This window comes from Rana temporaria, chromosome 4 (assembly GCF_905171775.1).
Source record: "Rana temporaria chromosome 4, aRanTem1.1, whole genome shotgun sequence".
In the NCBI taxonomy this organism is placed as follows: domain Eukaryota; kingdom Metazoa; phylum Chordata; class Amphibia; order Anura; family Ranidae; genus Rana; species Rana temporaria.
Genome location: NC_053492.1, coordinates 333,696,827 through 333,841,005, shown reverse-complemented (window position 1 = coordinate 333,841,005; position 144,179 = coordinate 333,696,827). Strand labels below are relative to the sequence as shown.

The 144,179-nt window shown below is 47.2% G+C and overlaps 1 protein-coding gene across 4 annotated transcripts; it reads right to left on the bottom strand.

Annotated features, from left to right (window-relative positions):
• Positions 1–41,675: 41,675 nt before the first annotated feature.
• On the bottom strand, positions 41,676–119,666 carry FBXO30 (F-box protein 30). Of its 4 annotated transcripts, XM_040350738.1 has the most exons (4): positions 117,653–118,085; positions 99,544–101,507; positions 50,680–50,776; positions 42,220–42,318 (listed from the first exon to the last, which is right to left on the bottom strand). In XM_040350738.1, the coding sequence occupies exons 2-4, from the start codon at positions 101,491–101,493 to the stop codon at positions 42,305–42,307; spliced, it is 2,061 nt and encodes a 686-aa protein (XP_040206672.1). In that variant the 5' UTR covers positions 101,494–101,507; positions 117,653–118,085; the 3' UTR covers positions 42,220–42,304. The 4 variants fall into 4 exon arrangements, with proteins under 4 accessions (XP_040206671.1, XP_040206669.1, XP_040206670.1 ...); XM_040350737.1 differs by lacking the exons at positions 50,680–50,776; positions 117,653–118,085 and adding an exon at positions 119,579–119,666 and having other exon boundaries at positions 41,676–42,318; XM_040350735.1 differs by lacking the exon at positions 50,680–50,776 and having other exon boundaries at positions 41,676–42,318; positions 117,653–118,051.
• Between the last annotated feature and the right edge of the window lie 24,513 nt (positions 119,667–144,179).

Genomic DNA, 144,179 nt, shown 5'->3' with positions numbered 1-144,179 from the left:
CTCCTACCGCTATCGCCCCAGCAGGTTCAGCCTCTCCTGTGGAAGTCCCCCCTGTACAGTCTCTAATAGAGCTATATGGGGGGATCCCCGCTCTGGTGGTCTCAGGGGCTAAATCCCGGCAAATTCCTGGCATTTACAAGCTCTAAATGAGCTTAGAACTCTGGCAGTGGGTCTCCCTCTTTTTCAGGTATTTTTGCCTAGCTGCATCCTGTATGCCTTTATATGTATGCCTTATATGTATGCCTTAAAGCTGATGATATTCCTGCTCGTTTTTACCTTTTTTCCTCTGGCAGGCTTGCTGGGCTGTGTTGTCCCATGCTTCCCCCCCCGCTCGCTGCGTTCCCCGTCTGCTCTGTGCATGCGTGCAGCGTTCTCATGATGCGGCAGTCTCCCTTGCCCTCATCCAAAATGGCGACGGGACGCGCGCGGCGCTAAGTGCATGCGCGATGACGTCATCAGCGCCGCGATGGCGGCGCCGAATTTAAAAAGTGCTCTTTTTTGTATTTTCCCCTTTCCCAAGCTGTTGCTCTGCCGTTTTTTCCTGAAATTTCTCCTCCAAGGTACCTAGCTCTTCTCCTCTTCCAGGCTTACCTCATCCTATTTTATTCCACCTTTTTTTAACCATTCTTTGCTTTCTCCAGCTCCCATATCTGCTGCTGTCTGCTCACTCCATGGACCCACTGCCCTAGCAGACCAGCCAACGAGGTATGGAGGCCATCATTGACGGGTAAGTACTGAAGGGAAAAAGAGAGCTGGCCACTGAACACTGCCTTTTTTTTTGCAGTCCACCAGGCCTAGAGACGCAAGCCCACGGCGCAGGGAGAGATCCAGGCATGTATCAAGCAGGAAGTCCTCACAAGAGTCGGTCAAGATCATCCTCCCATTACCACCGATCAAGGCATAGCCGATCACGCCACAGCCGTTTCCCGTCGCAGCCGGTCCCACCGCAGACGGTCGCCCTTATCGCACCGTGAACATTATCATGCCCGTCTTGCAGCAAACGCCTGCTGGGTATGCGTGCTACTGCAATGCCAGGGAAGCTAGCCCTGTCACTCCTTGCTTTAATGAAGCAACGAAGGAAAGGGAGATGGATGTTAGAGTCTCTTCTGACCGTCCAAGAGAGCCGGCACAGGAAGCAGCCTGGGCGTGGCCCCTCTAGCCTGCGATGGACCCCACTCCGGGACCCTCTTCGGCCTTTAGTCCGTATAGGCCCAGCTACCAGGAACCTTTCCCGTTCTTGAGGACCAGGAAGATGATATCAGGGTTTGATTTTTAGCTTGTCGAACCCTTTGCACACTCTGTTAAGGAGGCCAATTGGCTGGGAAGAACCTGTGGCGGGTTCCCCGAAGGTTGGGAAATACATTCCAGAATTAAGGAGGGACCCCGAACTGTTCCCTTCATTGAGGAATTGGAGGACCTCAACAAAGACGAGTGGGAAAAACCAGACAAGCAGCCTGGTCTGTCCAATAAACTAGCTAAGTTATACCCTCTAAAGGAGTCTAAAGTTTCCTCCCTCATCAACGCTCCCATCGTTGATTCATCCCTAATGCGGCTCGCCAGGCATGTCACGCTGCCTATAGAAGACGCGGTCTCGTTCCGAGATGTCCTCGACCGCAAGATTGATTTGGAGCTAAAGAAGGCATACTCTACGGCAAGGGGGAGCATGCAGACCAGCCATTACCACGGCGGCTGTCGCCAGAGCCATTTCCACATGGGCAGCCAATGCTGAAAAGGCCCTCCTGGAAGGTACCGATCAGGGGGAGGTGATATCCATTTACAGGAAATCAGACTGGCTGGCGGACTTTGTGGCAGGGGCTTCAGTAATGCCATTCGCTCTCGGCTAGATCCATGTTAGCCTCAGTGAGAGCCTTATGGCTGAAGCCCTGGGTCGCTGACACAACATCGAAGTCAAATTGGTGCAAGATACCATACGATGGCACATTCCTGTTCGGCGCTAAATTGGATTCAGCGATCTCCAAGGTCACTGGAGAAAAGTCGGGGCATATTCCCTCGGACAGGAGGCCCAAGCCCTCAGAGGAATTCTACCTTCCAGGCGTAATCTGCCTGAGAGATACAGGGAGGCCAGAACCTATCGCCCCGGCAGGGAGTTTAGGAGAGATTGGAGAACTACTCGCCCTCCCTTTGCAAGGCTCAGAAGACCAAGGCCATTACCGCGGGGGACCAACCAAAGTCTTTTTGAAGCTTTGCCCTGCCCACCCAGCTCAGGTGGGCGCCAGGCTCAGGGGGCTATTTGCACAAGTTTGGTCAGAGCACATAAAGGACCCATGGACTCTTTCTACGATTGATCAGGGTCACAAGTGGAACTTTATGGGGGGCATTGCCTCACACCGTCTTCCAACCCACCAAGATTCCATCTTCTCCGGACAAAAGGAAGCTTCTCGTTCAATATGTTTCAGAGCTGATTCTGAAGGGAGCAGTCATAGAAGTTCCTTCGCACCAAAGGGGTAGGGGATTTTATTCCCCTCTATTTTTGGTCCGAAAGAAGTCAGGGGACCTTCGGCCCGTTCTGGACCTCAAGCGACAGGAGAATTCAGATAGAAGCTTTCAAAATGGAAAGTCTCCAGTCTATTCTTCTGGCAGTGAATCTAGGGGATTGGATGCTGTCAGTGGATCTTTCCGACGCCTACCTCCATGTGCCAATTCATCCTGCGTTCCAGAAGTTTCTACGCTTTTCCATCAGCCAACAGCACTTCCAATTCCGATGCCTACCGTTCGGCATCTCTTCGGCACCCAGGACGTTCACAAAGGTCCTCCTACCTCTCATAGCACTCCTCAGGGAAAAGGGACTTCGCGTGCATCACTATCTGGACGACATCCTGCTTTTAGCAGCGAGCCAGGAGACTCTGCTCCTCCGCGGGAGATTCTGATCTCTACCCTTCAGAGTTTCGGCTGGCTGATCAATTGGCGGAAGAGCAGCCTTCACCTTCACAAGTGATGATATTCCTGGGGCAGAGTTGGACACAAAACGGAACAGGGTACAGCTGCCCCTAGAGAAGGTAGAACCTCTAGTTCGGAAGGTACGGAACCTACTGTCCTCCAAACTCACGTCAGCCAGAACCTGCCTCAGCATACTGGGCTCGATGTCTCAACCATTCCCATGATACAGTGGGTCCCAATGGAACCATGAGAGCCTTCCAGAACATCTTTTGAAAACAGTGGGACGGCAGCTTCAATGCACCAACACATCAGGATTCCCAGCCGAGTGAAACACGCTCTTTTGTGGGTGGACTTATCACTCCCAACTCAGGAGATCCAGACCTATGCTCCTCCGAGCCCGGAGATCGTGACATCAGATGCCCAACGAGAAGGACTCGGGGGCCCACTACCAGGACCAGACAGCCCAGGGACCGTGGCACTTCCCTGCTCGGGGCACAGTTTCAAACATACTGGAGCTCCGAGCTGCCGTTCCAGGCCCTCTTAGCCTTCGTGCCTCTGCTACAGGGGAAGTCCGTTTTTAATCGGATGGACAACAGAGTAGCCGTAGCTTATGTCCAGAGACAGGGCGTTACCCAAAGCCACACTCTACTAGAGGAGGTTCACCCCCCATAATGGAATGGGCACAGGCTCACCTATTAGACCTGAGAGCAGTTTATGTTCCAGCGGCACAGAACACGTTAGCCGACTTCTTGAGCAGGGAAATACGCTCTCAAACAACGAGTGGTCTCTGAACCTCCGGGAGTTCTCCATTTCTGACGGAGGCATGGGGACTCCAGAGATCGTCCTAGCGGCAACACCAGCAAATGCCAAATGCTCAAGGTTTCTTTCCAGAGTACCCTTTCCGACAGCGGAAGGGACAGATTGCCTTCATCATCCATGGACTTCAATCTGGGGTACATCTTTCCCCCAACTCCCTTGATAGCAAGGTTTCTATCCCGGCTCCAAAGGTCATCAGCCACAGTGATCGCAATAATACCATTCTGGCCAAGGAGACCGTGGTTCACGACTCTCCTGCAGCTCAATACCCGACCTCCAATCCACCTACCGGTCTCAGCAGACCTCCTTCACCAAGATCAGCTCCTCCATTCCGGCTCCAGACAGGCTCCACTTGACAGCCTGGAGGTTGAGAGGGCTAGACTTAGGGAACAGGGATGTTCCCAGGCAGTTATAGCAACCTTAATGCAGGCCAGGAAGGTCACCACAAACACTGTCTACACCAAAGTCTGGGAAAAATTTGCCCACTTGGCACAACTCAAAGTTTGGAATCACGTCTCTCCGGATCCTTACCAAATCCTAGAATTCCTGCAAACGGGAATTGACAAAGGTCTGAGCTCAAGCACCCTAAAAGTACAGATCTCCGCTCTGTCTGCCAAAACGGGCACTAGATGGGCCCTGCACCCGTTGATAATTCAGTTCATGAAGGCTTGTATTAAAATTAGGCCGCCCAGGAGCCCATCCTATCGCTTGGATCTTTCAGTGGTTCTGGAGGCGCTGTCCAATCCTCCTTCTTCCCACTCAACTCAATCTCCCTTATGGGACCTGACCCCTAAAATTGTCCTCCTCATTAGGAATAAAATATAACTGCGCTAAACCAAAAATTAGTGTTCGTTTGAAGGAAAACTAGGTCGGGCATAAGCCCAATATATGTGTTGTTACCTAATGGTAAATTTCACGTGATGCGTGCATACATTATATGAAATAAGTAAATACACATTAATCTGGGATGATAATTAAGCTCCAACAGCCTGGAGACCTAATGGTGAATTTTCACAATGATACGTGCATGCATGAATAAATAAATAAATACACATTAATCTAAGATGATAATTGAGCTCCAACGGCCTGGAGACCAGGCCCGGACTGGGACAAAAAATAGGCCCGGGCATTTTAGACTGAGCAGCCCGGGGGGGGGGGGGGGCAGTATTTTGCGGGGGCGGTTGATGATGGGATGTGGGGTTCCAGGGTTTGGATTTGATTACTTTAACTCCGGTTTTGATAGCGGAGTCCTGAAAATAGTATAAAGCAGCAATAGAGGGGGTTACTCTAATTCAGGGGCAACCTTTAGGGCATAGTGTGCCGAAAATGTTTCAAAGAAATTGAGTGCCAGATACATAAAAAAACAGACAGGGTATATTTATAAAGTAAATGCTGTAAACCACTTAAATAATAGTAAGAAATCAAACAAGCTTTATAACTGGCTCTGTAAGTAATGCTTAGTAACCGGCTTTGTGAATACTGAAAAACCTGTTATAAAGCATTAAGCCTTGTACACACCACTATACTGACAGCTCAGGTCGGAGCCCCTGTACTAACAATCCAATGTTAGTACAGCGATCTCCCTGCTGATTTATTGTGGGGGGACAGGGGGACACCCCCCCGTCAGAACACTCTGGTCAGTGCTCTCAGCCAGATGGACATGAGATATGGGTGCAGCCAGGTGGGGGAAGGATAGAGCCAGGTGGACAGGAGAGGGGGATGCACCTGGGTGGAGGGATGCAGCCAGGTGGACATGAGATAGGGGTGCAGCCAGGTGGACAGGAGAGGGGAGGTGCAGCCAGGTGGACAGGATATAGCAAAGTGGATATGAGAGGGGGGTGCACCTAGGTGGAGGGATGGAGCCAGGTGGACAGAAGATAGGGGTGCAGCCAGGTGGACAGGAGAGAGGAGGTGCCGCCAGGTGGACAGGAGAGGGGAGGTGCCACCAGGTGGACAGGAGAGGGGAGGTGCAGCCAGGTGGACAGGAGAGGGGAGGTGCCGCCAGGTGGACAGGAGAGGGGAGGTGCCGCAGGTGGACAGGAGAGGGGAGGTGCCGCCAGGTGGACAAGGAGAGGGGGAGGTGCCACCAGGTGGACAGGAGAGGGGAGGTGTGGACAGGAGAGAGGAGGTGCAGCCAGGTGGACAGGAGAGGGGAGGTGCAGCCAGGTGGACAGCAGAGGGGAGGTGTGGACAGGAGAGAGGAGGTGCAGCCAGGTGGACAGGAGAGGGGAGGTGCAGCCAGGTGGACAGGAGAGGGGAGGTGCAGCCAGGTGGACAGGAGAGGGGAGGTGCAGCCAGGTGGATGGTTAAGAGGGGAGGTGAAGCCAAGTGGACAGGAGAGGGGAGGTGCCGCCAGGTGGACAGGAGAGGTGAGGTGCAGCCAGGTGGACAGGAGAGGGGAGGTGCAGCCAGGTGGACGGTTAGAGGGGAGGTGAAGCCAGGTGGACAGGAGAGGGGATGTGCCGCCAGGTGGACAGGAGAGGGGAGGTGCAGCCAGGTGGACAGGAGAGGGGAGGTGCAGCCAGGTGGACAGGAGAGGGGAGGTGCCGCCAGGTGGACAGGAGAGGGGAGGTGTGGACAGGAGAGGGGAGGTGCAGCCAGGTGGACGGTAGAGGGGAGGTGCAGCCAGGTGGACGGTAGAGGGAGGTGCAGCCAGGTGGACGGTAGAGGGGAGGTGCAGCCAGGGTGACGGTAGACGGGAGGTGCAGCCAGGTGGACGGTAGAGGGGAGGTGCAGCCAGGTGGACGGTAGAGGGGGAGGTGCAGCCAGGTGGACGATAGAGGGGGAGGTGCAGCCAGGTGGACGGTAGAGGGGAGGTGCAGCCAGGTGGACGGTAGAGGGGAGGTGCAGCCAGGTGGACGGTTAGAGGGGAGGTGCAGCCAGGTGGACGGTTAGGGGGAGGTGCAGCCAGGTAGACGGAAGAGGGAGGTGCAGCCAGGTGGACGGTAGAGGGGAGGTGCAGCCAGGTGGACGGTAGAGGGGAGGTGCAGCCAGGTGGACGGTAGACGGGAGATGCAGCCAGGTGGACGGTAGACGGGAGGTGCAGCCAGGTGGACGGTAGACGGGAGGTGCAGCTAGGTGGACGGTAGACGGGAGGTGCAGCCAGGTGGACGGAAGAGGGGAGGTGCAGCCAGGTGGACGGTAGAGGAGGAGGTGCAGCCAGGTGGCGGTAGAGGGGGAGGTGCAGCCAGGTGGACGGTAGAGGGGAGGTGCAGCCAGGTGGACGGTAGAGGGGAGGTGCAGCCAGGCTGGACGGTAGAGGGGAGGTGCAGCCAGGTGGACGGTAGAGGGGAGGTGCAGCAGGTGGATGGTAGAGGGGAGGTGCAGCCAGGTGGACGGTAGAGGGGAGGTGCAGCAGGTGGATGGTAAGAGGGGAGGTGAAGCCAGGTGGACGGGATATAGCGAGGTGGAAAGGAGGGGGGGGGTGCAGCTAAGTGGAGGGGGTCACACACCAGTGATAAGGTCTGACTGGAAAGCCCTCATCCTAGCGCTTCCCCCCCAACACCTGGCAAGTTCTTACCTTGGGGCACTTCTTTCAGCTCCATCCACATGCCAGGCAGCGGTAAGCAGTTAGTGTCACCAGTCACGTACAGAAGACCTCCTCCAGCTCCTCCCACGTTCAGCTGATCATTCGGTTCCACCATAGGCAGGCCGCAGAATCTTGCTGGCTTTCATGTGCGGGAGGCGGGTCTCGGTAGGTGGTGGTGCACAAGGCCCTCTTCCTCTGCTTCCCCGTCCCTCCTCCGTTCCTGGCGTCCTGGTTGCCATGTGGACCGTCGGCCGCGCGAACACCGACATCCTGTTTAGCGGCGGCCTGGGTTACCATGGATCGGCTCCTCCCACCACCACCCAGCATATGCGGAAGTCAGCGGCCGGCGTTATAACGCCAGCGCTGCATGTTAGAACTCGCGGGCCGGCTCTTCATCCCCCAGACATGCAGCCCAGCAGCCCGGCGGGACCCCGGCCCACCGGGCAAACGCCGGTCTGCCCTATGGCCAGTCCGGGCCTGCTGGAGACCCAATGTAAACTTGTGTATATAACACAGTGACACTTGTGTATATAAATTAATAGCACCTATGACCATTGCTGGAAAGGTTCCAATATATAAATTATATCGTTAACAAAATTGAAAGTAAAAGAGAAGCAGTAATAAAAAAGTTAATTTTTCTAAATTGGTGTCACAAAAGGAGGAAAGAAAGTCCGTAGTTGTGTCAGTTTTGAACACCCGTGCACAATCCAAACAAGTAGTCTATTCGTGGTCTATAGAAGCCTTATGTGAATCCACCACCAGCAGTCTGAATCTGCTTACCAGATATGAAGGTCCCTTGGGACCAAGCCCAACATGTAACTCCAACAACAGATGACCTGTATGTTAATGGTTTCGGGTACAGCAAACTCCAAATTAGTGTTCAATGAGACCGATCAGGAAAAAGAAAAAGAGATGCTTCCATAGCATAAAACAGGGATACTCCTCTGCTGCCTCTTCCCAGTAACGTCTTCTCTCTACTTCTTCCCAACTCACCTCCTTCCTCATTGCCATTGCTTCGGCTAGGAGAGTGTCAGAGTTGCAAGCTCTCATGTCAAAGGAACCATACTTAGTTTTCTGCCCGACAGGGTGTTACTGAGGCCTTCGGATCGCTTCCTTCCCAAGGTTACTTCGGCCTTCCATTACGGCCAGGACATCGTCTTGCATGCCTTTCTAACGAAGATGGTGAACCGCATGCTTGGACATTAAGTCTTAGCAATTTCCTAACTACCTGTCGGCCACTATCCACCTTCGGTCAACAGACGCCCTCCTGATTATACCTCACGGAGCCAGACGAGGTCAGGCAGCCTCCTCTCGGACCACCTCGCCTCTTGGCTAGTTAAGGCTATCGAAAAAGCATATTCCACTCAACAGCTGGAGATCCCAGAAGGCATCAACGCGCATTCACCAGGGCAGAGGCTACCTCTTGGGCAGCATATTGTGGAGTCCTCTTCGGAGACCATCTGCAGAGCAGCAACCTGGCTCTTCAGGCATACCTTTATCACCCCACTACAGAGTGGACGCCGCTCTGTTGGCGACTTCTGAATTTGGCAGATCTATCTTCAGGGCCAATTCTTCGGCTCTATAAGAACTAAAATACTTTTGCATTGAACCCGCCCGACTAGCGAGTTATTTCCCAGTGTGTGCTGCCATGAATGCCGTCAGGAAAACGGAAAATATGTAATACTCACCTTTCCGTATTTTCCTTTCCCAGACGCATCTTTCATGGCAGCACACAACTGCCCAACCTGTTGTCAATGATGATGATATTTACGGAGAATGATGCCAGGTGTCTCCCTCTTCGAAATTTATAGCTAACCAATCCTGTCAGGTTGTGGGGGCGGAGTCACAACCCAGTGTGTGCTATGCCATGAAGATGCGTCAGGAAAGGAAAATTACGGAAAGGTGAGTATACAATTTTCGTTTTACATTACAGGCGTGGCTCCCAGGTGCCACAGCAATGAGTCTATTTAACATGATTCTGTACAAGCGCCCTTAAGGATTGTACAAGGATTATTACCCCCAAGGCATGTGTTCAGGAAATATAAATAAATAAATATATATATATATTTTGAAGCGTGATATGTTGAATATCATTTACTCATCGTAACATTATCTTATTATTTTTTTATTCAAAAAAGTATTTTTTTCCCCAAGACCCACCATGCAAATACGGTGTGACAAAAAGTATTGCAATGACCGCCATTTTATTCTCTAAATGTATAATGTTAGGGGGTTCGAAGTCATTTTCTAGCAAAAAATAGTTTTTACTTTCTAACACATCTAAAAAAAAGAGGCTCAGTCCTTAAGTGGTTAAGAATATTTAGTGTTAGGCAGAAATTTCACTTTAACCCCCTCCGACCGCCCACATACTGCGGCATCTATCCCATAGTTGTAGACTCTAGATCTTGCATAACCAATCAATATACGTTTATTGCGTTTTTTTTTTTTTTTTTTTACCAAAAATATGTAGAAGAATCCATATTGGCCTAACTGGTAAATTTGTTTTTTTAAATATTTTTTGATATGTTTTATAGCAGAAAGCAAAAAAATATATATTTTTAAACAACTGTTAGGTTTTTTGTTTATAGCACAGAAAATAAAAACTGCAGAGCTGATTAAATACCACCAAAAAAAAAGCTCTATTGTGGGAAAAAAGGACATAAATTTTGTTTGGATACAACATCGCATGACCGCGCAATTGTCAGTTAACACGACACCAGTGCTGTATTACAAAAAATGGCCTAGTCAATAAGGGGGTAAATCCTTCCGGGCTGACATGGTTAAAGTATCCCATGCAAAAAAAAATTGTTTTTGGGTTAGAAAGAGTGGGGAAGGGTTAGCTCCCTTTTTAAGTTATGCTGTTTGTGCCTCAGATGGGGAGAATAACCCCTTATTTTTACTGGTGATTATGGTGACAGACAGAAAGTGAGGAAAAATCCATAATATTAAAGTTATAAACTAGTAATGTGGGGACGTTTCCAATAGGTACACCTATTCTAGTGCAACTAGAAGGAAAATTACACTCACTTTGGGAGATTTTCTCTAACTTTCTGTTGTGGCTCTGAAACTGGAAGTAACCAGAATTCCCCCCCCCCCCCCAACCAAAAAAACCCCCCAAAAACTTAAAGTGGATGTAAACCCTCCATACACACCCAGTGAAGTGAACAGCCTCAGATGGTACACAGAGATGAACCGAATCTCCCTACATAGGTTTTACATGTATATGTGCTGTCCTCGCATTTCAATACTGTTTAAAAAGTTCAGCTCGTGTTAGGAAATTTTCTCTTCCTGTTTAACACAGAGTGTGATGTCTGGGCATACAGCCAATATGGCTAAAATTGCTGATTGGAGGAAAGGCACACACAAAGGCAGAGACTCTCAGGTGTTTTGTAATAGGGCCAGCTGCCTGCTAATTTATAGCAACCTCCCCAGACAGAAATTTCAGGCTGCTTTTTATCTTATGTGTCCGAGAATTTGTCAGGAGTTATCAGGCTGATAACAGAGGAAATGGTCAGAAGAGAGCTATGGGACTTGGCTCTTTGAAGAGAGATAACAAAATACTGCAGATATTTGTGGCAAGCTCAAATTTCATGAATTGGGTCTACATTCATTTTAAATAGAGGTCCTTTAGGACATCCCCACCCTATCAAAAAACCAATTAATTTCGAATTTTCGTTTTCACAAAATTTTTATTTCTGAATTTTCTGACTAAATCCGAATTTCCAAATTTTTGGATTTTCAAAAAATTCGAATTTCCGAAAAATTCGAATTTCGAATTTTCGTATTCCGAATTTTTCAATTTTCGGACTTCCGAAATTTCGAATTTCTGAATTTTTTAATTTCCGAATTTTTGAATTTTTAATTCCGAATTTTCGTATTTCAGAATTTTAAAATTCAGAATTTTCGTATTTGCGGAATTTCGGAAATACGAAAATTTTTCATTTTTTTTTTCATTTTAAAAATCCCGAATTTTAGAAATTTCTAATTCTTCATTTTTTATTTTCGAATTTTTCAATTTTAGATATTTCGAATTTTTCATTTTTTTTTTATTTGTCGAATTTTTCATTTTCGATTTCCAAAATTTCGAATTTTTCATTTTCAAATTTAGAATTTTTCAATTTTCGAAATTTCGAATTTTCGATTTTTTTTCGAATTTTTCAATTTCGAATTTTTCAATTTCGAATTTTTCAATTTCGAATTTTTCAATTTCGAACTTTCGAATTTCTTCAATTTCGAATTCTTCAATTTCGTATTCCGAATTTTTAAATGTCCGAATTTTCAATTTCGAATTTTTCAATTTTGTATTTCCGAATTTTCACAATTGTGGAATTTTCGAAATTGTGGAATTTTCGATTTTTATAATTTTTCGAATTTTAGAAATTCGAATTTTAGAATTAAACATTTATCGTACTTTCCGAATTTTTTCATTTCTGAATTTTCCAAAATTTTCCGAATTTTTTGAATTTTGCTTTTTCGGAAATCCGCCAAATTTCCCGAATTTACGAATTTCCAAAAAAAGCACACAACACACGAATAAAAGCGAATTTCCGAAAAAATACAAAAAAACGAATGAAACAAAAACGATTTTTTTTCGATTTTCCCGAATTTCCGAAAAAATAAGAAAAAAGAAAATAACAAACGAAAAAAAATTATTTTTTGGCAGTGCACATGTCTATTGAGTATGCAGTGCAGGAGCTGTACCGCCTGAAAAACCTCCTCAGTGTGAAAGGGGTCTTAGTGATTTTAGAGTACAAGAGAATATGTACCTAGGCAAAAGAAGACTGTGCATTCATTGTCTCCAGAGGTCTCTAGTATAAAGTATTGACTTCTCCCCACAGCCTACATAAGACTAAGGACATAAATGTATATGCAAATCTGAACAGGTAGTAAAAGATTTAAAACCCAACTATGGGGAAAGTTAAAGTCCCCCTCCCCCTGCAAGAGTTTAATTGGTTTAGGTCTTGGGGACCGCAAAATAGCTTTTTAACTCACTTAATCCTTAGCTTCCTTGGAGTCCTCACATCCAGTGCAGGGCTATGGGCACTATTGGACTCGATGTCAGAGACCTGCAATGCTGCATAGGGTAGAAAAGACTGCGGGGATCAGTCTCCTAGCCTGGAAGGAACCTGCAAGAGTGGGGTATTGGATAAAATATTTTTGCGGGTGGCGTGGCCTGGACATGACTGAGTGAGGCTGCTTTTCCTTTGAGCTCCCGGCCGAGACTCCCCAAAACCGGCAAAAAATACACCTATATACCGGCATGCACTCAGCGAGAAGGTACAGCACTAGGACAACAACGAGCAAGACACCCTCTGGAGCAAAATCGGGTGAAATTCTGAAAATATTTCCACAAACTTACAGGACAAGTTCCCCGGAGCTAGGGCGACCCGCACCACGAGGCCCGACATGTGGATCCCCGCACAAGGCCCACACCCCGGCTCTCGACACCAGCTTACCTGACACAGCCGCTCCGTTGGCAGAATCCCCTGAACTGCTCCAGGACCCCCATCTGCGCCGAGGACATCGAGGCCCAGCAACTTGATGCCGCAATTGCAGGACCAGGAAGATAGGTCCCTGCTGCTGGCCCTTCCGACACGTGCAGACATCGGGCACTCCAAACACGGTCAGATATTGAGGACCCTTATCTCCGGCTGGAGGAGACGCATAATCGGGACATCCAGGAGGTTCAGGGAGAAGTCTCCCACGCTAGCGGAACGAGTGACATCAGGGGAAGAGACCTACACCGCGATGCGGCAATTGAACTGCAGCTCCACCTCAAGGACATTGAAGACCGTAGCCGCCGCAATAACTTGCGGCTGCGGGAATACCGGAGGGGCGGACAGTGAAAAACCCTCGGGGAAGCAGTGGTGGGGCTGTTCCGTACTGTCTGGGAGAGCCGGAGGAGCGGATTATTCTGGACCGCCTACATAGGACTTTGGGCCCAAAGCCCGACGACCCAGATAGGCCACATGACGTCATTTGCAGACTGCACCGCTATGCCCAGAAGGAAACTTCCTCAGACAAGCCTGGGATCATGGAGACGAGGACCTCGTGGGCGCACAGATCAAGATCCTTCCAGATCTCTCCAGGGCGACATTGCACCGTAGAGCCCACTACGCCCCTCCTAGACCTGGCCAAGCAGAAGGAATGGATTGCAAAGCTGACGACAGGATTGCGGCACACGCCGGGGGGTCTTCCCCCGGCCCCCCTCCCCTGCCACTGGGAACCCCCATCCTGAATGCCCTCCTGAGGAGGCCCCGGCCTTGTGAATGATATCGGCTGCTGACCCTGTACACACCCACACCCGCCGGATCGCCGCGCGGAGTGGTCGGTCATTGCTTCCCCCCCGAGGGTTGCTGAGGAGGGGTGAAATTGTTGTGGGGTCCCATGCTGATCTGACATTGCGGGAGGCAGTGGGGATCGACTGCGAGAGGTTGGGGGGTGTGTGCTGTTGTTGGGGTGGGGGGGGCCATGTTTGGATGATCCATGTCGTTTTGAGGAGCAGACCGGGCCGTCTCTCAGTGCTGGACCGCCTAAGGTACTGTCTCAGGAGGGCGAGAACTGGGGGACGGCACTGTGGAGGGCCTTATCTGGCATTTGAAGCATCCCTCTTTGAGTTCCATACTTTGGCTGGCGAGGACAGAGCCTACCATTCGGGTGGGACCGTGGGAGGGTGGGAGTAGTTTATCTGTTTAAAACCAGAGAGGGGAGGAGACTGCCATGCGTTCTGTCACTCTCTATTGTTAAAAATGAGCTGATGATGATGTTTTTGCACTCTCTCTCTGCACTATTATTCAGCTCCGTTTCGATTGTTCGATTGTTGTTTTGACCTGTTTTATATTATGCTCTTCAATATAACTGTACTTCTTTGCACTACCGATAAAAAAAAATGTAAAAAAAAGTAAAATAAAATAAAAAAAGTAAAATAAAAATAAAATAAATTTTACGCCCCTGTCCCGTTATCTCGCGCGCAGAAGCGAACATGCATGCAAGTCCCGCCCACAGATGTAAACGCTGTTCAAACCCCACATGTGAGGTATCGTCGCGTGCGTTAGAGCATGTGCAACAATTCTAGCACAATACTTCCTCTGTAACTCGAAAATAGTAACCTGTAAAAAAATGTTAAAGTGTCACCTGTGGAGATTTTTAAGTACCGAAGTTTGGCGCCATCCCATGAGTGTGCGCAATTTTAGAGCGTGACATGTTAGGTATCTATTTACTCGGCGTAACATCATCTTTCACATTATACAAAAAAATTGGGCTAACTTTACTGTTTTGTTATTTTTTATATCATGAAACAGTTTTCCCAAAAAAAGGCGATTATTGCGCAAATACCGTGCGAGAAAAAAAGTTGCAATGACCGCCATTTTAGTCCCTAGGGTGTCTTCTAAAAAAAATATATAATGTTTGTGGGTTCTGATTAATTTTCTAGTAAAAAATTTTGATTTTTACATGAAGGAGAGAAGTGCCAAAATAGGCCCGGTGGACAAGTGGTTAAGAACAGATATTACCCCCTAGCCTATCACTCGGTGTACACGGAGGCCAAATCCCGAGGAGTCTCCATTCTTATATCGGCACGGATACCCTGGAAACTAGAGGACGTTCAGGCGGACAATGAGGGCCAGTTCCTGTTTTTGAAAGGCTTATTGGCGACAGAAGGGTGACGCTGGCGAACCTGTACGCCCCAATATACATCAGGACACTTTTCTCAAGAGACATGAGGCCAACTTGTACTAGGGGGAGACTTGAACATACCCCATTCGTCACCAGAGGATACTTCCACGGGGAACATCCTCCACCTCGCGAGACGTGCGTAAATGTATAGGCGCAACGCTACACTCCGCACAGCTGATAGATACATGCGGCTCTTCCACCCCAGGGAGCGAGACTATTCCTTCTATTCCAAGCCCCACCGGTCGTATTCGCACATTGACTATTTCCCCATCCCACACGGTTAGTTACAACGCGATTAAGGACACATCGATTGGCTCAATTACATGGTCGGACCACGCTCTGATAGGGATAAAATATGCACTGTCTGACACTTGCGCGGAACGAAGCCCGACCTGGAGACTTAATGAGAGTCTCCTGCAGGACCCTGAGGTCTTGGCAGACGTGGTGGCTGAGGTGGACCGATACTTTGAAACTAACACTATGGCAGACAGTGAATCCGGGGTGGTCTGGGAGGCCCATAGGGCGGTGATCAGAGGAATCCTTATAAAACATGGTGCTAGACTAAAACGGGCTCGGACGGTGCAGCTGAACCTGCGCCTAGCCAAATTGCAGACACTGGAGGCCGCGCATAAGACGGCTCCTGTCCGACTGTCTAGGGGCTGACCTAGATGTGGTTCGCTCGCAGATTACTGACATCCTGCAGTATAAGGCCAAGACGGCGATGCAAGTGTGCCGGAGGAAGGTCTACGAGTCTGGCAACAAATGTGGCAGGCTCCTGGCCCAGACTCTGCAGACACAACATCAAGCTCTCGGTAGACGACTATACTATCCCGACCTTTTACTGTATTCCAAAACTGCATAAGTCCCTCCAGAAGCCCCGGGGAAGGCCAATCGTTTCGGCAATCAGGGGACCCCTGGATAGAATTGGGGGATATTTGGACTCCCTACTAAAGGACATGGTGGTTAGCCTTGACTCCTATGTCCAGGTCACCTGTGATGTTCTGTCCAAAATTACTGACATCAGAGTGGATGAGGGGCTTGGCTGATTGAAATCGATGTAGAGTCCCTCTACACTTCGATCCCCCATAACGTCGGAATTAAGGCAGTAAGATTTTTCTTAGAAAAACATTTTCCACTTCTGGGATCCCAGAACGAATTTCTTCTTGATCTTCTGGAGTTTGCCCTCTCTCATAATTTCTTTCAATTTGCGTCATCATTTTACCAACAGATTAAAAGCACCTCCATGGGGGCGGCATGGGCTCCGGCGTATGCGTGCCTGCATTTGGGCCTGTGGGAGGAGGAGGATGTATTTGTGTCCCCTATGTATCGCGGCCACGTACACATGTGGCTGCGATACATAGATGACGTGTTCGTTGTTTGGAGGGGGGACATAGAGAACCTTCATCTGTTCATAGAACAGCTCAACTCCAACGAACGTAACATCAGACTCACGTACACGTTTGATAGATCTCAAATTTCCTTTTTGGACCTTAAAATCGGTATAGAAGACGGCAGGATTTCTACCAGCACCTTCAGGAAAGATACCGCCGCGAATACCCTCCTGCAGGCAGACAGCCATCACCCTCAGTGGCAAAAAAACGGTATTCCAATGGGAGAATTTGTCAGGATCAAGCGTAACTGTTCCGACCCTTCCATGTACCATAGAGAGGGAAGGGACCTCTATGCTAGATTCCGGGAAAGAGGCTATTCACATACTCAAATTAGAACTGCAAAAAAGAAAGTAGCCAGACGTAGCAGGGAAAGCCTGCTCCTCAAACAAACACATAGAGGCAATGAGAGAAAAAATGGCGAACCCAGTTCTGTAAGGTTAATAACCACCTACGGGTCCCAATGGGACCAAGTCAGGAAAATCTTGAAAATCATTGGGATATACTTACCAGTAACAGAAACCTGGCTGCTATCGTAGGCGATGGGCCCAAAATGGTGGCCCGTAGAGCTAAAAATTTGGGGGACCTATTGGTCCAGTCAGAATACATCAGACAGCCCAACAAATCATGGCTGTCTGAGTATCCCCTCAGTCAGGGCATGTTTCCTTGTACTAGGTGTCAAATATGCCCGTTTGTGGACAGAACACGCACCTTTATGGATGCCACCGGTACTAAGGAGTATGAGATCAGAGATCTCATTAACTGTTCGTCCGAACGGGTCATTTACATGATCACCTGCCCTTGTCAGAAGATGTATATAGGCAAAACTAAAAGACAACATAAAGTCAGAATAGGAGAGCATCTGCGAGAAATAAGGAAGGAGAGGGACAGAGACAAAGAGGTGAAACAGGAAGCCAGTGGCACTACATTTCTTGCAGTACCATCAGGGTAAACCTGATGGTATGAAAGTTAAGGGCATCTATGCACTTTACCTGCCCACTAGAAGAGGTGACTTTGACAAAATACTCCTTCAGAAAGAGAAATGGTGGATATATACTCTCAAATCTCTTGTGCCGCTTGGTATGAATACGGAACTCACTATGCAACCCTTTTTGGAGAAGTAGCTGGCACACCTCCTTAAATTCTTAAATAGTCTATAACTGTAGAATTAATTCCAACATGGACCCAGTATGCATGACCGTCTGTCATCATATTATATTCTAACATGACTGGTCCTGCTATCACCGTGGCCTGCCAGCTACACTGCCAAGCGGCACCTTTCTTCCTCCCCTTTCCCCCCTTTTCTCCCCCTGTCTTTTCTTCTCTTCCCTCCGTCCTGTCCTCTCTCCTCCTCTCTCTCTCCTTTCCTGTTGTCTGCATCTGCACACTGTTCTGAACATAGGACAATATCTACCCAGGATCCTTCTTTACACATACTGATTTCTGGAAAGATATATATATATTTTTATAACATCCCTAGCAGCTTCATTGTGCACTCCCTCAAGTTTCATTTGATCCTCTCCACCTAACTCTGCAGATGAAATTTGGATGCATTCATCAATAATGTTCTTGTCCCCTTTTAATTAGTGAGACCCGTGTCCCTAGGCACCATGTATTGATTAACATGGGCGCCTATGGATATGCATTAGTACACATGCGTGGTAATAATGACTCCCAGTGTATTTCTATACTTGTTGGGCCAGATTCACGTAGATCAGCGGATCTTTAGATCCGCTCGATCTACCTGATTTAAGATCCGCTCCCCGCAAGTTTGAGAGGCAAGTGGGTTATTCACAACACACTTACCTCCAAACTTGCGACGGCGGATCCTAACTCCCCAGCGGAATCAAATTCCGCGGCTAGGGGAGTGTCATATTTAAATCAGGCGCGCTCCCCGCGCCGATTTAAATACGCATGCGTCGTCCGGGGAATTTCCCGGCGTGCATTGCTCCCACTGACGTCAATAGGACGTCAGTGGTTGCGACGTGAGCGGGACTTGCGACGCGCGTGTTCGTGAATCGGCGTACGCAAACGACGTAGGAAATTTCAAATTCGACGCGGGAACGACGGCCATACTTAACAATACTTACCCCTGCTTTTAGAAAGGGTAAGTATACGACGGAAAACCGCTACGGAAACGACGTAAGAACACAGCGTCGGGTCCGCGTACGTTCGTGAATTTCGCGTATCTCGCTGATTTACATATTATTCAGTGTAAATCAGCGGGAACGCCCCCGGCGCCATTTTTAAATCAAAAAAAAGATCCGACAGTGTAACACAGTGTGACACTGTCGGATCTCAGCCCTATCTATGCGTATCTGATTCTATGAATCAGGTGCATAGATAGGACCAGAAAAAATCCGAGATACGATGGTGTATCTGAGATACTCCATCGTATCTCTTCTGTGAATCTGGCCCGTTGTGTTGTTTATCTCGCATCAGTTTACATACATGTTTGTCTGCTGTTTGTAATGTTATGTCCGGTGGTTTTTGGTTGAAAGATATAAGTTTAGGTAACACATTTGTAAGCACCACGAGTCTATTCCCCAAATTCTCCGATTTGTTTTCTTTTTTATTATTGATTGGAGACGGACGTGCGCTGATAGCATAAAAGGAGCGGCGCACGCCTTCTCCTTCCTGTCCAGACGAAGCTACGCACTCACGTTGCGAAACGCTTTGACGTCACTGGGCAACGGACGCCTCCATTACAACGCCCCTAGTGCAGCGGGAACTGAAGAGCTCTTCAAACCGGAGGACAAGAAGCAGGAACGAGCGGACTGCAGTACTAGTCAGCGACCGCTGACTTTACCCTTGCATACACAAGGTACTGTACTTACGCCCCCCGTTAGTAACCGGACCCGCTATTCCACGCGGGAGAAGCAAAAGCGGAACTCACGATCTTATATACGGCTGATCTTCCTCACATACATGCTGCCAAGCACAGACGCATCTGGAGGTTCGCAGACGCTGTCAGCAGCATATCTGCTATGCAGATGATGGGTAGACATTTCAACACAGTGCCGTCCTGAATCTACTAATTCAGCAGCGGGTAAGATCGTTCCAGTTCCCACACTGTATATTTTCATCAGGAATCCAAGGGGCTGCATATGTCCTGCTCCTAAATATTAACTTTGATGTTATCAAGCATATAATTATATGAACATTTCAAAGTGCCTTTACTTAAGGTCCCTCCTTCTTCCTTCCTCCCGTTTTTGAAACTACAGGAAATAACAAAGGAACTGTATTGGCTCTTTTTTCCTTTTTTTTTTGCCTTCCAGGTTGTCACATTGACAGGGAACTGTCACTTCCAGCGGACCTTTTGACCAATTTTTGGTCGCTTTTTGCATGACAGGACCTTATGTAATATAAGATTATTATTTGCCAGCCCCTTTTCATATGGTGCAGCAATTACCTGGTTTATTTAGTTCTTCCCTGCAGGGCCATTTCTGCTGACCATTTCTTATATCTCTATACCTTGGCAACACTCATGGTCGAATTTGGCCAGAATCTTCAGCAGAAATGTTACACTAGGCGTCCGGATCGCCTTTATTGTTGTTTTTATGTTTGTCCATTGTTTGTGTTTACATGTGGTATCTGTGTCACACCTTTATGAACTTTGTTTATTGGTGTAGTATTGGCCGGCTTTATTGGTAGGTTTGTATACAGAGCTTATTAGCTCAGATGGTATTTATGTCCTTTGATATCTCAGCTTATTTATATTTTGTAAAGAATTTTTTCTACTTTATTTATTAAAACCTTTATATTCATAATATTGTCCGTCTCTGCCATAGTAGCCCCCTTGTTGTCCCCAGGGGTACCATTCTTGATCCTCCTGAGGGATGACACCCCCTTGTTCTGTACACAACGTCAAGCATCCTACATCCCACACGTGGTTACCTCTGATGGGTAGTGGGCATCTTTGCCCCACGAGATCACACAGGAATTTAGATCATACTACAATTCCCTATACAATATACACGCCCAGACCTCCACGCAGGACCTCGCGTTAGACTACCTTGACAGATCTCATATGACCACGCTACCGACAGAGACTCGGGAGAGCTTAGAGGAATCCATCACCGTACCAGAACTCCAACTCACCCTCAGTAATACTAAATCTGGCAAATTCCCTGTCCCAGGCGGCCTCACCACACACACTACAAAGTCTTGCTGCCGTCTCTAAGTCAACGAATGGTGAAATTATTTAATGACCTCGGTGCCGGGAGGCAGTTCCATAGCTCCACACTTCAGGCACAGATCTCGGTGAGGGCTGCCTACTCGTGGTCTACGGCCAGAGTCAGGGCGAATGGAGTGTTATAAGAGCCTAACCCGATATCCAATGGCACCAGACAGGGCTGCCCTCTCTCGCCCCTGCTCTTCGCCCTGTCCCTGGAACCCTTCTTGTGCCAGGTCAGACAGAACCTGGACATTTCGGGAGTAACGGTAGGCAGAACACAGCATAAGGTCTCTGCCTATGCAGACGATTTGATGTTTACACTAACGAACCCTTCAACCTCACTGTCATGCCTCATTCGGGAATTTGAAATATACGGCCGGCTATCCAACTTGAAGATCAACTTCACTAAGTCGGAGGCCATGGGTGTGTGGATCCCGCAGCACTGACTTCGGGGGCTCAGGGATGGATTTGACTTGAAATGTATGGACAATGCCCTGAAGTACCTTGGTACCTATACACCGACATCGTTCTCCCATCTTTTCAACTCAACTTCCCACCACTCCTTGGGATGGTAAAAAAGCTGCTTGACCAATGGAACGGTGGCCTGCACTCTTGGCTGGGCCGCTGTAACATTCTTAAGATGTCAATATTGCCGAAGTTCCTCTACCTCTTGCAGGCTCTCCCGGTGTTGATACCGGGTGACTTCTTCAAACAAGCACACACCGCCTTCACCAGATTTCTCTTGGCGGGGAAAAGCCCTCGCCTGAACAGAAAAACACTATCGCTCCCGAAACCACATGGAGGTCTGGCTATACCTGAACTCCGCACTTACTATCAGGCGACCCATCTTGGCAGGCTCGTGGACTGGTGCCGTCACACTGACACCAAGCTGTGGATGCAAGTGGAGCAGGAACAGAGTTGAGTCCCACTCCCCAGAGCCCCGTTGTGCTCCGTGGCTCTACCACCAGTCACCCGTTGATAGGACCCACGGTTTAAATCTGCTCACAACTGCTGAAAAAAACATCACTTGCGACACATAACTCCCTGTTGAGACCGGTGCTGGGTCACCCTCAATTCGTACCGGGCCTCCACGACGATAAGTTCCTTGAACTACATGAGGCGGGGTTCAGCCAAGCGTCGCATTTTAGTGACAGGGGAAAATGGACCGCCGTGAAACTAACAGACCCTGCGGGCCCTTACAAATTAGACTACATGAAAGCTCTTTAGCTTGAACACTTCTTGAATAGCATGAAACCCCCCCGACGCCATACAGCAGCCACCCACGACTCTGGAGCAGATCTGTACCGGGACCGGGGTGATCCCTCACACCCTGTCTCTGATGTATGGCATACCGAACACTCCGCCCGATGATAGCCTGATCCCATGTCTCCTCAAATGGGAAAGAGACCTGAACTGTCTCTTCCCTGCTGGTAAGAGACAGCGCATTCTCAAGCTCACTCATAAGTCCTCCATATGCTCCAGAACCCAGGAAACGAATTACAAGATCCTTACTCGGTGGTACAGGACCCCGGCGTTACTACACACCCTCTTCCCGGAATCATCAGACCTTTGCTGCCGCTGTCAGGAGGAAAAGGGTACCCTCCTGCACATATTTTGGTCCTGTGACCGGTTACGGGGGTTCTGGGGGGAGGTCCACCGGGTAACCCAGAATTTCACTGACCGTGCGATACCGGATGACCCAGCGTTCTTTTTGCTGCACGCGACAGACATTCCGTCAAGTGTCTACAAAAAGTCAGTGGTGCGCCACTTGCTGGATCCCACTCACCTGGAAATCTCAACACCCACTGACCCTGGCCCTTTGGCTTAAAAAAGTGGATAACACGGCTGGAGGATCTTATCCTTACTAGCCAAAATAGACAGGAAGCATACAAAAAAACCTGGCAACTGTGGAACGTGTTTAAGTACTCCACTGAAGGACAGAGTCTCAGGGAGGAACGAACAGAGGACGCCGCTTAGGGCGCACTCCTTAATCCCTGGCCGCACCCCCCGGGAATCCCCTTCCCACCCCCCCTTCCCCCTCTCTACTTCTCTTCCCTTTCTTTTCTTTCTCCTAGAATCTCTGTGACTACTTTTTCTATACTCTTATCACTCTAAAAACTAGAAAATGGAAGAGGGACCGGTCCTGTGTGGATTGAACAACCCGGGAAAGCCCCAAGTTTGGAGGCCCACAGAGCCTCAAGGTTGAAGACGGGGCAGGACCCTACGGGGAGCACCAAATGCACGTATACATGCAATAAACCGGGATCCCCCCCCAACATACCCACCTTCACGCAGGACAGAAAGACACCTGGGGGGGACACTAGAAATGGGTCACACTCTGATGTACCTTGTTGATGGCATTGCTATGGTGCATAGACTCATGTAGTTTGATCTGTTATGCTGCACATGTTGTATTATGTTGATTTGGCCTGTGCGGGCCGGTCTTTCTGTTATAAATAAAAATAAATATATATTTTTTGCTGTTCCCCTAGACCCAACATTGAAGTCCCACTGCAAGGGATGATTTTTGTTTGCCTTTAAATCAAGCTGCCCAAGTGATTGTAAAGGCTTGTTTTAAAAATAACAAACCTGTTATACTTTACTTCCTCTGTGCAGTTGGTTTTGCAGAGCCGCCTGGATCCTCCTCTTCTCAGGTCCCTCTTCGCTGCTCCCAGCCCCTCCCTCCTTTGAGTGCCCCTCAGCCAGCAGCTTGCTACAGGGGGCACCCAAGCCCAGTCAGAGATCCGTGTATCCATTCAGACAGAGTCCCGACCTGGCCCCGCCCCCTCTCCCGATTGGCTGACTGATTGACAGCCGTGGGAGCCAACAGTGCTGTTGCTCTGTCTCAGCCAATTAGGAGGATGGCTGAGGGGATCATGGACATAGTTGGAGAGAGATGGGGCTCAGGTAGGTAATTAAGGGGGTGGTAGGGGGACTGCTACACACAGAAGGTTTTGTATCTTTTTTCCCCTTTACTTCAGACTCCACCTCGTAGAGTTTTACTTGGAGTGCTCAAGTTCTTTTGCCGGCCCTTTAGCGTCTCTAATTTGGTTTTGCATCATTAGTAAAGGTGGGGTTTTATCTCTTTTAATACTTTCTTGTTTATAATTTTTTTTTTTTCCCCATAAATTATTTGTTATAGATTTTTTTTTACATTTAATAGTAAATAAACGTTCCTGTTTCTTCCCCTTTTGCATTTTATTCCCAATCGGCGATCCCTCCACCCTCCCCACCCTCACTTCGGTCTTCTCTCTCACCATATATAGCCACTTTTATCTAGATTTTCCTCCTAAGTCTTAAATGTCTTCTCTTAGGTTTTCAGCGTAGCTCCAGGACCTCTTAAATACTCTCCAATTTTACCATTTCCTATTTTGGCTCATATTGTTACCCTCTATGCTTTCCCTTAGTTCTTCCATCCTGTATGTCTCTTCGACAGCATCGATCCAGTGCCAAATCATGGGGGGTTCGGTCTCTTGCCATTTTCTAGGTATTAGCCTCTTGGCCGCATTTAATAAATGCAGCACCAGGGATTCTTTGTATCTTTTGATCCCATCTTCCCCTCCATGGAAAAGGACGGTCCAAGGGTCCTTCTTTATTTCTTTTTTTGTAATCACTTCTACAAATTCCAGGATCTTCTCCCAGTATTTCTTTATTATGGGACACTCCCACCATAAATGCACCATAGTTCCTGGAGACTCACAACCCCTCCAACAGTATCCTGATTGTCCATTTTTAAATTTGCTTAGTTTATTTGGTGTTATGTACCATCTAGAGCAGGGGTCTCCAAACTTTTTACTTTGAGGGCCACATTGTATATTTTACAGATATTCGCGGGCCGAAAAAAAAAAGAAGCTATTTTAAAAATGACTCCTCAGCTATGGAATAGAGTAGAATTAAAAAAAGGATCCCCCTCACACATGTGTCCCTCATCAGAACCCCCTCACACATGTGTCCCTCATCAGAGCCCCTCACACATGTGTCCCTCATCAGAACCCCCTCACACATGTGTCCCTCATCAGAACCCCCTCACACATGTGTCCCTCATCAGAACCCCCTCACACATGTGTCCCTCATCAGAACCCCTCACACATGTGTCCCTCATCAGAACCCCCTCACACATGTGTCCCTCATCAGAACCCCCTCACACATGTGTCCCTCATCAGAGCCCCTCACACATGTGTCCCTCATCAGAGCCCCTCACACATGTGTCCCTCATCAGAGCCCCTCACACATGTGTCCCTCATCAGAGCCCCTCACACATGTGTCCCTCATCAGAGCCCCTCACACATGTGTCCCTCATCAGAGTCCCTCACACATGTGTCCCTCATCAGAGTCCCTCACACATGTGTCCCTCATCAGAGCCCCTCACACATGTGTCCCTCATCAGAGCCCCTCACACATGTGTCCCTCATCAGAGCCCCTCACACATGTGTCCCTCATCAGAGCCCCTCACACATGTGTCCCTCATCAGAGCCCCTCACACATGTGTCCCTCATCAGAGCCCCTCACACATGTGTCCCTCATCAGAGCCCCTCACACATGTGTCCCTCATCAGAACCCCCTCACACATGTGTCCCTCATCAGAGCCCCTCACACATGTGTCCCTCATCAGAGCCCCCTCACACATGTGTCCCTCATCAGAACCCCCTCACACTTGCGTCCCCCATCAGAGTCCCTGCACACATGTGTCCCCCCCCATCAGAGTCCCAGCACACATGTGTCCCCCCCCATCAGAGTCAATGCACACATGTGTCCCCCCCATCAGAGTCAATGCACACATGTGTCCCCCCCATCAGAGTCCCTGCACACATGTGTCCCCCCCATCAGAGTCCCTGCACACGTGTCCCCCCATCAGAGCCCCTGCACACATGTGTCCCCCCATCAGAGCCCCTGCACACATGTGTCCCCCCCATCAATGTCCCTGCACACATGTGTCCCCCCATCAGAGTCCCTGCACACATGTGTCCCCCCCATCAATGTCCCTGCACACGTGTCCCCCCATCAGAGTCCCTGCACACATGTGTCCCCCCCATCAGAGTCCCTGCACACATGTGTCCCCCCCCATCAGAGTCCCTGCACACATGTGTCCCCCCATCAGAGTCCCTGCACACATGTGTCCCCCCATCAGAGTCCCTGCACACATGTGTCCCCCCCATCAGAGCCCCTCCACACCCCCCTGAACATCTACATCCCCATCAGAGCCCCCCTCTTAACTTGTGTGAAGCCCAGCCTCCTCCAGCACATTTTTCTCCCCATCACCTTCTGCTATTCCCCGTAAATCAGTGTGTTCTGTGCTGCTTCTCTGAAGAGCTGGTTTAGAGCAGACAAACACTGCACTTGCCGGGTCCCGCCCCTCTTACACGGACTAGCTGTTACAGCAAAAACGAAACCTAATCTAACTCTGGGGGAGGAGCTGGGAGGAGCTGCAGGTCTGCACTGAAACACAGGCTTTGTTGGGACACTCCCTCAATGCCTGTCAGAAGGCAAAGCAAGCCCCGCAATTCGAGCAGACTCCGTTCCTGCAGTGAGTCTGGTGACTGAAGCTGCGGGCCGGACAAAACCTCCTAGCGGGCCGGATGTGGCCCGCGGGCCGTACTTTGGAGACCCCTGATCTAGAGATACATTTGTAAATAATTTCCGCAGTTCGGCTATCTACCGTGGAGGAGTGTGTCAGTTTCAACATTTTCTTAATTGTAGTCCTATCTTGCTGTGCCCTAAGTTCCCTTTCCCATAAATGGGGGTATCGCCAGCTCATCTCCCTCCAATAAGATCCTATATACTTTTGATATAGTACCCTTGGAGCTTTCCGCCAAGCATAATTTTTCTATATCTGTTAGCTGTTCACCTGATCTCAGTGGAGATGGTAATTTTTGAACAAACTGACTTAGCTGTTGATACCTCCAGTTACTAATATCCATCAAACTTTTTTTTTGTTTTAATTCCTGCAGTGTTACTAAGTGTCCATCCTCAATTATATCCCTTAACCACTTAACGCCCGCCGCACGACTATTTACATCCGCAAAATGGCACGGACAGGCAGATGGGACCCCCTCCGCTGCGTGCGGTGGGCGGCTTACCTCGGGGAGCGATCCGGGACGACGGCGCGGCTATTCGTTTATAGCCGCTCCGTCGCGATCGCTCCGCGGAGCTGAAGAACGGGGAGAGCCGTATTGAAACACGGCTTCCCCGTGCTTCACTGTGGCGGCGCATCGATTGTGTCATCCCCTTTATAGGGGAGACACAATCGATGACATCAGACCTACAGCCACACCCCCCTACTGTTGTAAACACACACTAGGTGAAGCCTAACACGTTCAGCGCCCCCTATGGTTAACTCCCAAACTGCAACTGTCATTTTCACAATAAAGAATGCAATTTAAATGCATTTTTTGCTGTGAAAATGACAATGGTCCCAAAAATGTGTCAAAATTGTCCGAAGTGTCCGCCATAATGTCGCAGTCACGAAAAAAATCGCTGATCGCCGCCATTAGTAGTAAAAAAAAATAATAATAATAAAAATGCAATAAAAATATCCCCTATTTTGTAAACGCTATAAATTTTGCGCAAACCAATCGATAAACGCTTATTGCGATTTTTTTTACCAAAAATAGGTAGAAGAATACGTATCGGCCTAAACTGAGGAAAACATTTTTTTATATGTTTTTGGGGGATATTTATTACAGCAAAAAGTAAAAAATATTGCATTTTTTTCAAAATTGTCGCTCTATTTTTGTTTATAGCGCAAAAAATAAAAACCGCAGAGGTGATCAAATACCACCAAAAGAAAGCTCTATTTGTGGGGAAAAAAGGACGCCAATTTTGTTTGGGAGCCACGTCGCACGACCGCGCAATTGTCTGTTAAAGCGATGCAGTGCTGAATCGCAAAATCTAGCCTGGGCATTTAGCTGCCTAAAGGTCTGGGGCTTAAGTGGTTAATTGTGCCATGTCGTTTTTTATCCAATTACCCCCCACTTGTGTTTTGCCTGGTGCAAAATAATCATTATTCTTCAATGCTATAAGGGGTGAGTTGTATACCTTCTCCATTTTTTTCTAAACTGTATCCCAAATTTTAAGTGCATTTTTTGTTATCTCATGTGTGTTGGTGCTTAATACTCTATATTTAGGGGGGTTCCAGATTATGGTTTCTAACCTCACCTTTGATAGTGCATTCTCTAAACTAACCCACCTTTTTTCTTTGTTGACCCTGGCCCACTCTACCACCCTCGATATTACGACAGCATAATAATATTTTTTAATGTCTGGTACTGCGAGTCCCCCCTTATTTTTTGGTTGTTTCAGAATCTGTAGAGAGATTCTATGTTTCTTATTCCTCCAGATATAATTCATGACCAATTTTTTGAGCATGTTGAACAATGACTTTGGCATCTGAAATTTGTATAAAATCTTAGGCATAAGGACCATTTTGCAGAAATTAATTCGTCCTATCCATGAGATAGGTCTATTTTTTACCCTTTTTATTTCAGCTTTTATTTCGTCCAGTAGAGGTATATAGTTTATCTTATAGATTTTTTTGATTGTATTTGCTAGGCGGATCCCTAAATATTTAAGTTCCCTCACCCAGGGGAATTGGTAGGCCGTTCTTAATAATCGTTCATCTGTCCTGTTAATTTTTACATTCAGTATTTCTGTTTTGGTGACGTTTAATTTAAAATTTGAGATTTCTCCATAATGCTTACATAGATTCAACAGCCTTGGGATTGATGTTTTAGGGTTTACCAAGTAGAAGAGAACATCATCTGCGAATGCTGATAATTTATGCTCCTCTTCATCTATTTTCACTCCTTTGATATCCGGACTTTTACGGATCCTGGCCAGCAGGGGTTCGATAGATAGTACAAACAAGAGAGGGGACAATGGGCATCCCTGCCTTGTTCCATTCTTCATCGTAAATGCTTTTGAAAGGCAGCCGTTTATTTTTATCCTGGCCGTTGGGGATTTGTAGAGGGCCCTGATCCAATCCAGCATCCTCTGTCCGAATCCCATTTTTCCAAAGTTTGTAACATGAGTCCCCAGTCTACCCTTTCGAATGCTTTTTCTGCATCAATCGACAGGAGTAGACCTGGGGACCTATTCTCTTTTATTTTTTGGAGTATCAGAAGGGCTCTGACTCCATTGTCTCTTCCCTCTCGTCCTTGGATAAATCCCGTCTGGTCTGGATGGATCAGTTTTGCCATCTCTTGTTTTACTCTTTCTGCCAATACCTTTGCGAATAACTTTATATCTGCATTCAACAGAGATATTGGCCTGTAACCAGAACAACTTTTAATATCTTTGCCTTCCTTGGGGATGACTGTGATGGTTGCCTCTGATGCTTCTCTACTTAAACCATAGTCTTTTCCTAGACTGTTAAAGTATTTGCAGAGTCTTGGGAGGAGGATCTCCTTACATTTTTTATAATACAGGGCTGTGAAGCCGTCTGGACCCGGGCTTTTTCCCGACGCGGTACCTGTCAGTGCTATTTTGATTTCTTCTTCTGTAATTGGCCTGTCCATCATCAACATATCATTTTGATTGATTTTTGTCAGTCCTGCTTCCTTTAGAAATTCTAGGGTCTTATTTTTTTCTCCTCCTCTGATTGTTTTATCTGAACAACCGTGTAAAGCTTTTCATAATAAGCTCTGAAGGTTTCAGCAATATCTTCTGTTGTGTATGCCTCCTCCCCTTTCTCGTTTTTTAACTTGTCAATATAATTCCTTGATTTCTTTTTTTTGCACCATCCAGGCTAAGTGTTTATTTGTTTTATTCCCCCACATATATCTTTCCTTTGCAATGAGGGTAAACTCCCTCCTCGTCTCCTGGTCCATAAGATCTTTAAATTTGTTTCGTTTATTTACAAAATCCTGATATAGTTCTCGTTGCTTTCCCATTTTTTATGCTTTTGCTCCAGTTCGAATATCTCCGTTATTAATTTTTCCCTTTTACAGCTTTTTTCTTTTTTTATCCTTGCACCTTCTGATATTAGAGTCCCTCTAATCACAGCTTTGTGTGCATCCCATAATATTGCTGTCGATGTTCCCTCTATATCATTTATCCTAAAATACTCTTCTAGGTCTTTTTTCACCCTTGTTAGGCTAGTCTTGTCTGTTAACAGCTCCTCATTGAGTCTCCAGATCTGACTTGGCTTCTGGTTTCCTGCAATTCTTAGGGTTATGCTTATTGGAGCATGATCGGATATTGTGATTGCTTCGATTCTCGTCTCTACCACCGTTTCCAGTAAACTATGGTCCACGAAAAAATAGTCGATCCACGAATAACTTCCGTGTACTGATGAGGTAAATGTATAGGCTCTATATCCCGGATTTAGAATTCTCCAAACGTCGACCAATTGACTTCTACATAGACTTGTTTTTATCTTTTTTAGCTGTATGTTCTTGCTTCCATGTCTCTGTGATGTCTTATCGATTTTAGGGTCTATACAGAAGTTTAAATCCCCTCCTAGGATCACCCTTCCTGACCCAAAGTCTTTTAACTTTCTTAGAATATCTACAAGATATTTTGTCGGGTGATCATTCGGAGCGTATATGTTTGCTAGTGTACATTCCATTTCATCTATTTTCCCTCTTAGAAAGAGGAATCTCCCTTCCGGGTCTGTCAGTCTATCTATTAATTTAAAGCGTGTCCCCTTAGCTATTCCTATCGCCACTCCTCTGGCTCTTTTAGAGATGGTGTCCCCATAATAGCAATTTGGATAGTCTGGGGAGTTTAACCTGATGTTGGATTCCATTGTAAGGTGGGTTTCCTGTAGGAAGGCTATATCTGTTCTGTATCTTTTCAATTCCTTTAAGACCTTATGCCTCTTGGCCGGACTATTGAGGCCTTTTACATTATATGAAAAGCATTTAACTTCTGACATCTTCGTTCTTCCTTGCTTTTATCCCTAAGTCTGACATCTTGTTATCCTTAGGTTTTTCCCTATTGGCTAATTTGGTGAGAAAGAACCCTCCCCTCCCCCTCCCACCCCTCTGAACCCCCCTCTACACCCTCCCTCCCCCCTTTTTGGCCACCTAATGACCACTGAACCAACTCCCGTGTCCTGGTTCAGATCGCTCTAGGTGGGTCTGGGATTGCCTCCTCCCCCTCATTTTCTCCCTGAGGGGGGTGAAGGGTAAAATCTTACCCTTCTGGGGAGGACAAAGACCACCTTTTTCTTTTTTCCCCCTTCGATTTAACTTGTACCCCTTCCACATCTCTAAGCCCACCCAGGCAGGTCGGGCATCTGAATTTCTAGTCTGCTACAGAAGTCTTTGAGGTCTTCAGGGAATCTCAGTGTTGCAGACCTCCCTTCTTTTGTTGCTATTAAGCATGCAGGGAAACCCCAGTTATACTTAATTTTCTGGGTAACCAGCTGGGTTAAGAGTGGTTTTAAAAGCCGTCGCCTTGCCGAGTGTCAGGGGCAAGATCGGCAAAGATCTGGAGTTCTAGTCCTTTAAACACTAACGGGTGTACCCCCCTCAGTTTCTTCCAAATCCTCTCATTATCTTCATATAGCTAGAACCTTACTATTACGTCTCTAATTCGGTCTGTCTCTGTTCTTTTGGGGTTTACCACTCTGTGTACTCTTTCTATCCCAATTGGTTCTTCTGGTGCTCTTTCCAGTAGAGGATTAAATATTTTCTGTATTATTGTCTTGAGCTCTTCCCCTTTCTCTTCTGGTATAGATCTTATTCTCAGATTTTGTCTCCGGTTTCTATTTTCCTGATCCTCCAGTCTGTACAGAATATGTCTCTGTTGAAGTTGTATCTGATCAATTTGATCCTTTAAAGTATTTGATTCTAGTTCTTGCTTATCTGTCCTCTCTTCTACTGACTCTATTCTGGAGAGCAAATATCCAAGATCTGTTCGTAGGGTCTGTATTTCTCCCTTGATCGCGTTCTCCAATCTCAGCAGCATCTCTTCCATTTCTCCCTTGGATGGTGTCTGTTTATCTGGCCGTTGTTCATCCATTCTGCTGTTTTCGGGGTCACTCTCGATAGTCCCTTCTCTTGATTCCATTGATGTTTCTCTTGAGTCCCCACTCGGGGGTTTCTTAATCTCTGTTTTTTTATCCTTATCTTTATTTATTTGTTGTTGCTTGGTTGCTCCTTGTGTTCGTGGGCTATCGTCTTTGATCATAAATGATCTAATAGAACTTGTTGCTGTTTTATCACTTGGCGTTTTCGGGGGGCCCCCTTTTGTGGATCTACTCGTCATCCTATACAGTTTCCTTCCCTCTTCTGATTCTCTTCCCCAGCTTAACCTCCTGTTTCCACCGCCTTTTTTCTATCTCCAATTTAACCCCCTGCACTCTTATACACCCGCACTGGGACTAAATAAGTATCACACTCTCCACGCCATAAAACACGTATCAAGTGGGGCGGAGAAATGGTATGCAGGGGGTTCAAAGATGGGTCTCTGTGTTAGCCCAATGTGCTTAATGTCGGGATCACTTAACCCTTCGCCCTCCACTCACCCCGATCCTGCCAATACGTCAGACCTGGGGACTGGAGGGAAGAAAATCAGACCGTCACGAGAAACAGAAGACGGGGGGCAAAGTTTTCTGGGCTATCCACCTCTTATTAGTTGTCACCTCCGAATCTGTCCTTATCCTTATTTACTAGTTTGTTTTGGGCCACTCCTAAGCCGATATCATTTCCCCGTTCAATCTTGGTTATCTTCTCAGACTCTCCCCTAAATATGCATTTCTATACACCAACAGATGGAATACCAGAGCAGTCACCAAGAAATTAAGAAGATTATTGAGAATATTACATCAGTTTTCAATAATCTGAGGGCCACCTTTAATACAGTGTATATGGTATCTTATGCGGAGGGGGGTTACGCTTTTAATGCTTATGGTTGTTTAATTAAGGGGTTAATTTAACCCCTTCTTACCCCCAAGCCGAAAACCAAATCTATTCTCACTTATTCCTCATACAGTGTATTACAGTGCTTAATGTTATATGCTTTTTATCTTGTACAGTCACATTCAGTTAAACCAGTTTATAGTTTATCAGATTGTTCTTATAATCAGTTTTCATCGCACCATATAAGCATTTACTTTTCATGTGGCAGATGGTTATGTAATGGATAGTTAATATCAAACCTTCTACAATCTCCCTTAGCAACTTGGCGATATTATTTTTTCCAGACCCTCCTTTGCCTCTCCAAAAGGGGATTTCCCCTACCTTACCTCCACACTTCCATCATCCTCCCTGTCCTTTGAATGAAAGGTAGCTGAAAGCTGAGATCTGACCTTATTGTGGTGGTTTAGGGTGTCCGTCTGTATGGGCTCGGCAGCCTCAGTCCTTACGCTGCGTGTCTTCAGACCGTCCGTCAATCCCAGCTCCTTACCCGGCTGTTTTGAAAACCCCTGGTGTAGCGACGCGGCACTGCACGTCTTAGCGTGTAACGTGTACTCTGACACCCGCAGTGTAATGGTGTCTGTGGAGCGGGCTTCCGATATCCGGCGTGTGGCGTGCGGGGGATGAAGGCTGCCGTCCCCTCCCTTCATTCACCTAACGCGGTCCGTCCTCGCACTCGGGCAATCCCATAGCTCTTCACTCCCCCCACCTGCGAGCGCATCACGTCCTCACGTGCACGCCATCCCCTTCCTTCAGTTTTCAAACACAGACTGGAGCTGGTGAATGGCAGTCTGGGCTCAGGAGGTTTTTTATCTTAATGCATAGAATGCATTAAGATAAAAAACCTTCCCCCCACAACTGCTTTAACATCTCAAAGACAACAAAGTTGGATTCCAGTTGGTTTATAATAGTTTGGGAACACCTGTTGTGCGTTTACATTAAAGGGCCTCTGATGCAATAAAAAGTAATGGAAAAAGAGTAAAGATTTTAGTGCCTCTGTTGTAATATCTGAAGAGGAATTTCTCCACAATGGCTATTGCTATACAGGCAAATGACAGCTTATTTTAAAGTATTTTGCTGCCAAAAAGGAATATGTAAAATACTTATGTGTAGAGTGTGGGCAGTGTTTTATTTATTGTTACCAAGCAAACATATGTAAGGCCCAACTTCAAGGACTTAGAAAAAAAAAAACTATACTGACAGTGCACTGCTAGTCAAAGGTGCCTATCAAGGACAATGGGAGCATGCTGTAACAGCAAGCTAAACACTTGGCTTGCGATTGTAATGTGATATTTTAATACAAAATCTCCTTTTGGATTAGAGAAGAAAAAACATTAAGGAGACATCAGGATCGCCTCCTAAATACCTGGCAACTGCTGCTCTATTGCCCATTTGACTCTACTGCAGGGGTGGAATTTTTCTAACTCCTGGAGCTGGGCTTTAAGACCTTTGGATAATAATCTCCATTCATTGTAATGGAAAGGGCATTCACCACTTGTTCTGGAGGTGAACAGCTTTCTTACATAAATGTTTGGAGATTGCAAGAGTACATGCACAGAAATAGCAGAGCCTTGCTGAGAGCATTTGTTAAGAAGAGGCTGTGTGGTTTGCATGCACAACATTATCATATTGGGAAAGGACAGTTTAAGTAGAAATCCAACAAAAGTATGAGACTTTGGAAAAAAAACTGTTGGTCAGATTTTTATTGCTGTCAAGACTGATCCTGGTGATGGGAAGGAAGTGAGGGGGGTTGAAAATTTTCTGGATGTTCCCAAATCAGGAGCAGAAGTGATGTGTTCCAAAAGATAAGTCACTGAACTTTAGGGAGCGTACTGGGGACAGCAACAATCCTACTGATAGGGACATGGAGAAAAATAAAACCTGACAAAGAGTCTAACACTCTCAAAATTCAAAACTTTGGCTACAGTTAAACAAAAAAATGGGGGAGGAAAGCGGACCCTCAAAAGGATAACTAATAAAAGTACATTTATCCTTAAAAAAAAAAAAACAGCAGCAGTCTTATATTCAAATAAAAAACAAACAGATATCAGTGCTTTTTGCTTATAAGGCACCGCTATAGAGCTCAACAATGGAAGACCTGTTTAGCAAAATAAAAAAAAAGGGTCCATCCTCGATGTATACTTGTTCTCTGTTTTAAGTCTCATCTAATTAAAATGAAAAAATATTACCCTCAACCACAGAAAAACAAAAATCCAAAGTGCTTCAAATTACTGAAATTGATCCCCCTAATGGGGAGTGAAAATTTAAATTTAAATTATTGTAGAATTCTAGCTTAACACCAACTAGTCTTAAAATAAGTAAGAATGCAGATCTTTTTTACACAGTTCAGGCAGCATAGGTCGCATGTGAGTAAAGAGAACATTTAAGTCCAGGCTCACCTGCCTCAGTCAGTGAGCGGAGGTATTGATGACAACAGCTGGGCCTGGGAGCCTATGAGTGACATGGCTCCCAGTATTCCCAGCTGTTAACTGCTCCCTCTTCTCCCACACAGCTGTCACGCCTCACTGTCAAGACCGGAGCAAACTAGAAGTGGGTAAGTGTACGTTAGCAGGGAACATTTTTAAAGCTGATCTCCAGCTTTTATTTAAAGCGGTAGTAAACCCAACATTTTCACTTTGCATTTAATAGTGTAGTTTCTTATTAAAAATGAATTGCTATGAGTAATTTTTACTGTACCTGCTTCCTGTCCGAGTTATCAGTATTTTGTCGAGTCATGACGTTAAATGCGCATGCACCGTATTCCTCCTTCATTCCGGCAAGCCGAGACCCGGCCAGAAAGATTCAGTGTCTATGTTGGTGTGGTGTCATTTCCTGTTTTAGGAAACGCCATCTGTTTCTCCTTCTCCGTGTGATGTACAAGTCACATGGTAAGCATCGCGGGATCTAGTCAGACCCGTCATCCCGCGATGCTTACCATGTGACTTGTACGTCACACGGAGAAGGAGAGACAGACGGTGCAAATTACAAGCTTGAATATCTTTTAACTAGTGCGCATTCGCGGGATTATTGATACAAGGACGTTCTGTGGGCCGAAATACAGAGCGATGCAGACGCGGAAGACCACAGTGGAGATGGTGCCGGCGAATATGCTGAAAAAACTTTTGGAAGAATATATGCAGTAAGATAACAAATTTACATACATACAAAGTGGTCATTCGATTCATATTTAATTTGCCTTTCAGAATATTATGAATATCGTATTGATGTTGGTGGGTTTACTACTACTTTAACTATAAATAGTTCCTTTGGACCAAGTTGGTCCAAACTATTTTCATCACTGACAGTTTCTGTGGCTGTGTGCTGCTCAGCTATTCACAGGAAGCTTTGTATTCTATGAATGAATACAAAGCTACCTCTGACTGGCTGAGGTGGCGTTTGACATCAGTCCACCTCAGTCAATCAGAAAATGCTGCATTTATTCATAGGATACAAAGCTACCTAAAAAGGGAAGAGCAGGGCTTAGACCGGACTCCCCTCTAATCCTGCTGCCTAGGGCCGAAACTATTTGATTAATCGACAACTAATCGATTATGAAATTAATCGATTACAATTTACATAAATCGATTAATCGGCCAGGAACATAATGGGGTTAAAAAACAAAATTAGCCCTTTATAGTACAAAAAAGCAAAACCACTACTGTAAATATTACTTTCACTGTCCCACAATAAAAAAATTAACCCCTTACAGTAGCGATTATTTGCTCTTTTTGTAACCCTATTATGTTATTAAACATCTCAGGCCTGGGTTCACACCTCTGTTTTTTGGTGCTTTTTGCAGAAACACACTACAGTTTATTTACATGTTTTCCTATGGGACACGTTCACATCCATGATTTTTTTTCAGCTGCTGTGTATTTGGAAAGGGCAAGGACTTTTTAACGCAAAACGGTGCTGTAACAGGAGTGACTTTTGGGCACAGATTGAGCCAGGAGATGGGGTGACAAGTGAATCATAATTCATGTATTACATGAGATGGGACATTAATAATAAATCATGTTTGCAGGATGTCTTGAGATATCACAAGTTGTTGGCTATTCAATGTGGGGACACATTCTTTTGAAAGGTGTTAATTGCATCTACCCTAGACATTTCATTAACCATTGTGTAAGGCTGTAAAGGTGTTAATCCAAGTCTGCTCCCAGACCTCTAATTATGTATGCTAAATACTGTTTTGTGTGTGGAATGGAACTTGTCAACCTGTCAGTCGGAAACAGAACGTCTGCCTAACGACGTGGATTGAAGAGATCATTGTGTGATGGTGTTTTGTTTGAGTTCTGTTAAGGAAGGAATGTGCAGTGATTAGATCATGATAATTATAGGCCGGCGCCGACATGTCTAGAATGTTTAGTAATTAGCTCAAAGAATGTGATTGAAGCCCCCCAAGGTGTGATGTGTGGGTGGGGAGTTCATTGTTCCTGTGATTAATTAATTTTAACATGCTGTACTGTATATAACACAGCTAAGTGTACCATTAAAGAGTCTCTTGACCCTTCAAAACGTAGCCCCGTCTCGTTCTTGAAAGGGCATTCGATGGGATTATTATTCTGCTCATTTTACAGCTGAACCTGACTCTCTCTCTGGATCTCGTGGATGGGGATATACCGGCGGTACTTGCATATCGTAACTTGCCAGGGAAAAGGACGTCTCCAACGGCTGATACCCTCTCACTACTTGGGTAGCCGTTACATTGGTTGGCAGCAGCGGGATGGTCTTTTTATCCAAAGAGCAAGTTCTGAATGGAGTCTCACTACGCCAGGCTGAAAAGACCCACACTAAAAGATCTATTGGTGAGTCGTAGTAGGAGTGCCAGTAACAGACCACGGAGGGAGCTGATAGCTGACCTGCTGGAGCTGGACGAAATGGATGGATCCATGGAAGGAACTGAGCCCCTTGCACCTGGCAGATGTAATTACTGGTATTGTACAGCAGAGATTATCCTTGTATCCAGAAACGTCCGTGGAACTAATAAACCAGCTGTTCCGGGAAGCAAGGGAGAAGATACAAACTAAGAGGGGACAAGAACAGGAACTGGTAAGAGCTAGACAGCCCATTACACATGCAGTTCCTACTCCCCCACCCGCGGCTACAGGAAAGAAAATACCATTCACTGCATTTAAAGCTTTTGTAGAAAGTGAGGAGGAAATAGATGGATATTTGGCTGATTTTGAGAGGCAGTGCTCACTACACCAGGTACCACCAGACCAATGGGTCACTATTTTGTCGGGGAAATTGTCGGGCAAAGCCAATGAAGCCTTTCGGGCTCTCGCTCCAGAGGATATTTTACAATATCAGCAAGTTAAAAAGGCGCTGCTAACCCGATATGCCGTAACTCCAGAAGCCTACCGCCGTCGCTTCCGGGAGTCCAAGAAGAAGGCTGTGGACTCCCACATGGAATGGGCCAACCAGTTACAAAGGGTGGCATCCCATTGGGTCCAAGGCCAACACCGGGGAGGAAGTGTTGCAGCTGTTCCTAATGGAACATTTCTTCCAAGACCTGGCTGCAGACATACAAGACTGGGTACGAGATCGCCGTCCCGCTAACTTAAACAAGGCGGCTCGGCTAGCAGATGAGTACGCGGAAACAAGGAAAGTAAGCCAAAGTACTACACGGCTGGCTCATAAGGTAGAACCGCGTACTCCAACCGTCACCCCATGTCCAGAGTTTCGTGCTCCAGTCCCACCAGGACCACCACGTCCTCAGGGGCCTAACAACTACCCCCGGGAATCGTCTAGGGTGAGGTGCCATCACTGCAGCAACACGGGACATATTGCTCGTTATTGCCCTCTGAGAGCTACAAATACCAACTGGAGACGCACAACACCCAACACCCAACACAGAGGTCTCTCCATCACGTTCCTCTGCGGCCCACTGCCTGGAGAACGAGGGAGGCCCGGAGGAATGTCTGGGAATTTTGTATGAGGCAGACCCGATACAAGCTGCCTCGCCAGATAACCGTCAGCATCACCGTCAGGAGGTACGGGTGAATGGACAAGTAGCACAAGGCCCAAGAGATACCGGGGCTACTATCACTTTGGTTCAAAAACATCTGGTAAAGCCAGAGAACGTGTCTACTCGCAGTTGCCGTCCGGGTCGCAGGGGGTGCTGTATTCCGCTTACCCACCGCCCGGGTGCACTTAGACTGGGGAGTCGGGTCAGGAAAGACCACAGTTGGTATCATGGACAACCTACCTGCCAAGGTTGTGCTGGGCCACGACATTGGCATATTTACCTACACCTGCTGCGGCTTGTCCCGTGACCACCCGCTCACAGACCCGTATCACAGATGATCCTACAACAGGCCAGGAGACCCAGATAAGCCAAGAACCGACATTGAACCCCACTACGGTAGAGAGACCCATAGCTTGGGACACCCCAGAGGAATTTGGGAGGGAAACTAGGGAGGACCCCACCCTTCAAAAGTATCGAGAATTAGCAGACAGTAGAGGGGATGAGCGGGAACATTTTATATGGGATGGTGACAGGTTATACAGATTGACTGAAGGCCGAAAGAGAGGTGGTGTCCCTTCACAAAAGCGCCAACTAGTGGTACCCAGAAAGTAACGGTTGGTACTTCTCCGAATCGGCCACGACATTCCGTTGGGAGGGCACCTAGGGGGTAACCGCACCACCTACAGGATCACCCAGACTTTCTTTTGGCCGGGGATCTCGAAGGATGTGCGACGTTACTGCAGCACCTGTGACGTATGCCAACGGGTTGGAAAAAGAGGGGACCACCCTAAGGCTCGACTGTCACCTATGCCCGTGATCGAGGAACCGTTTAGCAGGGTAGCAGTCGACCTTGTGGGACCTCTACCTAACCCCAGTCCCTCGGGTAAGAAATATATTCTTACCGTAGTGGACTATGCTACTCGCTACCCGGAGGCCGTCGCTCTGACGAATATCCAGGCGGACACTGTTGCCAGTGCGCTCGTCGGGATATTCACCAGAGTGGGGTTTCCTCAGGAAATCCTATCCGACCGAGGGACCCAGTTTACCGCAGACCTAACCCAACAGTTATGGAAGGTCTGCGGTATTAAGACCCTGCTTAGTTCACCGTACCACCCTCAGACCAACGGTCTCTGTGAACGCTTTAATGGTACCCTCAAGCAATTGCTGCGGACCTTTACGACGGAATACAGAGACTCGGAGCGATTTTTGCCTATCGAGAGGTGCCACAGAAATCCACAGGGTTCTCTTCCTTCGAGCTGCTCTATGGACGGAGAGTGCGAGGCCCCCTCGACCTCATCCAGGAGCACTGGGAGGGCGAGACAGAAAATGAAGGTGTCCCCATCGTGCCATATGTGCTGGAAATGCGGGACCGCATGGAACATTTAGCTTGGATGGCACGGGACCATCTCCAAGCGGCCCAGGGACGACAGAAACACTGGTACGACCGGGGTGCCCGTCAGAGAACGATTTGGGCACAGATTGAGCCAGAAGATGGGGTGACAAGTGAATCATAATTCATGTATTACATGAGATGGGACATTAATAATAAATCATGTTTGCAGGATGTCTTGAGATATCACAAGTTGTTGGCTATTCAATGTGGGGACACATTCTTTTGAAAGGTGATAATTGCATCTACCCCTAGACATTTCATTAACCATTGTGTAAGGCTGTAAAGGTGTTAATCCAGGTCTGCTCCCAGACCTCTAATTATGTATGCTAAATACTGTTTTGTGTGTGGAATGGAACTTGTCAACCTGTCTGTCGGAGACAGAACGTCTGCCTAACGATGTGGATTGAAGAGATCATTGTGTGATGGTGTTTTGTTTGAGTTCTGTTAAGGAAGGAATGTGCAGGGATTAGATCATGATAATTATATGCCGGCGCCGACATGTTTAGTAATTAGCTCAAAGAATGTGATTGAAGCCCCCCAAGGTGTGATGTGTGGGTGGGGAGTTCATTGTTCCTGTGATTTTAACATGCTGTACTGTATATAAGAAAGCTAAGTGTACCATTAAAGAGTCTCTTGACCCTTCAAAACGTAGCCCCGTCTCGTTCTTGAAAGGGCAGTCGATGGGATTATTATTCTGCTCATTTTACAGCTGAACCTGACTCTCTCTCTGGATCTCGTGGATGGGGATATACCGGCAGTACTTGCATATCGCAACTTGCCAGGGAAAAGGACGTCTCCAACGGCTGATACCCTCTCACTACTTGGGTAGCCGTTACAGGTGCTATTTAGTATTTTTTGGTTCAATATACTTTAATGGAGAAGCTGCAGAAAAGCATGTAATGTGTTTTTGCGGCAATTTGTGTTTTGTAATATGCCCAACAACAAATTGGCCCAAAAAAAAAATGCAATTTTTTTTTTAAGGCTATTATCCGATTAATCCAAACAATAATCGGCCAACTAATCGATTATAAAAATAATCGTTAGTTGCAGCCCTACTGCTGCCAGAACACAGTGATGTATACAGTGTGTGTAGCTGAGGCTACATACAGCTTATAAAGTGCACATAGCCACTGCGACTGTTCGTAAAGCAAGTAGTGTGTTTGTACCAACTTGTTCCAAAAGAACCATTTAAAGTTAAATGAAATATGGGGATCAGCTTTAAGACTAGTTATTGTTAGTCTGGAATTCTACTTTAAAGCGGAGGTTCACCCAAAAATCAACTTTCTGCCATTAGATCCAGCATACTGCTGACATCTGCAGTATGCTGTTTTTTTTTTTTTTGTACTTATCGTTTTATCAGCCGTTGTTATCCGGCTCCGAGCGGGGATTCCTTCCGGGTATAGGCATTCCTAAGCCAAGCGGAGCTGATTGACGGGCTGCTAAAGCGCGTCACGCCTTCTGAAAATACCCAAAGTGACACTCGAGTGTTTACGGCGCCTGCGAAGTCAGCTCTACACGGCAGGCGCAGTAAACACCCGAGTATCACTTAGAGTATTTTCGGAAGGCGTGACGCGCTTTAGCAGCCCGTCAATCAAATCCGCTTGGCTTAGGAACGCCTATTCCCCGCAGAAATCCCCACTCGGAGCCGGATAACAACGGCTGATAAAACGATAAGTACAAAAAAAAAAAAAAAACAGCATACTGCAGATGTCAGCAGTATGCTGGATCTAATGGCAGAAAGTTGATATTTGGGTGAACCTCCGCTTTAAGTGAAATGTGGGAGTTTGGTATTTCCCCTTATATGCAAAATATAAGTGCATGTCCTCAGATGTAGAAATATAGCCAGGAACAATTTGCACCAATCGTGCTCAGGTCAACTGCTACTAAAATTACCTCAATTTAAAAAAAGGTACACAATAGAAAGCAAAGCTCCAACACACATTTACAAAGTGACAATACTTGCGTTGCTGAAAAATGATTATTTGAAACAATGTTTAATCACACGCAAATAGCAATAAACAAACAGTTACTCTTTAAATGCTTCTGAAAGCACCAATTAGCAAGCTCTGATTTAAGATGGAGGGTCAGCATCGATGTCTGCGTTCATTACCTCTTCCAATTACCAGCAACTTTCAACATTTCTCACAGAGTTTAAGGCATTTTTACCCACAATGTATTTAATTTGATAAAACAAAATCACTTCTAAAAGCCATTGAGATCTACAAAATGTATTGTGTGTACACACACACACACACACACACAAATGTATACATACACACACACACACACACACACACACACTTGTTTTTCACATATACACACACAGGCTTTTTATTTAAATATGAGTGTCAAAATAAAACCAAGCAAAAGTTAAAATGGTTTAGTGTTGGTGTGGTGTTGTGTCTGAAGACCAGACAGGCTTCAATACTGATTGAAGTGAGCGTCCTCCTTTAGTGAGTTCCCGAGTTACACACATACATGGAAGAGGAACAGCCTCTTCTCTTTTCTCAACAGTGTTGTAGTTGCATTTTTTCAAATGGTCAGCCATGCTGACAACATCTGCAAATTTCCACTCCTTCACTGCACTGAATGCTGTACTAAAACGCCATACCTGGAAGGAAAAAGATGATTAAAAACAAAAAAGTGTATGTTAAAATACATTAGGATGCTGCTTTATTTTGAGAAGTGTGAGACAATACTGTATTCCCTATAAGAAATACTCACAATCATAGTAAAAAGTGCATTTCAATCCAATAAAAAGGATCAAGGATCACATGACTTTGCCAAGCTCGACAAGTCAGCCATTACACTGGATGGAAACATTGATAGTTTATTGGATTGGATTGAAATACATTTTTACTATGAGGTTTGTGAGTAGAATCTGGCTTTTGCTGTACTGGTCAGAAATACTGCGCAATGAAGTTTTTTTATGCCTATTTACATGATGACCTGATGTGATGAGAGTCTGCCTAAGGAGGATTCTATTGTTCATGCAGTCTATCTCACCATTTATATGGTGAATAAGTGGATGATTTTCAAGCAATTTTGACTGCTTTTGTTTAGGCAGTGATTTATTGTATTCCCTATGGCATCTTTTTTTTGGGTTGTGACCCCTGTGAGAGTTACCCTTCGTAGCACATTCTGAAGCATACCATCTACATGTACAGACATGTAAAATACATTTGGCTACGGGGGTAATTAAACAAGTGCTGTGGAAATAATGCTCAGTCTCATTCTAAAACTCTGTGGAGGCACGTTAGAAAACTTTCAATTTTAAGGTCAACAGGCACAGATCTTCATTAACCACTTGACCACTGGGCACTTAAACCCCCTTCCTAACCAGACCAATTTTCAGCTTTCGGTGCTCTCACAATTTGAATGACAATTACTCAGTCATACAACATTGTACCCATTTGAAATGTTTGTCCTTTTTTTTCCACACAAATAGAGCTTTCTTTTGGTGGTATTAGATCACCTCTGGGTTTTTTATTTTTTGCGCTATAAAAGAAAAACGACAGAAAATTTTGTAAAAATAAATAAATAAATAAAAACTTGTTTGTCATATTCGCAGGTTATTTTTCACACACAGCATATGCATACCACGAATGACACCCCAAAACACATTCTGCTATTCCTCCCGAGTATGGCGATACCCCAAGTGTGCGACTTTTACACGGCGTGGCCACATACAGAGGCCCAACATGCAGGGAGCACCATCAGACGTTCTGAAGCACCCAGGCCAATTCTGACATTTCTCTCCTACATGGAAAAAATCACCATTTATTTGCTAGAAAATTACATAGAACTCCAAAACATTATATATGCAGAGTATTGGGGCATTGCGGAGTATTGGGGGCATTGCAGAGTATTGGGGGCATTGCAGAGTATTGGGGGCATTGCAGAGTATTGGGGGCATTGCAGAGTATTGGGGGCATTGCAGAGTATTGGGGGCATTGCAGAGTATTTGGGTATTGCAGAGTATCGCGCAGGGTATTGGGGTATTGCAGAGTATTGGGGTATTGCAGAGTATTGCGCAGGGTATTGCAGAGTATTGCGCAGGGTATTGCAGAGTATCGGTGTATTGCAGAGTATCGGGGGAATTGCAGAGTATCGAGGTATTGCAGAGTATGGGGTATGGCAGAGTATGGGGTATGGCAGAGTATGGGGTATGGCAGAGTATGGGGTATGGCAGAGTATGGGGTATGGCAGAGTATGGGGTATGGCAGGCAGAGTATGGGGTATGGCAGGCAGAGTATGGGGTATGGCAGGCAGAGTATGGGGTATTGCAGGCAGAGTATTGGGGTATTGCAGAGTATCGGGGTATTGCAGAGTATCGAGGTATGGCAGAGTATGGGGTATGGCAGAGTATGGGGTATGGCAGAGTATGGGGTATGGCAGAGTATGGGGTATGGCAGGCAGAGTATGGGGTATGGCAGGCAGAGTATGGGGTATGGCAGGCAGAGTATGGGGTATTGCAGGCAGAGTATGGGGTATTGCAGGCAGAGTATGGGGTATTGCAGGCAGAGTATGGGTTATTGCAGAGTATTGCGCAGGGAAGGATGGCTGGATCTGTGACTGCAGTTGTCACAGATCCAGCCACAGCAGCTGCTGACACCCGCTCCCCCCCCCTCTCTGTACCGAACGGTACAGAGAGGAGAGGGAGGAACCGGCGTCATCAAATGACGCCGGTTTGTTTACAAGTGATTGCTCCGTCATTTGACGGAGCGATCACGTGGTAAACGGCCGCGATCAGCGGCAATTTACCGTCATCCGTGATGCGCCGGGTCTAGAAGGGGACGCGCAAACGCGGAAGTGCACGAGGACGTCCCAGGGACGTCCTGTCAGAGTAACTCGACCGCGCTGTAGCAGTATTTTTGCTATAGCGCGGTCGGCAAGTGGTTAAGGAAGCCAATTCAGGGGGCGTGGCCAAGACCGGCATGTGAGAAGACGCACTTCTCACAGCTCCTGCCTGATCCGAATATCGATCCTTCCCCGGCGTCTCTGATCCGGCTCTCTTCGACCCATCAGCTGGCTACCGAGTCCCTGCACCGCCCGGATCCACCCCCGGCCCTCTGTACTAGGGGAAAGACCCGCTGTGGAACGGCGGAAATGACGGGACCGGACATCCAAGATGGCGCCGCCGCGGCCCTCTCACAGCGCACACCACGAGCTGATAAGGCTAAAGAAGGCACCGCCAGGAAAGCACCAAAGGCACAGGGTAAGGAGCAGCCGAGGGACATGCTCTTCTTTGCCCAAAAGCTCAAGGGCCCTGCTTGCACTGGGGCGGGGGGGTCGGCAGATGGCGGAGGTGGTGGAGGCCGTGCAGCACAGCTAGAGTGGGGACATGAGATGGAGGAAACACCCCATAGCTCCAGGGCAGAGGCAGACGCTGATGCTCCCCCCCCCTCAGATGATACACAAGATAATGTGGGGCAACCGACGTTGGCAGATATACTAAAGGCGGTGCAGGTGGGCAATGCTGACATGAAGGAGCAGTTTGGGGGCCTGAGAGAGGAGGTGTCCCTTCTGCGGCAGGACCTCCAAAAAGTCAGGGAGAGAGCAACCGCTGTTGAGAGCAGAGTGAGTGACCTGGAGGATAAGCTCCCACATATAGCGACAGAAGTCAGGGCAGCACATCGTATGGCCCAAGACACGCTTAGCAGAGCTGAGGACACGGAAAACCGTTTACGCAGAAATAATGTTCGCATTGTTGGTCTCCCTGAGAAGACAGAGGGCAGAGACCCCACCAGGTTTGTGGAGAACTGGCTTATAGAAGTGAAGTGTTCGGGAGGGAAGTTTTCTCGCCATTTTTCACCGTGGAGAGAGCCCATAGAGTGCCGGGTCGACCCCTCCCACAAGGGGCCCCCCCCCCTGGTCGATGCTGGCCAAGCTTTTGCACTACCGCGACAGAGAGGCGGTTCTCCGCTGCGCGCGGGAGCGAGGAAATGTTACCTTTAATGGGGTCAGAGTGTCGTTTTACCCGGACTTCTCGGCCGAGGTGCAGAGGAGCAGAGCAAGATTTGTTGAAGTAAAAAAACGCCTGAGGGCTCTACAGTTACCATATGCCATGCTCTACCCTGCCAAGTTGCGGGTAACCGCAGAGGGTCATGCGCAATTTTTTGAGTCCCCCAGGGAGGCTATGGCCTGGCTGGATCATAATGAACAGGCCCTGCGCCATCGCAGGGCTGACGCGGGAGGAGACTGACCATGTCATGAACCGTGACACACTGACTGTGCTTCTGCAATGGGAATGATACTTTCCTCACATTGTTGAGCAGTTGCTCTGACTTTTGAATTACCCTTTCTGCAGGTCCGGTTCTCTTTTTTGTACCAGATGCCGGGGAAATATCTTCACTTTTCCAAAGCGCTAGGAAACAAACTGTGACTGTAGTATACAAATGAATAGGACTTCAGCTGAAATGTTGAGGAGAGTAGTGGGCTCCCGTTTGAGCCGGGTTGGAGTGCCTGATCTTGCCCTGTTGGCAATATGCCTGACCATATTCGGGCTCCATCTGGACCCTCACGGGAACTGGGACGGCATGCCTGGATGGGACCTGCCTAAGCACCATTGCACTACTGTTTGGGGGCACCGTTGTGCCTGGTTATATTTTGAAGTACTCATTGTCCTACAGTCCAAGGGAGTATTGATTTTCCAAACGTTCTTTTCTCTTTTATTTTTTCTATTTTGGCCACCCGACACTTTGCTACCGCGAAAGACTACCCGCATCGCCCCTCATGCCCGATTACTATTATTGCTTCTGCAATGGAGGACACCCCCCTGATCTCCTGGAATGTTAGGGGGCATGAACTCCCCCCTGAAACGTACAATGATATTTACATGTATGAAGAAGTTTTACCCTGCTATCTTATGTTTTCAGGAAACGCATTTGACACATGATACCACAAGTTGTTTGAAATACTCATGGGTGGGCAGGGCATACCATTCCACTCACACCTCCTTTTCCCGGGGTGTGAGTGTACTGGTACACAGGTCCCTGGATTACCAGGAATATGCCTCTAAAGTTGACCCAGAAGGGAGGTTTGTGTTTTTACATTGTCGGATGGGAATTTTGAACTGTATTTTGGCGTGTGTTTACATTCCTCCCCCGTTTGACGCTCGGGTGTTGAGGCTCCTCTTGGAATTCCTGGAGGGTAGGCCTGACCTCCCGATGCTGCTTGTGGGGGACTTCAATAGCTGGTTGGACCCGGGGCTGGACAAACATCCGGCACCCGGGGCGAACCCTCATAGGGCCACCCCGTTGGCAAGGTTGTTACGGGAGGTGGGTTGGCTGGATGTGTGGAGACACCGAAACCCCACAGCTAGACAATTCTCATGTTTCACGAAGGCTCACGGGTCGTTATCTAGGATAGACTTGGCGGTGGGTAACTCTGCGATGCTCCCCTCGATTTCGGAAGTTGCGTACAGACCTAGATGCATTTCTGATCACTCATACATGGTGATAACTATTGTGGTGTCTCATCCATCTACTCTTCCCAGAGCACCCTGGAAGTTCAATGCCTTTTGGCTTCAGCTATTTAGTGCCCCGGAAGAACTAGAGGGGAGCATCCGGAGGTTTTTTACAGACCAGCCCGACCCAGAATCTATCCTTACTGAATGGGAATCTTTTAAACTGTACCTTAGACATCTGCTCAGTGGGGAGGTCAATAAGGTTAAGAGGCGCTCGGAGGCTCTCAGGGAGGCTCTGGAGATGCAGGTCCACACACTAGAGACCAAGTATGTCCAGGACCCCACTGAGACGGCTAGAGGGGCGTGGCAGTCGGCTCAATCTGCGTATGAGCACCTGCTCGCCTCCACGGCCGAAAAAAAACGTTTCTTCACCAAAACTGCATTCTTTGAGGAGGGAGAGACGACGGGTCGTCTCCTGGCTAGGATAGCGAATTCTGAACAGAAGTCCCCAGCTATTGGGACACTGCGGACCGCAGCTGGGCGACTGGTTCAATCTCCCGACCTTATCATACAGACACTGGCGGATTTTTACGAACAGCTGTATCGCCCGGCTTCGACCTATAGCGCTGAGGAACTGTCCGTCTATCTGGACGGAATAGCATTTCAGCGTCTATCCCTTTCCCAGAGCTCGGAGCTGGACTCTCCCTTGATTCTAAAAGAATTACAGGAGGCAGTGGCGGCCTTCCCCAACTGTAAAGCCCCAGGGGGTGATGGAATCCCCATGGAGATTTATAAACAATATTCTGAGATCTTACTGCCCAGGCTACTGAGGGTATTTAATGCTGCAAGGGAGATTAGTGCCCTCCCATCCTCCATGGCTAAGGCACACATTGTACTAATCCTTAAACCGTGCAAGGACCCAGTGGATCCGGCCTCATACAGGCCGATCTCACTACTCCAGTCTGATATCAAACTCCTTGCGAAGGTGCTGGCCCTCAGGTTAAATAAGGTAATCACCTCAGTCATACACCCGGATCAAGCGGGATTTATGCCCAACAAATCTACAGCCATAAACCTCAGAAGGCTATTTCTTAACATGCAGTCCAGGGCAGATAATGTGGGGAAGAGAGCTCTGCTGTCGCTCGACGCTATGAAGGCCTTCGATAGCGTGGAGTGGCCGTATCTCTGGGGGGTGCTGCGGCGATTCGGATTCGGTGAGGTGTTTATCTCCTGGGTGCGGTTGCTGTACCATCTCCCCCAGGCGGCTATCAGAGAGGCTGGGAGAGTGTCTGTCTTTTGCTCTGGGCCGGGGTACGCGGCAGGGGTGTCCATTGTCCCCCCTGCTGTTTGCCCTAGCAATAGAGCCACTGGCGAGTCAGATTAGGGACCATAGGGGTATCACCGGCTTCTGCTATGGAGACAGACAGGAGAAGGTGATGCTGTACGCAGATGACACGATGATCCTGCTAGGTGATACTGAGCAATCCCTGAGCATGACAATGGAAACGGTAGTTAAATTTGGGGAGTTTTCGGGCCTAAAAATAAACTGGTCTAAGTCTGCTTTGATGCCCCTAGATGACACCCAGCTGCAACATGGAGACAATGTGGGTGGTATCCCTGTAGCCACTACCTTTAAGTACCTAGGAATACAAGTGACGCCGCGTATTGGGGAATATGGCTCGTTGAACATCTCCCCGCTGCTGGCTAGATTTCGTTCCCGGGCCAAGACGTGGAATGCTTTGTGTATGTCGGTTGCGGGCAAAGTGAATCTGATTAAGATGATTCTCATGCCCCAACTGCTCTACATGCTGCACAACTCCCCGGTGGTTATTCCCCTAAAGACCTTTAGGATAGTTAATACCATCTTTCGAGAATTGATCTGGAAGAACCGCCCACCCAGGATAAAATTAGAGCACCTGCAGCGCCCCAAGGAGGAGGGGGGGCTGGCCCTGCCGAATCCTTGGCTGTACTATCTGGCGTCGCAACTGCAGCATTTGATAGGTACCATGGTTCCAGAGGGGGGGCAGTTAGACAGGGTCCCCAGCGCCTCTGAGCACATTATGCTCAGGACGGTGGGAGGAGCGTCGATCCCGACAGCACTAGAGTCCTTGGCCTTTGAGAGATCCCATAAAAGCTTCCCCACATATAGCCTAATACAAAAGATATGGAACAAAACCAAGTATTTACAAGGGGCCTCGGGGGTCACCGAGTTTAGCCCTATTTGGGCAAATGAATCTTATCCTGAACTAGCCAAACTGCAACAAGGGGAAAGGTGGAAGAGGTATGGGATCCGCTATTTATCACAGATTTTGGGTAATGGTGGTTTATTGCCTTTTGAAATGCTGAGGGAGACATACCAGCTACCAGCGAGCATGTTCTTCTACTACATGCAGCTTAGGCTTGCATTTGTCGCCCAATCCAGGGCCTCGGAGTGGCATGTGGAATCCCTTCCAATCCTCTCCCAGCTCAAGAGCGCAGAGACGTCTAAGGGGTTTATATCCCAGAGCTATAATATACTGCTTTGCAGGTACCTTAAGAAACACCCTCTGACAGTTAGGAGGAAGTGGATGTAGGCCCCCTGGAAGAGGAGCAGTGGGAGGAGGCCCTGCAGTCAGTTACCAGCTGCTCCCTGAATGTGACACAGCGCCTTACACAACTGTATACACTCCTAAGAGTATACTATACGCCCCACAGATTACATCTTATGGGTGTGCGGCCCACACCGACATGTGCAAGATGTAAAAGAGATCATGGGGACTTGATACACATGCTCTGGCGCTGCCACAAGTTGCACACCTACTGGGCGGGAGTGACAGACACACTAAACACAGTGTTCCAGGTCTCGATCCCATTAGACCCTAAGCAGTGCCTCCTGAATCTTCTGGACGAGCTGGAGTGGGAACCCCACACTAGAGAGGTCATCACCAGGGCCCTGTTCATGGCCAGGAAACTAATCATGCTGCACTGGATATCCGAGGAGCCCCCCACGGTTAGGGAATGGATAACTGCACTTGGTAGTGCGTTAAGGATGGAAAAGATTATATACCAGCATAGGGGTTGCTCCGGAAAATTTGAACGACTATGGGATTCGTGGCTGGGAACGCCGGGGCTAGCCCCGAACGACCTGGTCATGGACAGAATCTTGGGATAGTGGGACAGGAGGGGGTGTGAGGGCGGGATGCGGTCTATGGGTCCTGTCAGTATGTTGTTTTCTATTTACATTTGCTAAAGGTTTTGTACATGGCCATGTATGGGTCTGTTCTATTGGTTATGATTACGGTACTTTGGACTGTAAGTGTCAAATTTATGATCAATAAACTTGTTTTTGGATTAAAAAAAAAGGAAGCCAATTCAGTTAAACAGGCAATTACCAAAAGCCCCCATAATTAACTGGGTTCTGTGTCAGGCAAGCCAAATGTACTAAATATTAAGAAAACGTATGGAAAGTTCAAACAGAGGTAGAAGACAGGGGGGGCAAGCTATGGAATGTAAACTTCCATAACATGCTCAAATTGTGCGACGACCTAAATCACTGCCTGGAATAAAATAATTTTTAGTACTTACCATGAAATCTTTTTCTCTCCATTAATTGAAGGACACAGCTCTGCTTTAGATATTCAGTGACTGGATATACAGTATATTGACCTGCAGAAACAGGACACTATGTGCACAAAAAAAAAAAAACCCAGGTGTTGTAATAGCAGTACAAATAACAAGAACAAAAGTATTTACATATACGGGCAGCAGCAGGGGCATTACAATAAAATGCAGAGAAAAGGTTATTGTATTCGCTTTCATTCATTAGAGGACACAGCTCTGCTTTAGATAATCATCAACTAGGAACATCCCAAGTGTTGCCATAACAATATGGGCGGAAAAATAGAACAGAAAATGAGACTAACCGTCCTAAAGAAAAAAAGGCCAGTCAACCTGCCACTTGAAAAACCTACGAAAAACACTGGCTCGTGCTGCCATATACACTGTCAAGTCTCTGGTGTGAGGCCGGATTGCTGAGAGAGCGCCCCTTACGGCTAAGTGCACCGCACCCAGGGCCGATCTGCCCTATAGGCTCACTATGCAAGCCGCTTAGGGCCCCGCAAAGCTGCGGAGGGCCTCTCAAATTACTAGAGGCCCTGTCTGGTGAGAAGTAATTTTTCGGCCCCTCACCCCGCTCCTCAACTCGCTGGCTGCATGGGAGAAGAGGTAAGAAGTCAGCACACCCCGCTTCTCACTTTAATGTAAGATGTCATTTCCGACAGCAGAACACCCCCCTGCTTCTCAACCTTAATGTGACATGTAATTTTCGACAGCCCCCCCCCGCTTCTCAACTTTAATGTGACATGTCACTTTGCCTGCCTAGGGCCCCAGGGAGGTCAGGATCGGCACTGACCGCACCCCTGGGAATGAGACAGGGAGTGCAGGGCCCAAAAGGTGCACAGTTTGCCAGTACTGCTGCTGACTAGGTAGATGCAGGCAAGGTAGCTGGGGTGTGCTGGAAGAGCAGACTCAGTAGCCGTGCAGAGAAGGGTTCAGGTGCGGTACCGTAGGTAAACCAAGAATGAAGTCTGGAGCTAGGCCAAGGGTCATACACAGGAATCAGTCCAAAAGGAATTTACAAGAACAAGCCGGGTCATACACAGGAGCAGAAGATATACAGTAGAGTAGTCAGCCAAGCCTGGGTCAGATGCGAGGAGATAAGCAGAGTCACAGGTTCAGATGGAAGCCAAGGGTCAAGCCAGAGATTCAGGATATACAGGAGACACCAGAAACTGATGACAATCCAGCAATTTGGGTCAGACAGTGGCAGCCTTTTATAGGCCAGCAGGGGGATCCACCTGTCACACGATGTGCCTCTGGCGGCCATTTCTTCTACTGGCAAGATTGCCAGTACTTCCACGGCCACATGGGGGTAGGGTATCCGCTTTTCTCTTATCAAAGATGTTCAAGAACTCTTGATAGGCTGGTGGTATATTCTGGTTATTGGCAGATGTGGGCTGAACGGTCAGGCAGCTGGTGATACTTCCGAATTCAGGGACCAAGCAGTGCTGTTGGCAATAGGGCGAGGTAAACAAAACTTCCTTGGTACTCCAATTGATCTGCAGGTTGTGTGCTTGGAGTCAGGGGATCCCCAAGATGACTGGAAACATAGGTGAAAACAAAGCGTCAAAGCAAAGAAATTCCCGAAGGCCATCAGGAGTAGTGACAAGAAGAGGCGCAGTCTCTAGGGTATTAGGACCGGAACTAGGCATTGTGCCATCTGCCAGGCGAACCTCCAGCCCCCGTTTCTTGTGGAGAAGGGGCAAGTAAAGGTTCTTAGCTAGGTTTAAATCCACAAAGCAGCTACATGCCCCAGAGTCGATTGTGGCACGGAGCTGCACTTCCTCTTTCCCCAACTGCAGCGTAATAGGAAGAACAATATGGGAAGGAGGAGTTCCAGAAACCTGAAAGTACACTGGGGTGTAAGACAATGGCTTCTTGGGTCTTATGGGGCAGTTGCATAGGAAGTGACCGTTTCCTCCACAATAGAGGCAAAGGTTGGCTTGGCGGCGGCGACAACGTCTCTCGTCAGTGCCGATCGTACCAGGCCTACTTGTGGAGGTGCAGAAGGATAAGAACTTCAGGCCTGGGGGTTTGAGACCGTTCTGACTGTCGCTCCCGCAGGTGTCGGTCAAGCTGAATGGCCAATTGAATGAGGCCCTCAAGAGTAGTGGGGATACCGACTCTGGCTAATTCATCCTTGAGGGACTCAGAAAGACCCAGACAGAACTGGTGTTTTAGAGCCGCTTGATTCCAGTCAGTGTCTGCAGACCATCGACGGAAGTCCACGGTATAGTCCTCCAATGGCCAAATCCCCTGTTGTAGCGAGTGCAGATTGGCCTCGGCAGTGGCCACTCGCTGGGGATCTTCATAGAGCTGTGACATGGCTGAGAAGAAGGAGTCCACCGTGCTAATAACCAGGCTTTTCTGTTCCCATAGGTTGTGGGCCCAGGTCTGGGAGTCACCGGACAACAGAGAAATGAAGAACCTGACCTTTACAGTCTCTAGAGCAAAAGTCCGGGGTTGCAAAGCCAGGTGTAGTAAACAGGAATTTTTGAAGGACCTGAACTTCCTCCGATCTCCAAAAAATCATTTGCGGATTGGGACTTGGGGTTCAGGAGGAGGAGCCAACATCGTCAGGGTCGCTGGGGTTGGTCCTTGGACAGATTCTGGGGAGAAGGTAGAGGATGGTGCTGGTTCCATAGGAGCAGGTGGCTCTGTCATGTGTTGGAAACGACCTTCAAGCTGAAAATGTGCTTCCTGCAGTCTCTGGACTTCATGGGCCAAAGCTGCGGCTTGTTGGCACAGAGCCTCTAATGGGAACGCATCTCTGCCGACCTCAGACATGGCTGGATTGTACTTTCAAGTCTCTGGTGTGAGGCCGGATTGCTGAAAGGGCGCCCCTAAGTGCACCGCACCCCTGGGAATGAGACAGGGAGTGCGGGGCCCAAAGGTGCATTGATTGCCAGTACTGCTGCTGACTACCTAGATGCAGGCAAGGTAGCTGGGGTGTGCTGGAGGAGCAGACTCAGTAGTCGTGCAGGGAAGGATTCAGGTGTGGTACCGTAGGTAAACCAAGAATGAAGTCTAGAGCCAGGCAAAGGGTCATACACAGGAATCAGTCCGAAGGAATTTACAAGAACAAGCCGGGTAATACACAGGAGCAGAAGATATAGAGTAGTCAGCCAAGCCTGGGTCAGATGTGAGGAGATAAGCAGAGTCACAGGTTCAGACGGAAGCCAAGGGTCAAGCCAGAGAAGATTCAGGATATACAGGATACAGGAGACACAGGAAACTGATGACAATTCAGCAATTTGGGTCAGACAGTGGCAGCCTTTTATAGGCCAGCAGGGGGATCCACTTGTCACATGATGTGCCTCTGGTGGCCATTTCTTCTACTGGCAAAATTGCCAGTACTTCCACGGCCATTTCCCTGACATACACCTTGTAAAACCTAATGAACGTATGCGCTGACAGTCAATTGCTAGCCACCATACATATCTGCAAAGCTTAGGATGCACTTACCACACTGGTCAAATGTTTTCTAACTAGAAACAGTGGTTTTAGATGCTTGATGGCTTAGGCTTCGACAATATTTGCCACATCCAGGGTGTAATTGTGACGGCTAACGCTGCAAGGTCCGTAAGTGGGCCTTCTACAACTACAAACAGGGAGTCTTGTCTTTATAAACCAGATCATGGCATTCAAGTACACCTTAACTGCCTGGACTACATCCAAGGAATGGAAGGCCACTTCCTTATGACTGACTTGAGACACAGCAGTGGAAGCAGAATGGCCCGGATTCAGAAAGCCTGGCGTTAATTTGTGCGGGCGTAGCGTATCTCAAATACGCTACGCCGCTGTAACCTAGTGAGGCAGGTTCTGTATTCAGAAAGAACCTGCGCCCTAAGTTACGGCGGCGTAGCGTATGTGGTCCGGCGTGAGCCTGCGTAATACAAAATTATCCAGGCAGTGGGCGTGTTGTATGGTAATCAAGGCTGACCCCACGTAAATGACGTTTTTGACTTATGGCGCATGCGCCGTCAGTGAATGTATCCCAGTGCACATGCTCCAAATTACGCCGCAAATAGTCAATGCTTTCGACGTGAATGTAACTTACGTACAGCCCTATTTGCGGACGACTTACGCAAACAACGTAAATCGACGGAAAATTTTGCGCTGGCCCGTCGTCCATACTTAACATTGCGTACGCCTCTCATAGCAGGGGTAACTTTACGCCGGAAAAAGCCTTACGTAAACGCGTAAATCTACGGAAGCGCCACCTAGCGGCCAGTGTAAATATGCAACAAAGATAAGACTTACGCCGGCCGTATCTTAGTAAAATTCTGGCGTATCTTGCTTTCTGAATACAGAAAGAAGATACGCCAGCGCTTCCTAGAACTTATGCGGCGTATCAATAGATACGCCAACGTAAATTCTATCTGAATCCGGGCCCATGTCTTCATAAAAGTGGAAAGCTGATCACACTTTCAACAAGGAGTCTTGGATGTAGGATGACCATCTTTTGAAGGTACTGTGACAGGAAGTCAGGTAAATCTGGGGGTGTTGTCACAGACGGGAGATACATTTCTGCCTTGTTTAGAAAATTCACCAATTACTATCAGGTGTCGGCTGCAGAGGTAGCCAGAAAGGTTTAAGGACATTGGATACATTCAGCTGTTCAGAATGAGGAAATTAAGGCCTCTATAAGTTGTCCAGAGGATTACTGCTCAATGCTGCATCCTGAGGCTTGTTGAGTTAAGGAGAGCAGTGAGCTGAGGAAGACTTCTTAAGGTGAAGTGGTTATTGATATTTTTGCTGTGTGATAAAAAATAAATAAAAAAGACTATTGTTTTCTGCTGGAAGACCAGCAGTGTCTGCCCAGCAGTAGGCTGAGCCAGACTACATAGGTAGGTTCCTGTGTTGTGAAGGTAGACGGCCCAAATGGCCAGGGTTTATTTTATGTTTTGTTTATGCTGTTTGGATGCTTGCACTTGTTTGCAGCAATATGGAAGAATAAACCATAACCCTTGTTATTTTAACCACCCACGGCTGCCTCTCTGTATAATTCAGTGTGTAGTGAACCCACTCAGGTCACACACCCCTGCTACCGAGCTAACCCATTATACATGGTGGAGAATGCGGGCAGTTAAAGGAAACCCAAAATGGAGGAGATACTGAAGCAGCTGGCTATAGCAAATGCAAATCAACAGCAAGCAAATGCAAATCAACAGCAGACAAATGCAGGTTTGTAGCAGAGCCTTGCAGCTCAACAACAAGCTCACCAAGAGAGCATTGCAGGCTTGGAACAGAGACACCAGCAGCAAATGTAGGCCATCATGAAACAGCTTCAGAGACAGCAGGCCGAGGTTGGGAGTCAGGCCAGTAACATACCGAATTTTCGGGTAAGCCACTTATTGCCAAAGATGACTGCAGATGATGAGCCTGAGATGTTTTTGACCACGTTTGAGAGAACAGCGGAAAAAGAGAGTTGGCCTAAAGAACAGTGGGCTGGACTAGTAGCCCCCCCTATTATCTGGAGAAGCCCAAAAGGCATATTTTGATTTGGAGCTTGCAGATGCAAAAAACTATGATCGGTTAAAAAAGAGGAAATATTGGCACGTTTAGGTGTAACCCTGGCTGTCCGTGCTCAGCGGGTCCACAATTGGAGTTATCAGCTGAAGAAGCCACCTCGATCGCAGATGTATGACCTCATCTATTTGGCCAGGAAATGGCTGCAGCCAGAAACTATGTCCGGACCAAAAATTTCGGAGCGAGCAGTCATGGACAAATTTCTTAGGTCTCTTTCTAATACCCTACAGAAATGGGTGAGCCATGGCGGTCCGGAAACCGCAGACAAACTAGTAGACCTGGTCGAAAGGTACCCAACAACAGAAAATGTGTCCCCTTTCCCCAGAGACGCACAGACTTTCCACCCCAAGACCAGACCCTCCCCACCTATAGGTAAGACTGCATCAAGGGATGGGGGTGGAGAGAGGGACCAAAGAACAACTAGAGGTATTAATCGGGACCACTGCTAGTGGTTGGCTAGAGCGGCCTGGAAGACCCATCCCACAAGAGAGGACCAGAAGGTTGATCTGTTACCGTTGCCGGGAAGAGGGACATGTAGCAGCGGTTTGCCCAGCAGTTGGTGAGCCCATGCAGTATGACTTTCTGACAGAAAGACAGTCCCTTTTTGCAACCACATGCACTGCAGTAAAGGGGAATGAGAAACCTTTATGTAGAATGTGCTTAGATGGTAAAGATGTTGTGGTATTGTTGGATTCAGATAGCCTGGTCACCTTAGTGAAAAGTGATCTAGTGGTGGGAAAAACCTTACATCCTAGGAAAATGGCTGCAGTTTGTGTACATGGGGACACTCGAGAATATCCGGTGACTACTGTTTCCTTTGAAACCTCCCTCGGTAACTTGTGTCACCAAGTGGGTCTAGTTCCCCGACTGCCACATGACGCTATTGTGGGAAGGGATTTCCCAAAGTTCTGGGATTGCCCAGATTCCCCAGTAAGTGGTTCTTCTGAGCCTGAACCATCTACTCCAGAATCCTCTAACTGTGAGGATTCTCCTGAGTTTCCGTTCTCAGTCTTAGCAGGGGAAACACCAGTCCCTAGGGAGGAGCCGGCTACCTCAGAAGAGGAACAGCAGCCGATAGGGTTTGATGACCTCGAGATGCACAGAGAAAATGTTATCACTGAGCAATTGAGGGACCCCACATTGCTAAGAGCCCAAGAGAATGTAGTGAAGATAGATGGGGAGTTAGTTAACCCTGACGAGAGGGTTGCCCTCCCTTACTTTATTATTGAAAGGGACCTGTTATATTGAGTGTCACAGAGGATAGAGGACACCATTGAGCAACTGGTAGTGCCTAAACCGTACCGCAAGATGGTGTTGGAACTGGCCCATGGTCACATTCTTGGGGGACATTTGGGAGCAGAAAAAACCCGAGAGAGAATCACCCAGAGGTTTTATTGGCCTGGGATCACTAAGGAAGTGGAAGTGTACTGCTCTTCCTGTCCAGTGTGTCAGATTACTGCACCCATGCCACATTTCCGCAGTCCGTTGGTACCCCTGCCCATTATTGAAGTCCCTTTTGAGAGGATCGCCATGGGGGTTGGCCCCTTACTGAAGTCCACTAGAGGGCACCAGCACATCTTGGTAATAATGGACTATGCCACCTGTTACCCAGAAGCGATTCCTCTCAGAAACACCTCTGCTAAAACCATTGCAAAAGAGTTATTTCAGGTTTTCAGCTGTGTGGGTCTACCTAAGGAAGTCCTAACTGACCAGGGCACCCCGTTTATGTCTAGGATGACTAGAGAACTTTGTAAACTCCTGAAAGTGACCCAATTACGTACATCAGTATATCACCCTCAAACAGACGGGTTAGAGGAAAGGTTTAATAAAACTTTAAAACAAATGTTGAGGAAGGTGGTGGATAAAGACGGAAAGAATTAGGATTATCTGCTCCCTTATCTGATGTTTGCCATAAGAGAGGTTCCCCAATCGTCCACAGGGTTCTCTCCATTTGAGTTACTGTATGGGAGGCACCCCCGGGGCCTACTGGACATTGCCAGGGAAACATGGGAGAGTGAGAGTTCCCCTCATCGAAGTGTGATTGAACATGTGGCACAAATGCAAGATAGAATTGCCCAAGTGATGCCGATTGTGAAGGTACATTTAGCCCAAGCCCAGTTGGCTCAACAAAGGATTTACAATCGTGGGGCCCAGGTCCGTTCCTTTGCACCTGGTGATAGGGTGTTGGTCCCCACGGTCGAAAGTAAATTCCTAGACAAATGGCAGGGTCCCTATGAAGTGTTGGAGAAAATGGGGGTGGTGAATTATAAAATTAGCCAACCGAGAAGACGAAAACCTGAGCAGCTCTATCACAGTAACTTGTTGAAACCATGGAAGGATAGAGAGTCCTTGGTCGCTAAGACTACCCAATCTTCTGCTCCGTTCTGTCCCTGAAGTTGGGATAGCGGAGACTCTGTCCAAAACTCAGCAACAGGAGGCTAAAGAGTTTGTGCTTCGAAATAGGGAGAAGTTTTCAGACTTGCCAGGTTGGGTCTCCGGAGTTGAACATGACATTATAACCACACCAGGGGATAAGGTCAAGTTGAAGCCTTATCGAACTCCAGAAGCCCGGCGAGAGGCAATTTGCCAGGAAGTAAAAAAAAATGCTTGAGCTAGGGGTGATAGAGTCAAATAGTGATTGGTCCAGTCCCATTGTCTTAGTACCCAAACCAGATGGAAGTTGGCGGTTTTGTAATGATTTTCGCCGCCTGAATAAAATCACTAAGTTTGACACCTATCCTATGCCCCGCATAGATGAACTGATTGATCGCCTAGGCACTGCCCGGTACATGACGACGTTAGACCTGACCAAGGGTTAATGGCAAATTCCTCTCTCGGAGTCGGACAGGGAAAAAACAGCATTTGTAACTCCAGAAGGATCTTTCCAATATCGGAGGATGCCTTTTGGGTTACAGAATGCTCCCGCCACGTTTCAACGCACCATGGATAAGACCCTTCAGCCTCCCCGAGCCTATGCTGCTGCATACCTCGATAATGTGGTCATCCACAGTGAGGATTGGGACTCACACTTACCAAAAGTTCAGGCTGTGTTGGATTCCATCTGGGAAGCCGGGTTTACAGCCAATCCAAAAAAATGTACCCTTGGGTTAGAAGAGGCGAAGTATCTAGGGTATACCATTGGAAGAGGTCTAATCAAGCCCCAGATAAACAAAGTTGAGGCTATTCAGGATTGGCCACGTCCCGCCAATAAGAAACAGGTTCGTGCATTTTTGGGGATCGCGGGTTATTATCGCCGTTTTATCCCCCATTTTGCCTCACAGGCTGCTCCCCTGACCAATTTGACCAAAGGGAAGGAGTCTGTCATGACCAAATGGACTCCCGAAGCAGAAACAGCTTTTCAGGCTTTAAAACAGGGCTTATGTAGTCATGCAGTTTTAAATTCGCCTGATTTTTCACGGGACTTTGTGGTTCAGACAGATGCGTCAAATGTGGGGTTAGGAGCTGTACTGTCCCAGATTATCAAGGGGGAGGAACACCCTGTTCTTTACCTCAGCCGAAAGTTGAAGGCCCATGAGAATTATGCTACCATTGAGAAAGAGTGTTTGGCGGTGAAATGGGCTTTGGATTCTTGGCTTTTGGTACTACCTCGTGGGTAGACAGTTTGAACTGGTGACGGATCATGCCCCATTGAAGTGGATGGCACAAAACAAGGAGACCAATAGGAGAATAAATAGGTGGTTCCTGGCCCTTCAGGAATTTAGTTTTGTGGTAACGCATCACCCCGGTGTTAAAATGGGGAATGCAGATGGTTTGTCCCGAGTACATGCGTGCCTGGCAACCTGTGTCCCAACCCTAGGGTTGAAACAAGAGGGGGGGGGGTATGTGACAGGAAGTCAGGTAAATCTGGGGGTGTTGTCACAGACGGGAGATACATTTCTGCCTTGTTTAGAAAATGTACCAATTACTATCAGGTGTCGGCTGCAGAGGTAGCCATAAAGGTTTAAGGACATTGGATAGCTTCAGCTGTCCAGAATGAGGAAATTAAGGCCTCTATAAGTTGTCCAGAGGATTACTGCTCAATGCTGCATCCTGACGCTTGTTGAGTTAAGGAGAGCAGTGAGCTGAGGAAGACTTCTTAAGGTGAAGTGGTTATTGATATTTTTGCTGTGTGATAAAAAAATCAAAAAGACTATTGTTTACTGCTGGAACACCAGCAGTGTCTGCCCAGCAGTAGGTTGTGCCAGACTACATAGGTAGGTTCCTGTGTTGTGAAGGTAGACGGCCCAAGTGGCCAGGGTTTATTTTATGTTTTGTTTATGCCGTTTGAAAGCTTGCACTTGCTTCCAGCAATATGGAAGAATAAATCATAACCCTTGTTATTTCAACCACCCACGGCTGCCTCTCTGTATAATTCAGTGTGTAGTGAACCCACTCAGGAGGTCACACACCCCCGCTACTGAGCTAACCCCTTACAGCAGGGGTGGCAAACACAAGGCCCGCGGGCCGAATCCGGCCCGCCAGGCCTTGTCATGTGGCCCGCACAGCAACCTGTTATCCGAGGTATCCCAGGCAACGAGAGAAACATCCCCCCCTCAGTTCAGCGAGCTGCACGGCATTTAGCGCATGCACGGCCAGTCAGTCACCATGAGAAGGAGCATCTCCCCCTCCATGCCTCCATCCCTCAGCCGTCAATCCCTCTCTCCGCCGCCTCCGCTATGTCTCCACCCCTAACCTTAGCTTTGTCCCAGCTTACATGCCGTGCTGTCTCCGCCTCCATCTCCGCCCTGTCTCTGCCTCCACCGCAGCTCTGTCACCGCCTCTGCTCTCTCGCCCCCCTGTCAGTCCAGTGATGCTGGCTTTTTTGCATAATACGCTGAAATCTGACCAGCATAGTGGCTTTTTAAGCACTGTGATGAAATGTGCTGTTATTTTGATGTGATGGTAAAAAACATATGTCAAAACCCAAGTACTGTTACTAAACATAGAGATCCGTCCACAGAGGGATGGTACCATCTATAGCCCAATACAAAGGAAGGGAGCCGCCTATACAGGGAGGTACCAGAGCTGGGCCAGGTAGGAAGGTAGGAGAGAGTACATGTGATGCGAGTAAACTTTGGGTGCAATCCTGACCCCTGCACTCTGTACGTAGCGCAATCCTGACCCCTGCACTCTGTACGTAGCGCAATCCTGACCCCCTGCACTCTGTACGTAGCGCAATCCTGACCCCCTGCACTCTGTACGTAGCGCAATCCTGACCCATGTATTCTGTACGTAGCGCAATCCTGACCCATGCACTCTGTACGTAGCGTACTCTTGAATATCTGCTTGCTGTTCTTCCTAGGCTTTTGTTTTCAAGACTAGTTATTACTTAAATTATTATTAAAACCAGTAGTAATTGAATGCAGAGGCAATTTTTTTTTACAACCGGCCCTTTGAGGGCAACCATACTACTGATGCGGCCCCCGATGAATTTGAGTTTGCCACCCCTGCCTTACAGTATCAAATATAGAGGGTGCTGGACAATTCTGCCAGTTCTAATAATCTGTCTACCAAAGGGCAATAGGAATGCAGCAGAATATCTTGAATATTCTCAAAAAGTGTTTTTTCTAAAAACAACACTAGCCTACAGTCCTACAGAACATAAGAGCATAGAAAATGGATATATGCCATAGATAAAACAATAATCCTACCCCTGTATAAAACATTAGTTAGACCACATCTGGAGTATTCTGTCCAGTTCTGGGCACCAGTCCTCAGAAGGGATGTGTTAGAACTGGACATTGTCCAAAGAAGGGCAACAAAACTAAGGGGACTGGAGGACCTCAATTACGAGGAAAGACAACAAACACTAGATTTATTCTCCCTGGAGAAAAGACGCTTGCAAGGGGACATGATAGCGATTTACAAATACCTCCATGCGGATCCCAGCATTGGAAAAAAAGCTATTCAGTCACCAGGAGTGTAAGAGGACACGGGGGCCACACATTGAGATTGGAAGAGAAGCGGTTTAATCTTAAACTGCGAAGGGGACTTTCACCGTCAGGGCAATGGGGATGTGGAGGCTGTGGGGAGTATTGATAGTTTTAAGACTCTTAGATGTGCATCTTAAGGAACTCGACATACAGGGATATGGGAAATATATACACCGACACACGTGCACCTACACAGGTTGAACTGGATGGACTATTGCCTTTATTCAACCTTACCTACTATGATACAATGGTGGCCTGACTAGGCAGGGGCAGCAACAGTGGTGTAGTGGTTAGCACTTTCACCTAGCAGCAATAGGGCTGCTGGTTCAAACTCCGACCACGACACCATCTGCCTGGAGTTTGCATGTTCTCCATGTGCCTGCATGGGTTTCCTCCAGGTACTCCGGTTTCCTTCCACCCTCTAAAGACATGCTGGTAGGTTAATCAGATCCTGTCAAATTGGCCCTAGTATGTATTGACACATGTATGCAAGCGTGTCAGGATCCTACGAGGTAAATGACCGTGCTATATCAAGATGCAACTCAACTATGCATAACCCTCTAAATGAAGGTGTGGACAAGTGGTCATCAAGCTACCCAATGCGCTCCATTTCTCAAAAAGCTGATTAACTCCATCTTGAGCTTCCAGGTTTTAAATATTTTGACATAAAAGTTTGAGAAAAAAAAAAAAAACTTTGAGAACCAGAATCAGAAGAATTTAGTACTTTTTAAGCATTGAAAGGTGGTTTGAGTAAAACTTCTGAAATCTACCCTCAGAAAAAAAAGCAATGCAAGTCTGCCAACTGCTGGAAGAGAGCATTTTAGGTTGGAGGTGAAAAACCTTTGCAAAGCTGGATGTATGAAATTTGATTTTACACCCCAAAGTTACCAATTTGGTAACCCATTTGACACATGGGTTTGCCAGTAGTCCAGTTATGCCAGAAGTCATCCCCCCACCTTGAGCTGGACAGGCGGGGGGGCAAAACTCCATGCAGCTTTTCCATGGACTTGGCAGGCTTGGTCCGCCAGGGTAAAGAACTTAGGGGTGGGGACTTTGATCCCCAGGTGAAAATTTCTTGTGAATGTGAAAAAAATTGTATTTTTTACTAACCGTAAAATCCGTTTCACTGAGTTCATTGACAGACACAGCCTTCTTAATTCAGAACCATTGGGTTATATCGCCTCCATTAGGAGTAAGACTAGGCAGAACAACAAAAAAAAAAACTGGCTACGCCCATGGGCTGTCCTCAGCCAGTATATAACCCCCTCCCTGCTCTAGGTATTTAGTTTAGTATCAAGCAGTAATAGAAGTATCAAAAACTCCATAGAGGGTTGGGTGCTGTGTGTCAATGAACTCAAAGAAACAGATTTTACGGTAAGTAAAAAAATCATATTTTCTCTTTCGTTCATTGACAGACACAGCCTTCTTAATTCAGAACCATTGGGACATCCCAAAGCAGTGCAAAACATGAGGGGTGGGACAACAAAAAATCCCAAGGCTAACACAAGAGCCAACTAGGTAACAAGAGCTTTCCCACAGGACAAGCTAGAAACCAACCTGAACGCTACCCCTTCAAGAGAGAATAGACCCTCTTAAGCAGCAGCCCTCAAAAAACTTGCGGCCAAAAGGGGGAATCCGCAGATGCCAACCCATTCACTTTGTAGAACTTGTGAAAATGTTCACCGATGACCTGAGGCCTCCTTGCAAACCTGCGCAACAGGCCCCTGATGACAGAAGGTCCCAGAAGCTCCAAGCGCCCGAGAAGAATGCGCTGTAACTGGGAACGGAGGAATTCAATCCCCAACCGAATAGTCTGAGTCATCATCTGTCCGACCCATCCAAAAAAAAGGTTGCAGAAGAAGCAGACAGCCCCTTTCTTGGCCCGTCTGTGAGCCCAATCTCCAAACAGACTCAGTGGCTGGCAAATTGCTGTAAATAACCCTGCGCTGCCAGTATGTAGTGTAGCTGCTAACACGGCTGTTCGAAAAAAATGATCCCTCACTGTGACAAGTAAGAAAATTAGTCCATAGAAGGAATGTGAATATATTGCAATATATAGTCCACCAAGTGTCACAAAGAGGTCTGGAACACAAACTTTGAAGTGATTCGTAAAATAATCGTGACTTCTTGTATATAACGTGATGACCCGCCACCGATAAAAATGTGAGCTTACCAGAACATATGGACTCAAAGAAAATTAAATCTCTAGGAGTCCAACAGGCATGAATGCTGATGTCATCGACTGTTTCACTCAGTGGCTGGCAAATACTTCACAATCCCCCAAAAAAACTAATTCGGGGCAGATAAACAAGATAACGCCACCAGTTCCGACACCCTGGGAGCGGAGGTGAAACCCACCAAGAGGCCACCTTCTGAGACAGAGTAAACAGTGGAATCTCCCGAATAGGTTGAGAGAGAGACAGAGAGGCTTTCAGAGAACCAAAATCACCAAGTTCAGATCCCACGGCGGTAGACAAAAACACACCAGTGGAAACAAACGTTGAAACCCTTTAAGTAAAGGGTAAGCACCAGGAAGTGTGAGACCAGGGGGCGCTGAAGAAGACCACCCAGGCTGACACCTGGCCCTGATGGTACTCGAGGCCCAATTTCTGCCCCCCCCGTCAAAGAAGGACGGAATCGGAGCCACCTAGAAGAACAAGAATGAATGCCCGGTGACTCACACCAGGATAAATGCGCTTTCCCCATCCGGAGATAAAAACCTCCTAGAAGGTAGCCTCCCTAGCCATCAGCAGAGTTGGAACTGCAGCACCTGGCTCAACACAGCCAGGCCTCTAAACCCAGTGGGCCGGATTCAGATACATTGGCGTATCTGACCGGCCCGCGTAACGCATCTCCGTTACGTTACGCCGCTCTAACTTTGGGCGCGAGTTCTTTATTCACAAAGAACTTGCGCCCTTAGTTAGAGCGGCGTAGCGTATGTGTTGCGGTGTAAGGCCGCGTAATTCAAATGGGGATGTGGGGGCGTGTTTTATTTAAATTTCCCTTGACCCTGCGTTTTTTTACGTTAAACTTGAACGGCGCATGCGCCGTCCGTAAAATCTCCCAGTGTGCATTGCTCTAAATGACGTCGCAAGGACGTCATTGCTTTCGTTGTGAACGTAAATTACTTCCATCCGTATTCGCGAACGACTTACGCAAACGACGTAAAAATTTCAAAACTCGGCGCAGTGAACGACGGCCATACTTAACATTAGCTACCTCTCATATAGCAGGCAGCAGGGGTAACTATACGCCGGAAAAAGCCGAACGCAAACGACGTAAGAAAAAAGCGCCGGGTGGTCGTTCGTTTCTGAATCGGCGCAACTCCTCATTTGCATAGTCGTTGCGTAATACGGAAGCGCCACCTAGCGGCCGGCCTGGAATTGCAACCTAAGATCCGACGGTGTAAGACACTTACACCTGTCAGATCTTAGGGATATCTATGCGTAACCTGATTCTATGAATCAGGCGCATAGATACGACCGGCGGAACTCAGAGATACGACGGCGTATCAGGAGATACGCCGTCGTATCTTTCTGAATCCGGCCCAGTGACTCTAAAGCAGGATGGAAGAACTTGTCCTTGGAAGAGTAGATCCTTAATGAGAGGCAGTCGCCAAAGAACGTTGGCGCCCAGGCGCACCTATTCAGCATACCCAGACCAACGGGACCCATCCGGAGCCAATAGAATGACTGGAATCCCTGCAGCTATGATCCTGCGCAAAAAGCCACAGCAGAAGCTGGAGGAGGAGGAAGAGCAAACAACACTGGAGCCATGGGCCACCCGAGCCACCAAAAGATCCTGTGACCTTGCCAGAAACCTTGGTACCGTCCTGTTGAGCCACGACGCAAGCAGACAAAATCGATGTAACACGGCCCAGCGAAGAGCCTACCCCGTGGTCCAACCAACTGAGGTATCCGTTTGATCGCATACCACTCCTGGAAATCGTACGCCAGAAAAGGCCAGAACGAGACGCTCTGCCCACCGGAAGTAACTGGCAACAGCCAAGGCCACCAACAGCCTATTTCGGCCTGCCCTGGTGAATGACATAAGCCAAAGCGGTTGCCTTGTCCGCGAACACCCGGAAAGTGAAGCCAGAAGACTAGGAAACCTCTAGTATCCTGACTCAGCCAAAGCCTATTGTCCAGAGACCTTGGGTATTTGGCCTAAGATGCTAGAATCTCCACAAAGGGAGCTTGCATGGCACTGTGCAAATGGAATTGCCTCAAAAAAGGTATATACTATCGGAACCCAACACTCCATGCAGATCCACAGAGGAGCCCACCTGCCGGACAATAAATGAAAAAATGCAGCATGCACCTTCTGGAGCTTTGCCCAGGAAAAGAAACACGCTGGCCAGACCTGAAGCTCGGGTCGGGCTCCGATAATCCAACGTTCTGGCAGAGCCAAAGCAGACTTCCGATAATATAGATGCCAACTGAAATCAGTCAAGGTCTGTATAGGAACTACGTTGCCCCTTGGGGTAGCCGAGGAGCCAGAGAAGATCGTCCAGGACTGCACCCCCCCCCCGACGTAACCATGCCAGATCCGGGCCCAACGCCTCGTGAACTCCCGAGGATTGCAACACCATATGCTCACAAAACTCCACACCCACAGCAATCTGGAGTAAGCGCTGGAGTCGGGCACCTAACAGAATGCATAGTAAGCATACGTGATGTTGATAGAAGTCAGACAGTCCCCATGAGGGAGTGCTACCGCGATGCAGACTCCCTCTTGAACTTTTGTACCCACACAAGGTAGGGCAGGGCCTTGAGGTCCCAATTTAGATGTACCATGCCCTCCATCCTTTAGACTCTGAACAGATTTGAATAAAACCCATGAAAACTCTTCTCAACACGGGAATCGGGACAATCACACTCCGACGTAAAGCGGTTTGCACAGCTCCCCCTGGAGAACAGCCAGTAGTCTGGCACCAATGCCCATTGGAAGCAAAACCAAGAGACTCTTTGGAGGAATACAGCCGGAAAACTATTTTGTAACCAAACAAAACCAAGACGCAGCATGATGTCATTCAGGGTAGCACCCCCAAATACCCGTCTAAGCACCACTGAGGAAACTAAGAGCTCAGCAACCAGGGGAACTTAGAGACAGGAAGTTCCACTACTGGTGGAACAGTCCACTTCTAAAGGTGGACTCCCCCAAAAGGGGTACCGTACAGCAAGTGTCTTCAGAAACACAAATATACTTTGGACACTCTCAGTCCTCATGGACGATGTTGTCAAAATAAGAGGGAGAAGGGAACGCCCTCACAGAGTAAGACGGCCTATCCAAACGGGTACCGGTCCTCCACTGCTGCATCCCCCATCTTTAAAAGGTTCACGCACAGAAGTAATAAGCGTGACAACCAACGCCCCTTCATGCACTACTGCAGTCAACCTCACTCCCTGACAGGACAGGGAGCGTGGGCCACATCCATGGCAGCCGAGTCAGATCAGACTGATCGGGCAGAGGAAGAAGAGGGTAGGGGTGCCATACACCAGTTTCAGCAGACATGTTCGGTCGTGTGTACGGCCGACCGGACAAATGTCCGGTGGATCGGACAGGTTTCCAGCGGACAAATGTTTCTTAGCATGCTAAGAAACATGTCTGCTGGAAGCCTGTCCGTCGGACATGTTCGGTCGTCTGTACAGACTCACCGGACATGTCCGATCGGCCGACATCCCTTAGCATGCGTCAAAGTGATTCGATGCATGCGTGGAAGCATTGACCTTTCAGGGTTGCGCACGTCATCACCGCGGCTGTCTGTCCGCACGGATTTCGGTTTGATGGTGTGTACAACCATCAGACCGAAATCTCCGAGCGGACATGTCCGCTGAAAACAGTCTAGCGGACCGTTTTCAGCGGACGGTCCACTCGTCTGTACGGGGCCTCACAGGGAGCACAGACCAGGGGTGCCCGCACAGGGGGCATAGACCCCCACCGCGCTTCCCCGTGGTCCAGTAGGCCGCCAGAAAAGCCGGGGGCTAAATGCTTTGGCAGCCCACCGCGATCGTACGCCAATAGACAGCAAGCCGCGGCCTCAACAGAGGTGACCAGAGACCATATTGTCTTTGATCACCTCTATAGTTTAGGAGACCAGAAGCGACAAGCATTTTTGGAACTTCTGGTTAGGGCGTATGTAAACACTGCCATATTTTTTTTAAAAGCATGAGATCAATTTTTTTTTAATCTCATACTTTGTAGGGTAGAGGAGAGATCTTGAGTCTTATAGACCCAAGTTGTCTCCATAAGGGGACTTTTTTTTAAGTGCCGCCGCCCCCCCCCCCCCGCTTGCATGCAGAAATTAACTCATACATGTGTGGTGCACCATTTACATATGTGTGCACAACCTATGTGAGCTATCACCGCAAACGTTATAGCCAGAGCAATTTTTTTAGCGCTAGAGCCCTTTGTAGCTCTAAACTAGTAAGCTGTAAAAAAGTGTAACCTCTTGATGACCGTGTCACAAACGTATGACGTAGGTCACTTTGAATTTCCCGCAGTGCGGGCGTGCCCCTGCTGCGAGCTCCGTGACCATGCCCGTGGGACCCACAGACTCGATGTCTGCCGGTGTCCCGCGATCGGGTCACAGTGCTGCAGAACAAGGAGGGGCCAGTGTAATGTATATTATATATATATATATATATATACACACACATACATACATACATACACACACACACACATATTAAATAGTTCTTACACCTTTTTCATTTAATTCACATTATTAATTGCATTTGGTAAGTAGGGTAACCTATATAACCCAATGCAACCTAACACACACTTTAAATTTTGTTTAAAGGCATCACCATAGGTGCGATAGCCTCATAAGGAGTCAGCGGTGGCAACACAATCATTTTTGTTTTTATGGTCCTTAATGCCATTTTAATTATCGGGTGCTATCTAGATGAATTTATCTGATGGTCTGACTACCCCATTGAGCATATTGGGTAACTTGCTCATTATTGACATATTAATTCAGTTATCCCCCTGATTAATATATTGTGCAAGGTTTTTCCAAGCAGTGGAACATCTCCCATTTATAAGTTCCTCTTATTTAAATAAGGGTATTAAAATATATATATATATATATATATATATATATATATATATATATATATATATATATATATATATATATATATATATATATATATATATAAATAAATAAAATTGGTCTTGATGCTGCTCGATATCATTTTAATTTAATTTATTTAGTTCAAATTAATTCTAAGCCGCGGGACTTGGTCTTTGCTGCTGTAGAATAGGTATCTGTTGCCCATAATCAATTTGGGGTTTTTAGCCTGATGCTTGCCTCTTAGAACCAAGTTCAGGCTTATATAAGGTGGCAAATCATTATGTTGCCCTATCCCCATTGAAAACTTCAGATTGTGACAAAACGCATCTGGAAGGGTACGTATTGACGTCACCACATCGTTCTAGAAGAGGCAGGGCTCCTGTAATTTGTCAGCTGGCTTTTTTACGCAATTTTATCTACTAAATGTAGGTGTATTACTATTTTTATATAAAATTATTGCAACGGTATCACGCTATGGTCTGCTCCTTTTTTTCCTTAGAGTGCATTACTATCAAGAGACGCCAGGGGGAATTGAGCCAATCAGCCTGTTTCCTGTGGATCAACTCAGCGGTGCAAGCTAAAGGCCGTGGCTGGGTTATAACCAGATGCCCTTTTGTGTTTGCTGTCTGGTAAGCAGATTTGGAATACGGTGTTGGGCAATTTTTACCTTTGTGTGGAGTCACTGTGATGTCACCTAAAGAATATTTTAATTAGTATTTTTTTGGTTTTAGCCTCGCATATCATTAAAGTGGAGTTTCCATCCCAAAATGTTTTCTTCATTATTGTGCTCATTAGACCTAAAAAAAAAAAAAAAAAATGTTACTCTGGAAATGCCTGTTGCTATGCGCTCCCACGAAATCTGCCTTCGGAATCACCTAGGATTCGGACGTCATCTCCCTCGGCTCCTTAGCACGCTAATGCTCCTGGGAAATGGCGTCATCATTTCCCAGGATGCAGTGCGCTAACTTATTATAACTCACCATCCAAGACTTCCAGGAAGTAAATGCTTGTGGGCTTCACAACGCCCACAAGCAAAAATAGGATTTTTGTACTCACCGTAAAATCCATTTCTCTGAGTTCATGGACGGACACAGCAACATTGACCTTAGGGCTATATATACTTCCTTTCAGGAGAGACTAGGCAGAAAAAACAGCACTTCAAGTGTTAAAACACTTCTCTCAGTACAGCACCTTCCAGGGGGCGGGTCCCCCGGGTACATCCCACTCTCTTGCATCAAGCCTCAGTTCGTAAACAAGCAGTACAAACAAAGGAGGGTGGGTGCTGTGTCCGTCCATGAACTCAGAGAAATGGATTTTACGGTGAGTACAAAAATCCTATTTTCTCTTCCGTTCATGGACGGACACAGCAGCATTGACCTTAGGGACGTCCCCAAGCAGTGTCAAAAAAATTTGAGGGGTAGGAAAAACACAGCAAACCAAGCTTCACCCCAAACAAACCAGAGTTCCTCAACAGAGGAACTTCAACCTTAAACTGCCGCCTGTAAAACCTTGCGGCCAAAGGAGGCATCAGAAGATGCACTCACATCCACCTTGTAAAACTTTGAGAAGGTGTGGATTGACGACCAGGTCGCTGCCTTACACACCTGTAAAACAGACGCTCAATGGCGGAAAGCCCAAGAGGCACCAATCGCCCTGGTCGAATGCGCCATAACCTGAAAGGGAGGCGCCCGCCCCTTTAGGGCATAGGCCTGGAGCACGACCTGTCTGATCCACCTAGAAATGGTGGCTGACAAAACCGCCAGACCCTTCTTAGGACCAGTCACCGACACGAACAGTGAGTCCGACTTCTGAAACGGAGCCGTAGCAGACAAGTACACCCGTAGGGCCCGAACCACGTCCAAGGAATGTAAAGTGGCCTCCTTCGGGTTTTTCGGCCGAGGACATAAGGATGGCAAAACAATGTCCTCATTAATGTGAAAAGCCGGAACAACCTTTGGAAGGAATGAAGGCTGCGGCCGCAGCACCACCTCATCCTTATGGATGACCAAGTAAGGAGCCTTGCAGGACAAGGCCGCCAGTTCAGATACTCGTCTGACCGAGGTAATTGCCACCAGAAATACCACCTTCTGGCACAGAGTCAACAAAGGAATCTTCCGAATGTCCTCAAACGGAGCTTCTTGAAGCACCCAAAGGACTAAATTCAAGTCCCATGGAGGCAGTGGAGGGCACACAGGAGGGGCCACATGCTGAACCCCCTGTACATACGTACGCACCAGGGAGTGCGCCGCCAAGGGTCGCTGAAAGTAGACAGCTAGAGCCGTAATCTGACTCTTAACCGTACTTAAGGCGAGAGCCTGATCCACTCCACGCTGTAAGAACAGCAGAATCCGGGACATCACGTATGTACGGGGGTGCCATTTCATCTCTTCACACATGGTGATGTAGGCCTTCCACGTACGATGGCAAATCTTTCGTGAAGTAGATTTCCATGCTCGTAACATGGTAGAGACCACCGAGCCCGACGGCCTCGATCATTCAGCACCTGGTTCTCAACAGCCACGCCATTAAAGCCAGCGACTGTAAAGCAGGGTGAAAGATCGGACCATGCGACATAAGATCTTCTCTCAGGGGTAGACGCCAGGGGACGTCTGACACCAGACGCACCAGGTCCGCGTACCAGGGACGGCGCGGCCAATCCGGAGCGATCAGGATTGTTGTTATCCCCTCAGCACAGCAGGCGAGGAAGAAGCTTCAGAGGAGGGAAGGTGTAGATTAGGCGATAGTGACCGCATGGTGCCACCAACACCACGAACCGTGACACCTTGCGATTGAGACGGGACGCCAAAAGATCCACGTCTGGAATGCCCCATCTTTGGCACAGACTCTGAAACACCTCCGGGTGTAGCGACCATTCTCCTTGGTCTAGCGTTTGGCGACTTAGGTAGTCGGCTTGCCAGTTCAGCACCCCCGGAATGTACACAGCCAACAGAGCCGGAACGTACCTTTCGGCCCACCGGAGGATGTGCGCGACTTCCGTCGCTGCAGCCGAGCTCTGCGTGCCCCCCTGATGATTGACGTATGCCACGGCCGTGGCGTTGTCGGACTGGATCCTGACCGGTCGGTCCTGTAGACCCAGAGACCACTTGATCGCTCGGAGCTCCAGTACATTGATTGGTAGGCGGGACTACTCCTGAGTCAAGCGCCCCTGGGCTGACTGGACACCACAGGCACCCCCCCCCAGCCGGAGAGGCTGGCATCCGTCGTGATCACTGTCCAGTGGCACGGCAGAAATGATTTTCCGTCCCGAAGTGCCGGAAATGTCAGCCACCACACTAGGGAGGACCTGACCAGCGACTCCAGAGACGAAGGGAGCTTGTTCCAACGTGACAGAATCTCTTTTTGCAACACTCGAGTGTGAAATTGGGCATACGGCACTGCCTCGAAAGAGGCCACTATCAGACCCAGCACTCTCATCAAAAAAAGCGAAGCGACGCCCATTTCTGGGTCATCAACCGATGCACCCCAGACTGCAATGTCTGTAGTTTTTCCGTTGGGAGGAAAACTCTTGCCTCTGAGGAGTCCAGGACCAACCCCAGGTATTCCAGCCACTGAGACGGTACCAGTACCGATTTCTGGGTATTCAACAGCCACCCGAATTCTCTGAGGGTTTGACAGGTGATAGACACGTCCTCTTCTAATTCTGAGCTTGAAGAAGCTCTCAGAAGGTCGTCCAGGTATCCTACGATAGCGACCCCGCGCTGCCTCAGCAGGGCCAGAATCGGAGCGAGCACCTTGGTGAAAACCTGTGGTGCCGAGGCCAGGCCGAACGGGAGGGCCACAAATTGAAAGTGGTCCTCTCCGATCGTAAAACGCAGAAATCTCTGATGTTTTGCGCCTATGGGGATTTGCAGATACGCTTTCTTGATATCCAAGGATGCTAGGAAATCCCCCTGATGGAGCGCTGCTACAACTGAGCGAACCGACTCCATCCTGAGAATAGTGTTCTGAATAGTGTTCTGAATGATCGTGCGGTGGATTGCAGTATCATCTTTGTTCAAGCACTATTGCATCTTTGGGGAAATATTCAATCAAGCACTTTGATATTTTGGACTTTTATGGAGCACCGTGCACTTTGGAGATTTTATTGAAGCACATATTATATATTTTTTGTGAACACTAATTGTTTGAACACTATTCTTTTTCTCAACACAATATAGTGCACATATTGACATTTTTTCTATTAATATAATTTTTTAAGGTGTTTTTTATTCATCTAATTGATGGTATTCTTTTCACTTTATTTATTAATTATTTATTGTTTGCACTGGATTTTATCACGTTATTATTGCAAATATTTTTTCACATATATTATTTGGTCATTGACTGGAAAATTATTTTTAGTCATCTATTTTTGGATTCCATTATATTCACAATCTCCATCCCGCACATCATGGTTGTTGATGTTTGGTTGGATATAAGGAATTAGGAGTGGAACATGTTTAATCGGATACACTGGTCATATTTCACACATTGCTGTGCGTTTATATATTTTATCGTTTATTCTTATTGGTAAGCGCCATTACACTCCCTATTTTACTTACCCATCCTGCCACCACCGGCTGGAGGCATTCCAGACAGACCCAACGTCCGCAGCAGATACGGCATGGCTGTCGGCCCGACACACTGTGACTCAGCCATAGAGACCGGTCATATGTGTGCCCTGTAGCAAGAAAGCTCACCGGCCACCCCTGGAGCAACGGGGCATGTCGTGGACGGCCCAGCGCGTAGCTAAAGGCCGGCACACGCTCGATGGCCGAACATAGGGGGACTACAAGGATCAAGATCCAGCCTATCACCCAGTCGGCAGTTGATTGTAGATCCCAAGATCCAAAAATGCAGGTAAAATTCAAATAAAAGCGAAAAAAAATCGCAAAAAATCTCCAGAGCACATGGGCTCCAGAAGGGCCATGTCTTCTCCCAACGCTAGGCAGAAAAAAACTGAGGCTGCATGATGCAAGAGAGTGGGATGTACCCAGGGGACCCGCCCCTCTGGAAGGTGCTGTACTGAGAGAAGTGTTTTAACACTTGAAGTGCTGTTTTTTCTGCCTAGTCTCTCCTGAAAGGAAGGATATATAACCCTAAGGTCAATGCTGCTGTGTCCGTCCATGAACAGAAGAGAAATGACAACGGTGTGGACATAGTTTTATAAACAATCTTTTTTGAATAACTATGTGGAGCGGCGGCGGATTGTAAAATAGTAAGTGACCGGATTTATATTATAAAAATGCATGATGAAAGGACATACATTTAAAAAATGCTAATTGTGGTTGGAACCCCGCTTTAACTGTGGATTAATGGTGGATTTTTCATATGGACTAAATCAGGGGTCTCAAACTGGCGGCCCTCCAGCTGTTGCAAAACTTCAAGTCCCATCATGCCTCTGCCTGTGGGAGTCATGCTTCTAACTGTCAGCCTTGCAATGCCTCATGGGATTTGTAGTTTTGCAACATCTGGAGGGCCGCCAGTTTGAGACCCCTGGACTAAATGGTGTGCAATTCATTTTCCTGACGCATTCATGGCAGCACACAATGGGGGCGGAGTCACAACCCATTGTGTGCTGCCATGAAGATGCGTCAGGAAAGGAAAATTACGGAAAGGTGAGTATACAATTTTCCGTTTTCCTGACGCATTCATGGCAGCACACAATGGGTTGTGACTCCGCCCCCATTGTGTGCTGCCATGAAGATGCGTCAGGAAAGGAAAATTACGGAAAGGTGAGTATACAATTTTCCGTTTTTCTTACGTCATCAATTGAGGACTGTTTTTTACATATGAACTTTTAATGTTGATCAATTTATTGGCTCGGTTTTCTTCTTTTTGTCTCATCTGTTTATGTGTATTATCTCACAATAAGCTGCTGCTTATATCTTTTCTGTTCATCAGTCTAGCGCAGTTTATTCTTTTTTCCAGTGTAAACAAGGCAGCTCTCCCTTCTGCCTAGTGACAACACTGATCGTCTGCTCCCTCTCATCGGGAGCAGTGATCTCACAGTAAGCCACACCCCCTAACAGTCAGAATTGCTCCCTAGGACACACTTAACCCCTTCCTAGCCCCCTAGTGGTTAACCCCTTCATTGCCAGTCACATTTATACAGTAATCAGTGCATTTTTATAGCTCTGATCGCTGTATAGATGTGAATGGTCCCAAAATGGCATCAAAAGTGTCTGATATGTCTGTCAATGTCGCAGTCTCTCGGGAAAAAAATAAATAAAATAATCATCGCTGATCGACGCTATTACTAGTAAAAAAATAAAATGATAAAAATGCCCTAAAACTATCCCCCATTTTGTAGACACTATGGGCCAGATCCACAAAGAACTGCCTATATTTAGGCAGGCGTAGTGTATCTCAGATACACTACGCTGCCGTAACTTATAGCCGCAGGTTCCGTATCCAGAAAGAATTTGCGGCGGCGTAGTGTAAATGTGTCGGCGTAAGCGCGCAAAATTCAAATGTCTGAGATGTGGGCGTGTTTTATGTTAAATCATCGTGACCCCACGTAAATGACGTTTTTTTTTTAACGGCACATGCGCCGTCCGTGGAGGAATCCCAGTGCGCATGCTCGAAATCACGTTGCAAATAATCAATGCTTTCGACGTGAACGTAATTTACGCAAAGCTCTATCTGCGTATGTTTTACGCAAACGACGGAAAATTTGACGCTGTCCCGACGTCCATACTTAACCACTTCCATGCAGGGCACTTACGCACCTTCCCGCCCAAGCCAATTTTCAGCTTTCAGCACTGTCGCACTTTGAATGGCAATTGCGCGGTCATGCTACACTGTACCCAAACAAAATTGGCATCCTTTTTTCCCCACAAATAGAGCTTTCTTTTGGTGGCATTTGATCACCTCTGCGATTTTTTTTTTTTTACGCAACTAAAAAAATACTGAAAATTTTGAAAAAAAAAATAGAGTTACGTACCGGTAACGTCTTTTCCAGTAGTCTTTCAGGACAGCCCACAATTGAGAGATACTCCTCCTCTTCCTCTAGGAAACACTGCGCCAGCCCATAAATTTCTCACTCCCCCTGCCAGACCTCAGTTTTTATACGAGCACCTCCGGTCAGCCGGGGAGACACAAGAACATGTTAATAACATACTATTACATATCAACATCATGTCCTGGTCTTGAAATCAGACTTCCTCTATTCGGGTGGGTACCCAGGGCTGTCCTGAAAGACTACTGGAAAAGACGTTACCGGTACGTAACTCTATTTTTCCCCTCCCGGATCGGTCTTGAAAACGACCCGATCCGGGAAAATAACACAAAAAGGGGGTCTGATCGATAGAGCTTCTAGCTCGCTGACCCTCCTAGCAGTGGTCACTGCAACCAAAAAAGCTGTTTTTAAGGTTAAATCCCTTAGAGAACAATTATCTAAGGGCTCAAAGGGAGTACCCGTTAGGGTACGCAACACCAGAGACAGGTCCCAACTGGGGAAGGGTGGGCCTCGAGCTGGTCTCTGTCTGGTTAGTGCTTTAAAGAACCTGACTACCCAGGGACTGGTGGCCAGAGGTTTTTCTAAATACACCGTAAGTGCCGAAACCTGCCCTTTAAGGGTGCTAACTGAAAGACCCTTATCTGCCCCACACTGAAGAAATTCTAAGACAGCCGTGGGGCTCTGTACAGAACAGGGGCAGTTTACACACCATTCGTTGAAACAAAGCCAAACCTTCTTGTAAATTTTGCGGGTCTCCTTCTTTCTACTATTAAGGAGGGTGGCAATTAAACCTTCGGAAAATCCCTTGGATCTTAGTATGGCTTCTTCAGTAGCCACGCCGCTAGCCTCCACCTGTGAACTTGTGGGCATAGGACTGGGCCCTGTGATAGAAGATCCTCTCGTTGAGGTAGGAATAAGGGTGGTTCTGCCGCTAACTGTTTGAGGACTGAGAACCATGCCCTCTTGGGCCAGTAAGGAGCTACCAGGACTAGAGAGGTGTGCTCTGATTGGAATTTTCTCAGAACTGCTGGCAGAAGTACCGGAGGTGGGAATGCATAGCATCTTCCGAACTTCCAGCTTTGGGACAGGGCATCCACCCCCCTTGCTCCTTCTCCTTTGTTCAGGGAGAAGAAACAGGGGGTCTTCGCATTTTCTCTTGAGGCGAAGAGGTCCACCTCCAGAGTTCCCCATCTCTTGTTCAGGAGATGAAAGACCTCCTGGTTGAGGGTCCACTCGCCCTCCCTCAGCTGCATTCGACTGAGGAAGTCTGCTGTCACGTTTCTTTCCCCCCTCAGAAAGACCGCTGAAAGGGAAAGGGTGTGGATCTCGGCCCAGCCCAGAATCTCTGCTGCCAGGGCCGACAAACTTTCGCTTCTCGTGCCGCCCTGCTTGTTTAAGTAGGCTACGGCCGATGAATTGTCCGATCTCACCTGAATGTGGTGCCCCTGGAGTTCTTCCTGAAAGAACCTGAGGGCTAGGTCCACTGCCCTCAGCTCCTTCCAATTGGAAGATCTTTTCAGATCCTGGAGACCCCAGGTACCCTATGCTGGAAGGGATCCCAGGTGTGCTCCCCAGCCCCTGCCGCTTGCGTCTGTGGTTACCACCCGAGACACCGGGATAATCCACAGACGTCCTTGGGTTACGTTGGTGGCCTTTCTCCACCACCAGAGGGATCTTTTTACCTGAAGTGGTACTTGAACCAAGGAGTCTAGGGCTTCTAGGCTGTGATCCCAGACCCTTAGTAGGAAGGCCTGCAGCGGGCGAAAGTGAATACCTGCCCACTGCACGGCTGGGAGGGCAGATGTCAACAGACCTAGCGTTGACATCAGGGACCTTAGTGACACCTGTTGATTGTTTTGGAGGGAAGCCACTGCTCTGTCCAACTTCTTGACTTTCTCTACCAGGAGGAACACTCTTGAGAGAGTAGAATCCAGCAGGTACCCCAGGTAAGTGATCCGTTGTGATGGATTTAAACTGGACTTTCCTAGGTTCAGCAACCACCCTAGGTCCGTTAGAACCTTCTTGGTCACTTCCAGGTCCCTGGATAGCTGCTCTGGTGAGGCTGCGAAAAGAAGCAGGTCGTCCAGATAGGCTATGATGGATACTCCCTGAAGTCGCAGAAACACTATGGGTTCTGCCAGGATCTTGGTAAAAATCCGGGGCGATGAGGATAGCCCGAATGGCAGAGCCTGGAACTGGAGGTGTACAATCGTTCCCTCTAGGTCCACGGCCAATCGCAGATATTTCTGAGAACTCTCTGCGATCGGAACGTGCAAGTATGCGTCTCTGAGGTCCAGAGATACCATGAAACAATTGAGGGGAAGGAGGGCTCTGACTGTGTAAATCGATTCCATGCGGAACTTCCTGTATGAAATGGATCTGTTCAGAGGTTTTAGGTTTAGGATTAACCTGTATTTCCCTGAGGGCTTTTTTACCACAAAGATATGTGAATAAAATCCCCTTCCTTCCTCTGCCCTTGGAACTCTGAGGATGACACTCTGATCCTCTAGCTCCCTTAGAGCTCCCAACAAGGCTTCGGATTTCTCCTTGTCCCTGGGTAGATGGGTGACTAGGTATCTCTGGGGGGGAGGCGATGAAAATTCCAGTCGGTATCCCCCTCTTATGACCGCCAGGACAAACTGGTTTGGGGAAATTGATTCCCATTGTGGGAGAAAGGTCCCCAGTCTTCCTCCCACCCTGACTAGCGAGTCATGGGTTCTTAGGGGGCTGGACAGGAGGGTGAAAAATCGCTCCACCTCTGCCTCTGCCCCTGGGGGTCCAAACCCTCTTTTGGCCTGCCGGTTTGGCCCCTTTTTGTTTTTGCGGACGAAACCCCCTTCCTGCCTGTACTGTGACTTTTCTTTTAGGAGGAAAGGCCTTCTTTTTGTCCGCCGTGCGGTCTAGTACTGCTTCAAGGCCTGGGCCAAAAAGCAGGTCACCTGTGAAGGGAATACCACACAACTTGGATTTAGAGCCAGAGGGCCCTTCTGGCCGAGTTAGCCAGAGCAGCCGACCTGGCTGACATGCGGACTGACTCCGCTGAGGCATCCGCTATATAAGCGACTCCTTGCAGGATAGTAGGGAAGGAAGCTAAAATAGTTTCCTTATCCGTACCAGCTTCAATGTGCTCCTGAATCTTAGAGAGCCAATGCTCCAGATTGCGGGCCATTACCGTGACGGCAAGTTCTGGTTTAAGATTCCCTATAGTAGAGTCCCAACATTTCTTTAATAGGGAATCCATTCTCTTGTCCATAACATCGGACAAAACCCCCATGTCCTCAAACGCTAAATCCATGTTCCTGGACACTTGGGAGAAGGCGGCGTCTAATTTGGGGCTTTTGTTCCAAACAGACGAAGGATCCTCTGAGAAGGGGAATCTCCTCTTTAGGGATCTGGAAAAAAAGGGTTTCCTTTCAGGATCCTGCCACTCCTTCTTAATGGTCTCTACCAGTATATCATGTACTGGGAAGACCTTTTTCTCTTGCTCCTCCAGACCTCTGTACATTCGATCATGGAGGGTAAGAGGCTTCTTGTCGGTTTGGATACCAAGGGTTGTGTAAACTGCCCCTAAGAGGTCCTCTACCTCATCCAGCGACAATTTGTACCTAGAGGGCTTCCTGGACTCCCCGTCCTGGTCCTCTCCATCTGACCCCTCTTGAGAATCAGAGGTGGCACTATCCGGAAGAACCGGTTCCTCTTGGGAAGGGCCTGCGGAAACATCTGCCATAGCTGCTGCAATGGGTATGACAGGAGCAGGACCCTGAGCCTGTGGCTGGGTTGTAACCTGGGTGGGGACAGCCAGAGGCTGTAACCTCTCAAACAGAGATTTGAATGAGGAGAAAGTGGATGACAGCTCTTTAACAGAGGCTGCAAGTCCTGACTCCTGTTCCAATTCATTTTCCCTGACTAAGGATTGAATGCAATCCCTACACAGGACCTTAGTCCATGATTCTGGAAGGACATCCCTACAGGAGGCACACTTCCTCTTTGAGCTATGCCTTCCACCACCCGTTTTTTCAATGGCCTTCTGAAACACAGAAAAGGGCAGAAAACAACAGTTTTTAAAAAATTATAAATTTGGTTACAACCCTGGGAGTGCACCTAGCCCTCTATAAACCCTGGGACTAAGGACTCCCCCTCCCCTGGCCACCCAGGGGGCTTGCCTCCCCATGCATTGAACCCTACATGGAGAGGCAAACCTAAGCTAGAGAGCGCCCCTCCCCAGGGTACTCTTACCTTAGGCTCGCTGGAGGTAGCATCAGTTGTCAGGGCTGGCTCTGGAGATGCTGCCGACATGACCGCAGGTGGCTGCTTGCTGAGAGCTTCTCTTCGCCTGTGCGAGATCCGAATCCCTCCAGCTTCCGCCCGGACCTCCTATCAGCACCGCGACCCGGAACCGGAAGTCGCGGTTCAAAGGGGAGACATCCGCTCTACGCCGGAAATGACGTCACCCGCCGTCCAGCCCGGTTCAAAAAAATTTTTTGCGGCCTGTAGTACAGGGCGAGCCCTGATGTCTCCCTCGCTGCGCCCCGCTGGACGAGATAGGGGTCCCCCGCAACCAGCAGCCGCACTCGGCGTGGATGGGGTGGCTAATGGTGGGCCTGCACCGCACCAGGATTCACCTGGAAGCCTCTGCTTCCTTTAAGGTAAAAGAATGGCCTCAGTCCTCTGCCTGAATTGGCCTAGGTTCCCATGCACCTCCCACCGGAGGAAACACTAATACTGAGGTCTGGCAGGGGGAGTGAGAAATTTATGGGCTGGCGCAGTGTTTCCTAGAGGAAGAGGAGGAGTATCTCTCAATTGTGGGCCGTCCTGAAAGACGGGAGGGGAAAATTAAGTTTATTTTTTTCTGCAATTTTTTTTGTAAATAAGTAAGTTTTCTCTTTCAATTACGGGCACTGATATGGCGGCACTGATGGGCACCGATGAGGTAGTACTGACGGGCACAGATGAGGTGGCACTGATTGGCGGCGCTGGTATGCGGCACTGATGGGCACTCATGGGCAGCACTGATTGGGCACTCATGGGCGGCACTGATGGGTACTTATGGGTGGCACAGATGGGCACTGATAGGTGGGCACTGGGCATGGATGGGCACTGGGGTGGCACTGATGGACACTGTCGGGTGGTACTGATGGACACTGTGGGGCAGCACTGATTTACCCATGTGTGCCAATCAGTGCCCATTTGTGGGCACTGATTGGCATTTTTTTTAATGCTTTTTTTTTTTTTTGCTGGTCCAGGGTGGGCTTCCCTGGTGGTCCAGTGTGGCGATCCGAGGTGGGGCTGCGCTGATAAACAATCAGCGCGAACCCCCCCGTCAGGAGAGCCGCCGATCGGCTCTCCTCTACTCGCGTCTGTCAGACGCGAGTGAGGAAGAGCCATCAACAGCTCTTCCTGTTTACATCGTGATCAGCAGTGAGAGACTCTTTACCGAGATCGGTGTTGCGGGGTGTCAGACTGACACCCTGCAACAACGATCGCCGCGATGCGCGCCCCTGGGGGCGCGCAGCGGCTCAGAATCCTGAGGACGTCATATGACGTCCAGTCAGGATTCTACAACCACTTTGCCGCCGTCAATCTGTCATTGGCGGGCGGCAAGTGGTTAACATTGCGTACACCTCAGACGTACGTCGGTCGGATCTACCCCACATTCAGGCGTATCTTGTTTTGTGGATACAAAACAAAGATACCACAGCGCATCGTAGAACTTACACGGCGTATCAATAGATACGCTGCCGTAAGTTCGTTGTGGATCTGGCCCTATAACTTTTGCGCAAACCAATCAATATATACGCTCATTGCGATTTTTTTTTCAAAAATATGTAGAAAAATACGTATTGTCCTAAACCGAGGATTTTTTTTTTTTTTATGTATTTTTTGGGGATATTATAGCAAAAAGTAAAAATAGCTTTTTTTTCTAAATGTTAGCTCTATCTTTGTTTATAGCGCAAAAAATAAAAACAGCAGGGGTGATCAAATACCACCACAAGCTCTATTTGTGGGGAAAAAAGGACATACATTTTGTTGTTTGGGAGTCACATTGCATGACCGCGCAATTGTCAGTTAAAGCGACACAGTGCCAAATCGCAAAAAGTGGCCGGGTCATTTGGCAGCCAAATGGTCCAGGGCTGAAGTGGTTAAAGTGGCACTAATGGAGATTTTTAAGCATCAGTTTGTCGCCATTCCACAAATGTGCGTAATTCTACAGTGTGACATGTTGGGAATCTACTGTATACAGGGCCGGCGCTAGCAATAGGCGGATCAGGCGGCTGCCTAGAGCGCCAGATTAGGGGGAGCGCCAAAATCCGGATCCCCAGCCACTCGCTGGGATTCAGATGATTAAAATCCCACCAGGACCGGCGGTTGCGCCTGTGGATACCGACGGACCGCTCTATCCCCAGCCTGCAGTAGCGGCACGGCAGTGAGAAGATGACTGAGGTCTGAGGGAAGAGAGCCGGGATGAGAAGCAGGCAGCCGGCCGGAAGTGCCGCATGATCGGTGGATGATGAGATGGGAGCCCTGCGGCTGCATGTAGTGTTAACTACGGCGGGCTTGCCGAAGATGCCGCTCCCCCCTCCTCCTGGGCGCTCGGGGATCTGGTTTGAAAGGACAGTCAGGGGCAGCGCCACTCTCCTGGACCCAGAGTAAAGTTATCACCGCCGCTGGCTCAGGTATAGTGGAAGCACAGTCAGCGCTCCGTGCTGTAGCCTGCGCCCAGTCACAAAAAAAGCAAACACTGACTCTGCATGGACTCTGTTATGCATTGCACTGTGTACACAGGGGGGAACTGATATGTGGGGGGGGCAGACATGCAGGGGGGAACTGATATGTGGGGGGGCAGACATGCAGGGGGGAACTGATATGTGGGGGGGGCAGACATGCAGGGGGGAACTGATATGTGGGGGGGGGCAGACATGCAGGGGGGGTAGTGATGTGTGTGTGGGGGCAGACATGCAGGGGGGGTACTGATGGGTGTGTGTGTGTGTGGGGGGGCAGACATGCAGGGGGGGTACTGATGTGTGTGTGGGGGCAGACATGCAGGGGGGGTACTGATGTGTGTGTGTGGGGGGGACACAGATGTGCAGGGAGGTACTGATATATGTGTGTGTGTGTGTGTGTGTGGGGGGGGGCGTGCAGGGGGGTACTGATACGTGTGGGGGGGCAGACGTGCAGGGGGGGTACTGATGTGTGTGGGGGGCAGACATGCAGGGGGGTACTGATGTGTGTGGGGGGGCAGACATGCAGGGGGGATACTGATGTGTGTGGGGGGGCAGACATGCAGGGGGGTACTGATGTGTGTGGGGGGGCAGACATGCAGGGGGGATACTGATGTGTGTGGGGGGGCAGACATGCAGGGGGGTACTGATGTGTGTGGGGGGGCAGACATGCAGGGGGGTACTGATGTGTGTGGGGGGGCAGACATGCAGGGGGGATACTGATGTGTGTGGGGGGGCAGACATGCAGGGGGGGGTACTGATGTGTGTGTGGGGGCAGACATGCAGGGGGGTACTGATGTGTGTGGGGGGCAGACATGCAGGGGGGGGTACTGATGTGTGTGTGGGGGCAGACATGCAGGGGGGGTACTGATGTGTGTGTGGGGGCAGACATGCAGGGGGGGGTACTGATATGTGTGGGGGGGGACACAGATGTGCAGGGAGGTACTGATATGTGTGCGTGTGGGGGGGGGGGGGACAGGCGTGCAGGGGGGTACTGATATGTGTGGGGGGGGCAGATGTGCAGGGGGGTACTGAATGTGTGTGGGGGGGACAGATGTGTGTGTGTGGGGCGATGTGCAGGGGGGTACAGAGGGGAACAGATGTGTGTGTGTGTGTGTGTGTGTGTGTGTAGGAGGGACAGGCGTGCAGGGGTACAGATATGTGTGTAGGGGGGGACAGGTGTGCAGGGGGGAACAGGGGTGTGTGTGTGTGTGTGTGTGGGGGGGGGGGGGGGGGGGAGACGACGACAGATGTGCAGGGGGTACAGAGAGGGAACAGATGTGTGTGTGGGGGGGGGGCAGATGTGCAAGGGGGTTACAGAGGGGTAGCACATCAGTATCCCCTGGGAAAAACAACACAGCAAACCAAGCTTCACCCCAAACAAAACCGGAGTTACTCAACCTTAAACTGCCGCCTGTAACACCCTGCGGCCGAAGGAGGCATCAGAAGATGCACTCACATCCACCTTGTAAAACTTTGAAAAGGTGTGGACCGACAACCAGGTCGCTGCCTTACACACCTGCAACACAGAGGCTTGATGTCGGAAAGCCCAAGAGGCACCGATCGCCCTGGTCGAATGCGCCGTGAACCGAAAAGGAGGCGCCCGCCCCTTCAGGGCATAGGCCTGAAGCACAACCTGTCGGATCCACCAAGAAATGGTGGCCGACGAGACTGCCAGGCCCTTTCTAGGACCAGTCACCGACACGAACAGTGAGTCCGACTTCCGGAACGGAGCCGTCGCCGATACGTACACTCGGAGGGCCCGAACCACATCCAGGGAATGTAAAGTGGCCTCCTTCTGTTTTTTTGGCTGAGGACATAAGGATGGAAGAACAATGTCCTCATTAATGTGAAAAGCCGAAACAACCTTCGGGAGAAAAGAAGGCTGCGGACGCAGCACCACCTTACCCTTATGGATGACCAAGTAGGGGGCCTTGCAGGACAGATACACGTCTGATCGAGGTAATCGCTACCAGAAAAACCACCTTCTGTGACAGAGTCAACAAGGGGATCTTCCGAATGTCCTGAAAGGGAGCTTGTTGAAGCACCGAGAGGACCAAATCCAAGTCCCATGGAGGCAGTGGAGGGCGCACCCGAGGGGCCACATGCCGGACCCCCTGCACAAACGTGCGTATCAAGGAGTGCGCAGCCAAGGGTCTCTGAAAGTAAACAGCCAGAGCAGAAATCTGACTCTTGGCCGTACTCAAGGCGAGAGCCTGTTCCACTCCCTGCTGTAGAAACAGCAGAATACGGGACACTACGTATGTACGGGGGTGCCACTTCATCTCCTCACACATAGAGATGTAGGCCTTCCACGTGAAAACCCACGGTGCCGAGGCCAAGCCGAACGGGAGGGCCACAAATTGAAAGTGGTCCTCCCCGATCGCAAAGTGCAGAAATCTCTGGTGCTTTGTGCATATGGGAACATGTAGGTACGCGTCCATGATATCCAAGGACGCCAGAAAGTCCCCCTGATGGAGTGCCGCTATCACTGAGCGAATCGACTCTATCCTGAATTTTTGCACCTTGACAAAACAGTTGAGGGCCTTGAGGTCCAGGATTGGGAGGACCCTGTCCTTCTTGGGGACCACAAACAGATTGGAGTAAAACCCCTGAAACCGTTCCTGGGAGGGAACTGGCACAATCACTCCCCTGCCCAACAGATCCTGGACAGCCCCTGCCGGCGATCCGGAGGAAGCTGGAGGTTGGAAGGAAAGAATCTGTTTGGTGGACAAGAGAGAAACTATCTTGTACCCTGAGGCAACTACTTCGCAAACCCAACGGTCGGAAAGAAGAGACCTCCACCGAGCCGCAAATTTGCGAAGCCGGCCCCCCACCCGAGACCCAGGCGGGGGCAGACCTTCATGCGGAAGCAGGCTTGTCCGCAGGCTTGTTGGGCTTGCGGTACCAGGTGCGCTTCTGGCCCGCAGCGGGGGCCTTAGCACCTTGCAGACCTTTTCCCGCCGCGCTGGGCGCACAAAAAAAACGCTTGGGAGCAGTAAAGGAGGGCCCTTGCTTACCGCGAGGCTCCTTGCCCTTCCCAGATTGTGGGAGCAGTGGGCTCTTACCACCTGTGGCATCCCTAATGATGTCATCCAGGGATGCCCCAAAAAGCCACTCACCCTTAAAGGGCAAATCCACCAAGGCCTTTTTTGAGGACTGGTCCGCAGACCAGCATTTCAGCCACACAAGGCGGCATAGCACCACCGCATAGAAGCAAGCCCTGGAAAGCAAGTGGAGCGTATCCAGGACCGACGAACTTCAGACCCTGAACCAATTGTTCAGCCAGGTCCTTACAGGTCTCGGAAGCATCCTGTTCCTCCAGCTCCTGCAGCAGAAGCTTCGCCCTTTCGGTCAGAGTCCGTGACACCAGAGTCCCGGCCAGAACCGGCCTCACCGCCGAACCCACTACAGTGAATAGGGAGCGGGCCACAGCCTCCGCTCTCTTATCAGCAGGGTCCTTAAATGCAGGAGACCCTTCCACAGGCAACATGGTGACCTTGCTTAATCTGGACACGGGAGGGTCCACAGACGGAGGAGACACAAACATTTTTTAAAAAGTCCTCCTCAAAAGGATAACGGGTTGCAAAGTTTTTCGTAACGGCAAAAACCTTTTGCGGCGTATCCCATTCCTTGTACAACAATTTGTCCAAATAAGGAACACAAGGAAACACTCTTGCAGTGTGTGGCGGTTTGCGGAACCCAAAAGGGACTGGCACATCAGGTGCCTCCGCCACATCCTCAAGTTTCTGAGTATCACGCACTGCAGAAATAGGAGCTCCAACACATTCCTTATCAACGACTGACCCTGAAGCAGAGTCATCCTCACTGTCCGAGTGGGTTAAGCCCGCATCATCTGACATTACCGAACCAGAGGCAGAAGCAATAGCAGGGGCCGATTCTGCGTCAGAGACATCCCCAAAAACAGGCTCAGGGAGGGGGTGCTTTTTACCCCCCTTCTGGCCAGCAGCTGCTTCAAACCTGGTGAGAAACGCCTCTAGGACAGCCGACATTGCCTCAACAGATGTGGCAGGGGGAGGGGCACCAAGGGTTAACTCAGGCATTGCTGGGGCAGAAGTACCCGGTTCAGGCTCCATAATGCCCCACCGCTGTGTCACCCTGAACTGCAAGGCAGAACTACCCACCGGTCACCTCCTGGCTGCTAAAAAACAGAGGTAGAGGCCCCCAGGGAACTCACCACCCCACCTGGTGTAGCATGAGCTGAGAAGATCGGAGGTGTGCACTTTAGCCAGCTGCGCTGCGTCTGTCACCTCAGGGAGATATGCGATCTTTTTGCAGCGCTAAAACGACCGCATGAGGCCAAACTAAATCCAAGATGGCCGCCATATGGAGAAAAAACCACCATAGGACTACAAGAAAATGGCCGTCGACCATATAAAGCCGCGACTACGGCAAAATGGCGGCCGTTGCCTAGTATAAAACACCCACAGTGACACAGCATCCCAGCGCAGCACACAGCCCACATAACCAGTATGTAAACACACATATCACACAGCCCTCGCTATACACACCAGTCCTGTGGTAACCCAGAAGGCCCCCCTCACAGCCACCACCCAAAAGGGGAAGGAGGGAGAGGAAATAAAGGAGAGAGGAAAGCAGGGTGAACCCTCAGTCGACCTCCCAGGGGAAAATTCCAGCCATACCACGTTACCTGAGCAAGGGGCCATACTTACCCGTCCTGCGACCACCGGCTGAAGGTATCCCAGACAGAACCAACGTCCACCAACGGCATGGCTGTCGGCCAGACACACTGTGACAAAGCCATAGAGACAGGTCATATGTGTGCCCTGGAACAAGAAGTTCCCCGGCCGCCCCTGGAGCAATGGGGCCTGTTGTGGATGACCCAAAGCTGAGCTGAGGGCCGGCACACGCTCGATGGCTGAACATGGGGGGACTACAAGAGTCAAGACCCAGCCTGTCAACCAGTCGGCAGTTGATAGAAGATCACAGGATCCAAAAATGCAGGAACAAAAACAATAAAAAGCGAAAAAAATAAAATCGCAAAAAAATCTCCAGAGTACAGGACTCTAGAGGGCCTGTCCTCTGACGTTAGGCAGAGAAAAACTGAGGCTGCTAGAGCAGGGTGTGGGTTATACCCGGGGAACCACGCCCCCTGGGAGGAGCTGCACTGAAGAAAATTTAACACTTTAAGTGCTGTATTTCTGCCTAACTCTCCTGGAAGGAAGCGGATATAACTTTACAGTCAAAGGCTGCTGTGTCCGTCCATCAACGGAAGAGAAAAAAAGTATATATATATATATATATATATATATATATATATATATATATATATATATATATATATATATATATATATATATATATATATATATATATATATATATATATATATATATATATATATATATATATATATATATATATATATATATATATATATATATATATATATATATATATATATATATATATATATATATATATATATATATATATATATATATATATATATATATATATATATATATATATATATATATATATATATATATATATATATATATATATATATATATATATATATATATATATATATATATATATATATATATATATATATATATATATATATATATATATATCTTTGTTTCAGCTGGAACTTGGTGAAACCACCACCTCTGGCTCAGGCTCCCTGCCTACCACTATCACCCGTAAACACCAAAAAACCCAAGTCACCTTCAGTGGAGGTACTAGAGCTGACTGGTTGTTTCAGCCTAATACAGCATGCATGGAGAGGTCAGAGCTCAAGATGGGTGAAAGTGGGATGTTGATGGGGGATGCAGAGGTAAGCGGCTGTGGAAGAAGGCTGAACTCTGCACACTCTTTGTAGTGCACCCCCGAACTCTACACTCTGTATGTAATGCACTTCTGGTGTTTAATGCCCCCTAAGACCCTTCCACTGTTAGTGAAATTTGACCACACTACTAACCCACTATGTGATGAGGTTTAGAGGGTGTGTGTGAGGGAGTTTCGGGGGGTCATAATTGAGTTCCTGCACCTATTTTCTGAGAAAAAAAAGCCCTATATATATATATAACTTTTTTTCTCTTCCGTTCATGGACGGACACAGCAGCCTTTGACTGTAAAGTTATATCCGCTTCCTCATATACATACAAACACACACACACACTATCTATCTATCTATCTATCTATCTATCTATCTATCTATCTATCTATCTATCTATCTAAACATATATACATATACACACACACACACACACACACACAGGGCCCCCGAATGGCAACCCCCCCTTTTTTTAATATATTTTTTTAATAAAGGGCTCAGAGGTCTCCAGGGCCCCATGTGGCAACCCCCCCTTTTTTTAGTTTTTTTTTTAGAAATGTTTATTTTTGTTTATATTTTTTTATTAAAGGGCTACCCCCCCTTTTTATATAATTATATATATATATATATATATATATATATATATATATATATATATATATATATATATATATATATATATATATATATATATATATATATATATATATATACATACATACATACATACATACATACATACACACACACACACACACACATATATAGGCAGCACCCCCCCCCCCCCGTTCTCTGCTCCAGGGGGCCCATGCCTGAAGCTGTGTAATGGGCCCCAAAATTCCTGATGGTGGCCCTGCAAAGGCATATAGGGCTTTGAGGTCCAAAATTTGACGGACCTCATCCTTCTTCGGGACCACAAACAGATTCGAATAAAGACCCTAAAACCTCTTGTCCTGTGGAACGGCTAAAATTACCCCACAACTTAGCAAGTCCTGCACCGCCCCAGACAGGGCAGACCGACGAGCCGGAAGGAGAGGAAAACTTGAGGGAAAGGATCTGGTGGAGAGGAAAGAAACTATCTTGTACCCCGAAGAGATCACCTCACAGACCCACTGGTCAGAGAGCAGGGAGGTCCACCGAGCTGTGAACCTGCAAAGCCGTCCCCCTACCCATGAGTCGGGCGGGGGGCAAGACTTCATGCATTGGCGGATTTTGGTTCCGGTTTGTTTGGCTTACGCACTCAGGGACATTTCTGTCCCCCAGCAGAACCTTTGTCAGCCTGGAAGGGTGTATCCGTGGGTCCTGACTGACGAAAAATACCGCTTCTGAGTGGGAGAAGAACCCAGCTAACGGCAGGGCTCCTTCCCCCTGCTGGACTGAGGGAGGAGAGTGCTCTCACCCCCCAGTGACATCCTTGATAATGTCATCCATTGAGGCACCAAAAAGCCTCCCATCCTTGAAGGGTAAATTTGCCAGGTTTTTTTGTGGATGCTTGGTCAGCAGACCAGCATTTCAGCCAAACAGGTGGCACAAAACCACCACCGAAACAAAAGCTCTGGATATCAAGGGGGCCGCATTCAGTGTAGCATCACAGACATACACAAGGTCTAGGACCAGCTGGTCCGCCAGCCTAATAACTTCAGGAGGGAGTCTGTGCTCCTCCACAGTCTGGCGCAAAACCTTTGCTCATTCAGTGAGTGTCTGAGACACCAGGGTTGCAGCCACAATACAGACCCCAGCATGGTAAACATGGAGCGGGTCAGTGCCTCGGACCTTCTATCAGCATTGTCCTTGAAGGCAGAGGTCCCTTCTATAGGGAGAGTGGTCACCTAAACTAACCGGGCAACCGGGGTGTCCACTACCTGAGAAGTCCATTTCTTTTCAAGAGGCTCTCCTGAAAGGGCTACCGAACTGCCAGGCGCTGAGGAACTACAAAGGACTTCTGCGGCTTTTCCCATTCCTTATCAATGAACTTGTCAAAAAAGGACACAAGGAAAAACCATCAGAGCGGTCTGATGTGTGACCCAAAAAAGACAGAGCCCTCAGAGGATGCCTCAGCTGCACTATCCAGCATAAGGGAGTCCCTTACAGCATTAACAAGCGCACCGACAAGTGCCCTGTCCAGTACTGACCCAAGTGAGGAGTCTCCCTCACAAGGAAGGTCCTGGTCCACTTCCTCCAACAACACAGAACCAGGGACCTGAGCCAAAGCCAGGTCCTGGTCTGAGCCAGAGCATTCCCCAGGGATGATGGGGGAAGGGGGCGCTTTGCCACCTCTGGCATGTTTTGGAAAGAAGAACCAGACACTGACTTCATAACCAAGACAGCTCCAGACACCCCACAGTCCCCCTGGTGGGAAAAGGAGGCCCCCACAGGTCCACCCCGGCAGCGACAGCAGAGCAATAGAGGGAAACTCGACAGAGCAGGGAAAGGAGGAAAGGAGGACCCCCTCACCCCAGGAAAGCCCAACCATACCGACCCGTGGAGGTGGGAAGGACTGTACTTACCCGTCCATGTGAGGACTCGCTGACGCATTCCTGACAGGCATACAACCGCAATGGAGTAGTTGTCGGCCCAGGTCACTGTGAGTGAGACAACACAACCAGAGCCCAGTTATGTGTGGACCCTGGAGCAAAAGCTCACCGGCCACCCCAGGAGTCATGGGGTATGTCGTGGCATATCCAGCCTCTTAGCAATGGTGTGCTCACGCTCACTGGCCGGACTGAGGAGACTACAAGGATCTATATATTCAGCCTGTCCCTCAGCCGACAGTTGATAGAAGATTCTCAAATCTGGCCCCATAATGACCAATAGAGAAATGTATGCCTGCTCAGTCTCCCTATAAATTTAAAGCATTCTATGGGGTGGCGCAGACAGGGGCAAGGCACAGATACTGTGGCTCTTTCCTGAGTGGCTCTGTCACGAGTGATGCGCAGTTTCACCGCCGCAGTTAAACGAACGCAGGATAACTAAAGCTGGATGAAGATTGAAGATACAAGACCTCTGCTCCATTCTGAGACTACAAGCAAGCTAGCATTTGACATTTTATATGAAGTCAGATTCCCACTCTCTATCAAGTATCATGCTCCTTCTCACATCGGTGTCCTCTATCCTGAAATTATCTTTACTCTACCCCTCCTCTCTACCCTGCAGCATGCACATATCACCCTCACTCCTACCCTCCCCCCACTACAGCACCCATCATCTCCTGCATTTGCTGCACCCACATACTGACATAAACGCCAGGGCCATTAGACACGTGCGCTTATGCACATATAACTCCAATCGTGCCTTCATCACCCTCCTCCTTCTCCTAGTCTCAGGTGATATATTTCTCCTAATCCTGGTCCACCATTTTCCAACAGTAAGCCACATGTCCAATACCCCTCATTTGGCAACCACTGCAATCCACTCAGTTTAATTTCTATCCCCCTGCTTTCTCAAAGCAGCCCACCAATCTCATGCGCCCTTTGGAACGCCCGTTCCATCTGTGACAAGCTAACATTGGTACATGACCTCTTCCTCTCTCATGGCTTTAACATACTTGCCATAACCGTAACCTGACTTCAAAATTTGGACTCCGCTTCTTCTGCTGCCCTATCCCATGGAGGCCTCCATTGGACTCACTCCCCCAGACCTAACGGACAGAAAGGAGGTGGAGTTGGATTTCTCCTATCCCCACAAAGCACCTTCCAAGTCCTTCCTATCCCTCCCTCTGTATCCCTCTCTTCTTTCGAGATGCACTGTATCCGTCTGTTTTCTCCTATTTCTTTGAGGATTGCAGCAATTTATCGGCCTCCCGGACCAGTATCGCGCTTTCTTGATGACTTTGCTGCCTGGCTACCCAACTTTATCTCCTCTGAAATACCCACTATCATTGTTGGTGACTTCAACATTCCTGTCAATGTTAACAGCCCAACTACAGCTAAACTTCTCAACTTAACCTCTTCTTTTGACCTAACCCCATGGACACATACTTCCACTCACTCCAATGGTAATACCCTTGACCTTGTATTCCCCCAATCTCTGCAATCCTGCCAACCTCACCAACACCCCCTTTCCTCTCTCTGATCACAACCTCATCAGTTTCACTGTATCCTTGCCTCCAACCAACCATCCCTCCAAGCAGCAAACAATTATCTTCGCAACTTTAACCCTTCTCTTCTCTATTCTGCTACTGACCACCTATACAACATAATCTCTCCCCTGTCCTGGCCACCTCTGTCTACAACAGTTCACTCTCATCATCACTAGATACACTTGCTCCTCTAACCACATGCAGAATCAGGCCCCGACCGCTACAATCCTGGCAAACTAACAACACTAGAAATCTCAAGAGACATTGCCGTGCTCTTGAACGACTGTGGCGTAAAACCAAATGCCTGCAGGACTTCACCCTATATAAATCTGCCCTTCTAAAATACAATTCCTGCCTCCATGCTGCCAAACAAGACTATTTTGTCTCTCCTATTAATACCTTGTCATCCAGTCCCCGTCGGCTCTTCTCAACCTTTAACTCTCTGCTTCGTCCCCCACCCCCTCCACCCACTAACTCACTCACTGCCCAAGAGATTGCCAATCACTTCAAAGACAAGATTGATGCAATTCGTGAGGACACCTCCACCGTCCGTACATCTTCACCACCCAACATAACTTGCCTAACGGCAAAAAATTGGCTACTATTGAAGAGGTTACAAAACTTCTCAGATGCCCACCTAACCAATTGTCCTTTGGACCCTGTTCCCTCACAACTACTACGGTCACCCTCTTCTTCTATCCTATGCTCCCTCACTCACATCTTCAATCTCTCCCTCTCTAGTGGTACCTTGCCCTCTAAAACATGCACAGATCACTCCAATACTTAAAAAGCCCTCACTGGACCCCACCAACCTGAACAACTTAAGGCCCATCCCATTGCTCCCATTCACCTCTAAACTTCTAGAACGCCTAGTCTACAACCGTCTTGGCTCCTACCTCAGTGAAAATAACCTTCTTGACCCCTTACAGTCTGGCTTTCGCTCGCAGGACTCCACGGAAACTGCCTTACTAAAAATCACTAACGATTTACTAACTGCTAAATGCAACAGCCAGTACTCCATACTCCTACTTGACTTCTCTGTAGCCTTTGATCCCGTTGACCACCTTCTCAATAAACTCCATTCCTTTGGCCTCCAAGATTCTGCTCTATCCTGGTTCTCTGCCTATCTATCACAGCGCTCCTTCAGTGTTACCTACAACTCTGTCTCCTCCTCTCCATTGCCCCTTTCTGTGGGGGTCCCTCAAGGCTCTGTTCTTGGACCACTTCTCTTCTCTATCTACACCTCCTCCCTTGGTCACTTGATAACCGCCCACAGCTTTTAATACAACCTATACGCCGATGACACCCAAATCTATCTATGTGTCTACTCCTCACCTCACTCCTTCAGTCTCCTCTTGCATTGGGTAAAAGGTGGAGTTGCGCTTTAAAAAAACAACAAACTGTGTCTTGTGCAGATCCCCAGTAAACAACAAAAAAAGTCCAATAAACAATCTGGAAGATTTCTTCAGATATACATAAAGTGTAAAAAAAGTTGATGGAAACAGTTCATTGCGAAAACAGCTGTTGAGAACGTGTTCAAGCAAGAAAGTGTTGCATTACTAACTTACTGACATCTCAGCATGGATGTCGCACCACTTCCTTAAACGAAATCTCTCTAAAACAGAGTTACTAATATTCCCCCCTGCCCTCCTCCATGACTTTTCCATCAAACTCAACAATGCAACCATCAGTCCCTCCCCTCAGGCCAGGGTACTCGGTGTAATCCTAGACTCCGCCTTGTCATTTCAGCCTCAAGTCCAATCGTTGTCAACAGTTTGTAGAATTCACCTTCGTAACATCTCTAAACCTCGCCCCTTTCTAACAAATTAAACCACCAAACTCCTCATTCACTCCCTTGTTATCTCTCGTCTTGACTATTGCAACTCCCTTCTTATTGGCCTGCCTCTCTATAGGCTATCCCCTCTTCAGTCTATTATGAATGCTGCTGCCAGACTTATCCACCTTACCAACCACTCAGTATCTGCCAAACCTCTCCTCCAATCCCTACACTGGCTTTCTATCACCCAGCGAATGAAATTCAAAAATACTAACCACAACCTACAAAGCCATCCACAACTCTGCCCCAAGCTACATCACCAATCTTGTCTCTAAACATATCCCAAACCGTCCTCTCCGCTCTTCTCAAGACCTCCTACTGTCAAGCTTTGTCTCTTCCTCCCATGCTCGTCTCCAGGATTTCTCCAGAGCCTCTCCCATCCTCTGGAACTCACTACCTCAACCTGTCCGGCTATCCCCTACTCTTGCTAACTTCAGGCGATCCCTGAAAACATACCTCTTTAGTCTCCAACTAAATCTTTTACCACTTCCATCAGCTCATTCCCCACAGTTACAACCTTTTGTACCACCTGCCCCACCCTATTAGATTGTAAGCTCTTCTAAGCAGGGCCCTCTTAATCCTCTTGTATTTTATTGTATTGTAACTGTATTGTCTCACTTTTATATTGTAAAGCGCTGCGTAAACTGTTGGCGCTATATAAATCCTGTATAATAATAATTCTCAATAAAATAAAGAAAATAAAATAAAAAATTTCCTCAGGGTGCTGGGCCCAAAAGGGAGCCATATGTCCTCCTTTGCTAGGCAGAAAAAAAACTGAGGCTTCATGCTGCAGGGAGGAAGGTTATGTCCGGAGGGACCGCCCCCCTGGGCGTGGCTGTTCAACTCTGTTAAAGGGGTTGTAAAGGAAAAAGAATGTTTCCATAATAAGCATCCCTTACCTGCAGACATTCCTCTTTTCACTTCCTCATTGTTCGTTTTTGCTCAGAAGTTGATCTATTTCTTCTCTGTTCTGTTCACTTCCTGCTTGTCTGATTGTTACTCACCACCGTGAAGGGAGGCTTTACTGCGGTGGTCAGTGACGTGCTCGCCCCCTCCTGGGAACTACGAGGCAGATCCACATAGATTTGCACCCGCGCAGCGTATCAGAGATACGCTACGCCGCCGTATCTTACCTGGCTTTAGTTCGAAAACCTGGAAGAATTTGCGCCGTAAGTTACGGCGGCCTAGTCTTTCTCTGGCGGCGGAATTCAAATCGGCGATTAGGGGGCGTGTTTCATTTAAATGAAGCGCGTCCCCGCGCCGAATGAACTGGGCATGCTCCGTTTCTAAATTTCCCGCCGTGCATTGCGCTAAATGACGTCGCAACAACGTAATTTTTTTTTTTAATTAGACGTGAATTACGTCCATCCCGATTCACGAACGACGTATGAAAAAAAAAAAAATAAAAAAAATAAAATAAACGCGGGAACGACGGCCATACTTAACATGGCAGGTCTAACTATACGCGACAAAATACCAGCTTTAACTAAAAGTCGACTAGAGACGCCGTAAAAAAAATGCGCCAGCCGCTCATACATTTGTGGATCGACGGAAATAGCTAATTTGCATACCCGACGCGGAAAACGACGTGAACGCCACCCAGCGGACTCCGAAGTATTACATCTTAGATCCCGAAGGCGTACGAGGATGTATACCTGTTGGATCTAACCCAGATGCCGGTGTATCTTGGTTTGAGGATTCAAACCAAAGATACAACGCGAGTAATTTGAATGTACGCCGGCGTATCAGTAGATACGCCGGCGTACTAGCTCTGTGGATCTGCCCCTACATCTGTGCAGCAGGACGCTCTCTACATGTTAGACTTCAAGGAGGTGTGAACTACTGGGCGTGCCGCAACTCATACTGGGAAATGTAGTTCTTACATGAACGAGCGCCGCAAACCAGGAAGTGAATGAGAGAACAGAAACTAGAACGCCGGAGGTGATATAGATGAAGGAATTTAATAGGTATTTACTCGTTTAACAAAAATCATTACACTATTCTGTTTACCTTGCAGACATTAATTTTAGGCACATTTTTTTTTTCTTTACAACTCCTTTAAAGTAACATGTATTTAATTATCTAACATGTTTCTGCCTAGTCCTCTCCTGTGAACAGGCACATAATCACTTGTCGAGATTTAAGGAGTTGTGTCCGTCCATGGACGATAAGAGAAAAGGGAGGGGAGAAAAATATGCACTTAAACCAATAGCCCCTACTTACAGGTCGGGTGATAGTATGGACACGGCAAAGGGCATGTAGGTGGCCGGGGAAACTGTCCAACATGGGAGCTGAGGCGGCATGACAGGTGACACAGCTTGGAGGCAAATATCATTGTGTAAACTCAACATGAGATCTCCACCAGGGTCAAGTGGCACATGCAAAATTACTCCTGGACCATCTGAAACTAAATATGAAATAAAAAAAAGTATTTCGTATAGGTTTGCTGAAAAGGGGAGAACCCTATGTGTGGCAGTGAAAGGGTGACAAGTGAATGTGGATGAAAGGAGTGTGTGATAACAGCAATATAGCTGAGATATGTGATAGTGTATCTATGTTGAAAGCAACAAAGTGCTCCAACAGTGAGAACGCTATCAATGCAAATTAGAATTAGAAAGAGGGGAGAGGGTGAATATGTGATGGTGATATTATTAGGGAGCAATGGAAATGCTCCAATATATGAACACCGTCATACGGGAACCAGAAAGTGAAAGGGGTGGGAAAGGGAATATTATGTGATGGTGAAGTTGTAAGGGAGCAATGGAAATGCTCCAACATATAGGCACCGTCATCGGGAGACTAAAAGTTGAGGAAAGTGGAGGGTGGGGAAAAGAAAAAAAAAAGAAGTGCGACTATGTAATAGTGAAGCTGTGTTGGAGACAATGGAAATACTCCAACATTGTGAATGCTACCATTAAACTATGTGATGGTAAAAGCTATGTTGCAAACAATAAAAAATGCTCCAACGTAATGAGCACTATCATGGTGGATAAAAAAAGCAATATGCCAACAAAGGTATACATGAAGGAAGGAAAAGAAAGAAAAGGAAATGAAGGAATGGAAGAGGGGTGTGTGAATGGTGACAAGTGACTGCATGTTGATAGTGCATTCCACCTAATGCAAGATGTTCCTAGTTCCAAAACGTCTAATAATGTGTAAATGCCTGTACCACAAAGGACATGGTTGCCTCGCTGTGAACGCCTGTAGCCGCCAACGTCACGCTGGTAAGCAGGAGGGAGGAGGAGGCGTCATCTCCCAGGCATCGTACGACTGACGAGTGGCGCCAAGAACTCACTCCCTCATATACACCGCCAGATGGACTCAGGGCGCGCACGTAATGACGTCAACCAAAGTGGACGTCAGACGTAACGTGCCGGATGCGTGGCGCCGATGCGCAGTGGGGTGACTGCTCCAATCCATTCAGGTATTCCACTTGTCACCATTCACACACCCCTCTTCCATTCCTTCCTTTTCCTTCCTTCCATGTATACCTTTGTTGGCATATTGCTTTTTTTATCCACCATGATAGTGCTCAATACGTTGGAGCATTTTTTATTGTTTGCAACATAGCTTTCACTATCACAGTTTAATGGTAGCGTTCACAATGTGGTAGTATTTCCATTTATTTTTTGTATTTCATATTTAGTTTCAGATGGTCCAGAAGTCATTTTGCATGTGCCACTTGACCCTGGTAGAGATCTCATGTTGAGTTTACACAATGATACTTGCCTCCAAGCTGTGTCACCTGTCATGCCGCCTCAGCTCCCATGTCGGACAGTGTCCCTGGCCACCTACATGCCCTTCGCTGTGTCCATACTATCTCGTGCCCGTGATCGCAGGTAGGCGGTGGACATCCCGGCCACGTGGATCGGAGCCCCTGCCGTGCAGCAGGGGTGTGCGCCTGCTATGGCCCTTAAAGGAGCCAACATACTGGTACGTCGATTCAAGGGAAGGAGCCAACTTGCCGATGTAAATGTGCGTGAGCTGGTTGGCAAGTGGTTAAATCTTCAAAATAGACAGGTGCTCCCTTAGTGCTCAGTTCAAGTGCCCCACATGGATGTGCACTCACCCTAGATATGGACCAACTATCTCCAGTATGGTTACATTCGCCTGTGGGTAATCCACTCCTGGGTGATGTTCTAGATGGTAACTCTCTTAAAAGGTTAATCACAAGGCCTCCTATTGCTATTTGGGTTTCTTGTATTGGTAGGGGAATCACCCCTATATATGATCCTCTAAGGCAACAAGAAAACTCACTGGATGGCAGATGGCATTATCCATGGAAAAAAAACACAATGGGGAAATTCCACACAGGGTAAAAAGGTAGATTAAAGTAGATAAGAAACAAAAGGTGAAACATTTTTTATCATGCCTAAAGCCTGGCATATTTTTCACTCATCCAAATTTAATAAACTGAAATCTGAATGGTCACTATGCGCCATCACACTTGACTCATTGCTACTTCTTGACCTAACTTATCAAAAAAGCTTTTAAGCCTTTGTTAAAGTACCATGTGAGTAAGGCCCCATTCACACCTAGCGTAAGGTGAACTTGTGTTTATTCTGGATTTTTTTGCATGTTTATCTATGCATTTCCATGCATCACGCATAGGGCAGGCAACCCATTCACTTGAATGCCCTATGCATGACACAGAAGCTCCAAAACCTTTTTCAGGCGTAAAGTGTCACATCATTTGTATTGCACAAAAACACATGACTGCTGGCCATGTTTGGGGTGCCATTAGAAATTAATGGCCTTGCAAGCATGACAACAGTTTTTCCACACACTTCTGGAATGCACAGGTGTGGATGGGACCTAAACAGAAAGACTGTTCAATTAAATCTTTAAGATAAAAAATAGAATTACCTTTTCTTTGATTTGCCAAGAACTTCCTTGTGGATGTAGTCTCTTTTCCCATAACAGAACAACAATTCCACGAGCCTGCAGCAAACTTGCACAAACATCTCTCATAAGTCTAGAAACTCTTGAAAGTTGGCACAAAGTAAAACTATCAAGAAATCCTGCAATGTGCTGCAGAACTTCATATGGCAAGCTACTAAAATGATCTACAGATGGGCTTTGGGAAGAGTTCTTTATAGACCGACTTGTGCTGGGTATGTGAGGCTGAACCCCAAAAGACTTCAAGTGTCGATCATGAATGATTTTTGATCCTTGGGTCAATGGGCAAAATCTACGTTGAGAAAAAGTACATCCATAATATGCCAGCGGACATCTTTGTTCCATCCATCCATTTAAACCAGCGTGAATATCAGCATGTACATTCTTAAAGTGAGCAGAAAATTCATCTCTTCTAAATAGTTGTCCACATACAAATGTAAACATAGACCTTTGTTTTACTTGGTATCCTGCAACATATTCTAGAACCAAGTCTAGGCCAAGTGTCTGGAAAGGACTAGGATTGGAAAGCTGAGGATTAGCATGATCACAAGCACAAGCTGATGCAATGTCACCAACCATTGTATTTGTTGCCAATATTGCAGATGGAAATGAAAAGGTTTGGGTTCCGCAGTCAATATGATTGGCATCTACATATCGTCTTTCAGAAATCCCTCTACCTCCAGGTGACTCTCCTAAACAGAACAGAAAAGCAGCTGTTACCAAATCGATGCGATTGAGTCCCATGGGATCCTCTTGTACTTCCAAATCGGATGTGTCTACTGCCTTGCTTTCAGTCCCAACTTTAAACCAATATGAATTACCGAGAAATGGGCTTCTTCCAAAGACAGCAACATTTCGGAACCACTGTTCACCATTTTTATCCATTTGCTCCTCAGAACCATTTTTGAAACGCGAAGCCGAGAGCTGCTCAACACCAAGAAAAGAACCATTAGGGTTTACATGGGTTTTACGGCCATCTAAGGAAATATCAGCATTTTGTCTTGTTACTACAGAAAACATATCCTTTCCATCCTTTTGGAAACCATTAAACATTACAGATGATTGCTTTATATTAACGGCTTCGCATTGAGCAAAATCACTACAGTTTCTTCTTGGATAGAAATCATTGGAACTGTTTTGATGTAAGTGATTCAAGGGACTGCACATAACTTCATTAGCAGCCCCAATGCCTTCTTCCTCTACAAATCCCTGATCTTTAAAGATATCACATCTACCATTTTGCTCAGAAATCTGAAATCTTTTGTTCATCTCAGAACTGGCATCTCTTAACCTACAGTTAAGCATAGCAATGTCTCTTGTAGCATTATTTAATATGTCCAAAGCAGCAGCTAAACTCCTTGTTGTCTCAAGTGTTGCTTGATAAAATACACTATAAGGATCTTCATCACTAGAAGCATCTTTTGTAGGCATTCTATTATCATTTTCTGCTTTACCAGGTTCATGAGGTTCAAGCTTTTCAGTTGTTTTGGACATCATTGTTGCCACTTTAAGAGATTCCAGAAGCATTCTTTGATCTTGCAAAGCTAAAGCCAGATCTAACTGTTCTACTGTATCAACATCTGTGCTGAGGTTCTCATAAGATGTTCTATCTGCATAGCTTACTGGCCATCTATTCCACTCCATTGTACAACATACTACATTTGCAGGGCAGTACTGTAGGTGTTCAGCTAACTTGTTACGACTCATTACAAAAGGACAACCAAATCCCTGGTTTAAACAAGGCACCCTTTCTAGGGGGCACAATATTCGATGCTCATCAGCTTTGCAGGAGTGAAAGACTGCCCCGCAAACATGCAGGCAGTTGACTAAATCACATGATACTCCAGCCTCTAGCTTCATCATACAGCGGCGGTTGACACAGCTTGCACAGTGTAAATGTTGATTTTCTTCATTCATGATGAGGCAAAAATCTAAAGAGAAAAAAAAAAAGTAGATTTTTTTTCTTATTAGATACAGACTGTATTTCTGACTACATAGCCGTCAACTATCTTTGTCTCAAACAATTTTCCCTGGTTCTAGAAATTGTCTGTCTTGCTGTATAGTAACAATATCTTTGGCATGCTACAAGTGTATTGTGTCACGCCAAGTTACTTGGGTTTTTAACATTATTCTAAATATAAGTTATTAAATCTATTCTTGTTACCATAATTTACACTACATACAGTATCTATCCAAAGAAATTGGATTTGCCCCCAGATTGGAGCAATTAAGACAATATTGTTACCTCTACCATAGAAGTATTAAAGGCCAAGTTCACCTTTGTTCCCCGCTAAATTCCAGCCCCCCCCCCCCCATGTACCAATATAGAATTCATGTACTTTTTTAGCAAAAATATTAAAGCTTTCCATAAAATCTACAGACACATACCTTACTGTCCTTAATCCATGTTTCCAAACGTATCTATTGCTTCTGTCTTCCTTACAGACTGCAAGTCATGACACAGGAAGGAGTTGACTAGCTCACCTCATTGGTACACACGCTGCATCATCCACCCTCCCATTCCCAGCTGCACATTTTTTTTAAATGAAATGCAATCAATGATCACCCTTCTCACTAAACACACAATATACAATCAGATAGCGTAGTGTATGGTCATCTTTATACAAGTACATAGGAGGGAGTGGACAAAAACACTCAGCTGTCAAGCCCTGTTCACATCTCTGCATAGCGGGAACTCGCATTCCCACATGGGTATTTTTTTAGCTAGGGGGCCTATTTCACTCATCACACATAAAGCAGCATATCCACCTAAAATGGGCTGCCCTACACACAGCAATCACCCCAGGGAAGCTTCAGTGGATGGAGCCTCCTTGTTCTTGTGTTACCGCACCAATTTCACTTTCAGGCCCCAGTCACATCTAGCATAGTGGAAGCGCATGTTTTGTGGCTCGTTTTTCCTGTAACATGCTAAGGGCAGCCCGTTGATTTAAATGGGCTATGCTACATGTGGCTTATTGGACATATTGACATTTTGTTGGTTGCGTGTTTTTTACTGTGCATTTTGCAGCATTTGTAGGTGTTTGATATGCCATTAAATAATGGCACTGAACTAGTAACTAGTCATTTTAGGTGTATAAAGATAGCCACACTATACAATCTGATTGTACAATCTCCTTTAGATTTACCAAATTGATATAATAGGAGGAAACACCCATCTAGCCAATCACTTCATATCAGGCTGGCCATTGCACTACATAATGTCAGAGCCAAAGGAGATTGTACAATCAGAGATTGTATAATTAATGGACACCTTTATACAGCTAAAATTACTAGTTGCGCTTTCAGTGAGATTAATTGTTAATGACACACCAAACACACATTTTGCCAAGTGAAAAAACATGAAGAGAATAATAAGAGAACGCACTACTGCAGCAGAGGGTCACATAAGTGACATGGAGTACAAGTTACCACCATTGAAGAGGGAGCTGCAATCCATAACACGCATTGGTAAAGCCGCTGAACTTAAAACAGATGACATTGAAAACCGCCTTAGGCGTAATAATATCCAAATAGTGGGGCTCCCCGAGAAGGGACCACACAAAATATGTAGAGCAATGGTAGCTGAATACATTTGGCAAGAAGGCTTTCGCTCAAAGAACGCCGCAACATCCAGTTTAATACCACTCGGATCTCCTCCTACCCTGACTACTCGGAAGATGTGCAACTCCGCAGGGGGACATTTACAGAGGTCAAGAAAAGGCTCCAACGTCTCCAGGCTATTTACGCCATGCTGTTTCCTGCTAGGCTCCGTATACTGGCCCGGGGACAGGTCCACTTCTTTGATTCAGCCACGGAGGTCTTTGACTGGCTGGATGCCAATGACCATATGCTGCGCCAAGCTGGAAGAGATGCGGCAGAGGGAGAGTGAGCCCCACCTTTGGGCTCCATTGCTAGTTAACCATAGCCCACATGGTGCTACAATGCCCTAAAGCATTCTGAAAATCCGGCTGGGAGACATTGTCACCCTGTCTACACAGTGAGCAAGAATTCTATACATTGCTTTTTTGTTGGATTACAAAATTAATACAAGACTGTTAGTTCTTGGTTTGATGAAAAATACAGGTATATGCACAAGAAGCTAATAGTCCTGTCCTCTGCCAATTAGCAGCATCTTACGAAATCACGAATCTACGGAACGAGACAAAACGGAACAAAAAAATACGAATTTTTTTGTTGTGCAGACGAAACGGAACAAAAAAGTACGAAATTTTTTGTTGTGCACATGTCTATTACACAGCTTTGGATTTTATCCTTTGTTCATTTTGTTTCAATAAATCGCCTATCAGAGTGCGGCAGTCCAGGAACATTTCTTTTTTCCACGGATTACATCAAGAGGCGTAAACTGAAGGTTTTGCCATGGCCTTCACAATCTCCTGACCTCAACATAATTGAAAATCTATGGATAGACCTTAAAAGAGCAGTGCGTGACAGCCCAGAAATCTCAAACAACTGGAAGACTTTTGTAAGGAAGAATGGGCAAAGATACCTCAAACAAGAATTGAAAGACTCTTGGCTGGCTACAAAAAGTGTTTACAAGCTGTGATACTTGCCAAAGGGGGCAGTACAAGATATTAACTCTGCAGGGTGCCCAAACTTTTGCCGACGCCATTTTTTTGTTTTCTGTCATTTTGAAAGTGTAAATGATGGAAATTAACTTTTTTTGACATATAAGAATAAAAATATGGATTCATATGGATGGACAATTTGATTGTGTTTCACGAATTTCATTATTCACTAAGAACTTTACTATTTCTTGTTGCTGTTTTCACATGTCAGATGTGTGCTTGGATACATTGCATTAGCGTTTTATCCTCATAACCTTGCCTTTATATGGTTAGGCTTCATGCTTGGCGCTGCACTTTTTTTTTTTTTTTTTGTTATATTATAAGAATGTCTAATCTGTAATTTGATGCCTTTTGGAGATTTTTCCATCTTTCCTTGGCTTCGTTATGCACATTAATACAAATTTTTACCTGGGGTGCCCAAACTTTCGATCCCCACTGTAGTTTAACATGTCCTGTTATGATACCAAATGCCGCGGAAACCCATGCATGCTCGAAATGACTGACGCATGCGCGGTAGCTTCCGCGGCATAGGTAGGGTGAAGCAAGATGGCGGCGACAGCTTTAATGACTTTTGATGGCTTTAAGTTTTTTTTTTTCAGAATTTGAGCATTTTTGGCGACAGGTAACTCGGGTTTGACACACACTCGGGTTTCTCATCAGGAAACAGGTCGACAAGAATCTCGACGAGAAAATAGAGAGCAGGATCTCTATTTTTCTCGTCAAGATTCTGGCCAGATTTCCAGTTGAGAAATCAAAGCCTCATACACACGCTCGGTTTACTCGGCAAGAAAGCTCTGCCAGCAGTTTTCTTGCTGAGAAAACCGAGCGTGTGAACGAGACTTAACACTTTTCACACTGCAGCGTACTCTCAGGCCCTATTTTGGCACAGCAAAGCATAGGGGGAAAGGTGTTATACTACAAGCCATATGCGATGAGGTGACTTTATTGGCCACACTCCTACTTGTTTTGCGGACACTGCATTCTTCTTATTGAAGTCCTCATGATGTTATTTTAATCGTTTTCAAAATGTTAGCAACTACAGAAAGTTGGTGCTGTAGGAACAAGGAACTCCAGGTAAAAAAAAAAAAAAAAAAAAAACTCCTTCAAAGTTCTTTGTACATGTAAATCCACCCAAGTGCTGGTCCCCCCTACTCCTCAAACAGCACTGCTCACCGGAATTGTGGGACGAGTACCCCCTATCTAACCACTTCCCATCCCGCGTATAGTGATATAATGGCCGCAAGGTGGCTCTGCCATCCTGGGCGGCCGTCATCCACATCCTGTCAGGGAAAGGAGACCGAAAAAAAAAAAAAAAATGCCATAAATCTATCCCCTATTTTGCAGATTCTATAACTTTTGCGCAAACCAATCAATATACACTTATTGCGATGTTTTTTACCAAAAATATGTAGAAGAATACATATCGGCCTAAACTGAGTAAAAAAAAAAAAAAATAGTAAAAATAAAATAAAAAGTGATATAGCAAAAAGTTAAAAATATTGTGTGTTTTTCTGAATTTTTGCGCTTTCGTTTATAGCGCAAAATATTAAAACCGCAGGAGGTGATCAAATACCACCAAAAGAAAGCTCTATTTGTGGGGGGGCACACATAAAAATTTATTTGGGTACAGTATTTGGAAATGGGGTACTACGCGCCAAAATGCCGAGCTAAAATAGTAAGCTGCTACCCAAAAATAATCAGATGATTATGCAATTGTGTATGGGTGAAGGGTGCGCTAAATTAATAATAGTATTAGTAATAAACAATAATTATGCAATTAATATAAATACTAAACATCTTAAAGAAACAAAGTAATGTGATAGACCAATGTATCCAGAGGCACTGGATGCTATTGGTGATAATGTGATAAACCAAAAGTGAGTCCACAGTAAAGAAGTCCAGTGATAACATAAATGGCTGGAAAATTGCTTCCCATATGTGATTCTTAGTTGCGAGAAGTATTGTGCTTGCAATCAAATTATGATCCACCTTCACCGTGACGTTATCAAACACCCAGTGTGAATGAATAGGCAGGCTCCTTACCAGATGGAATTGCCCCCAGTTTTGATACCAAAAAGGGAGGACAATTAAAGCTTTAACAGGATCACCTGTTTAAGAATTGGATACGTCCTGACAGCAGTGATGATCGCAGTCATTGATTTTCGGATGTATGCATGTAAAATAAATTGTGGCAAAACATAGTGTAACTCGTTTTAATATCGTTAAAAATTATGTACATAGGGGGGGCGTGTCCAACCGCCGAGCTGCATGGAAGCCTGATACCACAGCTCCTGCACTGACCGGAGAATCCGACATCTAAGCGGCCAACCTACGCCCTAAAAATGCATCACCAGAGCCAACACACGTTGGGGAACCCGCCTGGCACCTCCAGGAAACGAAAAGACTACCGCCCGCCGAGGAAGCTGACTGATTTTTTCTCCTCACCTCACGGCGCTCGAATCCAAGATGGCGCCCGCGACCGCTCACCGCGAGGAGAGAGCCTACACCGACCTGCCGGACGATGGGGACGAATTCGTGCATCCCAGCTCACCCCCTCACGGCCCACCGCCACCCTCCGGACCGTCCTCCACTACTGCCAGCCCTGCTAAAGCGCGGATGAGGATGGACCTTCACCCCCAGGCCTCTGAGGTAAGGTCTACACTAGACAGCCTCCCCTCACTGGATCCAGCATCATCCCCTATAGCAGCATTTCCCACTACCGACCAGCCTGTCATGGACACAGTGCTAAAGGACATACTAATCTCCTTGCACACATCGCTGCATAGTGACATCTCCACCATGATCTCAGCTTTTAAAACCGAAATGACACATGTAAATGGGAGGGTGGACCGCATTGAACACCAGATGAGCGCCATGACAGTCACGGTTAATGACTTAGTAGATGCCCATGACCACGCAAAAGACGACCAACAGTGGCTGCGCGCCAAGATGGCGGACCTCGAGGACAGGTCAAGGCGCAATAATGTGAAAATACGCGGCATCCCTGAATCGGTCTTGCCTGCTGACCTCAATTCATACACCAGAAAAATGATCGCCACACTTTTACCTGATCTCCCCCCTGTGGAAACAATCATCGACCGTATCCACCGCCTGCCAAAACCTTCCCATCTGCCACCTGAAATACCCCGAGATACCCTCATGAGAATTCACTTCTACCACGCCAAAGATATGCTCATGTCCAAATCCAGACGGCTGGGCCAGCTACCTCCGCCATACACAAAGCTGCAGCTTTTCGCTGACATCTCCCAATACACCCGTCAGCAGCGGAGACAACTCCAGACCATCACCAAACCTCTGAACAATCACAAGATTCCCTACCAATGGGGATTCCCGACCAAACTTATGATCACAAGAAATGGGGTCAAATACAATGTGCATACGGTGGAAGAGGGTATTCACCTCCTCAAAAAATGGCACATTATTCCGGATGGCAACGCAACACCCCGTGACACCTCTCCTAACCATCCGCATCCCAATGCCATGGAATCTCACCCCAGTGTTGCTAACTGACCATATGGTTGGTGCGCTACCACCTGTTACTTAAACATGCACTCCGGTCGGTGCCTGCTCGTTGCAGTTGATACACGGACTTTTACCCCCCAAAAGATTCAGTAGTCGTTTCTGATATACTACTGACCACAGTGTTTTAAACGCACCCAGCACTGTTGTTAATCTGTTTACACCCATTGCTGTTACTGTTAACCCTTCCTTGTGCTCCCTGACCCTCTCCTTTCCTTCCCCTTTCTACCGGATCCCTGGAGAGCTCCACACATCTGAGAAAACACACTTCCTGAACTAGGACTTGGTTCAACGCCACAGCCCACCTGATCCCACACCTGGAAGACCCGCAACGAACTGTGAGTACCTAACTATCCGCTCTTACTACACTGTACCGAAAATGCCTAAATTCATGACCCTAAATGCTAAGGGCCTAAACCACCCTGCTAAAAGAAAACAGCCCGCACATCCCTATGTGACATCATCTGTGTGCAGGAAACGCACTTCAAATCCACGGCAGAGCCGACCTGTACCAACAAACAATTCCCAACTATCCTTAAGGCCTCTGGCCCTGAGAAGAAAAATGGTGTTTTAATCGCCATCAAAGACACCATACCATTTACCCTCCACAACAGCATGTCAGATATCAACGGTAGATACCTTGCACTGGACTGCTCCTTGGACAATGTAAGATACACTATAGTCAACGTCTACGTCCCAAATACGAGGCAGATCAGCTTCCTATCCAAGCTTATGAAAAAACTCAATCGCTTTAAACAGGGACGACTTCTCTGCGGGGATTTTAACATAGTCCCTGACAACTCGATAGACGCCTCTTCCCGAACGGGCAGGAATGCATCGCCTATGGGCTCCTTCATGAGAACACACGACCTATACGACGCTTGGAGATGTCTGCACACCACTGAAAGAGACTATTCATATTTCTCCCCTCGCCACAACTCCTACACGAGGATTGACTATTTCCTAGTAGACAAATGGTCCCTTCCCAGTATCTTGAACTCTGAGATCTCTACCATTACGTGGTCCGACCACGCACCCGTCACCATGTCCTTAAATGCCTCTCCCTCCCTTGCACGATCAAGGATCTGGAGGGCTAATGCATCCCTCATTCACTCACCACAACACTCTGCGTACATCGCAGACCGTCTAACTGAATTTTTTTCCCTGAATGCAGGTTCTGTGAAAGACAATTCTATGTTGTGGAACGCACACAAGGCGTTCATAAGAGGAATATTTATTCAAATAGGGGCAAGAGAGAGGAGGTTGAAAACACACCGCCTAGACACTTTGACCTCTGAAATAAGAACGCTGGAGGCTCAAAATCAATCTAATCCTACCCTTGATGCTAAAAACAAACTAGACCTCCTAAGGAGTGACCTTAGGGCACACCTGCTGGAATCTTATGAACGGGCCCATACCTACTTCAAAGCCACAAACTACTCCACAGGCAACAAAGCTGGCAAGCTCATGGCCAATAGAATCAAAGGTCATATTGCCAAAACCAAAATTACCCACCTGTTCCATCCTTCCTCAAAACAGAAACTTATTGACCCCACGGAGATTGCTGATGCCTTCAGCTATTATTATAACATCTTATATAATCTTAAAGATGACAGTTCAGTGCCCCAACCGTCTCCCCAAGACATAGAAGCATTTCTCCAAGACATCAATCTCCCTAAGTTGTCTGTAGACCAATTGGAGTCGCTGAACGCACCTTTCACTCCCCTAGAAATCCTACAAACGATCGCAGGGATGCCCTCTAACAAATCCCCAGGCCCTGATGGCTTGACTAGCGAATACTATAAGAAATTCGGCCCGATACTTGCACCTTTTCTGACTACTGTCTGCAACGATGCTGCCTCTTCCTCCTCTCTCCCCCCTGAAATGTTATCCGCACTGATTGTTACTCTGCCGAAGCCAAGCAAGGAACCCACATGTGCCCAAAACTTCCGTCCTATTTCCCTCCTTAATTTGGACGCCAAGATCCACGCCAAACTAATAGCCAACCGCCTGATAGACTTAATGCCCCTACTCATCCATAAGGACCAATCTGGCTTTACTAAAGGTAGGCAGGCCTTTGATGCAACCCGTAGACTCATTAACCTCATCCATGCCGCGGGGTCGACTCGAACGCCTTCTCTGCTCCTATCGCTGGATGCAGAGAAGGCGTTCGATCGGGTCCACTGGGGTTACATGCACGCGACCCTCACCAAATTTGGGTTCCAGGGTCCTATACTCTCCGCCATCATGGCACTATACTCCTCCCCGTCAGCCAAGGTATATACGTCGGAAATACTCTCAAAACCTTTCCTAATTTCCAACGGCACGCGTCAAGGCTGCCCCCCATCGCCACTAATCTTTAACCTCATCATGGAGCCCCTAGCAGAACACGTTAGAACTCACAAATCAATAACGGGCCTGAAAATAGGCATCTCGGACCATAAAATCAATTTGTTCGCCGATGACGTGATAATAATGTTAAGTAATCCCCTTTCCTCCCTGGCTTCGGTACAGTTATTACTACAGAGATTTGCTAATGTGTCTTACTATAAGGTGAATGAACAAAAATCGTACATTCTAGACATAGGACTGGACGCCATCTCTAGCAACTTGCTTAGACACAACTACCCATACCCTTGGGCGGACACAGGTATATCATACTTAGGTATCACACTGACTAAATCCACATCAACCCTATTCCCCCAAAACTATACCGAGACGAAACAGATGCTTATCCGAGAAACTGCAAAAATTTCCAAACACGAATTTTCTTGGGCGGGGAGACTTGCGGCCTTTAAACTAATGATCTTACCCAGATTACTGTACATCTTCCGGACACTCCCAATCCCTCTACCACAATCCTACCTTAAATCCTTACAGTCTATACTTGGACACTTTCTATGGCAAGGCAAGAAACCCAGATGCAACCAGGCTAAACTCGTCAAACACAGGTCTGTGGGAGGCATGGGCCTAGCAGACATCAGAGATTACTATATGGCCACTATACTCTCACAGATGCGCGAGTGGATGGTGGAACACCCCACCACACTTTGGGGCGCTATAGAATCCCACATGGTCCCTGGCCCCAACCTCTCCCAATGGCTATTTAGCACGATCGCCAAACAACCACAACTCTCCATATACTCCCCTACTATTCAGGCTTCTGTCAAAGTATGGAAAACACTCCATTCCTCCTCCTGGCCGACCCTTGCTACCAAACCTACCCCAATACCCATACAAACACTTCAGCTGCTGACCCCTGACTTACCTATTCCCCACTGGCTGACCGACCGCGTATCCTACGTCCCTTAGTGACCACCAAATCATTTCTCCACATCCAAGAGACCCTACAAGCCCCTGCTTCAGACTACCTTACGTACTACAGACTGCAACATTGCCTTAACAACTCTCGTCCTCTGGAAGGGCACCTACCCCTACACATATGGCGCTTCCTCTTCTCTGATACGACAAAAACCAAAGGTACTTCCATAATTTACTCAACCCTCCAGGAAAAAAAACTCCTTCACCAAATCCAAACCACTCCTGGAATGGGAATATGACTTACTTACCCCGTTCTCTGACCGTCAGTGGCAGACAGCGATTAAAGCCAACCACAAATATACCTCCTGCACCTCCCTCTGGGAACTCTCACAAAAACTGCTGATGAGATGGTATCTTACACCAATTAGGATAGCCAAATTCCACCCTGCCACATCTCACGAATGTTGGAGGGGATGTAAAAACCCTGGCACTCTTCTCCACATCTTCTGGTCCTGCCCATGCTTAAGACCGCTATGGTCATCAGTGGAGTTGATGCTACGGAACATTCTTGGTACACCCATTTCGCTGACACCCCCGCTAGCTATCCTTAACCTAACCATTGAGAACATCCCATCGCCCCTGAGACTGGTGACCGTACATGTCCTGTTAGCAACAAGACTACTGATTGCTCAAAACTGGAAGTCCAAGACTGTCCCATCACTGACGGACGTAGTGCGACTGGTGAGAAACCACTACACATACGAGTCCACCCTTGTACGTAGGAAACACTCCTGCTCCACAGTATTGACCCTCTGGGACCCCTGGCAAACTTGGTATAACGGTCAATAGACCGTTGAATTATCCTCTGATTGTATTGATATACTTATGATGCTCTCTACCCTCCCCCCCCCTTCCTCCCTCTTTACCCCTCCCCCCCCTTTTTTGTTTACATAATTGTATTCTGTTCATATTCTGTTTATATATTACCTACCGTCTAGATACCCACTTGGTGGGTGCATGGACGGTGCAGTAGGTAACCCGGTATTGTACCTTCTTCTTGAGACTATGCAAGTTACTCTGCACTGTATACCACATGGTACTTGATAACGTTGTATTGATATGCTTGACATATACCAATAAAAACTATTTGAAAGAAAAATTATGTACATAGGGAGCCAAGTGGCCGCTTACTTTGGGGGTGCCTTGGACCCGGCACTGAGGCTTAGTGATATGAAGTCAGCTAGGGAAGATCCTGGGTGCTCTGAGCTGTGTGCTCTCCGGATCTCCGGAGCGTGCGTTCCACGGCCGCAGCGTTGTGGAGCCAGCAATGCAGGAAGTGACAAGGTACTGGAGCGTACAATTGCGTGGTTGGGTGCCGCCCCGACGTACGTTTCGGAATGATCGTCTTCAGGAGGCGTGCCCAACCACGCTGGTTGTGTATATTTATATGTCCGTCACTAATATGGGCGGGAAGTGGGCGTGTAATAGCCTCAGTAGCGGGTTCAGTGCTACAATACGCTTAGCAGCAGCAATAAAATACACCTCTAGCATTCAATTGGATATATATCTCTAAATACAGATCGTGAATAATAATTAGGGTAAATCACCACAGCTGGGCTTGCAAGTATTCACAAAATGTACTATTAGAATGCCTCTGGATGACACACAACATTATATAGAATTACAATGCAGATAAAAATGTTTACAATAAAGATAAAAAATTAATTAATTGAATTCTAAAACCAGAATAAGAATGTATATTCTCCATATAGACGGGCATTAATATAATAACTTATTGCCAAAACTGTATAACCCCTAATAAATATGGGGTTAATTTTAGATGCCATACTTAATCTCAATTTTGGTATCCCAATGATAAGACAACATACTTTAAACAATCATGGGGTTACATAATAATATATAAAAATTGGATTAAAAGTGGAAATTAAAATATATTGGTTAAAATCATTAAAATGGTTATAATAAAGGAAATGTGATAGAATGTAGGAGACTCAGTTTCAATTTAATAATTCGTTAGGAAGCAGTTCAAGTCCAATTCGATGTTGAGGCCCTGCGGATGCATCGTCCTCAAACGATGGATCCACATGGTCTCGTTCTGTGAAACTGCCTGAGTCATATTGGTTCCTCTCCAATGACTGGTTATTCTATCTATTCCGATAAATGTTAACTTGCTAGGGTCCTCATTATGAAATTGCGAAAAGTGCCTAGACACACTGTGATTAGGGAACCCATTTTTAATATTTGCCACGTGTTCGTTGATCCTTACTCGCAGTTTTCTGGTGGTACGGCCCACGTATTGCAAAGAACATGGGCATTCGAGTAAGTAGGTGACGTGATGAGAGTCACAAGTTATAAGGGGTTTCACCTTATATTCTTTATGTGTGACATTAGATTTGAATTGGGTAACTTTTCTGCTGATTCTACTAGTGCTCTTGCATGATTTGCACCTAGTGCAGTGATGGAAACCAGACCCATCAAGGAAGGTTAGAGGTCGTGGTGGAGGGTCGGGTACATTTGGAGCAATGATATTCCGTAACCCTGGTGCTCTCCTATACACAAATTTTGGTTTGGGGGGTAGGATAGCGGCCAAGTCATTATCTTTTAACAATATTGGCCAGTGTTTTTTAAAGATTTTTTCGATGCTTAGGTATGGTCTATGGAAACCCGAAAAGAAGGCAAATTCTGATGAGAATGGTCTCTTCTTTTTAGTGGTCAGAAGTTCTTCTCGATCCATATTTAATACCTCTAGAGTTGTTTTTTCTAGTGTTTGTAATGAATAACCTTTTTCTTTAAAAACTTCTCTGTTAAAATTTCAGATTGAGATTGAAAGTCTGTAGTAGCATCACTAAGCATCGAAAAAATCTTTAAAAAACACTGGCCAATATTGTTAAAAGATAATGACTTGGCCGCTATCCTACCCCCCAAACCAAAATTCGTGTATAGGAGAGCACCAGGGTTACGGAATATCATTGCTCCAAATGTACCCGACCCTCCACCACGACCTCTAACCTTCCTTGATGGGTCTGGTTTCCATCACTGCACTAGGTGCAAATCATGCAAGAGCACTAGTAGAATCAGCAGAAAAGTTACCCAATTCAAATCTAATGTCACACATAAAGAATATAAGGTGAAACCCCTTATAAACTTGTGACTCTCATCACCTCACCTACTTACTCGAATGCCCATGTTCTTTGCAATACGTGGGCCGTACCACCAGAAAACTGCGAGTAAGGATCAACGAACACGTGGCAAATATTAAAAATGGGTTCCCTAATCACAGTGTGTCTAGGCACTTTTCGCAATTTCATAATGAGGACCCTAGCAAGTTAACATTTATCGGAATAGATAGAATAACCAGTCATTGGAGAGGAACCAATATGACTCAGGCAGTTTCACAGAACGAGACCATGTGGATCCATCGTTTGAGGACGATGCATCCGCAGGGCCTCAACATCGAATTGGACTTGAACTGCTTCCTAACGAATTATTAAATTGAAACTGAGTCTCCTACATTCTATCACATTTCCTTTATTATAACCATTTTAATGATTTTAACCAATATATTTTAATTTCCACTTTTAATCCAATTTTTATATATTATTATGTAACCCCATGATTGTTTAAAGTATGTTGTCTTATCATTGGGATACCAAAATTGAGATTAAGTATGGCATCTAAAATTAACCCCATATTTATTAGGGGTTATACAGTTTTGGCAATAAGTTATTATATTAATGCCCGTCTATATGGAGAATATACATTCTTATTCTGGTTTTAGAATTCAATTAATTAATTTTTTATCTTTATTGTAAAAAAATGTATCTGCATTGTAATTCTATATAATGTTGTGTGTCATCCAGAGGCATTCTAATAGTACATTTTGTGAATACTTGCAGCCCAGCTGTGGTGATTTACCCTAATTATTATTCACGATCTGCATTTAGAGATATATATCCAATTGAATGCTAGAGGTGTATTTTATTGCTGCTGCTAAGCGTATTGTAGCACTGAACCCGCTACTGAGGCTATTACACGCCCACTTCCCGCCCATATTAGTGACGGACATATAAATATACACAACCAGCGTGGTTGGGCACGCCTCCTGAAGACGATCATTCCGAAACGTACGTCGGGGCGGCACCCAACCACGCAATTGTACGCTCCAGTACCTTGTCACTTCCTGCATTGCTGGCTCCACACCGCTGCGGCCGTGGAACGCACGCTCCGGAGATCACACAGCTCACAGCACCCAGGATCTTCCCTAGCTGACTTCATATCACTAAGCCTCAGTGCCGGGTCCAAGGCACCCCCAAAGTAAGCGGCCACTTGGCTCCCTATGTACATAATTTTTAACGATATTAAAACGAGTTACACTATGTTTTGCCACAATTTATTTTACATGCATACATCCGAAAATCAATGACTGCGATCATCACTGCTGTCAGGACGTATCCAATTCTTAAACAGGTGATCCTGTTAAAGCTTTAATTGTCCTCCCTTTTTGGTATCAAAACTGGGGGCAATTCCATCTGGTAAGGAGCCTGCCTATTCATTCACACTGGGTGTTTGATAACGTCACGGTGAAGGTGGATCATAATTTGATTGCAAGCACAATACTTCTCACAACTAAGAATCACATATGGGAAGCAATTTTCCAGCCATTTATGTTATCACTGGACTTCTTTACTGTGGACTCACTTTTGGATTATCACCAATAGCATCCAGTGCCTCTGGATACATTGGTCTATCACATTACTTTGGGTACAGTATTGCATGACTGCGCAATTTTCATTAAAAGTACGACAGCTCTGAAAACTAAAAATTGGTCTGGGCAGGAAGGGGGTGAAAATCCCCTGTATCAAAGTGGTTTTAACCACTTTAACCACTTTAACCACTTGCCGCCCGCCCTATTGCAAAAAGACGGCGGCAAAGTGGTTTCAATATCCTGAGTGGACGTCATATGACGTCCTCAGGATATTGAGTCGCTACGCGCCCCCGGGGTCAGTCCGAAACACTGATCTAGGTAAAGAGTCTTCGTCAAAAAATCCCAGAGGTGATCAAATACCACCAAAAGAAAGCTCTATTTGTGGGAACAAAATTATAAAAATGTAGTTTGGGTACAGTGTAGCATGCAGTTACAGGTACAGTTTGTAGTGTGTAGAGCAGTTTGTAGTGCAGTTTGTAGTGTAGTGTGCAGTGTTTAGTGTATAGTCCAGTTTGTAGTGTAGTGTGTAGTGCAGTTTGTAGTGTAGTGTTTAGTGTGGCAGCGTTTGATGGGCACAGTGGCAGCGTTTGATGGGCACAGTGGCAGCGTTTGATGGGGGTTTTTTCAATTTATTTTTAGTTTGTTTGCGTCCCCCCAATTCTTTTTTTTAGCACCAGCCACCACTGGTGTAGTGTGCAGTTTAGTGTGGTGGGCAGTGTAGAGTAATATAGTGATGTAGAAATCAGGTAGGTCAGTGCAGTGGTCAGTGTAGGAATCAGGTAGGTCAGTACTATTGTAGGAAGGGAAGGGATTTGGGGAGTGTGAAAAGTCCGCAGGTTAGGGGGGCGCAAAGTTCTTGCCTTGCCCTGGGCGCTGACAACCAGGGCTGGACTGGGACAGAAATTTGGCCCTGGACTTCATCCAGACTGGCCCACTTTGACAGGTCTCTCCCATGGTGGCCGGACAACACCCGCGCACACCCCCCCCCCCCCCCCCCCCGCCACCCGCACCCCCTCTCCCCCTTCACTAGCCATTAGCCGTTCTACTTTATTAGAGTAGAATGGCTGGTACTGGTACTCTTATAGGCAGTACCAGTGGGGAAGCTAGACATTTTACCTGGGGCAAAGAATCAGTTCGGTGCCCCCCTTATGGGACAAGATTAGGCAGAAGTGAGAAACTCCCAGGCCATAGCTGTTGAGTCAGCTGTCTGTCCCCTCCCCCCATGCTCCTCTGTTGTCCCCCCTGCTTCTCTGGTCCTCCCCCTGCTTCTTTGTTCCCCCCAGGTGAGCGCTGTGGGGAGGGAGAGACAGAGGAGCAGAGGGGGGCAGCAGTCTAATGTCACTAAAGCCGGCCCACTGAGCCATCGGCCCCCCGGGAAACTCCCTGTACTCCCAATGGCCAGTCCATCCCTGCCGACAACCCACGCTACGCCACTGCTGGGCAGGAAGGTGTATAAGTGCCCAGTATGGAAGTGGTTAAAGAAGGGTATATCGTTCTCAAAATCTCCTTGCCATGGGCTTACCAGCCTGTATGCCTGGTGGTGTGCTAGGCTGGTAATGTCTTGCTGGGTGTGTTTAAAAACCATATAGTTGGCAAACCAAAGAATGTAGCCAGACTCTTAAAGCTAGCTAAATTTTATTTTTTAACTTTGTGCAAAATCTGTAGTGAAAAAAACATCATAAATATGATTATGTAGTTGTTAGACACAGCTCACAGACCACAACAGCTGTAATAAATGAGCATGTGATTAAACTTAGCAAACATTAGCTTTGAAAATAATTGGCCATTGAATATACTATTGACTCCCAACATTCCATAGGATATTATAATAACACAAAAATATATAATCGACATAATACACCTCGTAGATACACAGCAATGGAGAGCAACTTCCCATCCCCCTCGATAATACTATCTGGTAAAAGTTGCATACTGCTGGGCGTCACGAGCCCGGAAAACTTACCTCACCTCAGCTTGCGCAAACTGCCCGTCCCAGACAGGCCGGCCGAGGCCTTCTCTCAACGTGTGCTATATCTGTTCCACCCGTAATATTTATGCTTCCTTCCACTTTGTCCGATATAGCGTAAACAAGAGTATTCTCGTCTTGCTGTAGCAGATTGCCAATTTCCCACTGTTCCTTTTCTTGATACGTCCTAACTACCACATAAGCGAAAGCCCTCCCTTCTCTTTCCACATAGACTACAGACGGTGACGTCATTCAACACACAGCGTGTCGCTAGGGCGATTGGTGCCATTGTTCTGGTAGGAACAGGTATTAGCTGCGTTGAAGCTAAAGCTAACCAAGCTTTAAGTGTTGTCTACTCACTGCCTTTAGTAATGCTGCATACATTAATAACCATGTAAATACTTTTTTTTTTTATCTTTTTTTCCTAGCAGTAACATGACAGCACAGCTTCGGGTCTAATGCAGCTTCTGGCGTGATAACCTCTGACTATTAATACCCAAGGGATTGGCACTGGTTGGGTGATGTAACTGCTATAGGAATAAAACATTATTGTCACCTCTCACCAAGCCGCTTAGGACCCAGAATTGCGTGGACACATGACTGCTAGTTAAAAGATAAAAACAATTATATACAGCACCAAACATTAGATTTAAAGAGGAAGTAAACCCTTTGTAATTTTTTTTTTTTTTTTTTTTAATACACCTGCAAGAGAAAGGCATAATGAGCTAGTATGCACAGCATACTAGCTCGTTATGTGGCACTTACCTGAGATCGAAGTCCGCCTCGGTCCCGTCCACCGCCATGTCCCCTGGAGCTTCTTCCTGTTTTCGCCGCTCCAGCGCTGTGATTGGCCGGAGCGGCGATGACCAGCAGATCCCTGCGCATGCGCAAAAACACGGCATTAACCCCACTAATGCCATTCACAAAAACGGCTCAGTGCGTCTGCGCCGTTGTCTAAACTTTGGTGAAAATATCTCCTTAACCGTGTAGGTTAAAAAAAAAATTTCTTGCACCTACAGGTAAGCCTTAATCTAGGCTACCTGTAGGTGCAAGTTGTAACAGTTACAAGTTGTAACAGTGGGTTTACAACCACTTTAAGGCTGGGTTCACATCAGGGACATGCAGTCAGGGGGAGACAGGGCCTCACCAGCTAAAAACATAAAAAAAAAAAATTGAGGGTCGTAGCTCCGATACCTGGGGTCACAGAGACCCCAAATTTGGGGGGTATGTAGCCTAAGGGGCCTTTCACACGGGCGGATGAACGGACCGTTTTTTACAAGTCTGTTTACAGACTTGTAATGTATCCCTATGGGATTGTGGACGTTAGTGGATGATGCATCCGCTAACGTCCGCAAACATTCGCCTCCGCAAAGATCCGCTTTTTCAGACGGAAGAAAACCCTATTTTTCTTCCGTCTGGCGGAACGGATCGAATGAATATGTTCACACGGTCCGTATTCATCCGATTTCCCATAGGGGAGAGTGGAGGAAAGACATGGCGGTCTCTGCACAGTGTGCGGGGACCGCCCTGTCCGCCGACAGCTCAGCGGGGATTTACGGATGATCCCCGCTGAGCAGACGGACACACACGGGGCGGATCAATACGGATCCGCTTCGTGTGAAAGAGCCCTTAGTCCTATCCCACCACTGGTAAAAGGGGGCTTCTACAACCTATGGTTCCAGAGATATGGGGCTCCTTGCACAACCTGTCAGAAGCTAATTACAAGCTGACACTCTGTTTGCAGCAGACTGAGAGGTTGAGCTCACAGTGCCTCTCACTTCTTGTCAGAGGCACTGAGCTCAATGAACAGCTTGGAGTCTTAGACCAATGAAAAAGTACCATTGGTCCCAGCTGTCCAATAGAAAATGCTGCAGTGGAGGCACGCCTGTCACAGATCAGCTGCGGAGCTGATCTGTGCCTTACCTTTACTGCTGTTGGTCGGCTGGCACCTGTTGTTCCACAAGCTTGTGTTCAGCTCTGGCTGCCCTCATCAGCTATGGGTGTCGCCGGCTTCACTTTCCTTCCTGTCCACCCCCCCATATGCCTTGCTATTTAAATTCCACTCAGACCAGTTTCTGGTTGCTTGAGCAACACTGGTTTCTGAGCACCCTTCCTGTAACCTGCTTAATCTGGCTTCTCGTAAACTGATCTCTTGTGTACCAAATTGGCTAGTTCTCCTGATTATGTTGATTGCTGCCTACCCCGACCTTGGCTTGCTATCTGGCTCTCCTTTTGCTTCATGGTACTCTCGTTGTGAGCAGGGTGAACCTGGGGTCGTGACCTGGAGTCAGCATGCAGCTAAGCCCAAACCCATAGAAGGCCATGTGCAACAATGTATCCTGGCCTAGGTCAACAAGGCCCAGGCATAGGGCAGCACTTTGCAGGGGGGGGGCAACACGGAAAGAGTCCCTGCCGGCTTGCGCTACACTGTTAGTGTAGCGCCAGTCTTATGGGGTGGACTGGGCTGAGAGGCAAATTGGTCTAGTGCCCCCATAAAGCAGCCCCACTGCTTCTGATATGCAGGCAGCCGCCATTCCGCAACCGTGGGGGGGGGCGTGCTGCTTCTAATTTTGACTGTCCTATCATGGACCGCAAATCTTCCTCACTGTGCTATGTTTTCTGCTGCACCATTGCCATGGTTATTTCTTCTTAGTCCTCGCCATAAAATTATCTGAAATTTGTAATTAAAGTAGAACTATAGGCAACACTTTTTATTTTCATTTTGGATAGAGTAAGGAAGGGTTATAACCCCTGTCAGTTTATTTTTTACCATCCCTGTCCCATTGCAGAGATTTCCCCTCACTTCCTGCCCCATAGCCAAACCGGAAGTGAGAAGAAATCTATGCAAATTAAGGGAATCTATTGCCCCCCCCCCCCAGGCCCTCAGAAATAGTGTCCCCATTAAAAAAAAATCAGGGTGGGCCTTAAACAGAAAGGGGGGTGTGTTCTTGACAGGAAGGAGTGGATGCAGGGCCGGATTTCCCACAAGGCCACCCAAGGCCAGGCCTCGGGGCGGCAGTGGGTGAAGGGGCGGCGCCTCTTTTGTGTCTGTCTTCTCCGTCCTCCCCCCTCTTTGCGTGTCACCTAGTGACAGTGCTGCCCCATCCCCTCCTGCTGCAGGGAATAACCAATATATTTGTACACTATCCGTTCTGTAATCTAATACAGTGCCCCCCGTCTCTGTGTTTCATTTAAAAAAATCCTCCTTCACCGTATCTCTCGGCGGCTCCTGGCGATCACGTGACAGGCTGCGTCTCCTCTCTCATCTCCTCCTCGTGTCATGTCAGCAGGGAAATCTAGGCCCCGCCCACTGCTTCTGCAAGACGTGCAGAGAGGAGACATAGCCTGTTACAAGAGCGAAGGGAGCCGCCGTGAGATACGGTGAAGGAGGTATATTTTTAATGAACTATAGAGACAGGGGGGCACTGTATTAGCATTTAGAACAGATAGTGTAAAAATATATTGGTTATTCCTGCAACAGGAGGGGGATGGGGTGGCACTGTCACTAGGTGAGATGCAAATGACTGAAAGTGGGTTAACAACCACTTAATCAATGTGCCTGATTACTTTGCAGGGAGAAAAAAACAGCTACATCACTGCTCCGTGTACAGAGCCCTGAGTTCTTAGTAAACAGTGGGGGGGGGGGGGGGGCGACACCTGAGATGTAAGGAAACACTCCGCTGGCTGGGGACAGTGACACCTGAGATGTAAGGAAACACTCCGCTGGCTGGGGACAGTAACACCTGAGATGTAAGGAAGCACTCCGCTGGCTGGGGACAGTGACACCTGAGATGTAAGGAAGCACTCCGCTGGCTGGGGACAGTGACACCTGAGATGTAAGGAAGCACTCCGCTGGCTGGGGACAGTGACACCTGAGATGTAAGGAAGCACTCCGCTGGCTGGGGACAGTGACACCTGAGATGTAAGGAAGCACTCCGCTGGGGACAGTGACACCTGAGATGTAAGGAAACACTCCGCTGGCTGGGGACAGTGACACCTGAGATGTAAGGAAGCACTCCGCTGGGGACAGTGACACCTGAGATGTAAGGAAGCACTCCGCTGGCTGGGGACAGTGACACCTGAGATGTAAGGAAGCACTCCGCTGGGGACAGTGACACCTGAGATGTAAGGAAGCACTCCGCTGGCTGGGGACAGTGACACCTGAGATGTAAGGAAGCACTCCACTGGCTGGGGACAGTGACACCTGAGATGTAAGGAAGCACTCCGCTGGGGACAGTGACACCTGAGATGTAAGGAAACACTCCGCTGGGGACATTGACACCTGAGATGTAAGGAAACACTCCGCTGGCTGGGGACAGGGACACCTGAGATGTAAGGAAGCACTCCGCTGGCTGGGGACAGTGACACCTGAGATGTAAGGAAGCACTCCGCTGGCTGGGGACAGTGACACCTGAGATGTAAGGAAACACTCCGCTGGGGACAGTGACACCTGAGATGTAAGGAAGCACTCCGCTGGCTGGGGACAGTGACATGTAAGGAGAAGAGACCCTCTGTGAGCGGCCCGCATCTCCCTAGCCCTAGGCCAGGAGCGGGGGTCTGAGACTGTGACGTCACCACCAGAAAAAGAAGAAGCAGCCAGCAGGGATTACACACTAGCAGGTATGATTGATGACCATGATTGATCATCATGTTGTGCATGTGTGTGCCACTGTGCCAGGCCCAAGCAGAAGCAAGCAGACAGTTAAATGTTATAGTGCTAAATATGGATGCAAGCTCTATCGCATATGGGTTAGTTCTTGCGGGCGCGCTCCTGTGATACAGTCGGCGGCTATAGTCGCCGACTGTATCACTTGGCCCCTGTGTGTGTGTGGGGTGGGGGGGGGCGGCATTGAAGGATCCGGCCTTGGGGCGGCACAGGGAGTAAATCCGGGCCTGAGTGGATCATATTTAAATTAGGGGGTGCATGAGTTTAGTCAGGCCTAGGGTAGCACAAAACCTAAATGCACTACTGGGCATGTGTAGGATTGCCACCTACCTGGGATTCACCTGGACAGTTCGGGTTTGGAATCATGCATCCGGGTTTCAGACTGCCTAAAACACGGACACATTATTCAGACTGGACTATGGCTTCCCAGCAGGGTTGCTGGCTGCAGTTGTCTAAGCTGAGAGTGTCTGTTACACTCTTTCATGCTGCCCAAATCCAGCAATAACAACCCCCCCCCCCAACACACACAGATGGGAAAGGAGAGAGGGCTCGATCTGCACCTCTTCCTCTTGCCCCTACACCTCTGTGACTGCCCACACTCCTATCCCGATTCCCGAGGGCTGTGCTTCAGAAAAGTAAAGGGGGAACTTTGAAGTCCAGCAGACTCCGATACAGGTGAGAGGTGCTGACTGCCAAGGGGTGAGTGAGCTCACATCCATCCCTGTCTTTGACTGAAGTCTCCCCCTTCTCTCTTCTGAGTACACTAAGGTAAATCGGGGTTCTCAGAGTTCCCCTTTACATCAGAGGCCTCTTACATCAGAGTCCTCTCCGTACATCAGAGTGCTCCGTGTTCCCCCTTAGATCATGGTTCCCAGAGCATCCCTTATGTTAGAGTCCCCAGAGTTCTTCCTTACATCAGAGTCTGTAGAGTCCCCCCTTACAGTGAAAGGGAACACTGCGAGTTTAGATGTAAAAGGGGATCTCTGTGGACTCAGATGTAAAGGGGGACTCATTTTATTTATTAGCAAAATATATGTATAAAAAAAAATTCTGTGCCTTGCTAAAGTGTTCGGGTTTGACTTAAAGAAAAGGTGGCAAATCTAGGCATGTGTCTAAAAGACAAATGCTCCCTTCCAGCCCTCATAACTACAAGGAAAAAACATGTGTTTATGGGTATAAGATTTAGGCTCTATTCACACTAATGCGTTTTTTGATGCATTTTGCAGAAATGCAGGGAATTTTTTTAACATGGGTTCCTATGGAACATGTTCACATCAATGCATTTTTGTGCATCTGCGTTTTTTGAAAGGGTCAGGGACTTTTTTCCCGCAAAATGCAGCGTTTTGCATGTAATAGAATTCAATGGACCCGCATCCAAAACGCAAGTACCGCTTTTTGCTGCGATTTGCGTTTTTTGTATTATTCTTTACACTGTAGATAGCTGGTTGCTAAGAAGGGGGCCGGTCACTGCATCCTTGACAACTGATGAGTCATCAGTTGTCAGCAGGCTTCCCGCTGAATTGAAAAAAAACGAATTGCCGGTTAAAAAAAATAGAGGGAAAAAAACTGCATGGGGAACCCCCCAGGGTCTAGTATGGATTTGGAGGGGACCCCCACCCACACCAAAATGAAAAAGAAAATGGCATTGGGGCCCCCCCCAAAATCCATACCAGACCCTTATCCAAGCATTCATCCCGGCAGGATAGGAAAAGGATGGGACAAGTGAGCGTGCCCCCCCATCCTGAACCATACCAGACCGCATGCCCTCAACATGGGGGATGGGTGCTTTAGGGCAGGGGGGCTCTGCACCCCCTGCCTCAAAGCACCTTGCCCCCATGTTGATGGGGACAAGTGCCTCTCCCTGGTAACCCTTGCCTGGTGGTTGTCGGGGTCCCCCAGATCCCGCCCCCCATGTGAATGAGTATGGTGTACATTGTACCCCTACCCATTCACTAAAAAAGTAGTGTTGTGTTAAAAATGACAGTAAACAGTTTTTGACAAGTCTTTTATTAAAAATCTTCTTCTCTGCTTCTTTCTCCATCTTCTCCCGCATCTTCATCCTCCCGGTCTTCTCCTTCTCCCGCTCTTCTGTCTTCTTTATGCGGTGTTGTTCTTCCTCTGCCGTCGATTCCGCCACCGCTCCTCTTCCGATGCTGCGTCCTGCTGATCTGTCAGCGCTGATGTCCTGCATTTCTTAACGGTGGGGGCGTAGCAATCGGATTACGTCATCCGGTGGCCACGCCCCTTGTTATGTCACGGACCATCATGCCTCGGGCGGTGACGTCACAAGGGGGCATGGCCTCTGGATGATGTAATCCGATTGCCACACCCCCACTGTTATTTAAGAAATGCAGGACATCGGCACCGACAGATCAGCGGGACGCAGCATCGGAGGAAGAGCAGTGGCGACAGAGGAAGAACACCGGACAAAGAAGACAGAAGAGTGGGAGAAAAAGACAGGAGGATGAAGATGTGGGAGAAGATGGAGAAAGAAGCGGAGAAGAAGAAGAAGATTTTTAATAAAAGACTTGTCAAAAAACAGTTTACTATATTTTTTAACACTACACTACTTTTTTTTAGTGAATGGGTAGGGGTACAATGTACATAGGGGGGGTGGGATCTGGGTGCCCCCTTGTTAAAGGGGGCCTTCAGATTCTGACAAGCCCCCCACCCGCAGACTCCGACAACCACCGGGCAGGGGTTGTCGGGAAGAGGCCCTTGTCGCCATCAACATGGGGGCAAAGTGCTTTGGGGTGGGGGGTGCAGAGCCCCCCTGCCCCAAAACACACATCCCCATGTTGAGGGCATGTGGTCTGGTATGGTTCAGGAGGGGGAGGGGGTGCTCACTCGTCCCCTCCCTTTCCTGACCTACTGGGCTGCATGCTCGGATAAGGGTCTGGTATTAATTTTGGGGGGACCTCCACGCCATTTTTTTTTTAATTATGGTGTGGGGGGGTCCCTCCGAATCCAAACTTAGACCCAAACGCCTGGTATGGACCGGGGGGGGTACCCAAAGCTGTTTTTTTTCTTTTTTTTTTTTTTTTTAGCCGGCAGCTATATACAGTGTAAAAAAATAATAATAAAAAAATGCAAATCGTGGTAAAATCACAAAAAGCACTGCAGAAACGCTCAAAAGCAACATGCATAGATGTGAATCGAGCCTTACCCACAATCCCATATTTTTCTCACACAGTTAAGAGGGAGAAACTGATTCTGTTGAAAAGGTACTGTTATATTCAAGCTAAATCATATATTTATATGCTATAAACATAATAATTTATTATTTATCTATTTACAGTGAAATTACTGGTTGAAAGTTATAACTTGAAACTTCAGTAATTTGTCTGTTAAAGGGATTGTAAAGCTTCCCGTTTTTTCACCGTAATAATTGGACTGCCTGAATAATTATCTACAGGCACTGGCATAGCAAGGGGGGGGCAGGGGGTGCTGTGGCCCCGGGCGCGCCATTTAGGGGGGCGACTTTCCGTGCCTCCTCCTAATTTTAATTGTTCGTGTCACCGACACGGATGTCCGGACTCCGGACCGGCCAGCGGCCACCATGTTTAATGTCCTCCAGCGCCCTGTGATTGGGCATATTGGGGTCATGTGAGGAGTGGGGCTGGAAGTCCCGCCTCCGCACATGACCGCCATACGCCCAATCACAGAGCGCCGGTAAACTCTGAACATGGCGGCGGGAGACGGCAGGTGCTGAAAGTGTGAGCCGCCGTCTTCCCCTCCGCTCTGGTGCTCTGCGGTACGGCGCTGTCTGTGTGGAGGGAGCGCATGGAGCGGGCTGCGGGTGGATGGCGCTGGCGGCCGGCGGGGGAGAGAGTCGGGACTCAGTCTGACATAATGACATAAAGTGTAAAAAAACATAAAAAGAGGGAAAAAAATAAGTAACTATAAAAAAAGTGGATGTTTATATAGGGGGGGGAATTTTTTTTTTTGCCCCGGGCGCCCATAACTCTGGTTACGCCACTGTCTACAGGGACTCCATTTTGAAGCTTTTAGGGCGGATATACCGGTTGAGCCTCTTTAGATCTATCACAGGCCTCCACCCACCTGTCCTCTTTGGGACCAGAAATAGGGTGGAGTAGAAGCCTGCAAAGTGCTCTGCCAAGGGAACCGGAACAGCCGCCCCCCTGAAGCTGGAGTGCCGTTATGAAGTGTTTGAGAGCTTGAGCCTTCAGCAGAGAGGATGGAATCTCTGGGCCAAATTCTCAAAAAGCTGTGCAAATTTAGTATTACCTAACTTATGTCATTTAAGTTACGGCGCCCTAAGTTGGTGTCGTAAGTGCCGTATCCACAGCGCATTTGCGCACAAAATTGCGCCATCCGTAACCTAAATTCCGAGGCGTGGTTATGGCAAGTGGGAAGGAAGTGGGCGTGCTTCATTGTAATGAGCCGTGACCCCATGCAAATGAAGGGCCGGCCGTACTGCGCATGCGCGCACGAATCTGGACCTCACTGGGCATGTGCAGAACTTTGCTCATCGCAATCAGTGAGATAGGTAAAAGGCCAAGCGTACTTAGTTTGAGGATCGCCCTGTGTCTAAATAGCCCCAGTCAAACACACTTCCCTTGCAAAAGTATTTCCCTGTGTTCCCTTCCTAAAGCAAGTTGCTTCTGCTTTGAACGTTTGTCAGTGTTTGTTGGTAAGATTTGTTTGTGAGAAAAGTTGTTGAGGAGTTGTAGAGTATAGTTGGTGTTTGTTTTTGATAATTTGTTATTTGTTTTGATTTTTTGCCTGTTTGTTTTTGATAAGTGTTTGTTTTTTGGTGTGTGATTTTTTTTGTTTCCCTTTTTTGCCTGTTTGTTTTTGAATTTATAGTAGCTGTCTGTTTGTGTTTTTTTTTTTTTTCTTTGTTGTGTGTGTATTGTTGATTGTTTTTTGGGTGAGTTTCCTGTTGCTGGGTGGTGTCTGTGATGGCCACCAAGCGCAGGAAGCTAAATTTTTCAGTGGCAGAGAAGCATATTCTTGCTCAGGGCATCATAAAATATGGGCACTTTCTCCATGGCCCTGAGAGCCACAACACCACCCCGGCCAGGAGGAAGGAGATCCTTAAAAAGATCACCAATCGGATCAATGCGGCGGGGGGGGGGGAGACTAGGACCATCGCTGGAATCCAAAAAAAAATAAACGATTTGAAGAGCGTGTCCCGGAACAAGCTGGCAACGCTGCATGCCCATACCAGGGGCACTGGAGGAGGGGGACCCTGCCCAGTCAGGATGAGTGAGGAGGAATGGGCAGTGGCCCAGTGTTTCCACCCACAGCAGGTGGTGGGCCTGCCTGGCTTTGACTCTAATGCTCCTGTGAGGACAGGTAAGTTTATTTTTTTTTCTATCTGGTGATTAGCATGTGTGGGTGGGGGAAGGGAAGATGTGCCAAGTGTGTGGATCCACCAACCTGTGATTGTTTTGTGTCCTCCCCAGATGGCCAGGAGGTGGCAGCCCCATCAGGGCAGGAGGTGGCAGCCCCATCAGGGCAGGAGGTGGCAGCCCCATCAGGGCAGGAGGTGGCATCCCCATCAGGGCAGGAGGTGGCAGCCCCATCAGGGCAGGAGGTTGCTGGCCCATCAGGGCAGGCTGCTGCACCACCCCCAAGACAGGCTGATGCTGAGTCCCAAGAAGGGCAGGATTCGCCATGGGAGGGGAGTGCCCACAACTCCCCTAATTTGGATGTTGAGTGGGAGGAGGATGAGGGGGAGGAAGATGAAAATATTGTTATTGGCCAGCAAATCCTGATGGGCCAAGATAGGACCTTTGAGTCATCCCCTGAGGGTGCCCCAGAGGCTCCCAGCAGTCACGCCACCATCAGGGGTGGCCCCTCCCAACCCTCCTCCAACATGCAGCAGCCCCCATGGGTCACTCCAACCCCTCCTCCAAGGCCACAAGCCTCAGGGGCAAGTAGGAGCCCGACCCCGGAAACCAGGGGGGGGTTTGAGCGTCTGCCGGTCAGTCTGCTGAGGGACAATGCCCGGCAGACCCGCAGTCTGGGTGAAATTAAAAAAACAATGACCAAGGTGGAGCACAGCCTGGGTTTAATGAGGGATTCACTGGGTGACGTGGCCAGCAACTCAGTGGGGGTCATCACCTGTTTGTGGGACCTGAAGAACGCCACAACAGGCGTGGCCCAGGAGGTGACTGCCCTGACCCAGGCTGTGCAGGCCAATACCCGGGCTGTGCAGGCCAATACCCGGGCTGGCCAGGCTAATACGGCTGACATCACTGCCTGTCTGACAAGGATAGCCGTGGCCTTGGAGGACAGACACCAGGGGAGGCTCCTTCTTCCCCTGCACAGACCCCCCGTGAAGATACTCCCTCCCCTGCACAGACCCCCCCCCCCGTGAAGATCCCCCAGTTGGCCGTGGCCGTGGCCATGGTCAGCCCAGAAGGAGCACTCGGCAACATCAGTAAGTTGCAGGGGTACTTTTGTTTTTGTTTTTTTCTTTTTTTTCTTATACTGTACTTATGATTTGGTTTATGTGTGTGAATGTGGGGGGGTGGCATTCCTGATAACATAAGGGTGTCACCCTCAGTTTTGGTGGAGTAGGGATCCCCAGGACCAGGGAGAAGTCATCCCAGGTTCCTGAATGGTGTATGAATGCACAGTGACATAATTGGAGCCGTGGCGGGGCGTTACTGCTCCCAAGTACCAAAGGGGGGGGTACTTGGATCTAATCCAATTCGATGTGCATGTGATGTGTCTGTGCTAGGGACCACAGTGGCGTGCATTCATGCATTCTCATTGTGAGATAATTAATGTGCGTTTTGTGTAAAAAAAGACATTCTCATTGTCATATAAGTAATGTGCATTTTATGTGCAAAGTAAATGTTTAAAGGTCACATAATCTCTGTGAGTTTTTGTTAAACCAAAAAAAAAAAGATAATTAAGGTCCATTTACTGGGCAAAGATGCCTTCAGCCAGTTGTCTCCTTATTGCCTGGCCCTCAGCAGACCAGGTAGAGGTGGTTGGGGGGGGGATTGCCTGGGTGGGGGGTTAGGTCAGGACATATCTCAACATGCAGGCCCCTTCTCAGAGCAAAATTATGGAGGATGCAACATGCCCCAATAATTTGACAGACAAAGTCTGGGGAATACAAGAGTGTACCCCCAGTCTTGTCAAGGCATCTGAATCTGGACTTGAGAAGGCCAAATGTCCGCTCTACTATTGACCGGGTGTGGATGTGCACCTCGTTGAATTTGCGTTCTCCGGGTGTTTGGGGGTTCCTAAAAGGGGTCATGAGATGGGGTCCCAACGCATATCCAGAGTCACCTGTAAGGGAAAAGACAGGAGGATATTAGTCATGCATGTGCCCCTTGTGATGTCTGCATCATGGGGGGGGCATACCTGACACCAATGTCACTCACCAATCAGCCAGCTGTCTCCATAAACGTTCATCTCCAAGTCTTGGTAGATCTTGGTCTGCCGTAGAATAAAACTGTCGTGGCACGACCCTGGAAACTTGGCACAAACGTGCCAGATGAGGCCATGGGCATCTACAATCATCTGGACGTTGATGGAATGCCACCCTTTTCTGTTTCTGAACAGGTGTTCAGTTTCATGGGGGGGCTGTAGTGCCACATGCGTGCAATCTATCGCCCTGATGGTCCTTGGGAAGCCAGCAATGCTGTAAAAGTCAGTCATGGCTTGCAGACGCTGCTCCTCCTGGGTGGGCTTGACAAATTGGTTGGTCATGCGCCGCAGTATGGCAGGGACCACCTGATGGACACATCGGCTCATTGTCGACTGCACCATCCCAGCCAGACCTCCAGATGCACGCTGGAATGAGCCTGTAGATAAAAAATGGAGGGTTGCCATAACTTTATGTAGAGGTAGCAGGGCATGGGAGCGTCTGGTTGGGGTGATAAGATCCTCCATAAGTAGTTGGGTGAGCTCCAGGATGGCTTCCCTATCAAACCTGAAGTTGCCATACACTTCATAATCTGGCATTTGAAACAGATCACGCCGTGGCCGATAAACTCTCTCCTGTGCCCTCATCCTCCTCCTCTGTGCCCTCCTCCTCCTTTGTGCCTGTAAGGTGGCAAGTGCCGTCAGAATCATTGATGTCCCAGGCATTTTTCCAAACAGATCCTTCACAAGTATAGCTCTAGTCACTACCTTCAGCAAACCCTTCCACGGCATGTGTAAAATTAGGGCTGGTTTTATAATGTGTAAATTTACACAGGGAAACTAACAGGTGCGCACAGGGCGGAAAATACGCCGCACACACTTAATTTTGTGGATCGCCCTAACTCCCTCATTTGCATCTTTGCCTATCAAAAACAGCGGCGAGCCTAGCGTAATTTGCGCCCGGGGATGCGCAGGTGTAACTATTTTAGGTAGGACGGAAAATCCGGAAATCTAGGCTTAACTCGGGCGCAAAGATACGCGCGGTGTAAATTTAGAAAACTTTAGTTAAGTCCGCGTATCTCTTTTGAGAATTTGGCCCTCTGTTTTTTTTTTTTAAAGAATTTCCGAGGTGGGGGATGAGAGAAATTCCAAAAGTGCCCCCATTGAAATGTTGACAGAACCCAGGGGTTCTGGCAAGGGCCGCTGATAAGGCAGTACAGCCAGCCCTCTTGTACTGGGCCCAGGAACAATCAGTTTAAAAAGGGGGGCCCAGGCACCTGTTGAGCAAGAGGGTCGACAGTACTGTCTTATTGCAGCCACATGCACCCCTTTCCATCTTCTGCCCTGGCTTCCCCCCATTTACCCTTTCCCCAGCAGCACTTCTGGCTTCCCTCCTCTCCCCTCCCGTTGGCAGTTACTGCGGGCACAAAGGAAGATGTTTCAGGATAGAGAGTGAGGGAAGGGGCCAGTAAATACATAGTTAGTCAGGTTGAAAAAAAAAGACACAAGTCCATCCAGTTCAACCACAAAAAATAAAAAAACAAAATAAAAAACACGGTACAATCCTATACACCCAACTCCATACCCACAGTTGATCCAGAGGAAGGCAAAAAACCCCAGCAGAGCATGATCCAATTTGCTACAGCAGGGGAAAAAATTCCTTCCTGATCCCCCGAGAGGCAATTGGATTTACCCTGGATCAACTTTACCTACAAATCTTAGTACTCAGTAATATTCTGTACATTTAGGAAATAATCCAGGCCTTTCTTAACCACTTAAGCCCCGGACCATATTGCTGCCTAAAGACCCAAGGGGTTTTTACAGTTCGGGACTGCGTCGCTTTAACAGACAATTGCGCGGTCGTGCGACGTGGCTCCCAAACAAAATTGGCGTCCTTTTTTCCCCACAAATAGAGCTTTCTTTTGGTGGTATTTGATCACCTCTGCGGTTTTTATTTTTTGCGCTATAAACAAAAATAGAGCGACAATTTTGAAAAAAATGCAATATTTTTTACTTTTTGCTGTAATAAATATCCCCCAAAAACATATATAATTTTTTTTTCCTCAGTTTAGGTCGATACGTATTCTTCTACCTATTTTTGGTAAAAAAAATCGCAATAATCGTTTATCGGTTGGTTTGCGGAAAATTTATAGCGTTTACAAAATAGGGGATAGTTTTTTTTTTTTGTTTTTTTTTTACTACTAATGGCGGCGATCAGCGATTTTTTTCGTGACTACGACATTATGGCGGACACTTCGGACAATTTTGACACATTTTTGGGACCATTGTCATTTTCACAGCAAAAAATGCATTTAAATTGCATTCTTTATTGTGAAAATGACAGTTGCAGTTTGGGAGTTAAACACAGGGGGCGCTGTAACATTTAGGCATCACTGTGTGTGTGTTTACTAGTGTAGGGGGGTGTGGCTGTAGGAATGACATCATCTATCGGATCTCCCCTATAAAGGGGATCACCCGATCGATGCGCCGCCACAGTGAAGCACGGGGAAGCCGTGTTTACACACGGCTCTCCCCGTTCTTCAGCTCCGGGGAGCGATCGCGACGGAGCGGCTAAAAACAAATAGCCGCGCCGTCGTCCCGGATCGCTCCCTGAGCGGACCCGACCTCCGCATGTACCGGGGGGGTCCCGATCGGACCCCCCACCCACGTCTAGCAGAGGACGTACAGGTACGTACATGTGCCTGTCTGTGCCATTCTACTGACGTATATGTACATGAGGAGGTCAGGAAGTGGTTAAAGCAATCGACTGAGCTGGCCAGAACCACCTCTGGAGGGAGTCTGTTCCACATTTTCACAGCTCTTACTGTGAAAAAACCTTTCCGTATTTGGAGGTGAAATCTCTTTTCCTCTAGACGTACATAATACATAATTTACTGGCCACTTCCTTTCCTGAATGGTACTAATTACTATGCTGCAGATTGTGAATGAGCAGGAAGCCTATATTCATTAATCTGTGCTGCTGAAGCTGCAAAGAAAGGGACTGATAAATCTATGTTCTCTGTCACTTCCCGCCGGGAAGGGGGGCGGTATGGGGCTCTGTGATTTCTAACAGCAGCCCTGGTCCTGGCAGTGGGTGGCCCAGACTGGAACAAAGAACTTTAGCCTGGCTCCCACTGTGGAGCCGGAAGGGCCTTCATCTTCCTGTTCAAAAAGGATGCCTGAGTGCCCTTCCAAGGTCTTTTGTTGTCTCTGGGTTGCCTTGATTGCCTAAAATCCCTTGGATTTGACTGGCGGAATCTAGAGGAACTGCCTCTGAATCTTTGCATACTTCTGTACCGGGGGAGCATACCAGACTTTCCTCCTGACAGCCTGGAGATAGCTTTATCCATTTTATCTCCGAATAGTGCTTACCCATCGAATGGGATCTTGCACCAATTTTGTTTGGAGGATAAGTCAGCGGTCCAGGATTTCAGCCACAAGGCCCTCTTCGCCGTTAGTGAGTGCAACATGGATCTTGCCGAGCTCCTAATTGTGTCAATGGCTGCTACCCCAATAAAATCTGCGTTCCCTACTCTGGTAAGGGATATAGTTTATTGAACCGGCCCAATGAAAGTTTTTTCAGTCTTTGACCATTCATTCTGAATGACTTGACTAATCTCACCCATCAACGGGAAGAGAACCTCCTTCCTTTTGAGGATTAGGAAGTAGCTCCTAGACTCTTGGGAGGCTCTTCTGCGTCTTGCCAGGCTATTGCACTTTTGACTGCCTGGATGAACGGCTTAACCAAGGAGAGACTGAGGCCAGAAGGTTCCGACTCCTCTGAAGAGTCCCCGAAGAGTCTTCAGGTGGTGAATCTCTAGCTGGTCGGCCTGACGGCGGCAAAAGTGTACTGACTGCTGAAGGACCAGGAAGATTAGGTTCTGTATCCTGAACCTGGGATATCTGCAGGGCTGGTTGAGCGGGGACCAAAAGCCACAAGCTCAGAAAAGGAGTCCTTCATTGTTCGCTTGAGCAGATCTACAGCATGCTGATTTTCTAGCTCGCGGTTGGACGCATAGTCCGTAAAACAGTCCTTACAGACCACTCTGTCTGGTAGTGGTGTAGCCCCACATGTCCAGCATTTCTTCTTTCTATAGGTCCTAGGAGAGGGGGACTGATCTCGTCCTCTGGATCTTGACCTCTCTGATCTATGACGTGAAGAATGGGACCTACGACCTGATGAACGGGACCGGTGGCGTGAAGAATAAGACCTACGGTCTGGGCTATCGTCATCACGGTGTCTTGAAGATTTTCTGGACCTCTTGGAGTGTGGGCAGACACGGAAACAAAAAAAGGAAGCGCTTCCTAAGTGCAATGTGTCAGATACTATGTTTAATCTCAAAAGAAATGCACCTACAATACACAATTACAAAACAGGCTCATCAGGGTCTCATGATGCGCGGTGCGATCCGGTCTCAGATCCATCTAGATCCACGGATCTGCAGGCAGGGAGATAAATCCATCCTGTGGCCACCCGAAAAACAGCCAGATTCAGCGTGGAGGCGCAGATGATGATGTTACCAGAGAGCGGGACCAGGGAGTGCACTCGAAGAAAGGTGAGACTAGAAACAACAGGTTATGCGATCTGAGACAAGCTCCTTCTACAGGCCTACTGGGATACTGCAGGTGATATGGTGTTTATATACTGCGGCCGCCCAGAGAACAGCAAACCACAGCACACCAGCAGCATATTAAGACATCTTATACACTATAACGAAGGTCTGATCATGAATGGACCAATGCTTGTTACATATAGTGAAATGACTAAATATAATTAAATAGCTGTCAAGAGAATAGGACCCCACACAAAAAAGCATAAAAACACATTGATAAAAACAGGAATCTCATAATTATACAGCATCACCAATAAAATACATATTTATATTTACGTATAAAAACAAAACTAAAAAACAATAAAAAGACTCTAAAATTGGGGGAATAAAAAACGGGGGTAATTCCTATACAAACATAAATCTACATCATATATGTAAAAAATATGTGTGTATATATATATATAAGTACAGACCAAAAGTTTGGACACACCTTCTCATTCAAAGAGTTTTCTTTATTTTCATGACTATGAAAATTGTAGATTCACACTGAAGGCATCAAACTTATGAATTAACACATGTGGAATTATACATAACAAAAAAGTGTGAAACAACTGAAAATATATTTAATATTGTAGGTTCTTCAAAGTAGCCACATTTTGCTTTGATTACTGCTTGGCATTCTCTTGATAAGCTTCAAGAGGTAGTCACCTGGCGCAGCACCCCATCACTCTCCTTCTTGGTCAAATAGCCCTTACACAGCCTGGAGGTGTGTTTGGGGTCATTGTCCTGTTGAAAAATAAATGATGGTCCAACTAAACGCAAACCGGATGGAATAGCATGCCACTGCAAGATGCTGTGGTAGCCATGCTGGTTCAGTATGCCTTCAATTTTGAATAAATCCCCAACAGTGTCACCAGCAAAGCACCCCCACACCATCACACCTCCTCCTCCATGCTTCACGGTGGGAACCAGGCATGTAGAGTTCATCCGTTCACCTTTTCTGCGTCGCACAAAGACACGGGGGTTGGAACCAAAGATCTCATCAGACCAAAGCACAGATTTCCACTGGTCTAATGTCCATTCCTTGTGTTCTTTAGCCCAAACAAGTCTCTTCTGCTTGTTGCCTTTCTTTAGCAGTGGTTTCCTAGCAGATATTCTACCATGAAGGCCTGATTCACACAGTCTCCTCTTAACAGTTCTATAGATGTGTCTGTTGCAAAAGGTGGCTACTTTGAAGAACCTAGAATATGAAATATATTTTGAATTGTTTCACACTTTTTTGTTATGTATAATTCCACATGTGTTAATTCATAGTTTTGATGCCTTCAGTGTGAATCTACAATTTTCATAGTCATGAAAATAAAGAAAACTCTTTGAATGAGAAGGTGTGTCCAAACTTTTGGTCTGTACTGTATATATATATATATATATATATATATATATATATATATATATACATATATATATACACACACACACACTATGGGGCTGATTTACCAAAGCCTTTACTCCATGACTCATGGAGTAAAAGCAGGAGTAGCAGCCATTTTGCCATTTACTAAAGAAATACGCTGCTAGTGCAGTGTATTTCCCTAGTTACTAATGTGCTCAGTGCGCCCAGGAGAGGGCGCATGGTGCGCCTGATAGACCTGGCGCACGGCACATTGAAATGTAAATATCGGGGGTTCGGGCGGGAGTTTATTAGGGGAGGGAGGGGGAGATGCAGGGGAAGTGAAGTGACATGTGTTTGAAAGTGTTTGGCGGGCCGAATTGAAAGTGAAAGTGTTTTTTGAAAACAGATCCCCGTACGCTTACACAGTGCGCCTGAACCTCGGGAGGTTCATTTGCATACTGGGCATGCGTAGAGAGAAATTTCGGAGCTTCCCGTGCGCCGTGTCAGTACGCCGTGAAAATCTTGGTAAATACCAAGCGGCGTACCCGTGATTGCGCTGCGTGACGCGGCGCACGGGAATCTCCGACCTGTTTTCCGCCTGCGCTGACCATGAAGGGGAACTCCGCGCCAAATTTCAAACTTGAAATCGGCGCGGGGTCCCCCTCCAGGGGTACATTAGGCTCTTAGGCTTGGTCCGGAACGTGAGGGGTTAAACCCGCGCCGATTCGGCGCGGGGTTTCCCCCCAGATCCAAACCAAGCCCTCATCCCAAGCACGCAGTCTGGCCGGACAGGAATGGGGGTGGGGACGAGCGAGCGCCCCCTCCTGAGCCGTACCAGACCGCATGCCCTCAACATGGGGGAGTGTGTGCTGTGGGGGAGGGGGGCACTGCCCCCCCACCCCACAGCACTCTTGTCCCCATGTCGATAGGGACAAGAGCCTCTTCCCGACAACCCTTGCCATTGGTTGTCGGGGTATGCGGGCGGGGGCTAATCGGAATCTGCGAGCCCCCTTTAATAAGGGGGCCCCCAGATGCCGGCCCCCCACCCTATGTGAATGAGTATGGGGTACATCGTACCTTTACCCATTCACATGGGGGGAAAATGTAAAGTAAAATAAAACCCCACACAATAAAATATTTTATTAATCAGCTCCGGAGCCCCCCCTTTCTTCTTTAGCTCTTTTAGAAGGGGGGGTTTCTTCTCTCCCGATCTTCTGCCGGGACCCTGGGCTTCAGTGATTTCTGCCGGGGGAGGGCGCCATCCCTCGGTCCTCTCCAGAGCCTTCCGCCGGGGGCCCCCACCCCATTTAAGCTCTTTTACATTAGGGGGGGCATCCGGACTTCGGCGAGTTCTGCCGGGGGATGGCGCCTATCCCCCGGTCTTTCCGGTGCCTTCCGCCAGGGTTCCGGTCTTCTTGGTCTTCTGCCGGGGGTGCGCCAACTCCCCGGTCTTTTCTCTGCTCCCTCTTCTGCCTGGCTCCCCCGCGGAGCCAGGGCTTTCTTCCTTCTTCTGCCTGGCTCCTCCGGGAGCACAGGGCTTGTCTGCGCTGTCTTCTCCCTTCTCTTCCATTGGATGTTGACACGACGAGGTTCCGCGCTGACATGCCGTGTGAGCGGCGGGCATAGACTTATATAGGGCAATGCCACCATGTGACCTCAACCCATGTGACATCACATTCCCTGGGAATGTGATGTCACATGGGTTGAGGTCACATGGTGGCGTTGCCCTATATAAGTCAATGCCCACCAATCACACGGCACTCCAGCGCGGGACCCTCCCCCATAGGCAGGAAGCCTCATGGTGAAGGGGGTCCCGGTGAAATACGGCGCTGAAGACGGGGGGGAAGGTGCACCCCCCGCATAACTCGACGAAGCCCGGGACCCTCCCCCATAGGCAGGAAGCCTCATGGTGAAGGGGGTCCCGGTGAAATACGGCGCTGAAGACGGGGGGGCAGGTGCACCCCCCCGCAGAACTCGATGAAGCCCGGGACCCTCCCCCATAGGCAGGAAGCCTCATGGTGAAGGGGGTCCCGGTGAAATACGGCGCTGAAGACGGGGGGGAAGGTGCACCCCCCGCATAACTCGACGAAGCCCGGGACCCTCCCCCATAGGCAGGAAGCCTCATGGTGAAGGGGGTCCCGGTGAAATACGGCGCTGAATACGGGGGGGCAGGTGCACCCCCCCGCAGAACTCGATGAAGCCCGGGACCCTCCCCCATAGGCAGGAAGCCTCATGGTGAAGGGGGTCCCGGTGAAATACGGCGCTGAAGACGGGGGGGGCAGGTGCACCCCCCCCCGCAGAACTCGACGAAGCCCGGGACCCTCCCCCATAGGCAGGAGCCTCATGGTGAAGGGGGTTCCGGCAGAAGACCCCCGGCTGACTAATAAATTAATTTATTAATGTGTGTGGTGTTTTATTTATTTACATTTTTTTTCCCAGGTGAATGGGTAGGGGTACAATGTACCCCATACTCATTCACATAGGGTGGGGGGGCCGGAATCTGGGGGCCACCTTATTAAAGGGGCCTGTCAGATTCTGATAAGCCGCCCGCCCGCATACCCCGACAACCAACGGCCAGGGTTGTCGGGAAGAGGCTCTTGTCCCTATCGACATGGGGACAAGAGTGCTTTGGGGTGGGGGGGCAGTACCCCCTCCCCCACAGCACACACTCCCCCATGTTGAGGGCATGCGGTCTGGTACGGCTCAGGAGGGGGGGGGCGCTCGCTCGTCCCCACCCCCATTCCTGTCCGGCCAGACTGCTTCCTGGGATAAGGGCTTGGTCTGGATCTTGGGGGGGGACCTCACGCTGGTTTTCGGCGCGGGTTTAACCCCTTATGTTCCAGACCAAGTCTAAGAGCCTGGTATGCACCTGGAGGGGAACCCACATTTATTTATTTTTTTGGTCTGAAGTTCCCCTTCATGAACAGCGATCTGTCATTTATCCATGTCAGTCCCGCACCCCCTTCAGTTAGAACACACCCAGGGAACATATTTAACCCCTCCCTCGCACCTAGTGTTAACCCCTTCCCTGCCAGTGGCATTTTTTTAGTAAGCAATGCATTTTTAGAGCACTGATCGCTAGAAAAATGCCAATGGTTCCAAAAAAGTGTCCGATGTGTCCGCCATAATGTCGCAGTACCGTTAAAAATCGCTGATCGCCGCAATAACTAGTTAAAAATAAAAAATAAATAAAAATGCCATATTTTGTAGACGCTATAACTTTTGCCAAAACCAATCAATAAACGCTATTTGCGATTTTTTGGAACCAAAAAGATGTAGAATATGTATCGGCCTAAAGTGAGGGATTTTTTTAATTTTTAGAATATATATTTTTGGGGATATTTATTATAGCAAAAAGTCAAAATTATTATTTTTTTAATAAAAATTGACGCTCTATTTTTGGTTAGAGCTCTAAAAAATATAAAACCGCAGAGGTGATCAAATACCACCAAAATAAAGCTCTCTTTGTGGGGAAAAAAAAAAGGTTGCCAATTTTGTTTGGGAGCCATGTCGCACGACTGCGCAATTGTCAGTTAAAGCGACGCCGTGCCGAATCACAAAAACTGGCCCGGTCATTGACCAGCAATATGGTCCGGGGCTCAAGTGGTTAAAAATTAACAAAACACTAAAGTTAGCCCAATTGTTGGTGATAATGTGAAAGATGATGTTACACCGAGTAAATAGATACCTTACATGTCACGCTTTACTATTGAAAACACTCCTGGAATGGGGCCAAAATTCAGTACTTGAAATTCCCCATAGGCAACCTTTTTTTTTTTTTCAGGTTACCAGTTTATAGTTACAAATAAGGTCTAGTGCTAAAAGTATTGCTCTCGCTCTAACGCACGCGTCAATACCTCACATGTGTGGTTTGAACAATGTTTATATATGTGGGCGGGACTTGTGTAAATCCCGCCCACATATGTAAACACCGTTCAAACCACACATGTGAGGTATTGACGCGTGCGTAAGAGCGAGAGTAATACTTTTAGCACTAGACTTTCTCTGTAGCTATAAACTGGTAACCTGAAAAAAAAAAAAAGGTTGCCTATGGGGAATTTCAAGTACTGAATTTTGGCCCCATTCCAGGAGTGTTTTCAAAAGTAAAGCGTGACATGTAAGGTATCTATTTACTCGGTGTAACATCATCTTTCACATTATCACCAACAATTGGGCTAACTTTAGTGTTTTGTTAATTTTTAACCACTTGAGCCCCGCGCCATATTGCTGGTCAATGACTGGGCCAGTTTTTGTGATTCGGCACGGCGTCGCTTTAACTGACAATTGCGCAGTCGTGCGACGTGGCTCCCAAACAAAATTGGCAACCTTTTTTTTCCCACAAATAGATTATTAAATGTGCGTGTTCACTTCTGTCTTTAAGGACAGGGGCATTTTAATTATTATTCTTTCGTTTTGTTACGTAATAATTAACTAACACCTCCCCTTCAGGCTGGAAAGCATCAGATCAGGGACAAAAAAAAAAAAAGCTCTCATGCCATTGCAGCTTTGTTCCTACATGTGTGATGAACTGAGTCTGCTCAGACACTTAGAAAAAAAATATCCTTTCTTTTTAAAAGGTGAAAATCACTTGGATGGTCATAGAAGCATGGTTGGGTTAATACCAGGTGTAAGTAATTACAAGCTCACCCAAACTAGAGACTGCAATTTGTTCATGTGATTTAAATTGCTTCATTACTAGCACTGTTATAAAAAGCATGGATCGATCATTCCTCAGCTGCCCTCAGAAGGGGCAGGCTGGCAGAAATGCTGTTGCTAAACACAAATGTGGTTTGTTGCATGTTTTTTTTTATTTTGCCAATGGTTTTTGTTTATTTTTAAATGATGTTCACTTTGATGTATTTGTCTCTGTGGCCTTATTTTATGAAAAATGTGTGAAGATGTTGCGACGTTAAACCTATGTTTATTTAGATTTTTGAAATGTATTTTTGTGTGTGTTTGTTTGTTTGTCTTTTTTTGCTTTCCTTGTTTTGTTGACCAATAAAAATTACTTAAAAATGTTGAAGTTTGTCTTTTGTTACTTTTTCATGCTACACATTTTGACAGCTGCAGCTGAAATCTGTTTGGGCCTAACAAATTATGTGTGATTTTTGTCTAAGCTTCTTTCCTGGTGTGTAGGCATGAAATGTTTGCCATGTTTAATCTCGAGGAAATTAAAGACAAACTGGTGAGTATTTTCTTTTTTTTCTGCAGTGGTCCTCAGCCCTCAAAAGTACCCCCGACAGGACATGTTTTGTGGATTTCTCTTATCAAGAATTGCTGTCCAGACTGTCTTTTAAAGCACATGTGCAAGATGAAGGAAAACCTGCAAACATGGCCTGTGGGGGGGGGGGTTGCTATTGGTGGTCAGGCTTGAAGTGCTGATTTACAGCACTGTGCTTAAATCTAGCGCAAGACAATCCTATTCTAATTGTGGGTGTTTGATGGAAGCCAAGTGAGTGTTAGAACCCCTGCTTGTGTTTTTTTTGGGGTTGAGCTTTGTGTCCCTTTTCTTAAAATTGGCTTCACTTTCTGTCACACAGCTGAACAGGAAGTGAGGTTAAAACCCTACCAGTGTCTTTTCTTGGGGACACAGGTCAATCTAACTAGTGTCCCCATTAAGCAAATTGCACTCCAGCACTGCTGTGTACACCCCAAATCATGGGTCTTCAAACTACGGCCCTCCAGTTCAGGAACTACAATTCCCATCATGCCTAGTCATGTCTGTGAATGTCAGTGCATTACAAGGCCTCATGGGATGTGTAGTTCTACAACAGCTGGAGGGCCGTAGTTTGAGGATCCCTGCCCCAAATTATTATTTAGTTTGGGGTTTAGTAAAGGCAAAGCCACTCTGCAAGTACAAGCATAGTTGCTGAAAATCAGAGAGGAAGCACTGATGGTTTTAACATCCAATCCTGTAGAAGCAAAGTTGTTTTGTTTTCTTCCTTGCTTTGCACTTGTAGTGCAAAGTGGATTTGCCTTTAGTAAATGGACCCCAAAGTCCAAGATCCCTAATAATTTGGGGTGTACACAGCAAAATGCTAGAGTGCAATTTACATAATGGGAAACTATTTAGCTTGATCTCTGTGTCCCCAAGAAAAGATATTAGTAAGGTTTTACCCTCACTTCCTGTTTGGCTATGTGACAGGAAGTGAATGAATTTGAATTAGAAAGGGTGAAGACACCTCACAAATGTTGTCACTATCAGGGGTGCAGACATCCCCCAAAAAATGAGCAGATAATACTTATTTGCAAATTACTAATTTTTAAGTTAACATTGGGTGGTGTTTTTGGGGTGCTCTAACACACACAATCATACATATTAGCAACGCTGTATCCTGGCCTATTGGCATGGTTATATTTTCTTAGGCCTCTCAATAAAACTCTATGAAATTTGTGCTTAAACTAGAATACACCACACCCCGAATAGAAGATGCTTTACAGAGCCTGTCGGGGGCAAAGTGGTTCAGTGTGCTGGATTTAAAAAGTGGGTACTACCAGATCCCCATTGTCGGAACATTTGGGGGTTCAAAGAATACATATAAAGATCGCACATAATATATGTTTCATAAGTGTTCCATATACATGGATATGATGAACTGAAGCACAGCCATTTGTCCCTGTTAGAGTTTAAACATAGGTTCTCAGGCATGAATAGACACTGTTTTTAGGTTGTAAAGAGCCTGCCTGTGCTATCTCCCTAGTCATATCTCCTGGGGTTTGACACTTATAAGATAAGAGAATGAAAAGCCTGGCACAGCATGACACTAACACAGTGTGGTCTCTGTATTATGAGAGATAAGGGGGGCTTATTCACAAATCCTGGTGGAATAATATACTGTATCTTAAATAGTATTGTGTCTTTATAATGCCATAACAATGTAGTTATGGCAGTATAATGTAGTTCATCTCGTTAAGCACATATACACACAAATGTGAGATCACTGGGCATTGAGGATCTAGATCTGGGAAGCAAAATGTTCTCCTGTAGAGAATAACTTCAAAGGTTTTCACTGGTCTAAGAATTAAACAGATGTATGAGCTAATGATATGTAAACATACACATTTCACTAAGAACGCCAAGATGTCTGACAATTGTGTGACATATAGGACAATTTATGATGGTGCTACACCAGATAAAGTTAGAGAGGTCATAAGTCATGATTAACTCTGCTTGACCTCATCATTAGGAATAATTCCTTATACGCTACTGCCCCCTACAGGTTAATATCGGCATTGGTTCAATATAGTCACATCAAAACATAGCATCATGTGACCTCGCCAGTCATGTGATAGTGATGTGACACACCCAGTTCTTTGAGAGAGATAAAAAGTGATTACACCAGACAGGAAGGGATCTCTGATGGGAAGAAGCTTGATGGGAGAGAGATGGCTGATCTCTGGAAGCTGGTCTGATCTCTGAAGGAAACTGGAAGACAGAGATTGACCGCAGACATGTAGCAAAGGTTCAAAGAGAGTCTTTCATTAGGACTCTCCCTTCTCAAGCAGAACTCTTAATTACTGGTAATGTATAATCTTGATTATTTACCTTTTTGGTAATTTGGAGATTTTCACATACACACACAACTAAAACCATGTAAATATACTTGGCAAATATAATTTGGGAGTTGGTTATGTCTACCTGCAGCATGAGATAATTGTATCCCAAATATTAAAGACATACGCATTACGTTCTTCTTTGAAAAGCTAAGTGCCAATGATGGTAAATTGGTTTTAGAGTGAGGGCGTATGTGAAGATATATCCTAGCCAAATTTAACAAAAGCTTGTGTACATCATAACATTTGTTATGTACACAGATTTAAGTAGCAGTAGCAAGAGATCTGTTTGTTATTGAGAAGAGATAATTCAATGTCAAGGTTATGTCACTAAGAGCTAGGAATATGCCTTGTCATATAATGTAAATACCATCGCTTATTTCTGATTATAGAAGCATATCATTTATTTGTTGTAATACGAATTGTATCTGATTTTTTGCACTGTACCTTTAGTTAATAAATATATATATTTTAAATATTCATTTGTATTGCTTGTCCTCAAAATAGCACGGATAAAAGAATTTTAGATATCTTGTATTGTAGGAAAATTGTATTTCTCCCAAAGCACAGATATACATATTTTCATAATACAATAATATTTTATAGTTCAGAATAAATATTCTGATGGTATATGTAGGCTCTATGCCGAGATACGTCAATGGTTCTGACATATATGGGGGCTCGTCCGGGATCTGTCAACGTTTGAGACAAGTAATATAATTGTGCAAAATTATATATATTTTTGTCATTATTCATTTTTAAATTTTTTTGAAAAAAAAATTTAAATATGAAATTTTAAAAATTAATATTTGGATTGCCATTGTTAGATTCAATATTGAAAAAGACAAAGACTAAAGTTATTTTTAGTGCAGTCAGTCCTGCTGATGCAGAGAATGAAATTGGTCTGCATCACAGACAGTTTGCAAAATATCAGGTAATGTCTTCTATCAGAGGAGTATGGTTAATGAAGACAGAGCTTGGTCCCTATAAGTCAGCCGACGCTGC

Excerpts from the sequence above, each read along its gene's own strand:
- FBXO30 (XM_040350737.1), bottom strand. The coding sequence starts at position 101,493 with ATGAATGAAGAAAATCAACATTTACACTGTGCAAGCTGTGTCAACCGC. Across the intron at positions 42,319-99,543 it reads CTTGGCAAATCAAAGAAAAG|GTATGGCGTTTTAGTACAGC; the intron begins GTAATTCTATTT and ends TTTTCCTTCCAG.